Source organism: Indicator indicator, chromosome 15, assembly GCF_027791375.1.
Source record: "Indicator indicator isolate 239-I01 chromosome 15, UM_Iind_1.1, whole genome shotgun sequence".
Lineage (NCBI taxonomy): Eukaryota > Metazoa > Chordata > Aves > Piciformes > Indicatoridae > Indicator > Indicator indicator.
The window spans coordinates 23,415,697-23,547,553 of record NC_072024.1 but is presented as its reverse complement, the minus strand read 5'-3'; the positions used below and the strand labels follow the sequence as shown (position 1 = coordinate 23,547,553).

General features: G+C 54.4%; 1 protein-coding gene across 1 annotated transcript; it reads left to right on the top strand.

Annotated features, from left to right (window-relative positions):
• The first annotated feature begins 12,596 nt into the window (after nucleotides 1–12,596).
• Nucleotides 12,597–98,133, top strand: FBLN2 (fibulin 2). Its single transcript, XM_054387335.1, has 16 exons — nucleotides 12,597–13,935; nucleotides 60,721–60,832; nucleotides 63,627–63,756; nucleotides 65,085–65,271; nucleotides 65,930–66,136; nucleotides 71,277–71,390; nucleotides 71,794–71,895; nucleotides 80,988–81,122; nucleotides 81,925–82,062; nucleotides 82,337–82,480; nucleotides 85,849–85,977; nucleotides 87,492–87,617; nucleotides 88,951–89,067; nucleotides 89,813–89,941; nucleotides 95,130–95,253; nucleotides 97,776–98,133. Exons 1-16 carry the CDS (start codon nucleotides 12,597–12,599, stop codon nucleotides 98,131–98,133), a joined length of 3,591 nt encoding a protein of 1,196 aa, XP_054243310.1.
• Nucleotides 98,134–131,857: the final 33,724 nt, after the last annotated feature.

Below are 131,857 nucleotides of genomic sequence, written 5' to 3'. Positions count from 1 at the left end.
TGGAGCTCCCATCTCCTCCACCAGCTACAAGCAGCTCAGGAGTCTTCCCTCTCTAATCCCTCCCCAGCCTTCATCTAGAAGAGCAAGGCAGAGAATGGAGCCAAGACAGCAACCACCTTGTGTGCTGTCTGCAGGTGTTGGCTATTTCAGAGCCAGAGCACTGGCAGGATGTGGCCCTGGAGAAGTCACCTCCTGTCACACAGGTCCCAGCTGGGTGCTATCACAGCTGGGAGAGCAGCAGAGGGATTTTGTCAGGTGTGGGGCTAAAGGCAGGGGTGGGTTTGCTGCTGCAGCTGGTTGCTGAGGGCACAGTGACTCTCTGGAGGGACAGAGCTGCATCCTATTGAGTCATAAAAGAAAAGAGTTTGATCTTGGGTCCTTCTGGGGACGTGGCCACGCTGTGAAAAATCTTTGTGGCTTTTGAGGGGAACGTGGCAAGGTTCAGTCTGCTCTCAGGAAGTGCTGGCTGCAGGCAGCAGCTGGCTGTGGATCCACAGAGGTGTGTTGATAGAGTGTGAAAGTGGTGGAGAACCATGAGCCAGATGAGTAAGAGACTGCAAGATGTTCACTGGAGAAGAGGTGTGGGGGTTGCCTCAGCAGCAGAGGGACTTCCATGATTGATCATAGAATGGTCTGGGTTGGAAGGGACCTCCAAAGCTCATCCTCTGCAGTCAGCAGGGACATCCTCCACTAGATCAGGTTGCCCAGAGCCCTGTCCAGCCTCACCTTGAAGATCTCCAGGCATGGGGCCTCAACCACCTCCCTGGGCAACCTGTTCCAGTGTTCCACCACCCTCCTGGTGCAGAACTTGTTCCTCACATCCAATCTCAATCTGCTCTGCTCTAGTTTGAATCCATTGCCCCTGGTCCTGTCCCTGCAGGCCTTTGCAAACAGTCTCTCTGCATCATGACAGTGCCAAGGGCAGGACACATTCACTGAAGAGTGATTTGCTGCAGACTTCCTTCTGGCTTGGGCAGGCAGCTGGACTCAAGGGGCAGGCTGAAGCAGACCACTCCCAGTGACTCTGGAGAGGTGAACCAAATTCTTCAGTTCTGAGGCTGAAGTTCAGGTGGTGCAGGGACAACCCTGGGAGCAGTTCTGCCTCGCAGGTAGTGTGTGGAGAAGTGTGTGGCAGCTCCCTTCAGCCTGCCCTGGATGAAAACAGTTGTTAATTATTTCCAGATTGGCAGAGGGCAGCAGGGAGGGCAGGAGAGGCCACTTGCTGAGCTGGCAGTTGACAGCAGGCTTTCTTTGGCCCAGTTTGTGTTTTCAGGGATGGGGGATGGGGGAATTTTCATTTTCATCTGTTCCAAAAAGGGCTGTCTGAAATTAGGTCAGCAGTACCCAGATGTGCTTCTCTTCAATGCCCAGGAGAAGGTCTGTGGTGCTGACTGGCATGGCCTTGGGCAGTGGGGCTGAGCAGCTGCCCTATGGGGACAGGCTGAGAGAGCTGGGGTTGTGCAGCCCGGAGAAGAGAAGGCTCCAGGGAGACCTTAGAGCAGCCTTCCACTACCTGAAAGAGCAACAAGAGAGGGGAGGGACTTTGACAAGGGCTGGGAGTGCCAGGTCGAGGGATAATGGTTTTGAGCTGGAAGAGGGGAGATTGAGACCAGAGATGAGGAAGAAATTCTTGGCAGTGATGGTTGTGAGACACTGGAACAGGTTGCCCAGGGAGGCTGTGGATGCCTCCTCCTTGGAGGTGTTCAAGACAGGGTTGGATGAGGCCTTTAGCCAGCTGGGCTGGTGGGAGGTGTCCCTGCCCATGGCAGGGATGTTAGAACTGGATGAGCTTTAAGGCCCCTTCCAACCCAAAGCATTCTTCCATGTATGAATCTATGAATCTGGATTAAGAAACCAAAAGCTTAATCAGTTGCTTGCAGAAAGCTCTCAGTGGCCACTCCAGTGAGGAAAGAAAAAAAAATGAGGAGAGGAGATGACAGAAGGTCTGGAAGTGAGATGCTCAGGGTTTGCACACTGCAGTCTTTGAGGTGGCAGCTGGGATTTCCCTTGGTGGGAGGCAGCAGCAGCCCTGCAGGTGTGTGAGCTCTGGAGAACACTGGGAAGGGGCAGAGGGCTGGAGTATCCTGGGGGAAGATGAGAGAAGAAAGGAGGAGAGGCATGTAGTGCATGGATGGAAAGGATGCTTTCTGAGGAGCATGGTCATGAGGCTGTGCAGGGCTGTGTTCTGCTGGAGCTCCTTCTGGTTCCTCACCTGAAGGTATCTACATGATGGAGAGCATCATGGAAGCTGGAGATGTGTTTCTTCCCAAGAGGGAAGGGAGCAGTGGACTTGGTGCTCTTAACAGTTGGACTTGATAATCTTAAAGGTGAGGTTCTCCAAGTGAAGCACCTCTCCTATGGAGACAGACTGAGAGAGTTGGGGCTGTTCAGTCTGGAGAAGAGAAGGCTTTGAGAAGACCTTCTTGTGGCCGTGCAGTATCTGAAGGGGGCTCCAAGAAAGCTGGGGAGGGACATTATAGGCTGTCAGGGAGTGATAGGACTGGGGGGTATGGAGCAAAACTAGAAGTAGGGAGATTCAGATTGGGTGTTAGGAAGAAGTTGTTCCCCATGAGGGAACTGGCAGAGGTTGCCCAGGGAGGTGGTGGAAGCCTCATGCCTGGAGGTTTTTGCAGCCAGGCTGGATGTGGCTGTGAGCAACCTGCTGTAGTGTGAGGTGTCCCTGCCCATGGCAGGGGGCTTGGAACTGGATGATCCTTGAGGTCCCTTCCAGCCCTGACAATTCTCTGATTCTATGAAGTTCTTCAAGGTGAAATTCAATTCATGAAGTTCTTCAGGTGAAGTTCTTGAGGGTGAAGTTTGGTGCATGAAGTTCTTCAAGTGAACTTCTTCAAGGTAGAGTTCTGTGTGTAAAGTTGTTCAGGTGAAGTTCTTCAGAGTGAAGTCCTGTGCATGAAGTTCTTCAAGTGGATGGGAACAAATTCTCTCCTTCACTCATCAGAGCAGCTCCCATCACAGACAATGCTCACCTGCTGCCCGGGGATGGCAGCTGGCGCTCAGGTCCCTCACTGGAGCTGTGCTGCCACATCCCCCTGAGGCTGTCTCCACAGGCTCTGCCTGCCTGCTGCCAAAAGAGCTCTCTCTGTGCAAATGAGTTCAGAATTTATGAGCTCTGACAAGTTTGTGTTGGCTGCACCTTGGGAAAGGTCTTTGAGTGGCTGCTGCTGAGTTTGCTTTAATCTCTTCCCAGATTTCTGTGGCTGTCATGGAAGTCGCTGCATTACTTCCTCCTGTTTGTGAGGTGCTTGTGAGGCACCTGAGACCTGCTGGTGTCACAGAGGAGAGCAAAAAAAGCCTGTCCATAGCCAACACCTTCCCTGGCACTGAAAATAGAGTTAGGCTCCTTCTGCAGCAGAGCTGCCTGACCCTGGCATGGCTGCAGGTTCCTGCTGAGCCTCCTGCCCATGAACTCTCTGCTGGTATGGTCCTGAGGGAAAGCAAACCTTGGCTGGCTCCTTCTGCAGCAGAGCTGCCTGACCCTGGCATGGCTGCAGGTTCCTGCTGAGCCTCGTGCCCGTGGGCTCTCTGCTGGCATGGTCCTGAGCGAAAGCAAACCTTGGCTGGCTCCTGGGAGGCTCCGTGGCAGTGTGCTGGGTGTGTTCCAGCTGCTCTGGTCGCCTGCTCCACGCACAGCTCCTTCGCTGAGCTCCCTGCTGGTGGTGTATGGGAGCTGGGCCCAGGACCAGCCAGTTGCCCGGGGTGGGATGGGGTCTCTCTGCCTGCTGTCCCCCCCCCGTGAGCCATTGCTTTCTGGCTCCTCTGCGGCAGCCGCCCTCCGTCTGAGTCACTTTGGCTGTGCTGCAGCGGCGACTCCCAATGACAGAGAGCTGCAGCCAAGGTCCTGCCCTGTTGTTGTGGGCTGGGGCGAGGGGAGCGCTGACAGCGTGAACCCCAAGGCATGATTCTCCCCTCCGGAGGAGGCAGCTGCCTGCTTGCTGTGCTAATGCTTGGCTGCTGCAGCTGAAACCCTTCGGGTGATGCTTTTCCACCACTGCAGCCTCTCAGGTTCCTGTTTGGAGCTGAGCTTGGGGAATGTCCTGGAGAGCCTCGGGAGCCTCTCCTGCTGGGGAGGGAGCTGGGGCACTGCCTGAGCTGCTTGCTCCATGTTTGCCCCGCTCTTGAGTTCTCTGTTGGAGTAGAGAGTCCTCCAGACTCCCAGCTGCCCAGTGTTGAAGTTTTCCATCCAAAGGGGGTTTCCAGCCCCAGATTTCTTACTGCTAGTGAGGCTGAGGGACCCGCCTGCAAAAGCCGCCAAGAGTCCTGCAAGCAGGCTGCCTTCTGCCAGCAGCTGGAGTGCTGACAGCACTGAAGTGACTAAGCACCTCCTGCTCTATTTGCAACAAGAAAAAGCAGCTCCTTGGGCTTGGATTGACACTCGAGGTGCCCCAAGGAGAAGGCTGGCAGCAGCTCTGCAGCAGGCACCCATCCAGGGCAGGAACTCCTGGCTCTGCGTGCTGCGAAGAGCAGCCGAGGGAACCCATCCCCACTTCTCATTCATCCTGCTGGTGTGAGCATTCGGCCCCTGGAGTGAGCTCTGCAGCCAGCAGCAAGCCCTCCAGCGCCTGCTGGGTCGCAAGTTTCCAACCTGAGAGGGTGTGAAAGGAAGAGCTAAGCCATGGGCTGGCTGAGGAGTTACCAGGCACCAGGGGCTCCTTCTGGTTCGCACACCAGAAAGGTCTGTCACAGGTTTCCATTCCTCTCTCTTGCCTCTCAAAGGGGTTGGTTTTCACTTGATGTTTCCTTCCGTCCCCTCCCTTCTTCCTTCCTCAGTCTAAACCATGGCCATGGCCATTGAGGAGCTGCTGGCAGCTGCTGCAGACCAGTGAGGTCTGGCTGGGGGGAGCTGCTGGTGCCGTTTGTGAGCTGGGGTGTGCAGTGTGCTGGGCTTCAGCTTGCTGCTGGGCTTCAGCCTGCTGCTGGGCTTCAACCTGCTGCTGGGCTTCCTGCAGAGCCTTCACCACTGGGGCGGAGGGGGGATTGGGCACCAAATCAAATCCAGTTGGAGGACGGTCAGCAGTGGTGCTCCCAGGGCTGAGTGCTGGAGCCAGTTCTGTTTAACATCTTCATCAATCATCTGGATGAGGGAATGGAGGCACTTTCAGCCAGTTGGCAGATGACACCAAGCTGGGAGGCACTGTTGGTCTGCTGGAGGGTAGGAAGGCTCTGCAGAGGGACCTGGCCAGGCTGGATTGATGGGATGAGGCCAATGGGATGAGGCTCACCAAGGCCAAGTGCTGCACTTGGTCACAACAACCCCATGAATGCTGCAGGCTTGGGGCAGAGTGGCTGGAAACTGCCCAGCAGAGCAAGACCTGGGGGTGCTGGTTGACAGCAGATGATAAAGATGAGCCAGTGTGTGCCCAGGTGGCCAAGAAGGCCACCAGCAGCCTGGCCTGGGTCAGCAGTGGTGTGACCAGCAGGAGCAGGGCAGGGTACTGCTGAGGCCACACCTTGAGTGCTGGGTTCAGCCCCATGCTCCAAGGACACTGGGGAGCTGGAGCAGGTCCAGAGAATGGCAACAAAGCTGGGGAAGGGTCTGGAGAACAGGGCTGGGGAGGAGCAGCTGAGGGAGCTGGGGGTGTTTGGTGTGGAGAAGAGGAGGCTGAAGGGAGACCTCATTGCTCTCTATAACTCCTTCAAAGGAGGTTGGAGTGAGGTGGGGGTTGGTCTCCTCTCCCTGGTAAGAAGTGATAGAATGAGAGGAAATAGCCTCAAGTTGCACCAGGAGAGGTTTAGGTTGGACATGAGGAACAATTTCTTCCCTGAAAGGGAGCAGGCTGCCCAGGGCAGTGGTGGAGTCCCCATCTCTGGAGGGGATTAAAAGCTTTGTAGATGTGGTGCTGAGGGACATGGTTTAGTAGTGGACTTGGCAGTGCTGGGTTAATGGTTGGATTGATGATCTTAATGGTCTTTTCCAACCTAAATGATTCTGTGATTCTATAATCACAGACCTGGCCTGGTTTTGCTCCCTGGTTGTGTACAGGCTTGAGCCTGGAGAGCCAGTTTGGACTGGGTGGCACTGGGAGAAGCTTTTCTGTCGACCCTGTGTGTGTTGCTGACCTTGGTTTGTGCACAGGGGCTGAGAGCCACTGCTGCATCTGCTGTCCCACAGCTGGCTGCACAGCCAGGCATCCTCTCCTGCCTGGAGGTGAATGAACAAACTCAGGGGCTGGCCCCCAGCTGCAGCCAGCAGGGAGCCTGCTGCCAGTCCAAGGCACAGGAGGCTCCACACAGCTCTCTGCCATCTTCCCTTTACACATCCAGGCTTGCATCTGGCACACTCTTCAGAAGATGTGCAGCAGAATACCAGTGCTTCTTTTACCACTCTGGAAAAGGGGAGCTCAGTGAAAGGCACAAGAGGGAACAGAATTGTTCTACCTAAAACTCTTTGCAACTGGTCTCATGACAGCTGCACCTCCAGAGCTGGAGGTCAGGAGGTTCTCATGCAGATGTTGTGCTCTGCCTCTGTTGCCTCTGCTCTTCTCACTTGTGCCCTGGGATAGGACAAGGGGCAATGGATGGAAACTGCAGCACAGGAGGTTCCACCTCAACATGAGGAAGAACTTCTTGAGTGTGAGGGTCCCAGAGCCCTGGAACAGGCTGCCCAGAGAGGTTGTGGAGTCTCCTTCTCTGCAGCCTCTCCAGCCCTGTCTGGATGTGTTCCTGTGTGACCTGTGCTGGATTTTCTGGTCCTGCTCTGGCAGGGGGTTGGACTGGAAGATCTGCAGAGGTCCCTTCCAGCCCCTAACATCCTGTGACCCTGGATTGCTTTTTGTTTATAAACTTTTTGTTTATAAGCTGCCTCTTTTTATTCTATGAACATCTGGAGGAATGCTTTTGGTCCTGCTCTCTCTCCTCCACAGCTGCTGCACACCTTCTGCCCTTGCTCTGCCATCTCTGCGGCAAGCATCCCCCAGAAGGATGGTATTTGTGTGAAGCCTTTGAAGGCACGTGCCTCCTGACACCTCTGCTTTACCTAGAATGGGCTTTCTGGTTCAGCACTGAAATGAAACCATCTGGAAAAAGAAATCCCCCAATAAAATCCTCCCCTTTAATTTAAAGGAGTTGGGCATTTGAAGTGCCTGCATCTCCTGTGGGAACACACTGCTTTCATCAACCTTTTCAAGTCCTACAGCTGAGCTCTTTTAAGCAAGTCAAAACATTCTTCCTTTTGCCTTCATGTTGTGGCTTTGATGGGGGTAAATCACTCTGAGTAGGTGGTTCTGCAAAAATGCCAGCATTTGTCACTGTCCTTGGCCTCAGATGGAACTGGAGCAAGCATTCTGAGGTCCTCCCAGAGTTACAGAATCACAAAATGGTAGGAGTGGGAGGAGACCCCAGCCTCTTGGCCCCCACCCTTTAGCTCTTGCTGAGCATTGCTCAGATCCCCTCTGGAGCTGCTCTTCTCCACGCTCAACAGTCCCAAGGCTGAAGGCAGTGTCACAGAATGGTAGAGGATGGAAGACACCTCTGGAGCTCGTCCAGTCCAACCCTGCCTGCTAAAGCAGAGCACCCACAGCAGCTTGCCCAGGATCACAATGGCCAGGGGGAGTTGGAATCTCTCCACAGAAGGAGACTCCACAACCTCCCTGGGCAGCCTGCTCCAGGCCTCCAGCACCCTCACACCAAAGAGGTTGAGCTGACCTGCAGAAAAAGGGCTCAGAAGGGTTTCAGCAGTGTCAGTTTGAGGTTGGTAGCTTGAGAAACCAAGAGTTGGGGCTATGGAAGTGATGAAGGAAGAAGGGGCACAGAGGGAGTGAAGGAGGCATTGAGCAGGAGATGTGAGAGCAGGGACAGGGACCACCAGCCCTGCAGGCCCCTGCATGGGTGAGAGGCAAGGCAGCAAGGAGAGGAACAATGGGAAACTGGAGGTGACCTGGACAAGAAAGCAAACCTTGGACAGAAATGGGATGCAGATGAAGATGCAGCTGGGATGGGATGCTGCCTGCTGAGGCAATCACAGAATGGTTTAGGTTGGAAGGGATCTCAGAGATCATCTACTCCACTCCCCTGCCATGGGCAGGCACATCTCTCAACTAGACTCAGCTGCTCAAGACCTCATCCAACCTGGCCTGGAACACCCCCAGGGAGGGGACATCCACAGCCTCCCTGGGCAACCTGTTCCAGTGTCTCCCCACCCTCACTCTAAAGAATTTCTTCCTCATCTCCAGTCTCAGTCTCCCCTCTCCCAGCTCAAAGCCATGGTCCCTCATCCTGTCACTCCCAGCCCTTATCTAAAGTCCCTCCCCAGCTCTCCTGGAGCCCCTTCAGGTACTGGAAGGCTGCTCTAAGGTCTCCCTGGAGCCTTCTCTTCTCCAGGCTGCACAGCCCCATTTCTCTCAGCCTGTCCCTACAGGGGAGGGTCTCCAGCCCTCTGTTACCTTTGTGGCCATCCAACCTGGCTTGAACACCTCCAGGGTTGGAGCCTTCACAGTTTTTCTCTGCAGCCAACTCCATCACTTCACCCATGCTGTGCCCTATCTGTGCATGCAGAAGCTGCCCAGAGCTGGGGCTGTGAGACCCAAACGCCCCACACTGGGGTGCCAGGGCATTCTGAGCCTGGGAAGCACTGATGTGGCAGTGGGATGCTGGGCAGAGCCATGCCCAGCTGCCACCAGCAGTGCTCTGCCAAGCACAGAGGCTGACCAAGGGGCTCCCTTGCACTGAAGCATTAAAGCCAGGAGGCCCCCAGGGGAGGTGAAGGTGACAAAACCCTGCTGTGGGACCCCTGCAGAAGCTTATCTTTGAGTGTCCTCCCACTCATTAATTCCCCAGCTGAAGCTGTTGTGATGAGTACAGGTTGGAGTTACCTGGAGAAGCTGTTGAAGGAAGGAGAAATTATGAATGTCCAGGCTGGGTTCTGGAGAGTCGATGGAAATTCTCCTTCCTAGGAAATCTCCTGACTTTGAGAGCAGTTCTGAACAAGAGGGTTTTCTCACATCCATTTTCCATACTTCCTGACAATTTTCTTTCCCTCCAGACCCAACATCTGCACTCAGGTTCTGGTAGGAAACCTCTCCCCTCTAGGAGCTGTAGCTCTGCAGGATGCCGCAGTGCCCCCAGCCCCAGGGCAGAGCTGTGGGAATTCCTAGCACAGCCTGGCCCTATCTTATGGGAACAGGCAGCTTCTCCCAGAGCCTGGCTGCTCTCCAGCAGGCTGGGACAGGCTGGGGGGGGAGCCCAGAGTGATTGGGAGAGGAGTCTGTCTGAATGGCTTTGCTGGCAGGGCTCCTGTTGCGTGTGTGGTTTATTGTTCTTGGGGTGATGTGGCTGCTCTGCACCCCCTCGAGGAGTGCCCAGGGAGTGCTTTGCATTTTTGGCTGGTGGGAGGGGTGCTGGCAAAACAATCACTGCTAATTTTACAGCATTCTGTAGGCTGTAACTCTGCAGGAGAGCTGGGGAGGGACTTTTGACAAGGGCTGGGACTGACAGGATGAGGGGCAATGGCTTTGAGTTGGGAGAGGGGAGACTGAGACTGGAGATGAGGAAGAAATTCTTTCCAGTGAGGGTGATGAGACATTGGAACTCTGTAACTCTGGTGTAACTCCTTCTCCTCATTGATTGTGTGGCCTTTGGAGCACCTACCAGTGACATTCCTTGGGTGACAAACCACTTAAAGAGGCACTTCAGCTGCCCCACTCCTGCCAGCGTTCAGGGCCAGGCTGGATGGGGCTTGGAGCAACCTAATCTAGTGGGAGGTGTCCCTGCCCATGGCAGGGGGGTTGGAACTGGCTGATCTTTGAGGTCCTTTCTAACCCAGACAATTCTATGAATCTGTGAGTGTTAAGAATAGAATAGAATAGAGTAGAACAGGAATATAGAATAGAATAGAATAGATTAGACTAGACTAGACTAGACCAGAGTAGAGTAGAATAGAATAGAATAGAATAGAATAGAATAGAATAGAATAGAATAGAATAGAATAGAATAGAATAGAATAGAATAGAATAGAATAGAATAGAATAGAATAGAATAGAATAGAATAGAGGGAGGGGAGAGGAGAGGAGAGGAGAGGAGAGGAGAGGAGAGGAGAGGAGAGGAGAGGAGAGGAGAGGAGAGGAGAGGAGAGGAGAGGAGAGGAGAGGAGAGGAGAGGAGAGGAGAGGAGAGGAGAGGAGAGGAGAGGAGAGGAGAGGAGAGGGAGGAGAGGAGAGGAGAGGGGAGGGGAGGGGAGGGGAGGGGAGGGGAGGGGAGGGGAGGGGAGGGGAGGGGAGGGGAGGGGAGGGGGAAGGGAAGGGGAGGGGAGGGGAGGAAAGGGGAAGGGGAGGGGAGAGGAGAGGGGAGGGGAGGGGAGGGGAGGGGAGGGGAGGGGAGGGGAGGGGGAAGGGGAGGGGAGGGGAGGGAGGGGGAAGGGGAGGGGAGGGGAGAGGAGAGGAGAGGGGAGGGGAGGGGAGGGGAAGGGGAGGGGAGGGGAGGGGAGGAGAGGGGGAAGGGGAGGGGAGAGGAAAGGAGAGGAGAGGGAAGGGGAGGGGAGAGGAAAGGAGAGGAGAGGGGAGGGGAGGGGAGGGGAGGAGAGGGGAGGGAAGGAGAATAGATCATCAAATGCTTTAGGCGGACACCTAGCCCAGGTTGCTCAAGGCCTCATCCAGCCTGGCCTTGAACACTTCCAGGGAGGAGGCATCCACAACCTCCCTGGGCAACCTGTGCCAGTGTCTCCCCATCCTCTCTCCCAGCTCAAAGCCATTGTCCCTCATCCTGGCACTCCCAGTCCTTGTCTAAAGTCCCTCCCCAGCTCCCCTGAAGCCCCTTCAGGTACTGGAATGCTGCTCTAAGGTCTCCCTGGAGCCTTCTCCTCTCCAGGCTGAACAGCCCCAGCTCTCCCAGTCTGTGCCCACAGGGGAGGTTCTCCAGCCCTCTGGTCATCTTTGTGGCCTCTTCTGGACCCTCTCCAGCAGTTCCATGTCCTTCTTGTGCTGGGGGCAGCAGCACTGGATGCAGTGCTCTATGGTGTTGACAGAGAGGACAACAGCTGATTTACTTTAACCCTTCAATTTTCCTATGGTCCAAGGGTTTAGTAGTTACAAAGCAGCTTTCCTCTCCTCTGTGCACTTTGCCCCTCCATCTGTCCATCTGTAGGTGTCTGTGTGTCTCTCCATAGCTTCTGCTGATGATGCAGATTTACTATAAAGCATCTCTGGTGGTGCCAACAGCAGAAGTGGCCTGTCCCCAGCTGCTGTTAGCGTCCTCTGCACACACATTCGTCATCCCTCTGTGTGCTCCAGGTCTGCTGTGGAGCTCTGCCAGCTCCTGGGAGCTGAGGTTGCAGCCTCTAATGTGGGTTCCAGGGGAGCTGGCAGGATTTGTAACCACACAGGACACAGAGAAGTTCCATTTTGGTGCTGCTGGGGCCAAGGAAGGACTGTCAGTGCTGAAGGCTGAAGTGAAGCTTGCTGAGAGGGGGAAGGAGGCAGGAGAAGCCCTCCTGCTTGGAGTTAACATGTATGGACAGACAAATTCTCACCTCTCAAGGCTGAGTTCTGTCTAAGATCTTTAAGATTTGGGTCTTTGTCATGAAAATACAGAGGGTAATTACCTTGCAGTGAGCTCTGCAGGGGAAGCAGGGGGTGTTTACTGCTGCCCTGCCAGCCAGGCTGGCTGCTGCCAGCTGGGGAGATGGACAGAAAGGCGTTGAAGCAGAAAGGCTTCTGGTGACTGAGACACATTGGTGTGTTCTGGGAGGATTCAGAGGGCAACAGTCATAGGTTTTTATTCCTTCCTTCCTTCCTTTCCTTCCTTTTTCCTTCCTCTCTGTTTTTTCCTTCTTTCCCTTCTTCCTTCTTTATTTCCTTCCTTTCTTTCTCTCTCTCTTTTTTTCTCTTTCTTCCTCTCTTTCTCTTTCTTTCCTTCCTTTTTTTTCCCTTTGTCTCTCTCTTTCTTCCTTCCTTTCTTCCTCTCTCCTCTCCTTCTCTCTGCTCTTTCTTTTCTCTTCTTTCTTTCTCTTTCTTTTTCTCACTCTTTTTCTTTCTTTCTTCCTCTCTTTCTCTTGCCTTCCTTTTTTTTCCTTTCTCTCCCTTTCTTCCTTCCTTTCTTCCTCTCCTCTCCTTCTCTCTCTGCTCTCTTTTCTTTCTCTTCTTCCTTTTCTTTCTCTTCTTTCCTTTCTTTCTCTTCTTTCTTTCCCTTCTTTTCCTTCTTTCCCTTCTTTCATTTCTTTCCCTTCTTTCCTTTCTTTCTCTTTTCCTTTCTCTTCTTTCCTTTCTTTCCATTTCTCTCTCTCTTTATCTCTTCTTTTCACTCTCTTTCCTCCTCATTTTCTTCCTCTTTTCCTTCCTTTGCATTTGAGGATGGGGGTGGGGGGCAGCGTGCAGCTCCAAAGGCAGCGCCTACAATTCTTGGAAGACATTATGATTAATTTCCTACTTAGGTTTCCAGATGTTGGCTTTTGTCCCAACTTTTAAAGCCCTCTGATGCTTAACAGGATATGTGCTGAGTACAGCCTCTAACAGAGTTCTCTTTCATAACTCCAGGACCCATGAGCGAAGGTAACTCGGGAGAGCGCCGCAGACTGGGAGCTGAGCCCGCAGCCGTCTAGGGGAAAGCGCAGGCTCGCAGGGCAGCTCGGGATCCTCGCTGGGGAAGGCCATGGCCAGGTACCAGCGCTGGCAGCGGGGCTGCCTGGGTGCCACCCTGCTGGTGCTGCTGTGGGGCAGTGCGTCCCGCGCCCAGAGGGACTGCACGGGCGCCGAGTGCCAGCCCCTGGACAACTGCATCGAGGAGGTGCTGGAGCCGGGCGCCTGCTGCGCCACCTGCCTGCAGCAGGGCTGCCCCTGCGAGGGCTACCAGTACTACGACTGCGTCAACGTCGGCTTCCTCAACGGCAAGGTGCCCGAGGGGCAGTCCTACTTCGTGGACTTCGGCAGCACCGAGTGCTCCTGCCCCAAGGGGGGGGGCAAGATCAGCTGCCAGTTCATGCTGTGCCCCGAGCTGCCCCCCAACTGCATTGACGCGGTGGTGCCCGCCGACGGCTGCCCGCAGTGCGGCAGGATCGGCTGCCTGCACGAGGGCCAGAAGTACGTGGCGGGGCACACCTTCCACATGCCCCCCTGCAAGGTCTGCCACTGCCCCAACGCCGGCGGGGAGCTGATGTGCTACCAGCTGCCGGACTGCGACTCCTTCGCCCTGAACACCGCCAGCCCGCTGGACGCCGAGGACGGCGAACCGGAGAGGCACTACGACGATCCCTACAGCTACGACCAGGAGGCGCCCGAGGCAGACAGCACCCAGGTGGAATCTCCAAAGAAATACAGGAGTTACTCATCCCACCTGGAGCAGGAGAGCCTCAGCCAAGAGCAGGGTGAGGACTATGACTACCTGCCCGCCAGCGTGGCTCCCTCGGCGCTGGCTCCGGCCGATGGGGGCACGCAGGAGCCATCCACCCCAGGCACCACGCTCATGCCCAGGGTGCCCTCTGAGGGCCACAGTGCCACGGACAGAAGCCAGCAGAGGAGGGTGCCCCGCACCACTGCAGCATCCCTCCAGCAAACCACGCATCAGGAAGCAGCAGTAACCACCGGTGCTGCGCTGGAGCACACAACGGCCACCACTGAGACACCCAGACATCTGGAGGAACTGGAGAGGAGGCCAAAGGGGAAGCAGCGGGACAAAGAGGGGCAGGAGCAGGAAAGAGCTCCTCACTCTAAAATGAAGAAGCATGCCAGGAAAGAGGAGGCAGGCAACAGCCTGGATCTGGGCATGAAGGAGGTGAATCTGACGGAGCCCAGCTGGGCCAAAGCTTCCCATGCCAGCCAGGAGGGCAATGCTCTCCCCAAGGTCAGGTTCAGTGCCACCACCTCTCCTCCCCTCGCTCTGAAGGAGGACCACAGCCAAGTGTCCCAGAAGCAGTCACAGACCCTTTACCGTTACCACCCCGAGGAGGACGGGGACCCCAACTCTATCCACGCCAGCCCCAGGGTATCAGGAGGTAAGAGGTGCTCCCAGTGCCCATGGCCTGAGAGCATTTACTCATAATGACCTGGGGGCATTTCTACTCTTCTGTCTTCTTGCTGGTCCGTGTGGGCAGTAGGTCAAGCAAAGCTCCAGCTGCCTGCTCTCAGCTCTGTGACACAGCAGAGACCTTTTCACTGCTGCCTGCCTTGCTCTGGGTTTGCTTTCTGGTGGTGTTTTAGCCTCCTTTCAGGTGATGATTTGTTAACCTCCCAACTTTTCCCTTCCATTACTTGTTTTTGTTTTCTGAGGTGATGGTAGAGAACCATCTTCCTCTGCACAAAAGGATTTAATTATTTTCTGCTGGGGTCCTCCAGTTCCCAACTGGATGTAATCACTGCAGAGCCTTTGGAGCAGTTGTGCTGCTGCTGGGAAAATATTTACAGCACTTGCTGTGAGATTTGTCCTGTGCTTGAAAAGGCTGCCTGAGCTCCTGCCTGCAGGAACTTGATAGATGGACTCCAATCCCCCTGAGGAGTGGTAGGGAAAAGCAGGACTGCCTCTTGCTTTGTGTTTTGTGAGGGCTGGAGGCTGATGGTGTTGATGATCAGCTGTGGCAAGTGAAGGAGTTTCCTCCTTGCCTCTGGCCTGCTCTGCCATCTGCAGTGAGTGCTGACTGCATGCTTTGTGCAAGGCTTCTTGCTGTAATGAGTGCAGACTTCATCACTGTCAATTAGCCCCTGTGCAGCTCCACTGCCAGGCCGCTCTTCATCCCACCAAGAGCTGTATCTCCTTTTCCAAGACCTGGCACAAAATGTTCTCCTCAGAATACTGATTGCTCCCACGAGTGCCATTTCTTCCTGGCTTGCCTGGGTGGCCCTTAAACAGCTCGAGCTGCCTGCTCCATCTACTCAAGAAGTTTGAGGGAGACAGGAGCAGAGCAGGTCTGGAGCTGAGGCTCTAGGTCCCAACACAAACAGCATCCCATGACTCTTACAGGGTGATAGAATTGTTTTGGTTGGAAAAGATCTCTAAGGTCATAGAGTCCAACCATCAATCCAACACCACTGTGGCCACTAAACTATGTCCCCAAGTGCCATAGCCACAGCTTTCTTGAACACCTCTGGGGATGGTGACTCCACCACCTCCCTGGGCAGCCTCTTCCAATCCCTGACCACTCCTGTAGAAAAGAAATCTTTGCTAATCTCCAACATAACCATTCCCTGGCACAATTTCAGGTCACTTCCTCTCAGTCTATCACCTGATGCAAGAGAGAAGAGATCAACCCCCACCTCCCTGCAGCCAAAGGATATAGGAGGTCCAGGAGTGCACCCTCAGCAGGTTTGCTGATGACACCAAGCTGTGTGGTGCAGCAGACAGGCTGGAGGGAAGGGATCCATCCAAAGGCACCTGGACAGGCTGCAGAGCTGAGCCCATGACAACCTCATGAGGTTCAACAAGACCCAAGGGCAAGGTCCTGCAGCTGGGTCTGGGCAATCCCAAGTACAAATCCAGGCTGGGCAGGGACTGGCTGGAGAGCAGCCCTGAAGAGAGGGACTTGGGGATGCTGGGGGATGAGAAGCTCAACAGGAGCCATCAGTGAGCACTTGCAGCCCAGAGAGCCAAGCAGAGCCTGGGCTGCAGCAAGAGAAGTGTGGCCAGCAGGGCCAGGGAGGGGATTCTCCCCCTCTGCTCCACTCTGCTCAGACCACACCTGGAGCTCTGGGTCCAGGTCTGGAGCCTCTGTTCCAGGAAGGATCTGGAGGTGCTGGAAGGTGTCCAGAGAAGAGCCATGAGGATGAGCAGAGGGCTGGAGCTGCTCTGCTCTGGAGACAGACTGAGAGAGTTGGGGCTGTGCAGTGTGGAGAGGAGAAGGCTCCCAGGAGACCTTCTTGTGGCCTTGCAGTATCTGAAGGGGGCTCCAAGAAAGCTGGGGAGGGACTTTTGAGGGTGTCAGGGAGTGATAGGACTGGGGGGAATGGAGCAAAACTGGAAATGGGGAGATACTGGCAGAGGTTGCCCAGGGAGGTGGTGGAAGCCTCATCCCTGGAGGTTTTGCAGCCAGGCTGGATGTGGCTGTGAGCAACCTGCTGTAGTGTGAGGTGTCCCTGCCCATGGCAGGGGGGTTGGGACTGGCTGAGCCTTGAGGTCCCTTCCAACCCTGACCATTCTGTGATTCTATGAGTGGTGATGGTGTTCCTTTCCCTTTCCCTTACATTTCTGGTTTTGTGGCAAATGTTGACCTCACAGTTGGTGCCAGCAGCTCTCACCTGAGTCAGGTCTTGAGTGGTTGAGCTCAGCAGAGCAATGCTCCAAAGCCAGTCTCACCTGCATGGTGGCAGTGCCCCAGCTGTTTGAAGAGAATGCCTTGAGCTGGGCACACAGCATCCAGAGGGATGCCATTAGGAGGGGCAGACCTTTAGAAGTGACTGAGTAGCTGCAAGCCTTCTGTGCTGTCTTCTTTTTTATTTCTAGCTCCGTTCCTTATGGGGAAAAGGAACCACATCACCAACAGGGAGGGGCTGCTTATCCCAAGGGAGCAGTGAACTGACTCCAGCTTTCCAGTTGGTGTCACCTGTCCAGTTTGCTCTTGCTGAGCATTGCTCAGATCCCCTCTGGGGTTGCTCTTCTCCAGGCTCAGCACCCCCAGGAGCTCTCAGCCTTTGTTCCTCACAGAGTTGCTCCAGGCCCCTCAGCATCTTTGCAGCCTCTGTTGGATTCTCCCCAGCAGTTCCCTGTGTCTCTTGAGATGGGGAGCCCAGAACTGGACCCAGTACTCCAGATGTGGCCTCACTAGGGCAGAGCAGAGGGGGGCAGAAGAATCTCCCTTGACCTGCTGGCCACACTCTTCTTCATGCAGCCCAGGAGACCAGAAGCAGGAGCTCTGGTTTTGTGGGGTGGGCTCTCAGCAGGGTGCTGAGGGCTGCAGACCAGTGCTCCCATTTTGGGGAGGGTGTTTTGGCCCCAGGAACACTCTGTGCTTGAAGAGGGAAGGTGTCTGCAGCCCGGGGGCCTTCCCAGCTGTGGCTCCTAGGAGGGATGGCTGAGTGAGGAGGGGGTGTTGGGGGTTTCCTGAGCCCCTCCCCAGTCAGTGTAAGGGGCTGGATAGGCTTTGTTTGAGGTTTTCCTTCCTTGAAGCCATCAACATGATCCTTACCAGTTGGTCTGAATGGCTTTGTTCTGGAAACATGCAGCCACTGGGAAAAACAATTCTGAGACTGCAGGGACATTCTGAATATTTCATTGTGGGGTTTTTTTCTCTCTTCTTTTTCAGTCTTTGCCTTTCCTCCAGAGTTTAGAAAAGTGCAGGAAGGTTCAGAGAAACCTTTGCTGCCTCTGAGAATTCAGCCCAAGTGAGATGGGTGTTGCTTTTGTTCTCCTCTGAGCTGTATCTGGGCACCAGACCTCAGCTGTGGTTGGATCCCTGCTGCTTTTCCTTAGGAACTTGGCTGCATGACTTCTCTCTCATGTATCTCACTTTGGTTTCTCTGTAGCTGAGTTTTCATCTCCCAGATCCCTGATGGCTCAGCTTTAATCTAATGGTGGAAATAAGGTGAAGAGTCTTGCAGCTGGGAAAGAACAGCCCCAGGTGTCAGTACAGGCTGGAGAGCAGTGAAGGGGAAAAGGCCCTGGGGGTCCTGGTGGATGGGAGGTGACCATGAGCCAGCAATGTGCTCTGGTGGCCAAGAAGGCCAAGGGCAGCCTGGGGGGGATCAGAAGGGCTGTGGTCAGTAGGTCAGAGAGGTTCTCCTCCCCCTCTGCTCTGCCCTGCTGAGACCACATCTGGAATATTGTGTCCAGTTCTGGGCCCCTCAGGTCAAGAAGGACCTCAGGACCCAATGCCAGCACAAGGGGCAGTGGTGGAAGCTGAGGCAGAGGAAGTGCCATGGAAACAGGAGGAAGAATTCTTTCCCTGGGAGGGTGACAGAGCCCTGGCACAGGCTGCCCAGGGGGGTTGTGGAGTCTCCCTCTCTGGAGATATTCAAAGCCCACCTGGCTGTGTTCCTGTGTGACCTGCTCTGGGTGACCTGCTCTGGCAGGGGGTTGGACTGGATGAGCTTTGGAGGTCCCTTCCAGCCCCTAACACTCTGTGATTCTGTGATTGCTTTGGTGCTCAGGAAAGGGCCATTGGGTGGTTGGATTCTCTCTCCTTCCTCACTTCATTTTTCATCTGTGCTTCAGAAGGACCCTGGGAGGTGCCACTTGTGGCTTCACTTCTGTCTGACACCTGGAATGGCCCCAGAATTGGCGCCAGCCTGGGGCTATTTTCCAAGCCCTTGGATGGACATGGAGACTTCTCTCTTTATACAGTCTCCCTCCAAACATTGACCTCACCCAGCCACTGCCAGAGCAGCAAACAGAAGGAGGTTTGCTTTCTGTTTCCTCATCCTGAAAATGTCCTGGACAGCTGAGGATTGACCAAAACATATCCAAAAGTCTCCCTGTCAGGTTTTGCTTGGATTTTCCCCAGCACTGGTTCTTGCATAGATGCAACTCAGGGAAGGGTTCATGGTTTGTGTTCTGGGCTTGCAGGCTGAGGAGCACTTGGTGTGTAGCTGGGACCATTGTGGATCAGAATGGAGGCATTTTGCCACCTAGAGAAATGAACAGGTGAGGATGAGTTCATCGTGGTCACTTCCAGAGGGAAGGATGATTGCTCCCCAGCTGAGGGGAGCTGCACCAAGTAGAATCATAGAATCATGGAATCAGTCAGGGTTGGAAGGGACCACAAGGCTCATCCAGTTCCAACCCCCCTGCCATGGGCAGGGACACCTCACACTACAGCAGACTGGCCAGAGCCTCATCCAGCCTGGCCTTAAACACCTCCAGGGATGGGGCCTCAACCACCTCCCTGCACAACCCATTCCAGGCTCTCACCACTCTCATGGGGAAGAACTTCTTCCTCATGTCCAGTCTGAATCTCCCCACTTCCAGCTTTGTTCCATTCCCCCCAGTCCTGTCACTACCTGAGATCCTAAAAAGTCCCTCCCCAGCTTTCTTGTAGCCTCCTTCAGATCCTGCAAGGCCACAAGAAGGTCTCCTGGGAGCCTTCTCCTCTCCAGACTGCACAACCCCAACTCTCTCAGTCTGTCTCCAGAGCAGAGCAGCTCCAGCCCTCTGCTCATCCTCGTGGCCCTTCTCTGGACACCTTCCAGCACCTCCAGATCCTTCCTGGAACAGAGGCTCCAGAACTGGACCCAGAGCTCCAGGTGTGGTCTGAGCAGAGTGGAGCAGAGGGGGAGAATCCCCTCCCTGGCCCTGCTGGCCACACTTCTCTTGCTGCAGCCCAGGCTCTGCTTGGCTCTCTGGGCTGCAAGTGCTCCCTGCTGGCTCCTGCTGAGCTTCTCCTCCCCAGCACCCCCAAGTCCCTCTCCTCAGGGCTGCTCTCCAGCCAGTCCCTGCCTAGCCTGGATTTGTGCTTGGGATTGCCCCAACCCAGCTGCAGGACCTTGCCATTGGTCTTGTTGACCCTCCTGAGGTTGGCTTGTGCCCAGCTCTGCAGCCTGTCCAGGTCCCTCTGGATGGATCCCTTCCCTCCAGCCTGTCAGCTGCACCACACAGCTTGGTGTCATCAGCAAACCTGCTGAGGGTGCACTCAATGCCTCTGTCCATGGCACCAGCAAAGATGTTGAACAAGCCTGGTCCCAGCACTGGTCCCACGTCCAAGTACATCTTTGTGAGCTGAGGTGGTGACTGTGAGCATGGCCTTGGTTGTGTGATAGTCCTGGGCAGGCAGGAGGATCTAGAGGGCTCTCCTGTGACCTCTAAGGATGGAGCTGAGCTTTCAGCCAAGCCATCTGCTGCACACTTGCTGATATCAAGGGGTGTGAAGAGAGATGACCTTGAATTTGGAGGACAAGCAGGAAGCAAGATCCATAAAGCAGACCTGCAGTGAGGGGTTCTGAGGTGTGCCCTGAGCACACCAACCCTCTGCCCCTCCTGCTGCTGCCATAAAGGCACTGAGGAGGGGACACTGCTGTGGGTGGGAGGCTGCTGTGGCTCAGGAACACAACCTCTGTGTGTGACTTTGTATTTCTTGGTACTAGGGGAAGAACTCTTTTTCATACTTACTGGGATTGCCTCAGCCTTAATCCTGTGCTCCCTGCTTTGTCCCAGTGCTCTCTGCAAAAGGAAGGAATCAGCCTCAGGCCCTCAGAACAAGATAACTGAGGAGTAAAAATAAACCTTGGAGTGCAGGGAGAAAAAGCCTCTGGGCCAGCATCAAGGGCAGCCCCAGGAAACAGCCTTCAGTTGTCTCTTTGGTGAGGTCCTGAGCTAGAGTATAGATGAAGACCATGTGAATGGGTGCCAGGCAGGCTGAGACAGGGAGAGGAGGACTAAAATGCTCTCCAATGAAGCAGTGTCCCCCAGCCAGGAGCATGCTGGTAGGGGCAATGTTGGCTGGCTGTTTGTGTCTGGATGATCACCTCTCTGGACATGACTGCTGCTTGCCTGCATGTGTTTGGGGAACTGCCATGGCTCAGGTCACTGCTGCTGGTTTTCCAGCTGGCTGGGCTTCAGCAGAGCTCTCAGAGCTGCAGGCTCTGGTCTTGGAGCATGATTCTCTCCTTGCAAGAGTCCTGCTGGTGAGCCCAAGCCCTCTTCCACTCACTATGTGCATCGCTTGCTCAAATGGAGATGCTGGCCAAAGGCTCCTGGTTACCAGTACCCTCTTGTCAGGCTTTTATGGTCCTGAACTTGGTCCTGAGCTCTTGCAGAGTGTTTTAAGATTAGACCAGGAGCTGATGGTCTTTAGGTAGGGAGGACAGTTCAGAGGATGCAGCCTGGCAAGCAGAATGCCAGGTCTCAGCCCTATGCTTTGCTAAAGCTGCCTGTGTGACCTGTCCTAGGCAGGCAGAAGCAGGATTTTAGGAGGCCAAGCAGCTTACAGGAAGGCTCAGGGCTTGAGGACTTCTCATTTTAAGCCCCAGTACCTGCACACCTAGCAGTCAAAGGTGCTTGAGGAGGTGGTTCCTCCTGAGTGAAATGAAGGTGTGAGCTCCTCACATCAGTGGCACCTTGCAGATCAGGCTGTGGAACCCCCAGGCCCATGGCAAGCAGGTATGATGTGCAGTGCAAGGTGGGACAAGCAGCCTGCTCCTTCAGGCCTTGCTAGTCCTACCTTCAGTAAGTCACTCTGCAGAGCAAGGTCCTCTTACCCCCAGCTGGTGCCATGATGCTGTGCAGTCCGAGCCCCGTCTGCTGCCAGGGCACTTGGTGCCCCCAGGTTTTGCTGTTGCTGCACAGGGACTGGGGGTGCTGGGTGACTGCAGCTGAAGATGTGCCCAGGCAGCTCATCAGGTGGAAGCAGTTGCTCAGGAGGGCACTGTGGGCTGGTGCCACTCCTTGCAGGCAGCCTGGGGAGTTCAAGGGGGGCGTTGGAATCCTGTGTCCAGTTTGGGGCTCCCCAGTTCAAGACAGAGACCTGCTGGAGAGAGTCCAAGGGAGAGCCATGAAGGTGCTCAGGGGACTTGAGCATCTGCCCTGTGAAGAGAGACTGAGAGCCCTGGGACTGTTTAGTGTGGAGAAGAGAAGGTGAGAGGGGATCTGATCAATGTCTATCAGTAGCTGAGGGGTGGGGGTCAAGTGGAGGGGGCCAGGCTCTTTTGGGTGGTGTACAGGAATAAGACAAGGAACAATGGAGACAAACTGGAACAGGTTTCAGCTCAACATGAGGAGAAACTTCTTTACAGTGAGGGTGACAGAGCCCTGGAGCAGGGTGCCCAGGGGGGTTGTGGAGTCTCCTTCTCTGGAGACTTTCCAACCCCACCTGGATGCATTCCTGTGCAGACTGCCCTGGGTGATGCTGCTCTGGCAGGGGGGTTGGTGGGATGATCTCTGGAGGTCCCTTCCAACCTCTAATGTACTGTGAGACTGTGGTGGTAAGCAGTGTGATGAGGCCCCAGGAGCCTTGCCTGCCCCGCTGCAGCCTGCTCCTGCTGCCTGCAGCTCTGCCTGCAGCTTGCTGTGCCCTGCTGGACACCAGGCACCCCCAGGGCAGTCCATCCTTCTCCTTGCTGCTGTGAGCTCTGGTTGCTTCTGCCTCACTGGGCTGAACCCCAGGGGTGCTGGTTGCATTCAGAGGTGTTCAGAGTCTCCATGGCCATGGGTTTGAATTGCCAGGGACTGAGATCAATGTTCATGGCCCCAACTGCTCTGGGTCTGGAACCTTTCAGTGGTGTCAACAAGGAGAATTGCAGAGTCCTGCAGCTGGGAAGGAAGAATAAACTGCAGCAGGACAGGCTGGGAGGGGATCTGCTGGAGGGCAGCCCTAAGGAGAAGGAGCTGGGAGTGCTGGTGGGCAGCAAGTTCTGCATGGGACAGCAATGTGCCCTGGGGGACAAGACCAAGGGGGTCCTGGGGTGCAGGAAGAGTGTGGTCAGCAGATCCAGGGAGGTTCTCCTCTCCCTCTACTCTGCCCTGGTGAGACCTCATCTTGAGTACTGCCTTCAGTTCTGGGCTCCCCAGTTCAAGAGGGCCAGGAATCTGCTGGAGAGAGTCCAAGGGAGGGCTACAAGGATGATCAGGTGACTGGAGCACTGCCTGTGAGGAGAGGCTGAGAGCCCTGGGGGTGTTTAGTGTGGAGAAGAGATGACTGAGAGGGGATTTAATAAAGGTTTATAAATGTCTGAAGGCTGGGGGTCAGGAGGGAGGGGACAGCCTCTGCTCACTGTGCCCTGGGATAGGACAAGGGGCAATGGATGGAAACTCCAGCACAGGAGGTTCCACCTCAACATGAGGAGGAACTTCTTCACTGTAAGGGTCCCAGAGCACTGGAGCAGGCTGCCCAGAGAGGTTGTGGAGTCTCCTTCTCTGGAGCCTTTGCAGCCCTGTCTGGATGTGTTCCTGTGTGCCCTGTGCTGGACTCTCTGGTCCTGCTCTGGCAGGGGGTTGGACTGGAAGATCTCCAGAGGTCCCTTCCAACCCCTGACATCCTGTGAGCCTGTGTCAGCAGTGCCATGAGAGGAAGGGTTTGCATGGGTGACTTGAGAAAGCTGCTGTGGAAGTCCAGGTACAGAATATGTACAGAACAGAAATGTGCATCTTAAGAGGATGAAAACCCTCAGCTGGAACCTCCCAGCCTGGCTCTTACCACTCACAGGGCAAGGTCCTGCTGGTGGCTCCAGTACTGCACCAGTAGGAGGTTTGCCCACAGGGACAACTGTAGGCTTTGAGCTGGGCACATGAGTGTGTCTCAGGGAAAAGCAAAGTGAGAGCTAAAGACAGCTTGATTTTGCATGAGGTGCCTGTGAAGAAATTTCATTTCCAGAGGAATTTGCATCTTCTCTCCCCTGTCAGCCATCTGTGCTGCACTGCTCCCATCCCTGCTTTTCCTGGCTGCTACTGGACCTCACTGGGGATTTTCCCCTCCTTGTTTGCTGCCTGTCTCCTCCTCCCCCTTCCTGCAGCCCTCCAGGAACTGGCTTTGCAATTAAAATCAGCAGTCTGGGAGATGCTGAAAGCTGCAGGCTGGAGGTGGAGTCCGGACTGCTGGGTGGCTGCAGCCCAGCGTGGGGACTCTGCAGCCCAGCACAGGGCAGTTGTGGCCCAGCACAGGCACTCTGGCATTGAGGACCAGCACAGGAGCTCTTCTGGGAGAGCTGCAGGCAAGAAATGGAAGAAGACCCTACCTCCAGTGGTGTTAGGGAAGCCAACAGGCTACCAACCCCCAGCTGCAAGGGTAGGGGCTCAGTAGAGGATCATTAGGGAGCTGTCACAAAGGGACAGAAAGAGCACCAGATGGGGACAGTGCCCCTGCCATAGCCTGAAAAACTGTAAGCTCATTTTATGCAATATATTCCTGTCTCAGTAGGTCACCAAGATGCTTTTGGTATTGCTTTTTTTGAGCAATAAGCTCAACAGCACCATGTGAGGGTTACAGCCTGGCAAGGAGCTGTAGTAGCACTCACCTCCTCCTCCTGCTCATCATCAGCTGTGTTTGGAGAAGGGGAGCTGGAGTTTGACTGGAGCTGGCACAGGGCTGAGAAGAAGATGAATGAGCCCTTGTAACAGGAACATCTGGCAAGGCTTCAGTTTCCTTTTCTTCTCACCTCTCACTATTTCTGGGTTATTTTCTGTCTGTGTTTTAAAAGGCAGCACATGTGCTGCTTGCTGGAGTCATTGTCTGTGCACAAGTGACACAGATCAGTCCCAGAATCACAGAATGTGAGGGGCTGGCAGGGACCTCCAAAGCTCATCCAGTCCAACCCCCTGCCAGAGCAGGTCACCTAGAGCAGATCACACAGGAACACAGCCAGGTGGGCTTTGAATATCTCCAGAGAGGGAGACTCCACAACCCCCCTGGGCAGCCTGCTCCAGGGCTCTGTCACCCTCCCAGGGAAAAAATTCTTCCTCCTGTTCCCATGGAACTTCCTCTGCCTCAGCTTCCACCACTGCCCCTTGTGCTGGCATTGGGCATCACCCAGCAGAGCCTGGCTCCAGCCTCTGGGCACTCATCCTGCACATCTTTATCCCCAGCAATGAGGTCACCTCTCAGGCTCCTCCTCTCCAAGCTCCAGAGCCCTCAGCTCCCTCAGGCTCTCCTCCTAAGGAAGATCTTCCACTGCCTGCAGCAGCTTTGTGGCTCTGTGCTGGACTCTCTCAAGCAGTTCCCTGAGGTCCTTCTTGACCTGAGGGGCCCAGAACTGGACACAATATTCCAGATGTGGCCTCAGCAGGGCAGAGCAGAGGGGGAGGAGAACCTCTCTGACCTACTGACCACAGCCCTTCTGATCCCCCCCAGGCTGCCCTTGGCCTTCTTGGGCACCAGAGCACATTCCTCTAGAGTTCTGAATCCTGCATGAAGTGAAGCACCAAAAGTGCTTCTCAGGTTCCCATTTTGCCTGACTCATCCTGCAGGGCCTTAGGGCACAATTCTGGTTTGCTGCCTGTGGTTGGCAACATGGAATTTCTTAACACTTGGTGCCAAACTTGATAGATAACACATGGCAGAGGAATCCCAGGAACTCAAAGCCTGCTTCAGCAGGGAGCAGAAGTTCCTGGAAAGCAAACAGTGAGGAGGGAACTGTGTCATCTTCTGCAGGTCATTTCTCCTCAGCTCTCTTGCACTCAGCAGGCAGAATGGGAAACTTGGAACCAGTTCAACAGTGCCTGAGGAGCCCTTTTTATCACTCAGGATGGCAGGAAGTCACTGGGAGGAGGACTTGTAGATAAGAGTATTAAGGCAATCCCTCATGTGCTTGGTGGCATGGAGAGTCTTACAGCCACCCAACAGCTCTGCCAGATGCTTCCCCTTGATGGCTCTTTGAAATTCCAGCAGCCCCAGCTGTGATTCTTCAGCTCCCTCTGTAAAACATCTTGGTCATGGCCCCTAAGCAGCTGAAGAGGAGTGTGGTTGTCCTCCTCCCCTGCAACGTGCCTGGATTTTGCCCTCTGCTGGAATCCATGCCCTGGTGGTCATCAGCTCCAGATTCAAACCTACAGCATTCCAGCCAAGAAGACTCTGGAATAGATTAGCTCTGAGGAGCTGTTGCCATTGCAGATAACCCAGACTTGAGTCATGTCTGGTGTAATAATGACAGAAGTTGTACTTTTGCTGGCTCTGGATCAAAGTTGATAAGCATTGTTTTAGCTCATGGCCCTGAAATCAAAAGCAGCATCAGCCAGGGCAAGGCTTGAGGTGAGAAGGTCACAGGAATGTTTTGTTTCAATCAGGGTTTGGAATGGCTCCAGAGAAGGAGACTCCACAACCTCTGTGGGCAGCCTGCTCTGCCTGGCTCTGGCCAAGAGCAAGCTGAGTTTTGCACTTGTATCTCCAGGAGAGGTGGAAGCTGCATGTGGGGACTTTCCAAAGCCTAGGGCAGTGGTTTCACAAGTTATGGTGGTTCCAGCAAACCAATGAATGCACTTTGCATCTGTGCTTCAAACAGAGGCTCTTGCCTCAGCCTGTGGCCCTGGGAGGCCATTCTCCTGCTGGGGTCTGCACTTTCTGCTTTGTGCTTGGTCCTGGGGACAAGAGGGACAGGCCTGGATGGGTAGCAAGAATCACAGAATGGTTTGGGTTGGAAGGGAGCTCAAGGCTCAGCCAGTTCCAACCCCCCTGCCATGGGCAGGGACACCTCACACTCCAGCAGGTTGCTCACAGCCACATCCAGCCTGGCTGCAAAACCCTCCAGGGATGAGGCTTCCACCACCTCCCTGGGCAACCTCTGCCAGTCTCTCACCACCCTCATGGGGAACAACTTCTTCCTAACATCCAAGCTGAATCTCCCCACTTCTAGTTTTGCTCCATTCCCCCCAGTCCTATCACTCCCTCACACCCTCAAAAGTCCCTCCCCAGCTTTCTTGGAGCCCCCTTCAGATCCTGCAAGGCCACAAGAAGGTCTCCTGGGAGCCTTCTCCTCTCCACACTGCACAACCCCAACTCTCTCAGTCTGTCCTCAGAGCAGAGCAGCTCCAGCCCTCTGCTCATCCTTGTGGCCCCTCTCTGGACACCTTCCAGCACCTCCAGATCCTTCCTGGAACAGAGACTCCACTCCAGAACTGGACCCAGAGCTCCAGGTGTGGTCTGAGCAGAGTGGAGCAGAGGGGGAGAATCCCCTCCCTGGCCCCCCAAAAAGCCAACCAGATCCTCTTCTCCAGGCTCAACAGCCCCAGGGCTCTCAGCCTTTGCTCCTCACAGAGATACCCCTCAGTATCCTTGTAGCCTCCCCTGGACTCACAAGAGCAAACAAGAGCTGGTCTCACCACCCCAGGCTTTCCCTGCAGCCCCAAACCCCTGATCCGTTTCCCTGTTGGATTTTCCAGCCAGCCTCCAGCTCCTCTCCCAGCAGAGGCTGAGCTTGCAGAGCCTGCAGCCATTACCCAAATGCATTCCTGCAGCCATTGTGTTTGTGAGCTCCAGCACCTGAGTGTGTGGGCACAGGATGCTTGTGGAGATGTGGTGGGAAGCCCTGGGTGAGCCCATGGCACCACCTGGCACTGAGGCTCAGCAGTGAGCCCCTCTTCCTCCACAGGCAGGAGGGGGGCTTCATGCCTTCTGATCCAGCACCACCAACCCTGTTCCCTTAGGAGAAGGAGCTGATGGGATCAGTGAATATCCTCCTGTGACAGAGCTGAGGTTCACATGGGGTGCTCCAAGTGTAACCCAGGAGAGCTCAGACTGCCCAGGAGCTAATCCTGCACCTGACCAGTACTGTTGGGCTTGTGGTCAGATCTGTAGGGGAATAGAATTCTGCCTTTCAGATATTAGACCAAGGAATGATTTTGCTGTTCTGTGAAGCCACACTAATTGCACTGTCTCCTAAACATGCTGGGATGGGAATCATCCTTCTGGCCTGCCTTCATCCTGGGCCAGAAGGCAGCTGTTCTGGGAGCAGACCTTGGCTTGCTCTGGTGAGACTGCAGCGTGGGGAGGCTCTGCTCCCAGCAAAGAGATCTTTACAGCACTTCAGTACTTCGTGTTCTTTACTGGCAGGAAACAGCAATCCACCTCTCTGTGCTGCAGGCTGAAGGAATCAGTCGATTTCCTGGACAGCCAGAGGACCACACTGCTGGAACAGCCTGGCTTCTGTCCTCAGAGCTCAAGTGGGGAGGCTCTACAGACCCGGGTTGTTTGTTTTGGCTGGAGGTTTGCTGCCACCTTGCTGAGAGTTTTCTCTTGCTGCCTGAACCTGCTCCAGACCCTTCAGAACTTGAGCAGCTGCCCAAGCTGGTGACAAATCAGTTCCCTACCGTGGAGGGGGGAACGCTGGAACTGGTTTGCCCGGCGGGGAGGTTGAGGTCCCATCCCTGAAGTCAAGCCAAAGCCAGGCTTGATGTGCTCTGGGCAGCCTGCTGTAGGTGGAGGTGTCCCTGCTGGCTGCAGGAGGTTAGCCAGGATGACCTTTGAGGGTCCCTTCCCTCTGAGTGCATTCTGTGATTCTCTTCATGACGAGGAACGAGTGCTGGTGCAGCACCAGGGCAGTGCAAGCTAGCAGCAGGTGGCAAGAGGACTGCAGCTCCTGGTGTCCCTGGTGGCACAGCCCATGGCACACTCAGTACCTGGGGAGGGTGTTGCCCTCTCTGTGCATGCTCCCAGCAGGGGAGAGCAGCTCATCTGCTGTCACAGCCTGGCTCCTTCTCTCTGCTCTGGTAGTGCTGGTGGCACTCTGCAGCTTTGCCCTGCAGTGCCTCTCCTGAGAGGCTGGAAGGCAAAGCTCAGGCTCTGTGCCATGCCCTGGTGTGATTAGGGGAGGATGCTGCCTGCAGGCTGCCGCAGAGCAGGGTCAGGGCTTGCTGGTGGAGAGTAAGGAGGTGCTGTACCCAGGCTGAGCTGCAGCATGCAGTGGGAAGTTGGTTGGTGCTTATTACAGAGCTTCCACACAGGGGCATGCAGGAGGGGTGAGGGGACACAGCCAGCACTGGGCTGCAGCTTGTCTGTGCCTGTTGGGTATCAGATGCCTTCAGGAAGCTGCAGAGCAGCTTGCAGCTGATGTGCTGGGCAGCTGTGTGACATGGAAAATGCTTCTGTCTTGTTTGCCCTCTTCTCATGCTCTGCTGGCAAGGCTGTGGCACCAACCTGCAAACTGCTGAGCACCTTCCAGTGACTTGTGTGAGCTTAAACCCCCACCTCAGGCTGGCCTGAAAATGCTTCCTAAGGTGCTTCCTGAGCCTGCCAACAGGGCAGAGCTTGGCTCTGCAGGAGTGATGGTCACTGCCACAGCTCCTGTCCTTCACAACCTTCTGGCTGGTAACCAGGAGTTCAGAGGTGGCAGAATGGCTCCACAGGCTTGCAGGGTGCTGGGGCACGTGTGGGGAGCTCAGGTAAAGGCTGAGCACATGGACTGGTGGCAGCTTGATCCATGTCCCCCCAAAGTGTGGTGCTGCACCGTGGGGTTGGTAGCTGCAGGTCAAGCCCTGATGCCAGGCATGCCCAGTGAAACTGGCAGCCCTTGCCTGGCTGCCTGAGGTGAGCCCCAAGGCTCAGGAAACCCTCAGAGGAACATAGAGTGGGCTCTGGTTTGCAAAGCAAGCCCAGCCCAGCCAGTGTGCTTCTGACTGCAGCCTGGGGAGGAGAGGATGTGAGCAGACTTCCCCTGCTCTCCCCTTCATGGCACCTCACACTTGCCTGCCTCTGTGCCATAGCTGCTGGCCATGCAGATTGATTCATGTGACAAATTTCTGCCCTTTGCAGCCAGCCCTGGGCAGAACAAGGAGAAGTGAAAGTCTTGACTTGCTCACCAAGTGTTGTGCCACACATGCTTGGGAAGGAGGCTGATAAACACTGCCCAGCTTGGAAATGTGAACCTACAAAGTTAGGAAGGAGTGCCAAATCCCAGAGTCCCAGCATGGTTTGGGTTGGAAAGGATCTCTGGAGCTCATCCAGTCCAACCCCCTGCTCCAGCAGGGCACCTACAGCAGCTTGCCCAGGAGCACAATGCCCAGGGGGGTTGGAATCTCTGCAGAGAAGGAGACTCCACAACCTCTCTGGGCATCCTGCTCCAGGGCTCCAGCACCCTCACAACAAAGAAGTTTCTCCTCCTGTTCAGCTGGAGCCTCCTGGGTTACAGTTTGTTTCTATTGCCCCTTGTCCTGTCCCTGGGCACCACTGACAGAGTCTGCCCCCAGCCTCTTGCCCCCCACCCTTTAGCTGTTGCTGAGCATTGCTCAGATCCCCTCTCTTCTTCATCACACTTCTTGAGCTCTTCTCCAGGCTCAACACCCCCAGGGCTCTCAGCCTTTGCTCCTCACAGAGCTGCTCCAGGCCCCTCAGCAGCTTTGTAGCCTCCACTGGACTCTCTCCTGCAGATCCCTGTTTCTCCTGAGCTGGGGAGCCCAGAAATGAACCCGGGACTGCAGATGTGACCTCACCAGGCTAGAGTAGCGGGGGAGGAGAACCTCCCTCGACCTTCTGGTCATGCCAGGACACCATTTGACCTTTCTGACCATAAGGACACACTGCTGGTTCATGGGGAACTTCTTGTCCCCCAGCACTCTCAGGTCCTTCTGCTTGGAGCTGCTTTCCAGCAGGTCAACCCCTCACCTGTCCTGGTGCAGAGGGTTAATCCTCCACAGGTGCTGAACCCTACATTTGCCCTCATTGACCTTCCTGAGGTTCCTCTCCCCCAGCTCTCCAGCCTGGCCAGGTCCTGCAGCATGTTTCAAATGCTCTGGTCTTTGAGGCTGGTTGTGAAGCTCCATCTCCCTGAGCCACATGACTGCCAAAGCCATCAGCCTTCCTCTGTGAGACTGTGAAAAGCCCACAGTAGGTGCCTCAGCCAAGGCTCCCCCCTGCAAACAGCAAAGCAGAAGAATTCTGACATGGGCATGCCTGTGCTCAGCTGCTGCTGCTATCACAGCCTGGGGGCAGGATGGGCTGTGCTGGCAAGGCTGTGCTGGGTGGCACCAATCTTCATGGCACCTCTCCTTGTGTGCCTCTGGAGCACATCCATAGGATCCATCCATTTGGCCTGGAGAAGAGGAGGCTCAGGACAGACCTCATTGCTGTCTACAACTCCCTGAAGGGAGGCTGTAGCCAGGTGGGGGTTGGGCTCTTCTCCCAGGCAACCAGCACCAGAACAAGACACAGTCTCAAGCTGTGCAGGGGAGGTTTAGGCTAGGTGTGAGGAGAAAGTTCTTCCCAGAGATTTGCCATTGGGATGTGCTGCCCAGGGAGGTGGTGGAGTCACCATCCCTGGAGATGTTCAAGAGAAGCCTGGATGAGGCTCTCAGTGCCATGGTCTGGTTGATTGGATAGGGCTGGGGGATAGGTTGGACTGGAGGAGCTTGGAGGTCTCTTCCAACCTGGCTGATTCTTTGATTCTATGATTCTATTCTATGAAGGTCACTGCCAGAAGAAGGAACCAAACTGGAGGCAGCCAGCTCTGGAGTATGACCCAAGTTGGCATGAGAGACCCAGGGCTGTGGAGCCTGGAGAAGAGCAGCCCCAGAGGGGATCTCCTCAGTGCTCAGCAAGAGCTCAAGGGTGGGGGAAAACAGAATGGAACCAGACTCTTGTCAGTGGTGCTCAGTGACAGGCCAAGGGGCAATGGGCACAAACTGGAAGCCAGGAGGTTCCACCTGAACAGGAGGAGAAAGTTGTTTGGTGTGAGGGTGCTGAGCCCTGGAGCAGGCTGCCCAGAGAGGTTGTGGAGTCTCCTTCTCTGGAGATCTTCCAACCCCCCCTGGGCATTGTGCTCCTGGGCAAGCTGCTGTGGGTGCCCTGCTGGAGCAGGAGGCTTGGACTGCATGATCTCCAGAGGTCTCTTCCAACCCACCCCATACTGGCACTCTGGATTTCTCTGGGTATGAGAGCCAAACAAGGGCATTTCTCTTGCTGAGACCCACAGCAGTCACTCCAGAGGGAAGCTGGAGCTTTGCTGAAGTTTCCATCAGGGCAGGGAGGTGAGCAGCCAGGGCTGTCCCCCCTCTGCTGCAGGAGGGGTGATGGGGTGGCCTTGGTGTCTCTTCTGCTTTCCTTTCAGCTGAGTGGGAATGGTTGAAAATAGCCCTGGGGTTGCCATAGCTACTTGTCTGAGTTGGAAACAGAGTCTGGAGCAGGCCTGGAGTCTGGCTGCCAAAGCAGGGCTTGGCCCTGGGTGATGGAACCCGAGTGGGTTGGAGGAGTCAGGCTGGGGCTGGCGCTGCCGGAGCCGCGCAGGGGCTGGGGGTGTTGGATGGCACCCAGCAGCTCCAGCAAGGCTTCTTCTCATGGGGACTCTGGGAAGGGAAAAATCTTGCCTGCTTCACATGCTTTCCTTTGTTGCCCCAGGAGGTCTGTAGAGCTCAGAAAAGTTCCCTGGAATGCTGCATTCCCGGGCCCTGGGCTGGGTCGGTGGCTTTGGATGTCACTGTGCAGCAAAGCAGCAGCAAAAGGGAACAGTGCTTGGGCTGGAGCAAGCCTCCTGCTCAGCTCAAGTGGGTTTGCTTGTCCCAGGAAGGTCTGGCAGATGGGGGGCTAAGGACAGGTGAGGCAGCCAAGCCTTTCCTCTCCTGCCAGGGAAAAAGGCTCTGCAAAAAAAGTGGAAGTGTCTTGGTGAAAGGCCTGAAGGACCTCCAGAGGTCATCCAGTCCAATCCCCCTGCCAGAACAGCATCACCCAGGGCAGGCCACACAGCAACACAGCCAGGTTGGCTTTGAAAGCCTCCAGAGAAGGAGACTCCACAACCTCTCTGGGCAGCCTGCTCCAGGTCTTCAGCACCTTCACACGGTAAAGAAGTTCCTTCTCCTGTTGTGCTGGAACCTCCTGGGTTCCAGCTTGTATCCTGCTAGCTGCAGGGGGGTTGGACTAGATGACCTGGAGAGGTGAGCCCATGGCAACCTCATGAGGTTCAACAAGACCAAGGGCAAGGTCCTGCAGCTGGGTCAGGGCAATCCCAAGCACTGATACAGGCTGGGCAGGGACTGGCTTGAGAGCAGCCCTGAGGAGAGGGACTTGGGGGTGCTGGTGGATGAGAAGCTCAGCAGGAGCCAGCAGTGAGCACTTGCAGCCCAGAGAGCCAAGCAGAGCCTGGGCTGCAGCAAGAGAAGTGTGGCCAGCAGGGCCAGGGAGGGGATTCTCCCCCTCTGCTCCCCCTCTGCTCAGACCACACCTGGAGCTCTGGGTCCAGTTCTGGAGCCTCTGTTCCAGGAAGGATCTGGAGGTGCTGGAAGGTGTCCAGAGAAGGGCCATGAGGATGAGCAGAGGGCTGGAGCTGCTCTGCTCTGAGGACAGGCTGAGAGAGTTGGGGTTGTGCAGTGTAGAGAGGAGAAGGCTCCCAGGAGACCTTCTTGTGGCCTTGCAGTATCTGAAGGGGGCTCCAAGAAAGCTGGGGAGGGACTTTTAGGGTGCCAGGGAAGTGATAGGACTGAGGGGAATGGAGCAAAACTAGAAGTGGGGAGATTCAGATCGGATGTTAGGAAGAAGTTCTTCCCCATGAGGGTGGTGAGAGACTGGCAGAGGTTGCCCAGGGAGGTGGTGGAAGCCTCATCCCTGGAGGTTTTTGCAGCCAGGCTGGATGTGGCTGTGAGCAACCTGCTGTGGTGTGAGGTGTCCCTGCCCATGGCAGGGGGGTTGGAACTGGCTGAGCCTTGAGGTCCTTTCCAACCCTGACCATTCTGTGCTTCTATGCTGAGGGTGCAGCCATTGAGCCTGAGCAGTGCATGCTGAGCATTCCCTCACATTCCCTCTCCAGTTTCTTGCTCTGTAGGTGGGAGAGAGTCAGGGCTTATTTAATTGCAGGCTATGGGCAGCAAGCAGCCCCCTGAAGCTGTTTACATTGCTGAATGAGGCTGGAGCTGGACATTCTTGGTGGCTCAGCCTTTCTCCAACCCTGTGGAAGACTTTATAGGGCTTATTTATCTTTCCTCCATTTACTGGGATAAATGTTTGTTCCCAAAGTCTGCTGCTCCCCCATTCATCCCCCTCTGCACTGTGTCCTGTGTGATAAACCCAACCCAGACCACCCAGCTCCCCAGCTGGTGAAAAGTTCATCCCTCAAGAGGCTTCTGCAACTGGGGGAGGTCATAACTGAGCAGAAGATCAGGTCCAAGTCTTCAAGGTGGAGCTGGAGCTCCAGACATGCTTGGATCCAAAGAATTACATCTAGCAAGCAGCACTTGACCCAAACATTGATTTGCCATCCAAGCCCATTCTGGGACTCTGAGAATCACTCCTGCTTCAAGGAGCCCTCGTTTCCTGCTCTGCTCTGGTGACTCAGCACAGCACAGGTTTCATCCATTCTGCTTTGCAAATGCTCTCAAGTTCTTCCTGATCTGTCTCAGCTGCTTCAGCAGCAGCATCTTCTCTCCCTGCTGTGAATGCTCTGCTCAGTTACACTCTGGGATAGGACAAGGAGCAATGGATGTGAACTACAGCCCAGGAGGTTCCACCTCAACATGAGGAAGAGCTTCTTGACTGTGAGGGTCCCAGAGCCCTGGAACAGGCTGCCCAGAGAGGTTGTGGAGTCTCCTTCTCTGGAGCCTTTGCAGCCCTGTCTGGATGTGTTCCTGTGTGACCTGTGCTGGATTCTGTGGTCCTGCTCTGGCAGGGGGTTGGGCTGGAAGATCTCCAGAGGTCCCTTCCAACCCCTAACATCCTGTGATCTGTGATCACCAAGGACCTCCTTCTCCTTCCATCTTGGTCATGGCCCTGCTGGCTGCACTTCTGAAGGGAACTCAAGTGTTGGCTTTCAGGTTACAAATTCACATCTCCTGTTTTCAGGTGGTCTCAGGTCTTCAATCTGCAGGGAGAAAGCAGCCCAGGATGCCAGACTGTGCAGCTCTGATCCCTCCCCTCTGTCTGTCGTGGGGCCAAAGCTTTCTGCCCTTTTTGTAGCCTTCCAGTACCTGAAGGGGGGTACAAGAAAGCTGGGGAGCAACTTTTAGGTTGCCAGGGAAGTGATAGGACTGGGGGGAATGGAGCAAAACTAGAAGTGGGGAGATTCAGCTTGGATGTTAGGAAGAAGTTGTTCCCCAGGAGGGTGGTGAGAGACTGGCAGAGGTTGCCCAGGGAGGTGGTGGAAGCCTCATCCCTGGAGGTTTTTGCAGCCAGGCTGGATGTGGCTGTGAGCAACCTGCTGGAGTGTGAGGTGTCCCTGCCCATGGCAGGGGGGTTGGAACTGGCTGAGCCTTGAGGTCCCTTCCAACCCTGACAATTCTATAAAATCTCCTGCCAGAGCTTTAGCAGTGTCACAAATTCCCAGTGTGACTTGGACATCCTGCAGCTTCAGCGAAACCTCACCTGAAGGGGTTGGGAGGGGTGTGTGGTGCCTGGGTGCGCAGAGTTCTGTGCCTGTCAGCTGTCACCTCCGTGACCAGGTCTGAGGTTCTGTCAGTGACCTTTGCAGGGGAAGCTCAGTGGTGGAGGTTGTGCTGAGCACCAAAGCCACAGGGGGCAGAGGAGTCCTTGTGGAGCACACAGCTGAGAGGCTGCAGGACTGCAGGGTTCTGTGTCTGCATGCACTGGGTCCTGTTGTCCTTGTTCCACTTCAGAGCTCTCAGAGCTGTGGGCAAGCCTGGCCTGATGTCTGGATGGTTGGTGTGAGACATTTGCCAGCTCTGGTTCTACAGCAGAACCTTTTCTGACTGCAGATTGGGCTAAAGGAGTGGAGGCTGCAGGTGTCATAGAGCCACAGAATGTGAGGGGCTGGAAGGGACCTCCAAAGCTCATCCTGTCCAACCCCCTGCCAGAGCAGGTCACACAGAGCAGATCACACAGGAACACATCCAGGTGGGCTTTGAATATCTCCAGAGAGGGAGACTCCACAACCCCCCTGGGCAGCCTACTCCAGGGCTCTGTCACCCTCACAGGGAAAAACTCCTCCTGCTGTTCCCATGGCACTTCCTCTGCCTCAGCTTCCACCACTGCCCCTTGTGCTGGCATTGGGCATCACCCAGCAGAGCCTGGCTCCAGCCTCTGGGCACTCATCCTGCACATCTTTATCCCCAGCAATGAGGTCACCTCTCAGGCTCCTCCTCTCCAAGCTCCAGAGCCCTCAGCTCCCTCAGACCCTCCTCCTAAGGAAGATCTTCCACTGCCTGCAGCAGCTTTGTGGCTCTGTGCTGGACTCTCTCAAGCAGTTCCCTGAGGTCCTTCTTGACCTGAGGGGCCCAGAACTGGACACAATATTCCAGATGTGGTCTCAGCAGGGCAGAGCAGAGGGGGAGGAGAACCTCTCTGACCTACTGACCACAGCTCTTCTGATCCCCCCCAGGCTGCCCTTGGCCTTCTTGGCTGAAGGGTCTCAGTCCTGCTGGAGTGACCTGGCTGCAGACACACTTTTAAGACTTACCCTGAGCTGGAGCTTGAGGCTACAATGAAATGCTGATCTTGAAGCATCACCAGAAGGTTCTGCCAGGAGCCCTGTGGCTGACAAGGATGTGTGTGAGGAGGAAGTGAAGGCCTCTTGCATAGAGGAGGCCTTGCTGCTTCTCTCATTAGTTCCCCTGCATGCTGCTCTGGGTTCATTGGGTCCTTCTGCAAGTCTGCTCAGCAGGTTCAGTGCCCAGCTCAGCAGCACCACTCAGTCATCCATTTCTTTGCCTTCTTTAAGTCAACCTCATTCTCCTACAAGCAAAATAGGATCTCATGATCACTACGTAGTGCAGCCTCAGCAGGTGACTCCAAGCTGAGTGCTTGAAGGATGGGATCCCTCCAGAGGGACCTGGATGAGCTTGAGAAGTGAGCCCAGGTGTACCTCATGAGGTTCAACAAGGCCAAGGGCAAAGTCCTGCACCTGGGTTGGGGCAATCCTCTTTATATAATACTGGCTGGGGAGGGAGGGCTGGAGAGCAGCCCTGTGGGGAAGGACTTTGGGGTGCTTGGACTGCAATGCTGGACATGAGCCAGCACTGAGCACTGCCAGTCCAGAGCCAGCCCTGTCCTGGGCTGATCCCCAGCAGCAGGGGCAGGGAGGGGATTCTGCCCCTCTACTGTGCTCTGCTGAGCTCTGCTGAGACCCCTGCAGTGCTGGGGCAGCTCTGGAGTGCTCAGCACAGGCAGGGACCTGATGGAGCAGGGCCAGAGGAGGCCACAGCAATGCTGGCAGGGCTGGAAGCCCTCTGCTGTGAGGCCAGGCTGGGACAGTTGGGCTTGGTCAGCCTGGAGAAGAGAAAGCTCCAGGGAGACCTTCTGGTGGCCCTTCAGTGCTTCAAGAGGTGATCAGAAAGCTGGGGACAGACTTCTGAGCAGGGCCTGTGGTGACAGAACAAGGGGGGAATGGTTTGGACCTGAAGAGGGAGATTCAGACTGGAGAGAAAGGAGAAATGTTTGACCCTGAGGGTGGTGAGAGCCTGGGCCAGGCTGCCCAGAGAGGTGGGAGCTGCTCCATCCCTGGAAGCATTCCAGGTGAGGCTGTCTGGGGCTCTGAGCAAGCTGCTGTAGTTGGACTAGATGGGCTTTAAATGTCCCTTCCAAGCCAAAGCTGTCTGGGATTCTAAGGTATCTGTGTCTCACAGTTGTACAGGGAGGTGCTGGAAGGAGCTGTTGCTCCTGGAGCACTGTTGCCTTCCCTCTCAGATCAAGTGCAGGCTTCCTTGCTCTGAACACCATTCTGAGGAAGAAAAACAGAGGAGCTCCTGATCCTTAAGCATCTCTCTGGTAGCTTGGGGGTTGGGTTGGTTTTCCCTCCTGAGTCAGATACAGGTTGTGTGGGACTGAGCAGGCTGCTCCAGTTGCAGATCATTGGATCATCCCAGAATGGTAGGGGTTGGAAGGCACCTCCAGAGGTCATCCAGTCCAACCCCCCTGCCAGAGCAGGAGCACCAAGGGCAGGCCACACAGCAACACAGCCAGGTTGGCTTTGAAAGCCTCCAGAGAAGGAGACTCCACAACCTCTCTGGGCAGCCTGCTCCAGGGCTGCATCACCTTCATGGTGAAGAAGTTCCTCCTCCTGTTGAGGTGGAACTTCCTGGGTTCCAGCTTGTATCCTGCTGGCTGCAGGGGGGGGTGGACTAGATGACCTTTAAAGGTCTCCCCCCACCCAAAGCAGTCTGGGCTCCTGTGAGCAAAAGCTTTGTTCTGTTTTCCTGGGGCTTTCACCCCTTGTTTTCCACCCTCTGGAGTGATGCTTGGAGCTGCCCTCTTGCCACTCATGCCCTGCCTGTGGCCATGCCATTGAGGAGAGCAGCTTAGCTTTGCTTTGCTTCTCCTTGACTTTTCCATTCCTTGTTTTATTGGCTTGCATGAAAGTTTCTGAGGTCATGTTTGGGTTTTCTTCCCATGGCTAAAACAGGTTCTGGTATTCAAAGCTGCTTTCAATGAATGAATGATGGAGAGAGGAGTTTTGGGCCCTTGCCAAGCTTCATATGGCTCTTCAGGGACATCTGTCACTTGAGGTGGTTACCTCAGCCTGCAAAGATTATGTTAAGCTTTAAATGATCTCTTCTTTGTATGGCCAAGAAATGATTCAGCCCTCTTGCACATTGTATTACCTCAAGCTCTTGCTATTTACTGTGCACACAGGCGAGGAATGAGGTCTGAGGCTTGCAGAGGTTTCTGTGGTGGCATTTCCTCCCTATCTGCTCCTAGTTTGGGGCAACAGGATGAGAAGTGGAGTTTTGAGGAGCAGGGTTCTCTGTTGCCCTGTTACTTTGGGTTGTCACTTCAGGGCTGTGGTTCCACAAGTGGAAATTGTTGTCTCTGGGGTAGGCAGCAGCTGCTGTGGCACTGCCTGAGGGGTTTCATGGAGCTTGGTTTTGAAATGCCTTCAATAGCAAAAAGAAGAATAAGAAATTTCCTCTTTTGCTGTAGAGATGTTTCTTCTTCTGTGTGTTGGATGCTTAATGGAGTTGGTACAGCCAGAATGAAGCCCTCGGTGCTTCCCACCTCTGCCAGTGTCCCAGAGTCACAGAGTGTTAGGGGCTGGAAGGACCTCCAAAGCTCATCCAGTCCAACCCCCCTGCCAGAGCAGGGTCACCTATGGCAGATCACACAGGAACACAGCCAGGTGGGCTTTGAATATCTCCAGAGAGGGAGACTCCACAACCCCCCTGGGCAGCCTGCTCCAGGGCTCTGTCACCCTCCCAGGGAAAAAACTTCTTCCTGCTGTTCCCATGGAACTTCCTCTGCCTCAGCTTCCACCACTGCCCCTTGTGCTGGCATTGGGCATCACCCAGCAGAGCCTGGCTCCAGCCTCTGGGCACTCATCCTGCACATCTTTATCCCCAGCAATGAGGTCACCTCTCAGGCTCCTCCTCTCCAAGCTCCAGAGCCCTCAGCTCCCTCAGGCTCTCCTCCTAAGGAAGATCTTCCACTGCCTGCAGCAGCTTTGTGGCTCTGTGCTGGACTCTCTCAAGCAGTTCCCTGAGGTCCTTCTTGACCTGAGGGGCCCAGAACTGGACACAATATTCCAGATGTGGCCTCAGCAGGGCAGAGCAGAGGGGGAGGAGAACCTCTCTGACCTACTGACCACAGCCCTTCTGATCCCCCCCAGGCTGCCCTTGGCCTTCTTGGCCACCAGAGCACATTGCTGGCTCATGGTCACCTCCCATCCACCAGGACCCCCAGGGCCTTTTCCCCTTCCCTGCTCTCCAGCAGCTCAGCCCCCAACCTGTACTGGTGCCTGGGGTTGTTCTTTCCCAGCTGTAAGACTCTCCCCTTGCCCTTCATGAATTTCCTTATCTCTGTGTTCTTTTTGCCTTTGGCTCTGCCATCTGTTGGGACACCAACATTTAGGAATTTCTTTCTTTTTGAAGCAGTTACATTTATAATGGTTTTGGACTTGTTCATCTCTGGACCTGGCTTGAGAGTGATGTGGAGCAGCAATGCAATGCAGATCTTCTGCCTTCTTGTGGAACTGAGTGCACCCTCAGCAGGTTTGGGGGTGACACCAAGCTGTGTGGTCAGGTTGACACCTTGGAGGGAAGGGATGGCATCCAGAGAGACCTGGACAGGCTGCAGAGGTGAGCCCAAGCCAGCCTCATGAAGCTTAACAAGGCCAAGTGCAAGGTTCTGCACGTGGGTCAGGGCAATCCCAAGCACAAATGCAGGCTGGACAGAGATTGGACAGAGAGCAGTGCTGAGGAGAAGGCCTTGGGGGTGTCAGTTGGTGACAAACTCCCCAGGAGCCAGCAATGGTCCCTGGCAGCCCAGAGCCAGCTGTGTGCTGAGCTGCATCCAGAGCAGGGAGAGCAGCAGCACAGGGAGGGGATTCTGCCCCTCTGCTCTGCTCTGCTGAGATCCCACCTGCAGCACTGCCTCCAGCTCTGGGGCCCCCAGCACAAGAAGGACCTGGAGCTGCTGGAGAGGGTCCAGAGGAGGTCACCAAGATGATCAGAGGGCTGGAGACCCTCCCGTGTGGGGACAGGCTGGGAGAGCTGGGGCTGTTCAGCCTGGAGAAGAGAAGGTTCCAGGGTGACCTTAGAGCAGCCTTCCAGTACCTGAAGGGGCTCCAGGAGAGCTGGGGAGGGACTTTGGACAAGGGCTGGGAGTGCCAGGATGAGGGATGGTTAGAATATATCTATAATAGTTGCAAATTGGCTTGGGTGCTGCTTTAAAGAACAGTCACTCTGTGATGCTGATGTGTGAGGGACACCTTTGACAGCTCACAGCTCACAGGATGTCAGGGGTTGGGAGAGACCCAAAGAGATCAAGTCCAACCCCCCTGTCAGAGCAGGGCCCTACAATCTAGCTCAGGTCACAGAGCAACACATCCAGACATTTGTTTGTCTGAGGTGACAAAGGAAAAGCCATCAGAGCAGGAGATCTGTATGGAATGGAGGTGACCCCAGCCATGATGCAAATACCTTTCTAGAGCTGAAAAATCCCTCCTGCTAGCAGCCAAAACAGCACCTAGGGCACTGAGGTGATTGTCAAGACATGCACAAAGAAGGATGAGTGTGAGTCAGACTGCTGGGGTGTCATTTGGTGGCCATGTTGAAGGGAAAGTGTCCTCAGCTTGAAGCCTGTGCTGGTGATTGTCAGGTCAGCCTGTCCCCAGAATTTAAAGCAGTAAGGGAGTTGCTGGGAGGGTGGATGCAGTAATGTGGGGAAGGGGGGAGAGGCTGAGTGTTTGTTAATCAAGTTCTCCATGAGCCAGCAACATGCCCCTGTGGCCAAGAAGCCAATGGCCTCCTGGGGTATGTTAGGAAGGCCAAGGGATGTTCTCCTGCCACATCTGTAATGGAGTACTGGGTCCAGTTCTGGGCTCCCCAGCTCAGGAGAGACAGGGAACTGCTGGAGAGAGTCCAGTGGAGGCTGCAAAGCTGCTGAGGGGCCTGGAGCATCTCTGTGAGGAGGAAAGGCTGAGAGCCCTGGGGGTGTTGAGCCTGGAGAAGAGCAGCCCCAGAGGGGATCTGAGCAATGCTCAGCAAGAGCTAAAGGGTGGGGGCCAAGAGGCTGGGGGCAGACTCTGCTCAGTGGTGCCCAGAGACAGGACAAGGGGCAGTGGGCACAACCTGGAAGCCAGGAGATTCCATCTGAACAGGAGGAGAAAGTTCTTTGGTGTGAGGTGCTGCAGCCCTGGAGCAGTCTGCCCAGAGAGGTTGTGGAGTCTCCTTCTCTGCAGAGATTCCAACCCCCCTGGCCACTGTGATCCTGGGCAAGCTGCTGTGGGTGCCCTGCTGGAGCACTGGGGTGGCCTATCAGGGAAGGGACCTCCAGAGGTCCATTTCAACCCCACCATGCTGGGAATCTCTGGCTGTAATCAGTAATCAATAACCATGTTTGAGTTGCTGTTTGTAGGGGTCTCTTTGTAAGCTTTCAGATCATTCCCATTCCTCCAGCAGGGCTGGAGAGGGCTGGTGCTGGGTAGTGGTTCAGAAGTTCATCTTGGAACATTGTCTTTTGCAGTGCTCTGGTCTGGATTGTGCAAGAATTACCTCAAGAGTTAAAAATGTGGAGTTGTGCTGTTTCACAGCTATCAGTGGATGTCAAGCAAGCACATGAAATTTAATTGAATTCTTAAACATATGAAGTGTTCTGGAAGTCTTCCACAGACCTTACCTGTGGGTGCTGTTTCTGCTCAGGCTGGGTCTGGAGGCTCCTGGCAGAGAGCTGGCTTCTTGCTGGTCTTGGGCCCATTTTGGTTGAGGCCAGCTGTTGACTCCTGGGGACAGATCCAACCTCCTGTGTTTAGATGCCAGTGCATTGTCCTCACCACCCACTGTGCCAGCCCCACCATGCAGCTTTTTGTTCAGTGCCTCCTTTCTCTGGCTCTGAGTCTCAGTGGTGCTTTTTCTGTGTCATAAACTGACAGGGAAGATGAACAGAGGGCTGGAGAACCTCTGCTTGGAGACAGGCTGAGGGAGTTGGGGCTGTTCAGCCTGGAGAAGAGAAGGCTCCAGGGAGAACTTAGAGCAGCCTCCCAGTACCTGAAAGGGATCCAGCAGAGCTGGGGAGGGACTTTCAACAAGGGCTCAGAGTGACAGGGTGAAGGACAATGGCTTTGAGCTGGGAGAGGGGAGATTGAAACTGGAGATGAGGAAGAAATTCTTTGCAGTGAAGGTGGGGAGACACTGGAACAGGCTGGCCAGGGAGGTTGTTGACACCTGGAAGTGATTCAGACCAGGCTGGATGAGGCTTTAAGCAGCCTGGGCTAGTCAGAGATGGGTGGCTGGGCTGTGGTGCTGGTCAGGCTGTGTGCAGACACTGGAGGCTAAATGCCAAAGAACCATGGCAGGAACAAAATCTTCTCCAGTTGTGCAAATCCAGAGCAAGTGTCACATTGCTTTGATTCCAGCCCTGGCTGGAGGGGGTTGCAAGCAGGAGTGGTGCAGGGGGTGCACAGTGCTGGTGCTGCCAGCAGCAGAATGAAACTCTTCATCCCAGAGCTGCCTCCTGGGAGCTGAGGGCTAACAGCTCTTCTAAAAGCACTTTGGCTGCACTGAGTTATGGAGTCCTGGCTGAACTGAGGACTTTGCTGAGGCAGCAAGCCAATGGCCACAAGGCTGAGAGGGGGGGAAGAGGGTAGACCACGAGTGGTGGGGTGGCCAGGAAGTGTAGCAGCAGGAGTTGTGCTTGCTTTGTGTCCTGACATACATCTATTGGAGAGGGTCCAGAGGAGGCCAGAGAGGTGATCAGAGGACTGGAGCACCTCTCCTACAAGGACAGGCTGAGAGAGTTGGGGTTGTTCAGCCTGGAGAGGAGAAGGCTCCAGGGAGACCTTAGAGCAGCCTTCCAGTACCTGAAGGGGCTCCAGGAGAGCTGGGGAGGGGCTTTTTATATGAGCCTGTGGTGATAGGATGAGGGACAGTGGATGAAACTGGGGCAGGGTAGATTTAGTTTGGACATTAGGAAGAAGTTCTTGCCAGTGAGGCTGATGAGACACTGGAACAGGTTGCCCAGAGAAGTTCTTGACTCCTGGAGGCGGTTCAGACCAGGTTGGATGAGGCCTTGAGCAACCTCACCTAGTGGGAGGTGTCCCTGCCCATGGCAGGGGGTATGCAGCTGGATGATTTGGGGACTTGGGCATCTCCCCTGTGGAGGGAGACTGAGAGCCCTGGGGCTGTTTAGTGTGGAGAAGAGAAGGCTGAGAGGGATCTGATCAATGTCTATCAATAGCTGAGGGGTGGGGGTCAAGGGGAGGGGGCCAGGCTCTTTTGGGTGGTGCACAGTGATAAGCCAAGGAACAATGGAGACAAACTTGAACATAGAAGATTTCAGCTCAACATGAGGAGAAACTTCTTTACAGTGAGGGCCCTGGAGCAGGCTGCCCAGGGGGGTTGTGGAGTCTCCTTCTCTGAAGACTTTCAAACCCCACCTGGATGCATTCCTGTGCAGACTGCCCTGGGTGATGCTGCTCTGGCAGGGGGGTTGGACCTGGTGATCTCTGGAGGTCCCTTCCAACCTCTGATAGTGATGCTGTGGTACTGTGATCTTTAAGGTCCCTTCCAACTCAACCCATTCTGTGGTTCTGTGATTTCTGTTGTAGAGTTTCCAAAAAGACATTGTGAGCAGAGACACTCTTGGAGGAGCAGAAGAGGCCAAGGAAGTGAGGAGCAATGTGTGCAGAGTAAGGGAGATGCAAACCAGTAGAGAAAGAGAGAAACCTCCCAGGGCAGGAGCTGCTGGAAGCCAGCTGGCCACAGATGACTCTGCAGGGGCTGCCACTGCTGGAGTCACTGCTGCCTGCCCCAGCAGCTGGGGCACTGTGGGGGGTTGAAATTCCTCCCCCAACATTGACTTTTGGCAGACTAGCTCGGTGGGAGCAAATGGAAGCTGTGTTTACAGATAAAACTCCAATCTCCCATGGAATGCAATGAATAGGTACCAAATATACAATATTGACAATATTGACAGGGATTTGCTAGTTACAGACAGCACAAGGACCCCCCCTGGCCAAAAGACCAGGGAAGAAGCTATAAGGGCTTCTCCCTCCCTGCCTCCCCCTGACTCCCCTGCACAAAGGGAAGAGAGAATCATAGAATCAGTCAGGGTTGGAAGGGGCCTCAAGGATCATCCAGTTCCAATCCCCCTGCCATGGGCAGGGACACCTCACACTACATCAGGCTGGCCAGAGCCTCATCCAGCCTGGCCTTAAACACCTCCAGGGATGGGGCCTCAACCACCTCCCTGCACAACCCATTCCAGGCTCTCACCACTCTCATGGGGAAGAACTTCTTCCTCACGTCCAGTCTGAATTTCCCCACTTCCAGCTTTGTCCCATTCCCCCCAGTCCTGTCACTACCTGAGATCCTAAAAAGTCCCTCCCCAGCTTTCTTGTTGCCCCCCTCAGATACTGCAAGGCCACAAGAAGATCACCTCAGAGCCTTGTCCTCTCCAGACTGAACAACCCCAACTCTCTCAGTCTGTCTCCAGAGCAGAGCAGCTCCAGCCCTCTGCTCATCCTCATGGCCCTTCTCTGGACACCTTCCAGCACCTCCAGATCCTTCCTGGAACAGAGGCTCCAGAACTGGACCCAGAGCTCCAGGTGGGGTCTCAGCAGAGTGGAGCAGAGGGGGAGAATCCCCTCCCTGGCCCTGCTGGCCACACTTCTCTTGCTGCAGCCCAGGCTCTGCTTGGCTCTCTGGGCTGCAAGTGCTCACTGCTGGCTCCTGTTGAGCTTCTCCTCCACCAGCACCCCCAAGTCCCTCTCCTCAGGGCTGCTCTCCAGCCAGTCCCTGCCCAGCCTGTAGTTGTGCTTGGGAATGCCACAACCCAGCAGCAGGACCTTGCACTTGGTCTTGTTGAACGTCATGAGGTTGGCTTGTGCTCACCTCTCCAGCCTGTCCAGGTCCCTCTGGATAAAAAAGGTTAATACCAGACAAAACAATGCAGTCAAGGTCAGCAAAACCTGTTAGTACCTCCCCAGCAAAGAAGCAAGAATAGAGGAGACAGAGATTGTTTTGGGAGCCAAATCTTATGGGAGGTGTCCCTCCAATGGGGTTGTTTGGAACAATCATTATTTTCCTTTTTCCACCCAAGAGTGATTTATTTACATGTTACTACTTTCTGCTCAGGATCTGTGAAAAATGTTAAAGGCATAGCCCTGAACTACCACTATTACTGGTGGTGCAGCAGCAGGCTCATGGGCAGGGCTGCCTGCACAGCACAGCCTGGGTGAGACCAGAAGATCAGAGGGAGTGCTCCTGGCCTGGACCATGGGGATGGCACTCTCCTGTTGCTGAATGTTCCTGTTTTGTGTGGAAGTTTCTGTAAGAGATTGCCTGGAAAGCTCCTTACCCCAAGAGGTTGTGTGTTGTGTGCTGCCAGGCAGGCAGCCTTCCATCACATCTGACTTGAGTCTCAAAGCAAACAGCTCCTCCCTGGGAGCAGCCTTGCCAAGAAACTCAGCTGGTGGTCCCAGCCCTTCCCACGGGAGCAGGGCTCAGGGTGGTTGCTTCTCCCAGCAGCTTTGGAGCTCCTCCTGCCAGGGCAGCCCCAACATTTCCTAGTGCAGCCCTTGTGGAGAAGCCTTCTCCTGTGCTCTTGTACTGAACATCAGAGCTGTAGGGACATCCTTGGCCCTCAGAAAGCTTTGTCTCAGTTTCAGAGGGGACTGGAGAATCCTTCAAGTCAACATGCCCTTTAGATAGCTGCAGCCTGGGGCAGTGGCCTTCCAGAGCACTCCTGTGTGTGCAGCAGGGACATCTTCCTTCAGAGCTGGGTGAGGACTCACCTCTGATGTGCTGAGAGCTTTTGGCTTTCCCTTTGGTTTGCAGACACTGTGCAGATGGGTGCCAATGCCCTGCTCTACTCATCTAGACCCCACCTCCCCTCCACCCCTCTTGCTTTTCATCACAGCTTTGCACAGGGTGCCAAAGCCACAGCAGAAGTCAGATTCCAACCCCATAATTTCAGCTGTGTGGTAGAGGAGATCAGTGCTTCACCTCTACCCCCAGCATGGCCCTTGTCCTGTGTTCAGCCTGGAGCCCTGTCCAGGACACAGCACACACTGGAGGTCCCATCCTTGCTTGTTGCCAGACGTTCTGAGCTGCAAGCTTCTCTTCGTCATTGCCACCATGAGCTAGACCAGGCTGTCTGAGCTGAGGCTGTAAGCACCCTGATCCAGTGGGGGGTGTCCTTGTCCTTGGGTTGGAACTTCATGACCCTTAAGGTCCCTTCCAACTCAAGCTCTTCTGTGATTAGAGATGCAATCAGAGAAGAGCCACTGAAGGTTGGACTTGGTGATCCTGAGCCTGATGCCAAAGGCTGTCCCTGTGGAAGCTGTTGGCCAGCTCAGCTCATGGAGCTCCTGAAACTAGCAACTACAGTTCTGAGAATGATGCAGAGGACCTTCCTAAGCACCTGCCTGAGCTGGGCTTCTCCAGGTGGGGCTGTGCAGTTTGGTGGTGCTCCAGGACCTCTCAGCCACCCAGGGCCTGGTGTCTCAACCGCTTGGATGCCTGCTCCCTGGGCGGTGACTCAGCATTCTCTGTGCCGTGCAGCTGTGTCCAGATGCTTCTGGCTTTAAGTGCACAGGCACCTAGCTCCTCTCTGGACTCTGCCAAGAGGTTCCCAGCACCACAAAGTGCTTTGCATGGAGCTCATTATCCACAGCCTCCAGGACAGAGCTGGGGCTGCAGGCCTACCATCAGCCATCAGCTGGCTGACAAGACGTGGGTAAGAAATTCCAGAGTGGACTCATCCTGGTGCTGTGGTCAGTCAGCTGACACTCCATCTTCAAACACAGAGCACTAACATCACTTTCCTGCTCTGTGCTTCAGTTCCTCCTGTTCTCCATCAACCTCCTCCCCTTACCTAGCTTCTGGAGTGCTGCTGTGTGTGAGTGGACCTCGCTTGGAGCAGTGAATGGCAGTGAGCAGTTCTCACAAACACTCAAAGCTGGGCTGTGGTAGGATGCTGATGAAATGGCATGGAAAGTTCTGCCTCTGTTAGTGTTTTCCTCTGTTCCAGTAACTGCAGTGAGCCTCTGCTGGAGAGGATGAGGAGATGCCTCCACCCATCATCAGAATTTGCCGCCTCATCCCAAAAGCTCCAAACCAGATTTAAAGCACAGAGCTGGAGCTGTTCACAACTCAGTCCCTTTTCTCTATCTTCAGCTCTGCTTCCAATGTAAAATATGTTCAGGAATGCAAATTCCTCTACAGTTGGCTGCAGTCTGGAGTTTCCAAGTAGGAAGTGTAGCCAGAGTCCACTGCAACAGACGGAATTCCAGCTGAGCTCCAGCTTGTGTCCGTTTCAGGTGCACTGTGGGGGGTGGTGGAGGCTGCCCAGGGCTGCTGTGGCACCAACTCTTCCTTCTCCTCAGCTGGTCAGCATCACAGGGAGAGCAATCCCCTTCCTGTGGAGAGCATGGCTTGGGTTTGTGCTTGTTTGGAGTGATGGATGCATGAGAGCTGGAGAAGAGATTGAACAAGTCTAAGTGCAGGGTTCTACACATTGACCTCAACAACCCCAGGCAGTGCTACAGGCTGGGGACAGAGTGGTTGGAGAGCAGCCAGGCTGAAAGGGACTGGTTGGCAGCAGCAGTGTGCCCAGGTGGCCAAGAAGGCCAATGGCATCCTGGCCTGCATCAGCGATAGTGTGGGCAGCAGGAGCAGGGAAGTCATCCTGCCCTGTGCTCAGCACTGCTCAGACCACACCTTGAGTGCTGTGTCCAGTTCTGGGCTCCTCAGTTCAAGAAAGATGTTGAGATGCTTGAAGGTGTTCAGAGAAGGGCAACAAAGCTGGGGAGGGGTCTGGAGCACAGCCCTGTGAGGAGAGGCTGAGGGAGCTGGGGGTGTTCAGCCTGGAGAAGAGGAGGCTCAGGGGTGACCTCATTGCTGTCTACAACTCCCTGAAGGGAGGTTGTAGCCAGGTGGGGGTTGGGCTCTTCTCCCAGGCAAGCAGCAGCAGAACAAGAGGACACAGTCTCAAGCTGTGCCAGGGGAAGTTTAGGCTGATCTTAGGAAGAAATTCCTCCCGGAAAGAGAGCTTGGCCATTGGGATGTGCTGCCCAGGGAGGTGGTGGAGTCCCCATCCCTGGAGATGTTCAAGAGAAGCCTGGATGAGGCTCTCAGTGCCATGGTCTGGTTGATTGGATAGGGCTGGGGGATGGGTTGGACTGGAGGATCTTGGAGGTCTCTTCCCACCTGCTTGATTCTATGAGTCTCTCCCTCTACTGAAGGCAGTGTACAGCCAATTTTCTGTCTCTTCTGTCCAGTTGGGACATGCCCATGCTGTTACCTTCATGGTTTATGGGGCAGAGGCTTTCTCCTGGCCTTGGCTGGCAGTAAGTTGCCAGCTCCACCCCAGGGCCTGGGGAAGCCTGCAGTAAGCCTGGGTTTAGTCAGGGGGGGACAGACCTACTGTTTTTAGTTAGGAACACAGAATTGAAACAAAACAGCCTGGAGAAAGGCAGCCCCAGAGGGGATCTGAGCAATGCTCAGCAACAGCTAAAGGAGGGGGGGAAGAAGGTGGGGCCAGAGTCTTGTCACTGATGCCCAGTGACAGGACAAGGGGCAAGGGGCACAAACTGGAAGCTCCTTGGGGTTCATGGATCATGGCAGAACCCTGGGCAGAACCTCTTCCAGCCAGGAGATGGCTTGGGCCACCACCATAGGATCAGAGGATGTTAAGGGTTGGAAGGGACCTCTGGAGATCTTCCTGTCCAACCCCCTTTCCAGAGCAGGACCAGAGAATCCAGCACAGGTCACACAGGAATGCATCCAGATGGGTCTTGAAAGTCTGCAGAGAGAGAGACTACACAACCTCTCTGGGCAGCCTGTTCCAGGGCACTGGGACCCTCACAGTCAAGAAGTTCCTCCTCATGTTGAGGTGGAACCTCCTGTGCTGGAGTTTCCATCCATTGCTCCTTGTCTTATCACAAGGTGCAACTGAGCAGAGGCTGTCCCGTAAGAACCTTTTTTCTTTGGCTGAACACACAGAAGGTGTGGGGAGCACAAAGGTTGCATTAAGGGTCATGGAAGCACTCATCCATTTGCCTCTTTGTCCCAGAATCCCATCCTGGTGGGGGGTTGGAAGTGACCTCTGGAGATCATCCACTCCAACCCCCCCTGCTCCAGCAGGGCACCCACAGCAGCTTGCCCAGGAGCACAATGGCCAGGGAGGGTTGGAAGCTCTCCAGGGAAGGAAACTCCACAACCTCTCTGGGCAGCCTGCTCCAGGCCTCTAGCACCCTCACACCAAAGAACTTTCTCTCATCTTCAGTTGGTACCTCCTGGGTTCCAGTTTGTGCCTGTTGCCCCTTGCCCACTCAGTGGGTACCAGTTAAAAGAGCCTGGCCCCATCCTCTTTCTCCCCACCCTTTAGCTCTTGCTGAGCATTGACCAGATCCCCTCTGGGGCTGCCTTTCTCCAGGGTCAACACAGAATCACAGAATTAACCAGGTTGGAAAAGACCTTTGAGATCATCAAGTCCAACCTATCACCCAACACCATCTAATCAACTAACCCATGGCACTAAGTGCCTCATCCAGGCTTGTTTTAAACACTTCCAGGGATGGTGACTCCACCACCTCCCTGGGCAGCACATCCCAAGGGCCAATGTCTCTTTCTGGGAAGAATTTCTTCCTCACATCCTGCCCAAACCTCTCCTGGCACAGCTTGAAACTGTGTCCTCTTATTCTGGGAGAAGAGCCCAACCCCCACCTGGCTACAACCTCCCTTCAGGTAGTTGTAGACAGCAATGAGGTCTCCCCTGAGCCTCCTCTTCTCCAGGCTGAACACCCCCAGCTCCCTCAGCCTCTCCTCACAGGGTTTGTGCTCCAGACCCCTCCCCAAACAGCCTAATCTAAGGCCATTCCTTCTGTAATTTAATTCCCATTCCAACCTCAGCTCAGTCTTTAAGCAGCTCAGAACTCTCTGGTGGTTCTCCGGCAAGCAGGGGATTGAGCTGCAGCAGATTCCTCATCCTGCTTTAGTTTCCCAGCACTCTGACAGACTGCTGAGCACCACAAGGGCCTCTGAATTGTACCTTGACATTTAAACAGAGCTGGTGGAAATGCTGCTGGGAAAGAGGGAGCCTGCCCAGCCACAGACCAGGGCATGCAGAGATACTGAAATTCTCCAGGCAGGAATTACTGGGAAAATGGGAACCAGGCTTCCCAAAGCCTCAGCTCTCTGGAAAGTGAACTGACAGCATCAAAGTGCTCTGTGCAATAGCTGGGGAAGGAAGCTTGAGGAGGAAAATCCAGCCAAGAGTCTGCTGAAGGAGAAGAAGCTGCTGCCTGCTCTGGGTTATTGTTGCAGCTCACCAAGGGAGGTTGTGCATAAACCGTTCCTCTGCAGGCTGGGTGACAGAAGCATGGAGCCAAAGGAGGCAGGTTTTTAAAAGCCAGGAAGAGAAACTGCTGGAGTTTTTAGCTGCTGAAAACAGAAAAAGGTTCCAGGAGTTGGTTAGCTGCCCCATCCCCCCACCCCCTCCTTCCAGCCTGGGGCTAAGGAAGGAGGCTGTCATGGAAACGTGAACCACCAAACACAGTCCAAGTGCCTGACCTCTGGCACAGGTTTGACTCCCAGGGATTATGCAGCTCTGGAGCCAGGGGGAATCTCAGGTTGCTGTTCATTCACACTGGGAGCAAGGCCTGCCAAGCAGTCCTGGCTGAGGTGGTGAGGATGTGTGACCCTGCTGTGCAGTGCTCAGGGAAATGAGAGGCCTGGGGGCGGTGGATGCTGCCTTCCCCTCTGCCTTGGGCAGGCACAGCTCACTCTGCCCTGCCAGCCAGCCAGCAGCAGGAGGGATGAGAACACAGTAAGGGAGGGAGCAGCCTGTTTGCAGATTGAAATGGAAACCAGATGCCTCCCAGTGCAGCAGGGGCTTGTCCTGGGTGAGAGGTGGGATGGATTTCTAGAGATGCCTGTGACTTTGGAGGCAGTAGGAGAGAGCAGGGAAAGGCTTTGCTGGCTGAAGGTTCAGATGAAGGCAGCTGCTGCAAGTGTGCTGAGGTGATGGCATGGCAAGGCCAGCCCAGCCCAGCAGGAATGCAGGAGGAGAGGAAAAGAGCAGAGAAGGAGTCAGCACTGGACTGCAGCCATGAGATGTGTGTAGAACCCTCATCTCAGCTCAGATTCCTCCTGCGGGCTGCTTTTCCATTACCGGAGGAGCCTAAAAGCCTGCTGGGTGCCCGTGGGTGAAAGCCTCTTCCCCAGCAGTGAGCTGAGTGAGGACTAGGTCACAGAAACGCTCCAGCAGCAGAGGTTTGCAGCCAGACACACTCCTGCCATGGGGCACTGGGAACAGCCTGCAGTGACCTGCACAGAGTGAACCAGACGTGGATTTCCTGAGGGAGGGAATTCTCCCCCTCTGCTCTGCTCTGCTCTGCTCTGCTGAGACCACACCTGGAGCTCTGTGTCCAGTTCTGGAGCCTCTGTTACAAGAGGGATCTGGAGGTGCTGGAAGGTGTCCAGAGAAGGGCCATGAGGATGAGCAGAGGGCTGGAGCTGCTCTGCTATGAGGACAGATTGAGAGAGTTGGGGTTGTGCAGTCTGGAGAAGAGAAGGCTCCGAGGAGACCTTCTTGTGGCCTTGCAGGATCTGAAGGGGGCTCCAAGAAAGCTGGGGAGGGACTTTTGAGGGTGTCAGGGAGTGACAGGACTGGGGGGAATGGAAAAAAGCTGGAAGTGGGGAGATTCAGGTTGGATGTGAGGAAGAAGTTCTTCCCCATGAGAGAGGTGAGAGCCTGGAATGGGTTGTGCAGGGAGGTGGTTGAGGCTCCATCCCTGGAGGTGTTTAAGGCCAGGCTGGATGAGGCTCTGGCCAGCCTGCTGTAGTGTGAGGTGTCCCTGCCCATGGCAGGGGGGTTGGAACTGGCTGATCCTTGTGGTCCCTTCCAACCCTGACTGATTCTATGATTCTTTGGAACAGCTCCTGAGGAATCCTTGAGCCGTGGCGGTGGCTCAGTGCCATCAGTGGTGGCTCAGTGCCAGTGAAAGCAGCTGGCTCTGGGGCTGGCTTCTCACTCGCCTCTCCTCTCCCTTTGCCAAGATAAATGTTCTCTGCTGCACCTTCATTCATTAAGGAGGGACTTCAATAAAGCCTCCCAGGCTGGAGATAAGAAATGACAACCTATTAAGGGTCAAGTGACACTGCTGCTTTTGTCTTCCTTAGGAAAGCTTGGCAGGATGAAGAGGTTGGAGCAGAAACAGGACCCACTGGAGGCAGGGTTTGTCCAGTGTTCGGAGAGCTCTGCTGAGTTAGTGGTGGTGGTGTGAAGTTCTTCCTCCTGGTGTTCCCATCAGAGATGGGCTTGTGTCCTCAGGCAGCTGTGGGATGAGGAGCCACAGCAGCTTTCTGCTGGGTGCCTCCCTTCCTGTGCAAGGATAGGTCTAGAAAAGAGGCCCAGGAGATAGATACAAAAATGTAAACATCTTTTGAAGGTGCTTTGGGGGTTTTTATGAGGAAGTGGGGCACCATTCCTAAGCACTGGCTAGCCAGGAAAAGCAGCACTTTGATCCCTTCCCTGACCATATGTGGCCATGGGAGCTGCTCCTGCTCTGCTCTGTCCCATTCCTGTTCTTTCTCCACTCATTTCTGCTGGTTGAGGATGGTGGCAGCAGGTGAAAGCAATTTGTACTATTAGATCTTTTGTACCAAGCAGCAGCTTCCTCTGAAGGTGTGGGAAGGTGCTGATGTACTCCAGAACCACAGGAGCCAGCCTGAACTTGGGCTTTCCAGGGAGCAATCCCAACCAGGGGTGTTGCTTGGGAGACTGATGAACTGCTCTCATTAACCTGATGTGGGGCAGGCAGCTTCATGCAGGGGATGCTGGGCTTGGAGCCCTCCCAGCCAGCTCTGTGGGGTGGCTGATCTGTGCCAGCTCAGGATATGGGGAGTTAGTTGGAGATCTCTCAAAAGGATGTTAGAGCTTGAGAGTCAGGGCTGGCAGCTTCCCAAGGGGTGAGCAAGGAGATCCTCACAGCTGGCAGCTTCCTGTGGGCTCAGTAAGGGGATCCACCTCTGCTCCACTCTGCTGAGACCACACCTGGAGCTCTGGGTCCAGTTCTGGAGTCTCTGTTCCAGGAAGGATCTGGAGGTGCTGTGCCATGAGGATGAGCAGAGGACTGGAGCTGCTCTGCTCTGAGGACAGACTGAGAGAGTTGGGGTTGTGCAGTTTGGAGAAGGCTCCCAGGAGACCTTCTTGTGACCTTGCAGGATCTGAAGGGGGCTCCAAGAAAGCTGGGGAGGGACTTTTGAGGGTGTCAGGGAGTGATAGGACTGGGGGGATGGAGCAAAACTAGAAATGGGGAGATTCAGATTGGATGTTAGGAAGAAGTTGTTCCCCATGAGGGTGGTGAGAGACTGGCAGAGGTTGCCCAGGGAGGTGGTGGAAACCTCATCCCTGGAGGTTTTTGCAGCCAGGCTGGATGTGGCTGTGAGCAACCTGCTGGAGTGTGAGGTGTCCCTGCCCATGGCAGGGGGGTTGGAGCTGGCTGAGCCTTGAGGTCCCTTCCAACCCTAACAATTCTATGAATCTATGATTCTATGATCCTCACCAGCTGGCAGCTTCCTGTGGGCTGAGCAAGGAGATCCTCCAAACCTTATTTCTGGAAGGTTCCACACCTCCTTGCCAGCTCCTGTGTGTTTGTTGGGTTCTAGCTGAAGAACTGAAGTTCTGGGGGAGATGCATGTTTTCCCCAGGTGCAGGAGCTGATAGCACAGCTCCATCATGAGAGCAAGAGCTCAGCAATTAACAGCTTCAGTGAAAGCCACAGTGAAGAGATGCAGCTGCCCAGGACTGACACCATCATGGTCCCCATGACCTGCCACCCTCCTGGGGGTTGCTGCTTCATCTGGAACAGGTGGCACTGACTTTTCCTGGCCAGTAGATCATGGTTTAGGAATCACAGCAGCCTTGAACTTCCCCTGTGTCTTGGATGGAAAGGTGAGGTCCAGACCCTGCACTGTGTCTGCCTGCTTAGGTCTCTCTGTAGGTAAAAATGGTGATCTGAGACTCTTTGGTGCATGATGGCTCCTGGAGTAGTCATGCAGAAAGGAGAAGACTTCTGTTCTTGAGCTGAAGGAAGTGTGAAGGCCAACCTGGGTCACAACACCCCCATGGGGACATACAGACCTGGGGATGTGTGGCTGGAAAGCTGCAGCCTGGAGACGAACCTGGGGGTGATGGTTGGCAGCCACTGACCATGAGCCAGCAGTGCCCAGGTGGCCAAGAAAGCCAAAGGCCTCCTGGCTTGGATCAGAAGCAGGGTGGGCAGCAGGGACAGGAGGTGACCATCCCCCTGTGCTCAGCTCTGGGGAGGCCACACCTCGAGTGCTGTGTTCAGCTCTGTGTCCCTCACTCCAGGAAGGACATTGAGGAGCTGGAGCCTGTCCAGAGAAGGGCAATGAGGCTGGGGAAGGGCCTGGAGCCCCTGGGCTAGAGGAGGGGTTGAAGGAGCTGGGGGTGTTGAGGCTGGAGAAGAGGAGGCTGAGGGAGACCTCATTGCTCTCTGCAGCTCCCTGAAGGGAGGTTGGAGTGAGGAGGGGACAGCCTCTGCTCCTTGGTGGCAAGAGACAGGAGCAGAGGCAATGGTTCCACTGAACAAAGTTCTCTTTGAATACTGAAGCATTTCAGAGCCTGTTGCACACCTGGCTAAGTGTCCCTGCAGCCCTGGAGCTGGGTGAGCTTCATGCATGTGCCTGGTTCTGTCTGTTTGCTCTTGCCAGTGCTGACTCAGAAGTGTCATCAGTCAATCCCTGCTGATGGCTGTGAGCCCTCTGGTGAGTTGCTCACTTTTCCTCGTCCCTGATTGAGATAAGCTGCAGCAGTTTGCTCCTTTGATGGGAGCTGCCTTCTAGATGTAATTACTCAGAGGAGGACAGCAAAAGGCAATTCATTTTGTGAACACCACAGCTCCATGGCAGGGCTCTGCAGTTCAGCAGCCTGCTCCTGAGCCTTCTGTGGGGGGAGAGTGATTCTTGTTTCTCTGGGCTGTAAATCATGCAGTTGGCTGCAGTGCAGATCAGTAAATTCTGCTGTCTTCTGGTGCTTCAAACCTAGCAACAGATGTGCTTCAGCACTTGGTGAAGGGGATGGAGCTTCCACCAAGGGCCTGAACTGAAGTCATGCTGAAAACTTGTTTGATAGCAAGTCTGCAATGGGCTGGAGAAGAGGAGGCTCGGGGGGGACCTTGTCACTCTCTACAACTCCCTGAAGGGAAGGTGCAGTAAGGTGGGGGTCAGGCTCTGCTCCCAGGCAGCTTGTGACAGGACAAGAGGGCAGAGCCTGAAGCTGTGCCAGGGGAGGCTTAGCTTGGATGTTAGGAAGCAATTCCTCATGGGAAGGGCAATCAGAGGCTGGAATGGACTGGCCAGGGTGGTGGTGGAGTTGCCCTCCCTGGAGGTGTTTAAGGCAAGATTGGATGTGGCACTCAGTGCCATGGTCTGGTGGATGTGGTGGTGTTAGGTCATAGGCTGGGCTGGATGAGCTCAGAGGTCTGCTCCAGCCTCAGGAATTCTGTGATTCTGTGTCCTGGCAGCAGGTGTCCTTCCTGCCCAGTTTAGCCACCCCTCTGGTGCCACCCAGCAGCACTGCCCACTCACAGCTCTCAGGACACCAGAGTGCACATTTGACATTGCTGAGGTGCTGCATGGAACCACAGCACTGCTGGGCTGGAGCACAGCTGCAGGGTGCTGAGTGCTGTGTGGCCTGGGCTGTGAGGATGAGTGTGGCCATGTGGGAGGACAGAGGTGTAGTGGCTGCAGGTCTGTCCTGGGCTGAGTCTCTTCCAAGCCTTGAAGAGAACAGAAGTGTGAAGTGTACCCTCTCTCCTCTCCTGCTCCTTTTTTTCCCCAGCATGTAAATAAGGACTTGGGACAGAGATAAAGTTTTCTGTGCCCCTGTCTCAGCTGCAGTCCTCCTGCACACATGGTGTGTCTGCTGTGGTGTTCCCCTGCCCTGGTGTCTCCTGTGGTGTTCCCCTGCCCTGCTGTCTGCTGTGGTGTTCCCCTGCCCTGCTGTCCCCTGTGGTGTTCCCCTGCCCTGGTGTCTCCTGTGGTGTTCCCCTGCCCTGCTGTCTGCTGTGGTGTTCCCTTGCCCTGCTGTCCCCTGTGGTGTTCCCCTGCCCTGCTGTCCCCTGTGGTGTTCCCCTGCCCTGCTGTCCCCTGTGGTGTTCCCTTGTCCTGCTGTCCCCTGTGGTGTTCCCCTGCCCTGCTGTCCCCTGTGGTGTTCCCTTGTCCTGCTGTCTGCTGAGGTGTTCCCCTGCCCTGCTGTCTCCTGTGGTGTTCCCCTGCCCTGCTGTCTCCTGTGGTGTTCCCTTGTCCTGCTGTCTCCTTTGGTGTTCCCTTGTCCTGCTGTCTCCTGTGGTGTTCCCCTGCCCTGCTGTCCCCTGTGGTGTTCCCCTGCCCTGCTGTCTCCTGTGGTGTTCCCCTGCCCTGCTGTCTCCTGTGGTGTTCCCTTGTCCTGCTGTCTCCTTTGGTGTTCCCTTGTCCTGCTGTCTCCTGTGGTGTTCCCCTGCCCTGCTGTCCCCTGTGGTGTTCCCCTGCCCTGCTGTCTCCTTTGGTGTTCCCCTGCCCTGCTGTCTCCTGTGGTGTTCCCTTGTCCTGCTGTCCCCTGTGGTGTTCCCCTGCCCTGCTGTCTCCTGTGGTGTTCCCTTGTCCTGCTGTCTCCTTTGGTGTTCCCTTGTCCTGCTGTCCCCTGTGGTGTTCCCCTGCCCTGCTGTCTCCTGTGGTGTTCCCCTGCCCTGCTGTCTCCTGTGGTGTTCCCCTGCCCTGCTGTCCCCTGTGGTGTTCCCTTGTCCTGCTGTCTCCTGTGGTGTTCCCTTGTCCTGCTGTCCCCTGTGGTGTTCCCCTGCCCTGCTGTCTCCTGTGGTGTTCCCCTGCCCTGCTGTCCCCTGTGGTGTTCCCCTGCCCTATGCCTTCTGTGGTGTTCCCTTGTCCTGCTGTCTCCTGTGGTGTTCCCCTGCCCTGCTGTCCCCTGTGGTGTTCCCCTGCCCTGCTGTCCCCTGTGGTGTTCCCTTGTCCTGCTGTCCCCTGTGGTGTTCCCCTGCCCTGCTGTCCCCTGTGGTGTTCCCCTGCCCTGCTGTCCCCTGTGGTGTTCCCCTGCCCTGCTGTCCCCTGTGGTGTTCCCCTGCCCTGCTGTCCCCTGTGGTGTTCCCTTGTCCTGCTGTCTCCTGTGGTGTTCCCCTGCCCTGCTGTCTCCTGTGGTGTTCCCCTGCCCTGCTGTCCCCTGTGGTGTTCCCCTGCCCTCCTGTCCCCTGTGGTGTTCCCCTGCCCTGCTGTCTCCTGTGGTGTTCCCCTGCCCTGCTGTCTCCTGTGGTGTTCCCCTGCCCTGCTGTCCCCTGTGGTGTTCCCCTGCCCTGCTGTCTGCTGTGGTGTTCCCCTGCCCTGCTGTCCCCTGTGGTGTCCCTTGTCCTGCTGTCCCCTGTGGTGTTCCCCTGCCCTGCTGTCTCCTGTGGTGTTCCCCTGCCCTGCTGTCCCCTGTGGTGTTCCCTTGTCCTGCTGTCCCCTGTGGTGTTCCCCTGCCCTGCTGTCCCCTGTGGTGTTCCCCTGCCCTGCTGTCTCCTGTGGTGTTCCCCTGCCCTGCTGTCTCCTGTGGTGTTCCCCTGCCCTGCTGTCCCCTGTGGTGTTCCCTTGTCCTGCTGTCTCCTGTGGTGTTCCCCTGCCCTGCTGTCTCCTGTGGTGTTCCCCTGCCCTGCTGTCCCCTGTGGTGTTCCCCTGCCCTTCTGTCCCCTGTGGTGTTCCCTTGTCCTGCTGTCTCCTGTGGTGTTCCCCTGCCCTGCTGTCTCCTGTGGTGTTCCCCTGCCCTTCTGTCCCCTGTGGTGTTCCCTTGTCCTGCTGTCCCCTGTGGTGTTCCCCTGCCCTGCTGTCCCCTGTGGTGTTCCCCTGCCCTGCTGTCCCCTGTGGTGTTCCCCTGCCCTAGTGCCTTCTGTGGTGTTCCCCTGCCCTGACAGCTCTCCCTTCTCCCTGCAGCCTGCTGGAGCAGCAGAGCTGGAGGCTGTGGGCACTACAAGGGTGGGTTTGTCCTGGAGGTCCAGCTCCCCCTCTGGGTGTCCACTGTCAAACCTGTGGCTGCTGGTTTGGGGTTAGTGTTGACGGATGCATGGACACAAAACCATGGAAGAAGGGCAGTCAGGTGGGGCAGGGCTGATGCTCTGGGCCAGGAGGCTGCTGCTGGCTTGGGCACACTTGGTGCAGCTGGGAGGAGCCCAGATGCTGCCATCTCAACCCATCCCCCTGAGTCTGGGGTGAAGAAAGGATTTTTGCCACAGACTATTGTCTCTTTTCAGTGAAGAATGGAGTTGAAAGGTTGAGTTGTTCTCACCAAGGAGTGTGCTTTGGAAGTGCTTCCTGTTCCCAGCCAGCCACCAGCATGGGCTCTGTGCTGGAAATGACCTTCATGCAGCTGGGGGCAGGGCATGAGGAGCACCCCCTCTGTGGGCACAGGTTGAGAGAGTTGGGGCTGTTCAGCCTGGAGAAGAGAAGGCTCCTGAGAGACCTTAGAGGAGAGCCTGAGGGGGCTCCAGGAGAGCTGGGGAGGGACTCTTGGCAAGTGCCAGGATGAGGGACAATGGCTTTGAGCTGGAAGAGGGGAGAATGAAACTGGAGATGAGGAAGAAATTCTTTCCAGTGAGGGTGGGGAGACACTGGCACAGGTTGCCCAGGGAGGCTGTGGATGCCTCCTCCCTAGAGGTGTTCAAGGCCAGGCTGGATGAAGCCTTGAGCACCCTGGGCTGGTGGGAGGTGTCCTTGCCCATGGCAGGGGGTTGGGACTGGATGAGCTTTAAGGTCCCTACCAACTTAAACCATTCTGTGATGAGGCAGCAGCCCCCCAGAACCTCCTCACCTGCCCAGCCTGTCCTGGGTGCCATGGCTTGATCACATAGCAAGGCTGTCCCCCAGCTGTTTGTCCTCTGGCATCCCACAGCCTGCCCAAACTCAGAGCTGATAAGGCACTGCTGGAGTGTGTGAAATGAGCCCCAGCAGGGGTCCAACATCAGGGCAAGAAAAGGAGCCTGGCAGTTGTTGTCCCCTGACACCTTGGCCAGCACTGGCACCTTGGTGTTTCTTTCTGCCCCTGCCAGATGCAGCTTCTCAAAGCAGTCCCTCCTGAGCAGCTGTGGCAGCACTGCCAGCACTGTGCTTTGTGTCTCTGTAGTTTCTCCAGCTGCTTTTTACAGAGCAAGCCCTGCTGGTGTTGAGGAGTGCCATCTCCTGCTTGCCCTGTAACAGGCATGAAGAGGCACTGTCTGCTGAGCAGGGTGGTGTTAGTTGTCTGAGTGCCAGGGAAGAGAGCACTGCACTTCAGAAGGAAGAACCTTTGGCACAGACTCCAAAAAATGCAGTTTCTGCCCAGCCTGCTGTGGCCTGAGCCTGCTCCTGCTGTGGCTGAGTGGCACATGGCAAATCCACCCCTTCAGGTCCTGTTTCACTGTCACCTAAGAGTGGGTATCTTCAGTGGAAGCCCACCAGGAAAAGTATAAAACACAGTGCAGCATTTCACATTCTTCTGCTGCAGCTCAGTGTTGGCCAGGAGCTCCTTAGCAGGCAGAGTTGTGTCTCTCAAACCCTGTCCTTGCTGCTTTTAACCCACATGAAGCCTCAAACTTATTCTTAGGGCACTTGTTGTCACAGAATCATAGAACCACAGAATTGTCAGGGCTGGAAGGGACCTCAAGGCTGAGCCAGTTCCAACCCCCCTGCCATGGGCAGGGACACCTCACACTACAGCAGGTTGCTCACAGCCACATCCAGCCTGGCCTTGAACACTTCCAGGGATGAGGCTTCCACCACCTCCCTGGGTAACCTCTGCCAGTCTCTCACCACCCTCATGGGGAACAACTTCTTCCTCACATCCAATCTGAATCTCCCCATTTCTAGTTTTGCTCCATTCCCCCCAGTCCTATCACTCCCTGACACCCTCAAAAGTCCCTCTCCAGCTTTCTTGCAGCCCCCTTCAGATACTGCAAGGCCACAAGAAGGTCTCCTGGGAGCCTTCTCTTCTCCAGACTGAACAACCCCAACTCTCTCAGTCTGTCCTCAGAGCAGAGCAGCTCCAGCCCTCTGCTCATCCTTGTGGCCCCTCTCTGGACACCTTCCAGCACCCAGATCTTTCTTGTAATAGAGGTTCCAGAACCAGGTGTGGTCTGAGCAGAGTGGAGCAGAGGGGGAGAATCCCCTCCCTGGCCCTGCTGGCCACACTTCTCTTGCTGCAGCCCAGGCTCTGCTTGGCTCTCTGGGCTGCAAGTGCTCACTGCTGGCTCCTGCTGAGCTTCTCCTCCCCCAGCAACCCCAAGTCCCTCTCCTCAGGGCTGCTCTCAAGCAGTCCCTGCCCAGCCTGGATCAGTGCCTGGGATTGCCCAGACCCAGCTGCAGGTCTGTGTACTTCAGGTAGTTCTGAGGAGTGAAATTCCTTCTGTGTGTTATGGCAGCAACTCCTTTACACTGCACACATCAAACCTGCTAAAAACACCCTTGCTAGGCACTGAGAACTTGAAGGGGCCATGACTAGCAACATGCTCCAGGTTGTGGTTACTCCTCAGTGAAAGTCCACCTTTACAACCTGGTGTAAGAGTCCTGCTGAGGCTTTTGTGTGCCCTGTGCTGAGCTCCTGTGCACTCTGTGTGCTCTGCTGTGTTTCCTGTGGCCTTGCACACATCTTCCTACTAGCCCAGCTCGTGACAGTGAAGGTTCTGTCACATCATTATCATCATGATGGATTCAGTCAACTTGTGGGACAGCTTCACAGGCTGCATCAGGTTGGAAGGGACCCTTCAAAGCTCATATTGTCCAGGCCTGAGTGCTAAGTGTGTTGAGTGGCCAAGGGTCATTTTTCAGGCTTTTTTTTGGGGTCTGTTCAGAGATGTCAAAGGTGGAGTTGTCTTCAAACCAGTTATGTCTTTTACTGTGTTTAAAGCTCTGATTTGCTTCTGCTGTTCCAGGTACTTGATTACACCAAGACACTGCAGCTTATGATCACATGAGATGTGAAGGAGAAGGAAAAAAAAAAACACAGAAAATAAGAAAGAGCTGAACTGTTGCTATTTAAAATATCTTTTCATGAAGAAAACAGAGCTTAAACCAAACCATTGCTCACCAAAGCCTTCTGGCTGTGTGCTTTCTGCAGGTTCCACAAAGGAATTGATTGAGAGCTGCTGTGGAGCTGGCCAGCAGTGGGCTATAGACAATGGGGAGTGCAGAGAGATCCCTGTAAGTGGAGTGGATGGTGATACCTGCAGGTACGTAAGGCAGAGAAGAGCAGCTTGGACCCACACAGGGAGCAGCCCTCTGGAAGAGATCAAATGATGGCACAGCTTGGGGAACAAACAGGAGGCTGGGCACTGTGCCATGCATTGTGTCAGCTGGTGGCAGGCTGGCAGTGTGCCATGGCTGCTTAGTAGGAATGGCAAGGGGCAGCAAAGTGCAGGGTGCTCCCTTCGGCCACACCAACCCCAGGCAGTGCTGCAGGCTGGGGACAGAGTGGCTGAGAGCAGCCAGGCAGAGAGGGACCTGGGGGTGCTGGTCGAGAGTAGCTGAACAGGAGCCAGCAGTGTGCCCAGGTGGCCAGGAGAGCCAATGGCATCCTGGCCTGCATCAGGAATAGTGTGGCCAGCAGGAGCAGGGAGGTTATTCTGCCCTGTGCTCAGCACTGCTCAGGCCACACCTTGAGTCCTGTGTCCAGTTCTGGGCTCCCCAATTGAAGAAGGACATTGAGAGACTTGAAGGTGTCCAGAGAAGGGACAGGAAGGCTGGGGAGGGGTCTGGAGCACAGCCCTGTGAGGAGAGGCTGAGGGAGCTGGGGGTGTTCAGCCTGGAGAAGAGGAGGCTCAGGGCAGACCTCATTGCTGTCTACAACTACCTGAAGGAAGGTTGTAGCCAGGAGGGGTTTGGTCTCTTCTCCCAGGCACCCAGCACCAGAACAAGAGGACACAGTCTCAAGCTGTGCCAGGGGAGGTCTAGGCTGGAGGTGAGGAGAAAGTTCTTTCCAGAAAGAGAGATTGGCCATTGGGATGTGCTGCCCAGGGAGGTGGTGGAGTCCCCACCCCTGGAGGTGTTCAAGAGGGGATTGGATGTGGCACTAGGTGCCATGGTTTAGTGGTCATGAGGTCTTGGGTGACAGGTTGGACTCGATGATCCTTGAAGTCTTCTCCAACCTTACTGATTCTGTGATTCTGTGCACCCAAACTGGAACAGGGGAGGTTCCTGGGAAGCATAAGGACAAAAATTCTTCACTGTGAGGGTGGCAGAGCCCTGGAGCAGGCTGCCCAGAGAGGTTGTGGAGTCTCCTTCTCTGGAAGCATTCCAAACCCACCTGGACATTGTGATCCTGGGTGATTAACTCTAAGTGATCCTGCTCTGGCAGGGGGGTTGGACTGGATGATCTCCAGAGGTCCCTTCCAACCCACACCTTTCTCTGATTCTGAGATTTCCCCCTCTCTGTTCCCACAATCCAAACAAAAGCCTTTGAAGGGTCCTTTTCCTCTCTCAGGTGAGCAGAGCTCAGATTCTTGTTTCCCAGTTCGATGCCCATCTGCAGGGCTGCAGGTAAACAGCAGGGCAGAGTTTGACCTTTTGGTCAGTGCTGAGTGCAGGCATCATCCAAGTCACTGAGGAGGTGTTGATTGTCCAGGGTGAAGGCTGCTGGTTCTGCTCTCTGTGTTCAGCTGGAGGGGTGACTAGAGCCCTGCTGGTGTGGGCAGCATCTGCTCTGAGTGAGGCTGCCAGGCCCCAGCTGCACAGCACAAGAGGAAGGGCTGCAGGGGGATGTGGAGAAGGTGTCACCCTGGCTGCAGCTGGTCCCTTCTCTCTCCTCACTCTGGCCTGGAACACCCTTTATGGAGAGGTGGAGGCAGTTCTCTGAGACTCACAGGGTGCAACAGAAGCCAGAAGGACTTGTCCAAGAGTCAGCCCAACATTTTCAGCACCAAAAGACTTTGGCATGCTTGGTTTTACCAAAGGTGATACCACTGCAGCTTGCTGAAGTTGCTGGCAGACTGAGCTCCCCTCCTGCTGGGATATGTCCATGACCTGGCTGACACACACCAACTGCCTACCAAATAAAGACAGCTTCAAAACTCCCAGCCTTGGCCTAAGGAGGTGCAAATCCAGCACATGGATGAGGTGCACCTGTACATCTGAGGCTGGGCTGAGGTGAAAAAGGCAGATCCCAGATGGTTCTGTCCCTCTGAATCTGCTGGGGTTTAAAAGAACAAGAGGGCAGGAGGTCAGTCCTTTGACCTTCAGAATTTCAGCTGTGGCTCTGCTGGACAGATTTAGATCCCCTGCAAATCTTTTGTGTGAAGAGAATGTGTCCTGTGAAGGTACTGAACTTCCTGGTCTCAGAACCGTGGAATCCCAGGCAGAACCTCACCACTCCTGCTGGAGCCATGCCAGGGTGCAGAGCTGGGCACCATGCACCTGTCCAAGCTTCAAGTGCCCCTCTGTGTGCAGAAGGCCTGCAGGTGACAGAGCCCCAGGAGTCTGCCACTGACTCCAGGCAGCACCTAAAGATCCTCAGTGCAGAAGGCAGATAGGAGTTGTGAAAATGAGCTGCTGCTCTGGGAGCCTCATGGAGTTCAGCCAGGGCAAAGGGTAGGCTGCTGCACCAGGACAGGTTGGGGTTTCCTCACTGCCCAGGGAAGAAGGTTTCTGTCTGGTTTCTCTTTCTGACCCCTTCTGATGGCTCCTGAGAAGCAAACCATGGGGAGCAGGGACTGCTGCACAGGCAGAGATGAGCTGTAAGGGCTCCTGGTGACCAGACTTTGAAGGACAGTGACCAGACTTGGAGAGGCACTGTCCTAAACAAAAATTCTCTAGCATTTATCAGCTGCCTCTGAGAAAAGAGGGAAAACTACCTCCTGCCCAGGCCAGTGGTGCCACCTCTATTATGTTGCCACCCATGTCAAAGAGAGACCAAGCCTGTGGGATGCATCCTGATTCCAACAGGTCTGGGGGGGGAGGGAGGGAGGGTTGTATCCCACCCTGCTGTCTTCTGAGTGCCAGTGAGGGCCTGACCTGGGTGCTCCTTTGCAGAGTTGCCCAGAAGCAGTGCTGTGTGTCCACAGTGCAGGAGAGCAGCTGCCTGGCTGGCATGGTGGCTGCCAAGGAAGGGGACACCTGCGGGCCAGAGGAGAGCGAGCCCTGCGGAGGGGCAGCCTACAAGGTGAGTGGCTCTGCTGCTTCTGGAGGGGTTTGTTCCCCACTGGGGGTGGGGGTCCTCCATTCCTGCACTTAGCTGTGATGCCTTCCCACCTTAGTGTGGAGCACACAGGATGCCAAAGCTGCAGGAATGTGTCAGGGACGTGATGGTGTTACCAGGACTGTTCAGTCAGGGACCTGGCTGAGGGCACAGAGGGCACTGGCAGCAAGTTTGCTGATGGCACCAAACTGGGAGCAGTGGTGACACCCCTCAGGCTGTGCTGCCACTCAGCCAGACCTGGCCAGGCTGGAGAGCTGGGTGGGGAGAGATTGAATGAAATAGAACAACGTATAGAGTCTGGCATCTGGGAAATAACAACCCCATGGACCAGGATAGGCTGGGGGCTGATCTGCTGGAGAACAGCACAGGGGAAAGGGACATGGGGGTCCTGGTGGACAGAAGGATGCCCAGGAGCCAGCAGTGTGCCCTTGTGGCCAAGAAGGCCAAAGGCATCCTGGGGTGGATTAGAAGGGGAGCGGTGAGTAGGTAGAGAGAGGTTCTCCTCCCCTGTGCCCTGGTGAGGCCACATCGGGAGTACTGTGTCCAGTTCTGGGCCCCTCAGGGAACTGCCTAGAAGGGCGCAGGGCAGAGGCACAAAGGTGGCCACAGCAGGAAAGTTTCTGCAGCTGAAGCTGTGAGTGGACAGGTTTCCCTCTGCCCTCTGGAGACAGACTCTGCTTGAGGTGGATGTCCATCTAGGATTGCTCATCATCGAAGATGATTCCTTCCCATTCCACATCCAACCCTTCCCAGCTGCTGCTCTGATCTGCTCTCCTTAGGTCAGGGATCTGTCTCCTGGGAGCTTGGAGCTTAGCTCAGCATCCTCTGCTCCATCCTTGGACTTTTTGTTGACAGCTAACTGGTACCAGTCTGGATGATGAAAGGCTGAGGCCTTCCTGTAGACTTCGAACAGCCTGGAAGAGCTTCTTTTGGTGCAAGAGGCTGGGTCAGTGCAGCTGCAAACTGGACATGAGGGCTGCTGGGCTGGGTGGCTTGGCTGAAAGGAGCTGTGGAGGGACTGCATTCTGTAGCTGCCCTGTCAGTGGGACATCTAAGTGGATGTGCTGGGGAGGTCAGGCCACTTGCCTGGTAACTCAGACACCTTCAGTTCACACGTGGCTCATGCACCATCTGTGAGCATGGTGAACCACAGCTCAGGCTTTGGTGTTTGCACTGTCTGAACCCAAAGTGCTCCTCCAGCTGCTCTGCTGTGAAAGCTCCAGGCTGGGTGGGCTCATCCCTGCTGGGGACTGTGTGGACCCCTCCGTGCTGATGGTCTGCTCCTCTGGCAGCAATGCTGTGACTGCTGCAGCCTGGGCCTGCGCCTGAGGAGGGAGGAGAAGACCTGTGAGTCCAGCATCAACCTGGGCTACCCCTGCAGCCATGTGATGCTGTCCTGCTGTGAAGGGGGGGACCACTTCAGCCACCCAGAAATAAAGAGACATCCTGAGCCTCTGCCAACAGTGACACCTGAGAAGGGTAAGTGTCCAGCTGAGACTGCCAGACAGTGCAGATAACAGGCACAGCTGGGGAGTGCAGGGCTTGGTTCAGGTAACAGTGGCAGTGGTGGTAGCAGTCTGTGGGGAAGGGGAGCTTGTGACCTCCCGGGGTCACCCTGTGTTCCTAGAATGGGTTCCACCACCCTTCAGAGTGAACAGCTTCTGTTTAACATCTAGTCAAAATCTGCCCTTCTCGAGCTTCAAGCCATTGTCCCTTGTCCTGGCGCTCCCAGCCCTTGGCAAAATTCCCTCTCCAGCCATCCTGGAGCCCCTTCAGGTACTGGAGGGCTGCTCTAAGGTCTCCCTGGAGCCTTCTCTTCTCCAAGCTGAACAATCTCAGCTTTCTCAGCCTGTCCCCATAGCAGAGGGCCTTCAGCCTGCTGATCATTTTTGTGGCCTTCTCAGGGGCTCCTGTAAAAGTTCTGTCCCTCCAGCTTGACAGAAGGTGGAGGTGGTGGACCTACAGCAGAGTGCTCTTGTCTTCAGGATGGGTTCATTTGCTCTGGTCCTTGGAGCCACTGTTTTGGGTAGCTTTGGCTGCACCTGGAGTTTGTTCTGATCGAATGCTCCTTCCTAAGGAGGCTAAAATGAAGGCTGAAACATCTGCTGAGGACCCAAGCAGTGTTGTGCTGTTGTAGTTTCAGAGACAGAAGATCACAATGAAGCTCTGTCCATCAGCAGTGAAGCTGAGCTGTCGAATAACCTGCCTGGAGATGACCTGGATGAGTGCCTGCTGTATGGGGGGGAGCTCTGCCAGCACCTCTGTATAAACACCGTGGGCTCCTACAAGTGCTCCTGCTTCCCAGAGTTCACTTTGCAGGAGGATGGCATCAGCTGCTCTCCAGGTGAGCAGACAGGAAGGAGACCCTGTGAAGGGTGGTGTGTCATAGATGGCTGGTCAGTGAGGTGGATTGCAAACTGCCTCAACAGCAGAGTTCAGAGGGTTGCCATCAGTGGCACAGAGTCAGCCTGGAGGCCTGTGGCCAGTGGTGTTCCCCAGGGATCAGTACTGGGTCCAGTTTTGTTCAATATCTTTATCAAAGACCTGGCTGCGAGGATTGAGAGTACCCTCAGCAAGTTCCTGGTGATACAAACCTGGGGGGAGGCTGACACCCCTCAGGCTGTGCTGACCTCCAGTGTGACCTGGACAGGCTGAGAGCTGAGTGCAGACAAACCTCAATAAGGACAAGAGCAGGGTCCTGCAGCTGGGGAGGAGCAACAGCAGGCACCAGGACAGGTTAGAGGCTGCCCTGCTGGAGAGCAGCTCCACAGAGAAAGACCTTGGAGTGCTGGTGGGCAGCAAGTTCTGCAGGGGACAGCAAAGTGCCCTTGTGGCCAAGAGAGCCAAAGGGATCCTGGGGTGCAGCAAGAAAGGTGTCCAGCAGGGCTAGGGAAGTTCTTCTACCTCTCTACTCTGCCCTGCTGAGCCCACACCTGCAATCCTGTGTCCAGTTTGGGGCTCCCCAGTTCAAGAGAGACAGAGACCTGCTGGAGAGAGTCCAAGGGAGAGCCAGGAGGATGCTTAGGGGACTTGAGCATCTCCCTGTGAAGAGAGACTGAGAGCCCTGGGGCTGTTTAGTGTGGAGAAGAGAAGGCTGAGAGGGATCTGATCAATGTCTATCAATAGCTGAGGGGTGGGGGTCAAGGGGAGGGGGCCAGGCTCTTTTGGGTGGTGCACAGTGATAAGTCAAGGAACAATGGAGACAAACTGAAACATAGAAGGTTTCAGCTCAACATGAGGAGAAACTTGTTTGGTGTGAGGGTGACAGAGCCCTGGAGCAGGCTGCCCAGGGGGGTTGTGGAGTCTCCTTCTCTGGAGACTTTCCAACCCCACCTGGATGCATTCCTGTGCAGACTGCCCTGGGTGATGCTGCTCTGGCAGGGGGGTTGGACCTGATGATCTCTGGAGGTCCCTTCCAGCCTCTGATATACTGTGAGACTGTGAGACTGTGATGTCCTTGTGCCACCTGCACTGACCTGCCACGTTTCCTGTAGGTGCTGGGAGGGTTTTTTTGTGGGTGTGGATTCAAGGCCATTTTCTGCAGACACTGCAGAGGTTGATAATGGAAAGACAGAGAAGCATTTAGGCAGCTGCCTTCTGCCTTGTGTATGGCAGGGTGGTGTGAGGGCAGGGTGGGGATCAGTGTGCTCAGCTGGAGAGTCTTTGCACTTTTCAGGGAATCATAGAAGCACAGAACTGCAGAGTTTGGAAGAGACCTTTGAGATCATCAAGTCCCAACAGCCTGTCTGGAGCTCACAACCTCACCACTGCTGCTAAGCCACTGTCACTAACCCACATCCCTCAGCACCTCATCCACTTGTCTCTTAAACAACTCCAGGGATGGGGACTCCACCACCTCCCAGGGCAGCCTGTTCCCAAGCCTGACCACTTGGTATGGTTTGAGGCTAGATGCCTTTAAGAACCACAGAGTTGAGGACCTCCAGAAGGACCAGGAAGGTCCAGGGATGGACCAAAAAGTGTAATCTTTTGTTATAGGATCATGGAATTGTCAGGGTTGGAAGGGACCTCAAGGCTCAGCCAGTTCCAACCCCCTGCCATGGGCAGGGACACCTCACACTCCAGCAGGTTGCTCACAGCCACATCCAGCCTGGCTGCAAAAAACCTCCAGGGATGAGGCTTCCACCACCTCCCTGGGCAACCTCTGCCAGTCTCTCACCACCCTCCTGGGGAAAAACTTCTTCCTAACATCCAATCTGAATCTCCCCATTTCTAGTTTTGCTCCATTCCCCCCAGTCCTATCACTCCCTGACACCCTCCAAAGTCCCTCCCCAGCTTTCTTGGAGCCCCCTTCAGGTCCTGCAAGGCCACAAGAAGGTCACCTCAGAGCCTTCTCCTCTCCACACTGCACAACCCCAACTCTCTCAGTCTGTCCTCAGAGCAGAGCAGCTCCAGCCCTCTGCTCATCCTCGTGGCCCTTCTCTGGACACCTTCCAGCACCTCCAGATCCTTCCTGGAACAGAGGCTCCAGAACTGGACCCAGAGCTCCAGGTGTGGTCTGAGCAGAGTGGAGCAGAGGGGGAGAATCCCCTCCCTGGCCCTGCTGGCCACACTTCTCCTGCTGCAGCCCAGGCTCTGCTTGGCTCTCTGGGCTGCAAGTGCTCACTGCTGGCTCCTGCTGAGCTTCTCATCCATCAGCACCCCCAAGTCCCTCTCCTCAGGGCTGCTCTCCAGCCAGTCCCTGTTTCAGTCATCTCATTCCCGTAAGTCCTGCATCTCCATTTCTGTTGTTCTGCCCTTTCCCTCCCTCTCTGCCCTCCTCTCTGCACAAGGTCTTTCCTCTGGTTGTCTGCAGCAGATTTACAGCCTGGCTCTGGCCTTGGCTGAGCTCATTTTTGCTGCATCCTTCAGGTCTGGGTGGGGAGGTGTGGGGTTTGGGTGGGGCATTGGAGGCCTTGGGGGCTTTGAGGCTTGGTGTGTGAGGCCTGATGGGGAGAAGGTTTGGGGTAGGTGATGGTCTGGTGAGGTTTTGGAGAAGTCCAGACTGGAGAGCTGTGCTGAATATGAATTGTTGTGTATTTTTTTGCATGTTTTGGTGGTGGTGTGTGTAGTTATGAGTAGTACTTCTGTTTAAACTTTTCATTCTTTCCAGTCCTGTGTGGAGAGTTTTCTTTACCCCTTTGGGAAGGAGTGAAGAGCATCTCTCTCACTCCTTAAACCCAAGGCACCACTCTTGCAGCAAAGGAGTTTTTCCTCATCTCCAACCTGAAGACTACTGTTGAAGAGCATTTCCTTCTCAGAGCCAGTTTGCATTTCCCAGTTTGCTTTCCTTTGGCTGAGCTCTGCTCTGCTCAGTTCAGACAGACACCATCAACTCTGATTTTGATCTCAGGCCATCAGTATAGCAAAGCAAAGCTACCTACCTGTGGTGTGGGGGGAGTCTGTTGTGTTGCACTGGTTGGCTGCCTGGAGCTCTCCAGTGGCAGGGTTTCAGATCAGATACTGCAGGCAGCTGAAGCCTTACGTGAGTTGTGAGTGCTAGCAGTCCTTCTACAAGCAGAGGTGTTCCCCATCCAGTCACAGAAGTGCTTTGGCTTCAGTTGCTCCTTGCCCAAGCCAGGGAATGAGCCTCCATTCTGCCATTCTTCTCAGCATGATGTTGCAGAGCTGTGTCACAGAGATGTAGGATGGCTTGAGCTGGAAGGAACCTTAAAGGTCATCCAGTTCCAAGCCCCCCTGCCCATTCCCACTACACCAGGTTGGCTCAAAGCCTCACCCAGCCTGCTCTTAATGTGTTTGACAGTGCTCCTCTGGCAGCTGTCTGCTCTGTGGTTGATACTCAGATTCTGAGGAAGGAACCTGAACCAAGAGAGGCAAAGAAAATGGATCTCATCTTAGCACTGCAAGCTTTAGCCTGGGCCTTTGCTTGTGCTCTGCCTCTCCCTCCACTGACTCCACTGAAGTACAGATCTGAGTTAATTCATCTTGTGTCTGGGTAGAATCAGAGAGTTACAGGGTGGTTTGGGTCAGAAGAGGCCTTGAAGATCAGAAAGTCCATCCCAGCACTGCCAGGTCACCCCTAAACCACGTCCCTCAGCACCACATCTCCACAGCTTTCAAACCCCTCCAGGGATGGGGACTCCACCACTGCCCTGGACAGCCTGTTCCAGGGCTTGACAACCCTTTGGGGGAAGAAATTGTTCCTCATAGAATCATAGAATCAGTCAGGGTTGGAAGGGACCACAAGGCTCATCCAGTTCCAATCCCCCTGCCATGGGCAGGGACACCTCACACTACAGCAGGCTGGCCAGAGCCTCATCCAGCCTGGCCTTAAACACCTCCAGGGATGGGGCCTCAACCACCTCCCTGCACAACCCATTCCAGGCTCTCACCACTCTCATGGGGAAGAACTTCTTCCTCATGTCCAGTCTGAATCTCCCCACTTCCAGCTTTATTCCATTCCCCCTAGTCCTGTCCAACCTAAACCTCCCCTGGTACAACCTGAGGTCATTTCCTCTTGTCCTGTCACTTGTTGCTTGGGACCAACCCCCACCTGGCTCCAGCCTCCTTTCAGGGAGCTGTAGAGAGCCAGAAGACCTCAGCCTCCTCTTCTCCAGACTAGACAGCCCCAGGTCCCTCAGCTGCTCCTCACAAGACCTGTGCCCTAGTAGTGTCAGCAGTGGTCACCAGCAGCATTCCCAGCAGGTCTGCAGACCTCAGTGCCTGTGGCTGTGCCAGGAAGTGTGGAGGGATCTGCAGAGCTCAGCTGAGGCAGAGTTGTGGGGAGGGCAGGGGACTGCTTGGCCCTTGAACTCAAATGGGCACAGGACACCTCCCTCTCAGCTCATGGATTTAGGCTTCCATGCTGAGGACAAAGTGCAGCACTCTCATTGGTGGAGCAGAGCTTTTTCCTTTTGCTTTGAACTCTTCTGCTGCCTGGAACAATGTTCCCTGTTGGTTGAAACTCTTCATGTCAGGTAGCAGCTCTGATGTTTTCATCTGGCCATCCCAGAGCAGCCCCTGCTTGGACAGGTGAGCATCAGCTTCTCCTCTGTGCTGGAACAGGATGCACAGAATTAGTGCAAAGGCTTGGTTTGGGTTCAGCTTTTCTCTTGCATCATGCTCCAAGTGAAATCCAGCCCTGTCTGTAGAGCAGCTGGGAAGCTGAGTGGGACTCTGGCTGCAGTGTTTTGCCTCACTGAAGATCAGGCTCCCTGCTCTGTGCCTGTGATGTCTGGGAGCATGTCCATGGGCACCACACTGCATGTGGGCACAGTTGGACCCTTGGCTCCCATCAGACAGATGGCACCTTCCCAGCTGACTGCTGACCTCCAGGGAGGTGGTGGAGTCACTGTACCTGGAGATGTTCAAAAGACTGGATGAGGCTCTCAGTGCCATGGTCTGGTTGATTGGATAGGGTGGGGGATAGGTTGGACTGGAGGAGCTTGGAGGTCTCTTCCAACCTGGCTGATTCTATGATTCTATGATTCTGGCCCTAACCCACCTCTGCCTCCCTTGCCTTACAGATCCTGACGGAGGAGAGGTGACAAGGCTGGAAGCAGAAGCCACCATCCCTCCAGCAGCCTCTCCTCAGCCCATCCTCATCGTGTCCCTGCAAGAGGAGCAGGATAAGTGCAAAGGTACCTTGGAGGTGCAGCCTGTGCTGAGTGAGGACTGCTCAGAGCTGGCACCAAATTGTGCCACATCTGTGCCCAGCCTGGTTCCAGCTCACAGCCTGGCTCTGTTAGCTCTGCCACAAGGCTGAGGAGCTGTCAGGGGAGGCTCTAGAGGCTGGACTCTGGTCCCGGGGCTGCCAGACACTGCTGGCTGGGGAAGGGGAGAGTGGAGCTGTGCAGCAGGGGGGCAGCAGCACAGGTAGGACACACATGGGGTCTGTGTCTGAGGGGAGGGCTGGGGGTGGTGGTTGGGGCAGATGGGCCACAAACTGCACTCCCCATTGCTGAACTGGGCTTGTGTGTGGGTGGCCTGGAGGGCTGCTGTGTGGTGGCAATGCTAACCTGCTCTCACCTCCCCTGGCTGTAGATAATGGCCCCTGCAAGCACATCTGCAGCGTGGTGGAAGGAGATGTTGTGTGCTCCTGCTTGGCTGGATACACCCTCATGGCTGATGGGACTTCTTGTGAGGGTAAGTGGCTCAGGGGTCAAGCACCTGTATGCAGATCTCATTCATCTTGTACCCCCTGGGTGTTTCTCTGAGGCTTCCTCCTGTTCAGTGCTGTGGATTGCCAGTGGCAGCAGAGACTGTTTGGCAGAGGTGAGCCCAGATCTGCTCCCCACAGAACTCCTCCAGTGTGCCTCTCCATTGTGCCTCTTATCTAAGCACCTCAGGTGCAATCCAGCCTGGATTTCTGCTCCTTGCCTCTGGCATTCCAGGCTTTTCCCCAGCCCTCCTGATTGCTCTTTTCACTGCTGCTCCTCCCCAGGGTCTGTGCACACAGCTGTTCCTCCTGAGGATGGGAGCCCCTAGCAGGCCATGGGCATGGTTGCTGTCCTGAGGAGCCCCCTCTGCCCTGCCACCTCTTGGCTTTAAGTTTATTTCTGCTTGCCTTGAAAGCCTGAAGTCTCTGAGGCCTCAATGCCCCAAAGAATGTGCCACTGAGAGCTGGCCCAGCTCCACCTGTGCCACTTGATGCTGAAGCTCAGGTCTCCAAAGCTGCGCCATGGTCATCCCCACCATCTACATGGTAAATGGAGGTGCTTGGGTAGTGCCAAAGGACATGTGTGCCCAGGAAAGGTTTGGGGGGCCAGGAGCAATGCCCTGTGACCTGCCTTCATTACCAGCCTGTGACTACAGGAGCCGTGCCAGCCAGCAGCCAAAGGCAGGTGCCAGCTTCTGGTGCTGAGGAGTGCTCAGCAGTGATCCACATCTCTCTTCACCTCAGCTCTTACTGAGTGACAAATCATCTGTGTGAAATGCCAGCCAGGCTGTGAGGAAAATGGGGATTTAATATCTCCAGATGGAATATTCACTGTGCATTGCTTTCCCAAGAGTGGGGGAAGCTACTCTGGTGAATTCCTGTCAGGATCAAAAGGGGCATCTCCAGGCAAAGTTTTGCCCTCCAGGAGGTGGAAAGGCAGAGCAGTGTGAGTGGAAGTAGTGAGCTGGTGTGGAAGCAAGAGACACTGAGCATCTCTGTCCAAGCTTTTGGTGGGAAGGGAGGTGGTGGTGCACTGGGGCAGGCCTCCTGCACAGGGTGTGCACTGCCTGGGCTGCCTGCCTGGGCTGAGGAGCAGCTCTGTCTGCAGTGACACGAGTGTAGGGCTGTGAGCAAGGGCTGGCTAGTCTCTGGGGGTCTATCCCAGCCCTGTTTCCAGCACAGCACTCCATATATTCTAGCATGGTGCTGATGTGGTAGCTCCAGCACACTTCATTCAGACATCTCCAGGCTGCAAGGAGTGTAGATTCCCTTCAGGAATGGCTCTGCTAGGGTTCTGCTTTTCCCTTTAGGCTGCAAGGTGTTGATAGAGGTTTGGATGAGTGCCTCACAGGTGCTCAGGCTTCTTCCAGAGGACAATTATGTGTGAACACACTGGGACCCTTCTGCTGTGTCAGCCACAGAGTGATGTGTGCAGAGGGCTTTCTCTGTACAATGTGTTGGTAAGGTGATAGGTGTGAGCTGCTCAGACAGCAGCAGCAGCATTCGGCACCCTCTGCAGTGCGCTGAGGCTGTTTGTGCTCAGGGGCTCCCTGGCATCTCTGCACAGGACATTTCACTGGGCAGGGACACCTCACACTAGGTCAGGTTGGCCAGAGCCTCATCCAGCCTGGCCTTAAACACCTCCAGGGATGGAGCCTCAACCACCTCCCTGCACAACCCATTCCAGGCTCTCACCACTCTCATGGGGAAGAACTTCTTCCTCATGTCCAGTCTGAATCTCCCCACTTCCAGCTTTTTTCCATTCCCCCCTCTCCTTCTTCATCTCCATCATGCTAGTCATCTGTATCATCCTAGTCCTTCCCCCTGGTCTTCTTCATCTCCACTCTGACTCTCTCCTGTGAGCTCCTTACCCTAAAGAGCCCTGCTCTGGGTGTGCTGTCTGGGGAACATTTGCTGTGTTCAACACTTTTCCCACTTCTCCAGTGGAAGGAGAAAGCCACAACCCCACTGTGGTTTCTCCTCTATTGAACTGCCTGGTGTCAGCCACTGCCACCCTAAGGGATGTCCCTGGCTGCTGCTGTGCTCCTTCTGGATCTGGCTGAGCAAAGCTTTAGTGATTCCTTTTGCCAGTTGTTGTTTCCATGAGTGTCACTCTTTGCCTGTTTTATGGGCAGGAGGAAGAATCTTTGCACAGCAGCACAGCAACTGATCAGCTTTTTCTGTTGGATTGGCTTTAGTCAAGCTGTGGGAAATGAGAATTCCAGGTGCACCCCAGAGCAGGTAGCCAGAACTCCTGCCAGCCACCCATGCACACTGAGGAGTCACCAGCTGGTTAAAGAGTTTGCACAGAACAGCTTTGAGGAACTTGGTGAAGGTACTAAAATGTCCTTAGGCCTGAAAGCTCCATGTTCTCCAGAGAGAAGAGCCAGGCTGGGAGGTTTTCAGGGGGGTTGCTTTTCCTGGTGGCTTGCAGGCAGTCATCACCACCACCCACACTCAGCTGACAAGGGACTGCTTTTTCCTCCTGCCAGAGCAAGCAGCAAGTGGTGGGCTTGTTGCTGAGCCAGGATGGGGGCTGCACAATCACCAGGGGGCTGAATGGACCAGATGTGTTCCACAGAACAAAGGGGGCTGAAGTCATCTGCAGAGGGGAAGAAGCAGGAGAAAGGGAGGGGAAGAAGCAGGAGAAAGGGAGGGGAAGAATCAGGGGAAAGGGAGGGGAAGAACCAGGAGAAAGGGAGGGGAAGAACCAGGAGAAAGGGAGGGGAAGAATCAGGGGAAAGGGAGGGGAAGAATCAGGAGAAAGGGAGGGGAAGAATCAGGGGAAAGGGAGGGGAAGAATCAGGGGAAAGGGAGGGGAAGAATCAGGAGAAAGGGAGGGGAAGAAGCAGGAGAAAGGGAGGGGAAGAATCAGGAGAAAGGGAGGGGAAGAATCAGGAGAAAGGGAGGGGAAGAATCAGGGGAGGGAAAGGGGAAGGGGGGAAGAATCAGGAGGGAGAAGCAGGGAGGGGGAAGAATCAGGGGAAAGGGAGGGGAAGAATCAGGAGGAAAGGGGAGGGGAAGAATCAGGGGAAAGGGAGGGGAAGAATCAGGGGAAAGGGAGGGGAAGAATCAGGAGAAAGGGAGGGGAAGAATCAGGGGAAAGGGAGGGGAAGAATCAGGGGAAAGGGAGGGGAAGAATCAGGAGAAAGGGAGGGGAAGAAGCAGGGGAAAGGGAGGGGAAGAATCAGGGAAGGTGAGGGGAAGAATCAAGAGAAAGTGCCCCCAGAGGACAAACAGCAGTCTGTGTTTCCATGCTGTTATGAGAGGAGGGCCAAAATGAAGTTGTAATGCTGAAGTTCCCTAGTGAGAAAGCCAGCAGCAGGTAACTGTTGGGATTGGTGTGCAAAAATGGCAGCTCCTTGGATCCAGCAGCTGTGCCCAGGGCATCCTGTGTGTGCTGCTGCTTTCAACAGCAGTGTCAGGGGAAAAGAAAGGAGCTCTGACATGAGAACATTTCCCTCTGCTTGTCCCTGACACACAGTGAGGAATGCTGTGGCCACACACACAGACCTTGTGGCTTTCTCAACAGTTCAGTGCAGGACTTGTTTTTAATGTGTCCCTGGATTATTTCCCTTCTTAGTGCTCTTTGGTGAGCAGTAAATCTTGCCCTGCCTCAGCCTTGGTTGTGGTGGGTGCAGATTGCAGCTAGTCCAGTGCTGGGCATTAACTTTGTTTCAGGCTGAAAGCCTAACTCAGGTTCTTCTGAGTCAAGCATCTTCCTGCCTTGTTGAGTTGTTTGTCAGGATGAAGTGAGGCAGGTCAGGGACCCTCTGGAGTCTGTGGATGATCAGCAGGGAGAAAAAAAGGAGAAGGGATCATCCTGTTTCATAAAAACCATATCTGAGTCATTGCTACCCTCTGCCTCGTGCCATAAGGGAGAGCAGACTGATGCTAGGTACAGGCTGGGCTGGACACAGCCACTGCAGGAGCTCAGATTGGGACCATCTTCCCAAAGATGCCTTTTCCCACTCTCACAGTGGTGCTAAGGGACTGGTTTGTGACATGGGCAGGTGGGAACTCAGGAGAGAGGTGCTGGCTGTCTTCTGAGAGCTCCCTTTGTGGCAGGAGCATTTAGGAATCTGCTAGCAACGTGAACGGAATGGGGCAGGTCTGGTTAGTAAATGAGAAGGGAGCTTTGGTGGACTGGCAGCTGGCCTGGTGTCAGATGGAGATTCCTGCTCTGACATGGGATGGGGCAGAGCAGAGCTTTGCATCCTGCATGGCTTGGAGTTTAAGCCTTGATTCTCAGCCCAGGCCACAGGCAGGAGGCTTTGAAGATCATCCCTTGTGCACAAACCTTTCCCTGACAGCCACAGTCCTGCAGGCAGCCCTCCACTTCCCACAGCTCTCATTTTCTCAGGTGCCTTCAGGCTCTGCTTCTTTCCTCCAGTACTCAGGAATTTGAAAACAGAACCAGAAAATAGAGACAAACCATGGAATTCCATCAGCTCTCTGCTGTCTTTCCCTTCCTCTTAGCTGCTGACACCTGCTGAGCAGGGCCAAGAGTTCCTCCAGCATCTGGGCAGTGCTTCAGGCAGAGCTGCTCTCCTTGTGGCTCTCTTGGCCTGGTGCTGAGCTGCCTGAGGCTCTGGGGATGCAGTGCAGTGCTGACAGCTGGTTTGTCTGAGAAGACCTTTTGTGGTTTGCAAGAAAAGATAATCTCATAGCCTCTTAAATCAGCAGAAAGCCTTGTACTGCTTGGGATGATAGAACCATAGGGTTGTCAGGGTTGGAAGGGACCTCAAGGCTCAGCCAGTTCCAACCCCCCTGCCATGGGCAGGGACACCTCACACTCCAGCAGGTTGCTCACAGCCACATCCAGCCTGGCTGCAAAAACCTCCAGGCATGAGGCTTCCACCACCTCCCTGGGCAACCTCTGCCAGTCTCTCACCACCCTCATGGGGAACAACTTCTTCCTAATGTCTAATCTAACTCTTCCCTCCTCTACATTGGATCCACTCCCCCCAGTCCTATTACTCCATGACACCCTCAAAAGTCCCTCCCCAGCTTTCTTGGAGCCCCCTTCAGATCCTGCAAGGCCACAAGAAGGTCACCTCAGAGCCTTCTCCTCTCCAGACTGCACAACCCCAACTCTCTCAGTCTGTCCTCACAGCAGAGCAGCTCCAGCCCTCTGCTCATCCTCGTGGCCCTTCTCTGGACACCTTCCAGCACCTCCAGATCCTTCCTGGAACAGAGGCTCCAGAACTGGACCCAGAGCTCCAGGTGTGGTCTGAGCAGAGTGGAGCAGAGGGGGAGAATCCCCTCCCTGGCCCTGCTGGCCACACTTCTCCTGCTGCAGCCCAGGCTCTGCTTGGCTCTCTGGGCTGCAAGTGCTCACTGCTGGCTCCTGTTGAGCTTCTCCTCCACCAGCACCCCCAAGTCCCTCTCCTCAGGGCTGCTCTCCAGCCAGTCCCTGCCCAGCCTGTATTGGTGCTTAGAATTTTCCCATCCCAGCTGCAGGACCTTGCACTTGGCCTTATTGAACCTCATGAGGTTGTCATGGGCTCAGCTCTGCAGCCTGCTCAGGTCCCTCTGGATGGATCCCTTCCCCTTGAGGTGGAAGCCTCTTCCCTGGAGGCTTTTGCAGCCAGGCTGGATGTGGCTGTGAGCAACCTGCTGTAGTGTGAGGTGTCCCTGCCCATGGCAGGGGGGTTGGAACTGGCTGAGCCTTGAGGTCCCTTCCAACCCTGACAGTTCTATGATTCTATGAGAGGACTCCACCACAGCAACTCATCCCTTGCTTCCAGCAGGAGAGGGGCTGGGTTAATTTTATTGATTGGTTTTGGGGTTGGATTTTTGGAGGCAGTGGGGCTTGGTGGCTTCATTGATTGATTGATTGATTGGTTGTTGTTTGATTCGGGGGAGGTTGTGTTGGGGTTTTTTTCCTGTTGTTGCTTCTGGTGGGGGTTGGGGATGGGGAGAATATTGCTGCTCACATTGCAGCTAACATGTGGAAACTGGGAAGCTGCACAAGCATTAGGAGGACATAGCCCTGAACAGCTGTGGGGTAGGCAATCACCTGCCCTGTGGTGGAACTCCACAAATGGGTGGGACAGGCAGAGAAATAAGCAGCTGCTGGGCATGATCTTGCTTGGGGCTAGCCTTTGGGAAGCAAGCACCCAGCAGCTGTGGATCACAGAATGTTAGGGTTTGGAAGGGACTTCCAGAGACAAGTGAGTCCAACCCTCCTACCAGAGCAGGGTCACCTAGGGCAGGTCACACAGGAACACATCCAGGTGGGTTTTGAATGTCTCCAGAGAAGGAAACTCCAGAGCTTCTGGAATTCCTTGGTGCTGGTCTTCATCTGTTTGGTAGAAAAAGCAGCTGAGAGGTTTTTTTCTAGGACCAAGGGCTTTTCAAATGGCTTCTGCTGTCTGCATCCCCCAGAGGATGTGGTGTGTCTGAGGTTGTAGTGATCTGGGAATGAGGTTGTAGAGCCAGCAGGAAAATCTTTACTTTATTGAGCAGGATGGGAACAGCCTTGTGTGCAGAGAAGCTGGGTGGATGGTAATAATATTTCTGGAGCTAACAAAAGCCAAATGTGACCATAAAGGTCACATTTGGCTTTTGTTAGCTCCAGAAATACTTGCTGGCTTTGTGGAGAACTGGGAATGTTTCAGATTAATGGAGAACAGCAAGAAAGTTTCTCTTCCCACCCCTGCCCCACGTTCTTTGCTCACCCTGCTGGTCCCAGCTTTCATTATGAAGATAATAAGCAAACCCTGAGTCAGAGATGACCTCATCCAAACCCATCAAAACCTCACACTTCCAAGGTGTGACAGATTCCTTTCCAAACTGTCCTACCTTCCACAGCCTTGCCTCTAACTGATGGGTCTGAAAGAACTTCTCTCCTCCTGCTGCTGAGCTGAGATCTCTTTGAAGATTTGAATGAAACCCTAGAAACTTGATTGAGCCTTCAGGATTCCTCTTTCCAAGTTTCCTTCTATATCCAGCTCTGCTGAGGTGTTCCTCAGGAAATGAGTGTGTTTAGGTGGCTCCACCTGCAGCAGGCAGTGCCAGGACCTATCTCCTGCAGCAGTTCCCCCACCAGCAGCTCTTGGCTGGCTGGCACCAAGCAGCAGGACTGATGTGAAGTCTGAGCTGTGCAAACCTGATCATGAGCAAGAAACATGAATCACTTCCTCATTCAGCTGCCCACAGGATCCCAGGATGTTAGGGCTTGGAAGAGACCTCTGGAGATCCTCATGTCCAACCCCCCTGCCAGAGCAGGACCAGAGAATCCAGCACAGGTCACACAGGAACACATCCAGACAGGGATGGAAAGGCTCCAGAGAAGGAGACTCCACAACCTCTCTGGGCAGCCTGTTCCAGGCCTCTGGGACCCTCACACTCAAGAAGTTCCTCTTCATGTTGAGGTGGAACCTCCTGTGCTGCAGTTTCCATCCATTGCCCCTTGTCCTATCCCAGGGCACAGTGAGCAGAGGCTGTCCCTGTCCCTTCCTTCCTGACCCCCAGCCCTCAGATCTTGATCAGATCCCTCTCAGCCTTCTCCTCTCCAGACTAAACCCCCCCAGGGCTCTCAGCCTCTCCTCCCCAGGCAGTGCTCCAGTCCCTTCAGCATCCTTGTAGTCCTCTGTCCAGGAGGTTTCCATCCAGTAACCCAGGAGCTGATGACCAATCCTCTGCCCACCCTGCACCTGATCTCTTCTGTCTATCCCTTGTCCCCTCCATGCCTGCACCACCCACCGCACCTTTGGGAAGGGGGGAGGGGAAGGGAATCTCCCTGTGATCTCTGCCTCTTGAGTTGCTCTGTGCCAGCAAAAGAGCCTGGAATCAAAACCCTTCCAGTAGAACACTGCAGCAAGGTCTAGGTTGGCTGTCCTATGGAGGAAGTGGCTTCACCTGAGCTTGTGGCTCTGTGGTAGGCTGAAAATTCCCCCCAACATAAAATTGCCAGGCCAGCTCAGCTGGAAAGCAAATCAAGCTCTATTTACAAGCAAAACTACAATCTAAAACGTGGAATGTCATTAATATGTACAAAATACACAATATTTACATCTATGTACAATTTATAAGCAACACAGGAACCCCCCTGGACAAAACCAGAGGGCTACCAACAGCTTCCCCCTCCCTGCTCCCTTCCCTCCCCCTTGTACAGTGGACAAGAGAGAGAGCAGAGAGTTACTCTTAGTGCTTAACCACAAGAACACATTCAAGGTCAGCACAGCCAGCAAGAAGCACAAGTCAGTATCTGCCAGAGCAAGGAAGCTGAAAAGACAGAAAGTTACTTTCCAGATCTAACTTGATGCTTGTTACCTGTCCAAAAGGATTATTTAGACCTTAGCATCATTTTCCCTTTTACACCCAATGGCAATTTAGTTACAGACTACTGCTTTCTGTTCAGGATCCATGGAAAAAGTTTTCCATGCACAGCTGAAATTACCATAGGACCCTTGCAGCAGGGCAGGAAGGTGGCTTGCTGAGGATGAGGCACTAAGGATGAGGCACTGCCTTGCTGAGGATGAGGCACTGAGGATGAGGCACTGCCTTGCTGAGGATGAGTCACTGAGGATGAGGCACTGCCTTGCTGAGGATGAGGCACTGAGGATGAGGCACTGAGGATGAGGCACTGACTTGCTGAGGATGAGGCACTGAGGATGAGGCACTGAGGATGAGGCACTGACTTGCTGAGGATGAGGCACTGAGGATGAGGCACTGAGGATGAGGCACTGACTTGCTGAGGATGAGGCACTGAGGATGAGGCACTGAGGATGAGGCACTAAGGATGAGGCACTGACTTGCTGAGGATGAGGCACTGAGGATGAGGCACTGAGGATGAGGCACTGCCTTGCTGAGGATGAGGCACTGAGGATGAGGCACTGAGGATGAGGCACTGCCTTGCTGAGGATGAGGCACTGAGGATGAGGCACTGCCTTGCTGAGGATGAGGCACTGAGGATGAGGCACTGAGGATGAGGCACTGAGGATGAGGCACTGCCTTGCTGAGGATGAGGCACTGAGGATGAGGCACTGCCTTGCTGAGGATGAGGCACTGAGGATGAGGCACTGAGGATGAGGCACTGAGGATGAGGCACTGCCTTGCTTGTCCCTTGCAGATGTGAATGAGTGTGTGGCAGACAGCCACAGCTGCCAGCGGAGAGAGCACTGCCTCAACACCCTGGGGTCATTCAGGTGTGTCCAGGAGCTGAGCTGCCAGCCAGGCTTTGAGCTGAAGGATGGAGAATGTGTAGGTAAGAGAAGTGCTCTTCAGCTGCTGCAGGTGCTGGCACCAACACGGGTGCCAAGGCTTGCCAAGGCTTCCCTTGGTGCTGGTCTGTGATACAGGCTTGGACTGAAGAAACCTGCTCCCCAGGGAGGTGTTGGGCTTCACAGGCCCCATCTCTACATAGAATCAGAGAACTGTTTGGGTGGGAAGAGGCTTTGCAGATCAAGGCCAACTTTACCCCAGCACTGCTGTGTCCCTCAGCACCACGTCTCCACACCTTTCAAACCCCTCCAGGGATGGGGACTCCACCACTGCCCTGGGCAGCCTGGGCCAGGCCTTGACAAACTTTTAGGGGCAGAAATTGTCCCTCAAGTCCAACCTAAACATCCCCTGGTGCAACTTGAGGCCATATCCTCTTGCTCTTTCACTTGTTGCTTGGGAGAAGAGACCAACCCCCACCTGGCTCCACCAGGTGGTGGACTGTGATAGAGAGCATTTTGCTTTCAAGAGTGTGGGACACACTTTGTTAGGTGTACCTCAGCCCTAGGTCTGATTTGGCTCCTCAGGGTCTTAACCTGCAGATGTCTCAATACTTGTGGTTTACCAGAGATGCTCTGGGCACCTGAATCAGATTTGCTGCAGGACCTGCCAAATTCCAAAGCCTTTGCTGAAGTGGATGCTCAAGAGCAAACACACCTCAGGCTCAGGTCTCCCATGGGCAATGCTGGGTGCCTGCTTTGAACAAATGCTTCCCAAACCCCTTTCTGAGAGGTCACTGAGGATGACAGTTGAGCAGTCACCTCTGGCTGTTCTGATCTGCTTTGCAGATGTTGATGAGTGCCAGAGGGGAACTCACAGCTGCAAAGTGAACTTCCTCTGTCAGAACACAGAAGGATCCTTCTACTGTGAGTCGAAGCAGCGCTGCATGGATGGATTTTTACAAGACCCCGAGGGAAACTGTGTCGGTAGGTGCCCAGCAGTGTGTCTGTGACATGTGCAGCAGCACTGGCCAGCTCCTCTAGCCTCTCCAGGGCTGTTTATTGCCCACAGGGAGCTGTCCTCAGATCCTGCTGTGAATTCCACTTCAGCATTGCTGTCCTTGCAGACTGAATTTGAAAGCAGACCCCTCCTCAGCCTCCTCTTTGCAGCACAGCAAACTGAAATGAAGGAAGCTGGAAGCAAACAGGCCAGAAAGGTTCAAGAGCTGCTCTCACCACTCCAATTCGTTTTCTCCCCCAGATATTAATGAATGCACATCTCTCCCTGAGCCATGCAAGCCAGGATTCAACTGCATCAACACAGTGGGGTCCTACACCTGCCAAAGGAACATGCTGACCTGCAGCAGAGGCTACCACTCCAACGAGGAGGGGACACGCTGCGTCGGTAAGGCCACGCTCCAGCCTCTGCTCAGCTGCCCTCCAAAGAACATCACCAGCTGGAGAGATGATGGTGCAGCACTGGATGTGCTCTGTCTTGATTTCAGCAAGGCATTTGACACCATCTCCCACAGCAGCTGTACTGAGGCAGTGCGGTCTGGATGCTCAGGGGGTGAGGTGGATGGGGACTGGTTGAAGGAGAGAAGTCAGAGAGTTGTGGTCAATGGGATGGAGTCTGGTTGGAGGCCTGTGTCTGGTGGAGGCCCTCAGGGGTCAGTACTGGGACCAGAGCTGTTCAATATATTCATCAAGGACCTGGATGAGGGCACAGAGGCACTGTCAGCAAGTCTGCTGATGGCACCAAACTGGGAGCAGTGGTGACACAGGAGGTTGTGCTGCCATTCAGCCAGACCTGGGCAGGCTGAGAGCTGGGCAGGGAGAAATGGAATGAAATCCAACAAGGGCAAGGGGAGAGTCTTGCACCTGGGAAGGAACAACCTCATGGAGCAGTACAGGCTGGGGGCTGAGCTGCTGGAGAGCAGTGAAGGGGAAAAGGCCCTGGGGGTCCTGGTGGATGGGAGGTGACCATGAGCCAGCAATGTGCTCTGGTGGCCAAGAAGGCCAAGGGCAGCCTGGGGGGGATCAGAAGGGCTGTGGTCAGTAGGTCAGGGAGGTTCTCCTCCCCCTCTGCTCTGCCCTGCTGAGGCCACATCTGGAATATTGTGTCCAGTTCTGGGCCCCTCAGGTCAGAAAGGACCTCAGGGAACTGCTTGAGAGAGTCCAGCACAGAGCCACAAAGCTGCTGCAGGCAGTGGAAGATCTTCCTTAGGAGGAGAGCCTGAGGGAGCTGAGGGCTCTGGAGCTTGGAGAGGAGGAGCCTGAGAGGTGACCTCATTGCTGGGGATAAAGATGTGCAGGATGAGTGCCCAGAGGCTGGAGCCAGGCTCTGCTGGGTGATGCCCAATGCCAGCACAAGGGGCAGTGGTGGAAGCTGAGGCAGAGGAAGTTCCATGGAAACATCAGGAAAAAGTTTTTTTCTGTGTGAGGGTGACAGAGCCCTGGAGCAGGCTGCCCAGGGGGCAGGGGGGTTGTGGAGTCTCCCTCTCTGGAGGTATTCAAGACTCGCCTGGAGGTGCTGCACTTGTGTTGGGGTTGAAGCTTTTTCTCAGAGCCCAAAAGCCCAAAATGGAACATATTTAGTTTGCCTCCCCTCTTCCCTTTCTCCCAGCAGGGAAAGCAAATTAGGCAGGAGAAGAAAAGAGAAGTTACAAAATAACAGTCTGGAATCGATTTGGAAGAAAAAAGGGAAGTTTAACAAAATATAAAAGGCATTTGAGGAAAAGGAAGGTTACAAAGGTATAAGTAAAAAGAGTAAATAAAACATATACAAAACCAGATGCAGCTGGCAAAGGATTCTCTGGTGCTAGATGGATTCTCTTTAGATGCAGTTCCTTAGGAGTCTGGAACAGCATGGAACAGGCCCCAGCCACGTGGTTAAACAGCAGCAGAGTGTCAGCAAAGCCAGGACAGGAGAAGAGAGCAAGGCAGGAAAAGGCAGGAAATAAGGTTGTGGACAGGAGGTGGGTGTGGAATAAACTTTGACCCTGGGACCCTTCCCCCTGGGAGGGAGCTAAGTCTCTCTGCCCACCTGGGTCAGGTCTCTTTGTCCACCTGGGGCTGGGTTCTTTTCAGCCCCCCCTGCTCCTGGGCTGGGCTTAAACCAGCACAACTGGTGTCTGTCTGCTGCAGCAGGTCCTCTGGCTGCATGTAGGATTTGCTGGCTTCTGTCCTGGAGTGAATGTGACCCAGGTGCTTTTTAAGCTCATGCTGCCCATCCAAGCCATGATCTTTGCTGCTTTTGCAATATCTCACTGTAAGTGACCTGATCTGAAGCCATGGGATGCAGCAAACATCCAACACTGAGTCTGTGGGTGCAGGAGAGCAGCAGCAGGGGATGTTCTCTGTAGCACCATGACTGGTTCCCTGCTTGCATCCAGCTGTGTGGGGGCTTAGGAGAAACCCTCCTGGCTTTGTGAAAAGAATGGTGAAAGGTGCCTAGAGGCTGGCATGCAGCTTGGTGTCTGTCCCAGTCTGTGCCTGCAGCTCCTGGCTCAGAAAAGGAGCCTGCAGCTCTTGTTAGCTTTTGCAGAGGGCACAAAGGAATGAGGATCTGGGTCCTGGGTGCCCAAGGCAAGGCTGGCTCCATGCTCCCTTTAATTCCCTGAGTTCTGTGCTCTGTGGAGCAGGAAATCATAACATGAGAGCAGGGAAAAGAGACCATTTTGGTTATGATGATGTCCTATGATGATAATGGTTCCTCCATACAGCCCCTTTGCATGGAGGGAAGGGGGAAAATAACCAAAACGTGCTTTGTGGATCTCCAGCTGGGTGGGAGCCGTGCTGGCAGCTGCTGAACTGGTTCTGGGAAGCAGCTTGCAGTGTGGACCTGGTGCTTAGGAACATGGTTTAGTGTTGAGCCTGCAGTGCTGGGTTGAGAATTGGACTGGATGAGCTTGGGGGTCTCTCCCAGCTGGAAGTTTGCTGTGATTCTGTGTGGTAGAGTCCCCATCCCCAAAACTGTTCAAGAAATGTATGGTCATGGCACCTGGGGACACTGTTTAGGGGCATGGTGGTGTTGAGTTGATGGTTGGACTCAATGATATTGGAGGTCTTTTCTAACTTGATGTTTCGTTTCTATTCTATTTTGTCCTGTTCTGTTCTGTCCTGTTCTTTTCTGTCCTGTTCTGTTCTGGAGAAGAGAAGGCTCCGAGGTGACCTTATTGTGGCCTTGCAGTATCTGAAGGGGGCTACAAGAAAGCTGGGGAGGGACTTTTTAGGCTATCAGGTAGTGACAGGACTGGGGGGAGTGGAACAAAGCTGGAATTGGGGAGATTCAGGCTGGACGTGAGGAAGTTCTTCCCCATGAGAGTGGTGAGAGCCTGGAATGGGTTGTGCAGGGAGGTGGTTGAGGCCCCATCCCTGGAGGTGTTTAAGGCCAGGCTGGATAAGGCTCTGGCCAGCCTGATCTAGTGTGAGGTGTCCCTGCCCATGGCAGGGGGGTTGGAACTGGCTGAGCCTTGTGGTCCCTTCCAACCCTGACTGATTCTATGATTCTATCTTGTTCTGTTGTGTTCTATTCTATTCTACTCTATTCTGTTCTGTTCCGTTCCATTCTGTTCCATTCCATTTCAGTGTGTGTGAAGCTGACTCAGAGGAGCCCAGCGGGCGAAGCTGATATTCTTCATTCTGTCCAGGGGATAACTCTAACAGCTCCTAGTGCTGCTCCGGGATGAATTCCTTTTTTTTTTTTTCTCCTCACAACCATGGATTGTCAGCAAACTGTCCTGAAGCTAACTCCTCTCCCTGGTCCTGCAGATGTGGACGAGTGTCAGACTGGTGTGCACCGCTGCGGTGAGGGGCAGCTCTGCCACAACCTCCCCGGGGCTTACCGCTGCGACTGCAAGATGGGCTACCAGTACGACGCCTTCAGCAGGAGCTGTGTTGGTATGTGAGGGGCAGAGGGAGATGAAATGAGTGCTTGCTTAAGCCTTGGCCACCGAGGCAGCAGCTGGCACCCCAGAGTGTGCAGCTGTCAGTTCTGCAGCGCGGGGCCTCCCAAAGATAAGGAGTCAGCTCCGAAGGACCGGCCGTCAGCGCTCTGCCGCGGCGCTGGGATCTCAGACCAGGTGCCCCTGGTTTGGTTTAGCTGCAGGTTGTCACGCTGCAGAGTGCTTCCAAAGGTGATGCTTCTGCAGCTGCAGGAATTTGTCCTGCTGAGGATTCCAGAAGGTTCTTCCTGAGAGGCCCTGATGCAACGTTCTGTGTTGTGTCATTGCTGAGCCCCAGGTCAGGCAGCATCAAACCTGAGCCTGCAGCATTTGCTGCTCTGCAGATCAGTCCCTGGCACTTCTTTGTGTCCTCCTTGCATGGTGTGGTGCTGTTGTCTCTGAGCTGGCTGCACCAGCCTGCAATGCAATGTATATTTTACATATATTGTAATTTAGTATCTTGGGCAGTGGTATCTTCAAACACCACTGTAACTTCCTTACCAAGGGTGTTTACAGGTTCTGTTCAGTTGTGGGTATCATGTTCCACAGACAAAGACAGTGAAATGATTCAAGCACAGATCTGACATTTCCAATACACCAATTCCAATTGGGAATACAGGTGCTGTGCTCTGTAGGTTTCCCACAAATGGGATCCTGTGGCAGATCAGCTGGGAAGTCACCACTTGCTCCTCTGTCCAGTATCTTCCCAGATGCTGTGGCTATAATTTGAGCAAGCCTTGCCTCAGAGACGACTGGGGGCCTCTCTTCTCTCCTGCCCAAGTCACAGTCTGGAGCTTGCTCATGGCTCACAGAGGGCTGGGGGCCTCTCTCTTGTGTGCTCCCTTGCTGGGCTGTAGCCTCTTCTGGGATTCAATTCTCTTGGAGCTTTTCCCCTTCCTATCTTCCTTGGTCCAGGTGCAAGGCCTGGGTGTAGATGTTGCCAGTTAGGACAAGTTCTTCAGCTGCTACTCTGGCAGCATTTGGCTCTTGTCTCTTTGTGGTAAGAACAAGGCCCGGGTGTAGCTGGTCTGCTGGTGCAGGCCCTTCAGCTGCAACTCTGGCAGCAGCTGGCTTTTGTTGCTTGCTGGGTGAGGACAAGGCAGGTTGCCTGAGTTCTTGGCTGCTTTAAATACTGTCCCAAGACAATTAATGCCCTTTGGTAACACAGAACCCTGATAACTGGAACTGTAGGATGGGGCATATCCAAACATGGCCAGGGGCACACACAGTTCAGAGCTGTGTTCCAAAGTTAATCACACCTGGTACACATCTGGAGCCCAGGAAGCATCCAGGTTAGCACCTTCAGGGGTGCTTACAATGTTAACCACAGGTGTTGGACATTTCCCTTGGCCATCTGGAGCCCAGGAGGTACCCAGGTTAGCAGGCTGGCGGGTGCTCAGCCTGTTGTCTGGGCTGGGGCATGTCTGGAGGTTTGCCCCTTCAGGCCCAGCCCTGCTTGTTGTGCTGCAGACATCAACGAGTGCTGGAACTACCCCGGGCGCCTGTGCCAGCACACCTGTGAGAACTCCGCCGGCTCCTACCACTGCAGCTGCTCCTCCGGCTTCCGCCTGGCCTACGACGGGAAGCACTGTGAAGGTACCACACACCCCAGCTCCCCCTCAGCCTGCTCTCCCCCAGACTGAACACCCCCAGCTCCCTCAGCTGCTCCTCACCAGCCCTGTTCTCCAGACCCTTCCCCAGCTCTGTTTCCCTTCTCCAGACCTGCTCCAGCTCCTCAATGCCCTTCTTGGAGGGAGGGTCGTAAAACTCAACCCAGCACTAAAGGTGTGGCCTCACCAGTGGCATGGTGACAGTAGAGGGGGAAGATCACTGCCCTGCTCCTGCTGGCCACACCACTGCTGATCCAGGCCAAGATGCTGGTGGCCTTCTTGGCCACCTGGACACACCCTGGCTCATCTTCAGCTGCTGTCATGCCCTGCTGGGCAGTTTCCAGCCACTCTGCCCCAAGCCTGCAGCATTCATGGGGTTGTTGTGACACAAGTGCAGCACCCAGCACTTGGCCTTGGTGAGCCTCGTCCCATTGGCCTCATTCCATCAATCCAGCCTGGCCAGGTCCCTCTGCAGAGCCTTCTTACCCTCCAGTAGACCAACACTGCCTCCCAGCTCGGTGTCATCTGCAAACTGACTGAGGATCATCCAGTAATGACCCTGAATTCCAAACTGATGATGTGAGAAAACATCTCCATCTTTTGCCCAGTTGTTGCCAAAGGAGAGTGTCTCTGTGTGAATATGTGAGAGGAGGAAATTGCCATTTTTCACCCAGCTTTGGTATCTGTAAAGCCTGATGAGATACCACAAAGCATGGCAGTTCCTGATGGTGCTGTATCTCAGCTTTGCACCACTGGCATGCAGAAGAAGCTGCAGTGTGAGCCTGGGGGCTTTAGAGAAAGAGCTAGGATGAGCTATAAATGCAGCAAGCCAATGATTTAGGTAGACTCCAGTTTGCAGATACTCAGTCAAACTCTCCAGCTGTCAGATGAGAGCCAACAACTTTCTCCTCTTCCTTCCCTTCCTTCACACACTTTTGCCTTTCCTTCCAGACGAGAGAAAAGGAGAACATAAGAAAGTCAGAACTGGAGGCTTTCCTTTCAAGTGTTACCAGAGATGAAGCTTGTTACTGACAGACTTGGAAATGACCCTGATTTTGAGTTGCACAGATCTGTTTTCAGCCCTCCAAGCTTTCTGGCAGGCAGTGCTGACATCTAAGGTCTGAAGCCCGTGGCTGCACCTCTGTGTGTGTGCATTGTCGATCTGCCTGGGGAGCAGAAACATCTTCCTGGGTCCCATTAGCCCATCCTCATTCCCTCTGACCAGAAGGGCCTGGTAGCTGCTGTCAGGGGCAGGGAGTGCTGGCAGGTGCTGCTCTGAAGCTCTGTGGTGATGCCTGGGGCTTTGTTTTTGGCTGCAGATGTGAACGAGTGCGACGCCGGTCCCTGCAGCCAGGAGTGTGCCAATGTTTATGGCTCCTACCAGTGCTACTGCAGGCAAGGCTTCCAGCTAGCAGAAGATGGGCACTCCTGTAAAGGTGAGGCTGCTGCTCTGGGGTCACTTCAGGGGATGTCCTCCAGCACTCAGGGCTGCCTGGCTCTCAGCAGTACCCAGTGCTGCAGGTGATGCCTGGGGATGATTGGGAGCTATGCTCTGCTGCAAAAGCTCCAGAAGCTAACTCCAGCTGTTGGCCAAAGCCTCCTGCCTGGGGTGGAACACACCTGTGTGACCCCAGAGCTGGGTGAGGTGGTTGTGTCACTGGGACTAGAGCTGATAACAGTAGAAGAGATGTTTCCTTACATTGCATCAGTTAAAGCCTCCACTCAGCAGGAGCAGAGTGAAGACTTGCTCTTACCACTGCTCACAGTGGGTGAATGAGAAGAGTGATCAGAATGGGGAATGGAAGGGGTTTTCCTCTGTTCTTGATGTTGGAGGGTCTCTATTTAAGAAGTGCTGAAGAAACCCACGTGCTTCCCAGCACAAGGAAGCCCCCAGAGCAGCCCTAGGAGAGCTGCAGAGGCACCAGGGCTCTCCAAACTCAGGTGTGCCATGAAGCTGTTCTTTGCCATGAGTCCCTGCTACCTGCTGCAGCATCTCTGGGAGCAGCCTTCTGTTCAGCGCTCCAGAAGAGCCCCCAGCAGTCTAGAGCAGTGCCAAACTGCCATGGCTGCAGTCTTGTCTGAGAGCCTAAGTGCCTCAGGTGAGAGCTGCCCTGTGCTCTGCAGCCTCCCTGCTCAGCTTGCTGCTGTTGTGTCTCTCAGCTGTGTGTGTTCTTGCCCCAGACATCGACGAGTGCACGCAGAGCGCGGGCATCCTTTGTACCTTCCGCTGCCTCAACGTTCCTGGCAGCTACCAGTGTGCCTGTCCTGAGCAGGGCTACACCATGGCAGCAAATGGAAGAACCTGTCGAGGTAAGGAGGTGTGGTAGGGTGAAAATTCCTCTCCCCCAGCATTAGATTTGCCAGCTGGAAGCAAGTGAAAGCTGTATTTGCAAGCAGAACTACAATCTACAATGGAACGCAATGGATATGTACAGAATATATGTACAGAATATACAGGATTGACAATATTGACAGGGATTTGCAGCTGATAAACAGCACAAGAACCCCCTCCTGGCTAAAAACCAGGCGAGCTGCTAATAGCTTCCCACTCCCTGCCTCCTCCCTACCCCCTTGGACACAGCGGGACAAGAGAAAGAGCAGAAAGTTGTTGTTGATATCAGGCACAACAGAGCAGTGCAGCCAGCAGTGCAGTCAGTAAAGCCAGGAGAAGCATCAGCCAGAGCTGAAGAAGCAAAAAGAGAAAAGGGTTCTATACATTCCTAGCTTAAGTCTGTTGTCTCTCCAATGGATGGCTCAGAACTGATCATTATTTTCCTTTTTACACCCAATAGTGATTTATTTACATTTTACTACTTCCTGGTCAAGATCTGTGGAAAATTTTAAAGGTACAGCCTAAAACTACCACAGCAGGAGTTGAGGAGCTGCAGCCAGCCTCTTGTGGAGCTCCAGTCATAGAATTTTGTTTGGGTTGGAAGGGACCTCAAGGCTCAGCCAGTTCCAACCCCCTGCCATGGGCAGGGACACCTCACACTCCAGCAGGTTGCTCACAGCCACATCCAGCCTGGCTGCAAAAACCTCCAGGGATGAGGCTTCCACCACCTCCCTGGGCAACCTCTGCCAGTCTCTCACCACCCTCATGGGGAACAACTTCTTCCTCACATCCAATCTGAACCTCCCCATTTCTAGTTTTGCTCCACTCCCCCCAGTCCTATCACTCCCTGACACCCTCAAAAGTCCCTCCCCAGCTTTCTTGGAGACACCTTCAGATCCTGCAAGGCCACAAGAAGGTCTCCTGGGAGCCTTCTCCTCTCCAGACTGCACAACCCCAACTCTCTCAGTCTGTCCTCAGAGCAGAGCAGCTCCAGCCCTCTGCTCATCCTGGTGGCCCTTCTCTGGACACCTTCCAGCACCTCCAGGTCTTTTTTGGAGTGAGCTAAGCGAGGAGGGTTATTCCATCAAGGCTCCCTTAGTCACTGCTCCAAGGCCAAGACATGACAAAGGTGCCCATTAGTGCTCTCTGCACTGTCAGCTTTATCCCATGGTGGAACATCTGCTGGGGCAGCTCAGCTATCAGTGTGAGCTGATGGTTTCCATGGAGCCCCCCTCTCCACTGGCACTGGGGCACTGGGTGCCTTGCAGCAGCTGTGTGTGCACCTGGGCACAGCAGTGAGGGATCTGTTCTGAGAGGTGTCAGAGGTAGACATCGAGGTGCTGCCTTGTGACTTGCAGCTTCCTGCCCCAGAAAACTGGGAGAGTGAATCTGGGAGCTGTGGTGGACACCCAGAAGTCTGCCACCTGAACTGAAATGTCTTGGTGTTAGCAAATGTCAGTGTAAATGCCATGGACCCTCCACACACACACCCTGCTTATCCTTGCAGGGTTGATGTCACTGCACCCAGGTCATTGTTCTCCTCCTCCTAAAGCCCTGGGTCCAGCTGCTCATCCCCTGACAGGTTCTTGGGAGACACTGGAGGTATTTTCTGTGTAGCTTCCTTCCTGCAGACGAGTTGTAGCTCCTGTACCAGGGTCCCGACATCTGGATGTGTTTGCAGAGGCTGCTGGAGGTGTTCTGCAGCCCAGCCAGGCTGGTGCAAGGCAGAGCTTTCATCACTGCCACTGCAATATGGAACAAATTTTCTTTTCACCTAGGGGCACTGCCGAGAACCAGCAAGAGATTTCATTTACTTTGATTCCCTCCTGCTTCCTGTTGGATGCTTTCCTTTGCCAGGCTTTTAAGCCAGTGCCTGAGCTCAGTTCTGCTCTCAGGGGAGCACAGGGAGCGGGGGTGGGGGGGTGGGAGGTTTCCTCTCAGTGACAGCTGGCAGAGCCCTGCACAGCCCCCACACTTTGTCTGCTAGCATTTATTTCACTGGAGAGCCTCTGTGCCTTGTCTAGATGCTGGGGAGTACACAGTGGGACTGGGAGACCTTTGCCAGGGCTCCCGCTCAGCCTGGAGCCTTGCTGCTGCAGCTGGTTTTCAGCATTCTGAGGTGCATGGCTTGGGTTTGTGCATATGGATTGTTTTGGTAACCATGTTTATGCTCTAGGCCATAAAGTGCCTTTCAGCTTTAAATGATTTGTCTGGGGGTGGTTTGGGGGTTGGGGTTTTTTGTCTTCTCATTACAGGGAGGGATTTGGATTTCAAATTTCAAAGCTGTGGCCTTGTTCTCATGAGTTGGTCTTGAGTTCCTGTGTTTCCTAAGTCTGCTGGAGTTTGCATCTCTCACATCCTGCAGCTGGCCAGCAGTGGTGGCTTTGCATTGTAGCTGCCCCCTGCTTTGATCCACACCTTCATGCACAGCTCAATGCTTCTCCTCAGCCAGCCCAGCTTTCTCAAGCCTCAGAAAGGCAGGGAGAAGGTCCTGTTGGCTTCTGGTGCAGGTTGGTTACAGACCACAGAATCAGAGAATGTTAGGGCTTGGAAGGGACCCCTCCTGCCAGGGCAGGATCACCTAGAGTGGGTCACACAGGAACACATCCAGGTGGATATTGAATGATTCCAGAAAGGAGACTACAACCTCTCTGGGCAGCCTGCTCCAGGGCTCTGGCACACTCACAGTGACAAAGTTTTTCTGTATGTTCCTGTGGCACCTCCTCTGCTCCAGCTAGCACCCAGTGCCCCTTGTCCTGTCCTTGGAGCCTGGCTCCATCCTCCCCACACTGCCCTACACAGGAATGAGATTACCCTCATGCTGGAGGGGTTTGTGTGTTCCTGAGGGAGAGCTTTGGGCACAGCAGGCTATGACTGGGTGATGTGCAGGCAAACTGAGGCTGTCCCTCCATCCATCCATGTGTGTGCTCTGGCTGGGGAAGGCCCCTCTGCAGCCTGGGAGAAGGTTGGTTTGCTTGGCATGCAGGAATACTGCACAGCTTTGTCCACTGTGACCATGTCTGACTGAGAGCAGTGGCCACCTTCCACCAGGGGCTGTCCCTTCTGCTCCAGTGCCTGCACTATGCACAACCCCTCCACATGCTCTGCTGTTTGACACCAGCCAGAAGCTTCCCCAGCTCAACATCTGAGCACCAGGCTGGGTTGGAAATGCCTCACGTGGTGCAGGCCAGCTGTAAACATGGAGCAGTGGTTCAAGAGAGTGCCACTGAACCATGAAGCTGTAAAACTTGGTCCATTACTTGCAGGAAACAATTAAAAAACCCTCTTCAATCAGCACAGCTGTGGGAAGCATCCAGAGAAGCTGCAGGAGCACACAGGGTGGCTGTCTGAGAAGTTCAGTGTTCCACTGCCTTCCACTGCAGCTGTCCAGTGACTTTGTTCTGGTTCCCGCCAGCCGTGTTGATGAGATTTTAGTTTCCAGTGTCACTGACAACTCTTCTCTGACAGCTCAGGAGCAAGGGAGACTGTGGCAGCACAGGCCAGTCTGTTCAGCTTTGGCTGCAGCCAAACATGCTCAAGCTTGGATTCATTGCTGTGGGAAGTGGGGGATCCTCCACATGTTCACTGTAGAACCATAGATTCACGGAATGGGTTGGGTTGAAAGGGACCTTAAAGCTCATCCACTGCCAACTCCCTGCCATGGGCAGGGACACCTCCCACCAGCCCATCTGCTCAAGGCCTCATCCAGCCTGGCCTTGAACACCTCCAGGGAGGGGACAGCCACAGCCTCCCTGGGCAGTCTGTTCCAGTGTCTCCCCACCCTCACTATCAAGAATTTCTTCCTCATCTCCAGTCTCAGTCTCCTCTCTCCCAGCTCAAAGCCATTCTCCCTCATCCTGGCACTCCCAGACCTTGTCAAAAGTCCCTCCCTAGCTCTCCTGGAGCCCCTTCACGTACTGGAAGGCTGCCCTGAGGTCTCCCTGGACCTTTCTCCTCTCCAAGCTGAACAGCCCCAACTCTCTCAGTGTATTCCCATAGGGAAGGTGCTCATAGCCCTCCTTTGGACCCTCTCCAACAGTTCTCCTGTCTCAATCTCCTCTGTCCCAGCTCAAAGTCATCTCCCCTCATCCTGTCACTCCAAGCCCTTGTCAAAAGTCCCTCCCCAGCTTTCTTGTGTGTCCTTTCAGGCTCTGGAAGGCTCCTGTAAGGTCTTACTCTTCCCTGGAGGCTCAGCCTTGTGTTTCAGTGGCTGTGTCTGGAGTGGGGACAGCTGGGTGCACAGCACAGGTGAAGGAACAAAGCTCCCCTGCAGCAAAGCCCAGCCCTGGCCTCATGCTGGGTGCTGCAAGTGGCCATGCTCTACCAAGCAGGGGAAGGACCACCCAGCAGCATGGAGAGCATCACCAGCTGCTTGTAGTGGGCTCCTGGCTCATTGCAGACACTGCCCAGTGCAGTGATGCTGTCATTGCTTGTTGCCTGCTGACCTCGAGGGAGGAAATCTTGATCCACAGAAAGCAGGAACCAGAGTGCCCTGGATCTGCCCCAGCCCTCCAAATGCCAGCAAGTGTCTGTGTGCAGAGCAGAACTTCACAGTGTCACAGAATCACAGTGCATTAGAGGTTGGAAGGGACCTCCAGAGGTCATCCCACCAACCCCCCTGCCAGAGCAGGAGCACCCAGGGCAGTCTGCACAGGAATGCATCCAGGTGGGGTTGGAAAGTCTCCAGAGAAGGAGACTCCACAACCTCTCTGGGCAGCCTGCTCCAGGGTTCTGTCACCCTCACTATAAAGAAGTTTCTCCTCATGCTGAGGTGAAACCTCCTCAGTTCAAGCTTGTACCTGTTGTTCCTTGGCTTATTGCTGTGCACCACCCAAAAGAGCCTGGCCCCCTCCCCTTGACACCCACCCCTCAGCTATTGACAGACATTGATCAGATCCCCTCTCAGCCTTCTCAAGACACCTCCCCTGGACGTGCATTCCACAGCCCAGGTGTATCCCCCAGGCTTCTCACAGTCCTGCTCCACAGGCCCTGCAGGGCTGACAGACACCAGCTGAGTGGTGACAGCAACAGCCCTCAGCTTGCAGAGCCAGACCCCAGGCTCCTCTTGCTCCTCAGGCACACAGAGGCTCAGCACAGCCTGTACATTGTGACTGCTGCTTCTTCCTGACCTCAGCATCTCTCCTTCCTTCTGTGTGTCCTTGTTAGATGTTGATGAGTGTGCCCTAGGAAGCCACAACTGCTCAGCTGCAGAGACCTGCTACAACATCCAGGGCAGCTTCCGCTGCCTGTCCTTCGAGTGCCCCTCCAACTACAGGAAGGTCTCTGACATGTGAGTATCTCCAGCACAGCAGAGAGCAGCCCAGGCCTGGAATCACACAGAATCCCAGCATGCTGGGGTTGGAAGGGACCTCTGGGGATCAGCCAGTTCAGGTCCCCTGCTAAACCAGGGGCACCCACAGGAGCACAATGGCCAGGGGGGTTTTGGAAGCTCTCCAGAGGAGACTCCACAACCTCTTTGGGCAGCTCCAGTGCTCCAGCACCTTCACACCAAAGAGGTTTCTCCTCCTGGCAGGTCCATGGTGCTTTGGTTTGTGGTCAGGTGCCAGTGCTCAAAGGCCCAGGAGATGCTCTGGGACCTGCAGGTGGCCTTGGCTGCAGCTCTGCCAGGGCTCTGTTTAGGATTCAGTTCCAGAAAGCCAAGCTGGCCTCTGCTGCTCCTGTCACTGCAGTGGCTGCAGGCTGCTCAAGGCACCTCTTCCTCAGGGGCTTGGGGGCTGCCTGTTGCACATTCAGGTTGCAGTTTCTCAGACAGCTGAAATGTTGAAGGGCAACAGGATAATGACCTTGCCAGGCTACAGGGTTCTGGGAATGGCACAGCCACACAGGTCCCAGCTCTTCAGCAGCTGAGGCTCAGGAGCCCCCAGACCTTGCCACCCATGGCTGCTGGTACTTTGGAGGGCATCCTGAGCTGCTTATGGCGTCAGACACCCTTGTTCCTGCCTTGTAGGACTGAGCAGCTTTGTAAGTTGAGGAGCTGGCTTCCCATTCCCATGGCTTAGCTGCCTGAAAATGCTTTTGAGCCTGATTCCTGGAGCACTGTCCCAGGCTTGTGCTGTTGGTGATGAACCACAGAGCCCTTTTCCAGGCCCTGTGCTGCTCTCAGCATGCTTCTAGCTCTGTCCTTGCTGTGAAGCTTCTCAACACAGCTCCCCAGGTCCCTGATCATAGAATCATAGAACCACAGAATCAGAATCATAGAATCACAGAATCATAGAATGATAAAATCATAGAACCGTAGAACCACAGAACCACAGAATCAGAATCATAGAATCACGGAATCATAGCATCACAGAATCATAGAATCACGGAATCATAGCATCACAGAATCATAGCATCACAGAATCATAGAATCACGGAATCATAGAATGATAGAATCAGAATCATAGAATGATAGAATCACAGAATCATAGAATCAGAATCATAGAATCACAGAATCATCAAATTACAGAATCATAGAATCATAACATCGTAGAATCACAGAATCATAGCATCAGAATCACAGGATCGTAGAATCATAGAATGGTCTGGGTTGGAAGGGACCTCCAAAGGTCATCCAGTCCAACCCCCTCTGCAGTGATCCACTAGATCAGGTTGCCCAGAGCCCTGTCCAGCCTCACCTTGAGTATCTCCAGGGAAGGGGCCTCCACCACCTCCCTGGGCAACCTGTTCCCCCCTCTTCTCCCTGCCGCACTGTACTCTCAGCTGTGTCATTCCAAGAGGGGCAGCGGGTGGCGGCAGGGCAGTGAGTGGCGCTGGAGCTGCAGGTGGCAGCAGGACAGCAGGTGGCAGCGGGGCAGAGGGTGGTGGCAGGACAGCAGGTGGCAGAGCAGCGGGTGTTGGCAGGACAGTGAGTGGCGGTGGGGCAGTGGGTGGTGGCAGGACAGCGGGTGGCAGAGCAGCAGGTGTTGGCAGAGCAGCAGGTGTTGGCAGGACAGCAGGTGGTGGCGGGACAGAGGGTGGTGGCAGGGCAGAGGGTGGTGGCAGGACAGCGGGTGGTGGCGGGACAGAGGGTGGTGGCGGGACAGAGGGTAGTGGCAGGACAGAGGGTGGTGGCGGGACAGAGGGTAGTGGCAGGACAGCGGGTGGTGGCAGGACAGCGGGTGGTGGCAGGGCAGCGGGTGGTGGCAGGGCAGCGGGTGGTGGCAGGACAGCGGGTGGTGGCGGGACAGAGGGTGGTGGCAGGGCAGCGGGTGGTGGCAGGACAGCGGGTGGTGGCGGGACAGAGGGTGGTGGCGGGACAGAGGGTAGTGGCAGGACAGCGGGTGGTGGCAGGACAGCGGGTGGTGGCAGGGCAGCGGGTGGTGGCAGGGCAGCGGGTGGTGGCAGGACAGCGGGTGGTGGCGGGACAGAGGGTGGTGGCAGGGCAGCGGGTGGTGGCAGGACAGCGGGTGGTGGCGGGACAGAGGGTGGTGGCGGGACAGAGGGTGGTGGCGGGACAGAGGGTGGTGGCGGGACAGCGGGTGGTGGCAGGACAGTGGGTGGTGGCAGGACAGCGGGTGGTGGCGGGACAGAGGGTGGTGGCGGGACAGAGGGTGGTGGCGGGACAGAGGGTGGTGGCAGGACAGCGGGTGGTGGCAGGACAGTGGGTGGTGGCGGGACAGCGGGTGGTGGCGGGACAGCGGGTGGTGGCGGGACAGAGGGTGGTGGCGGGACAGCGGGTGGTGGCGGGACAGCGGGTGGTGGCAGGGCAGCGGGTGGTGGCGGGACAGCGGGTGGCAGCAGGGCTGCAGGCTGGCACTGCCTGGGCAGCACTCTGCAGTCCCTCAGCTGTGCCCCGTGTGTGGTGTGCAGGAGGTGCGAGCGGATCGGCTGCTTCAGTTACCTGGACTGCCAGAACACGCCGGTGCGCATCACCTACTACCAGCTCAACTTCCAGACCAACATCGTGGTCCCGGCTCACATCTTCCGCATTGGGCCCTCACCTGCCTACGCCGGGGACAGCATCGTCCTCACCATCACCCAGGGCAACGAGGAGAGCTACTTCAGCACCCGCAGGCTCAACGCCTACACCGGCATCGTCTACCTGCAGCGCCAGGTCAAGGAGCCCAAGGACTTCCTGCTGGACGTGGAGATGAAACTGTGGCGCCAGGGCACCTACACCACCTTCCTGGCCAAGATCTACATCTTCATCACAGCTCATGCCTACTGAAGCCTGCCCTCAGCCTGGGCTCTGTTGGTGCTATGCTTCCCTAAGCTGTCCTGCCAAAGCTTAATCCTCTCGAACTGGCATTTAAATGTAGCTAAGCCTTGATGTTCTTTTTCTATCATTGCTTAAACTTTTTCTGGTTTGGTTTGGTTTGGTTTGGTTTGGTTTGGTTTGGTTTGGTTCGGTTCGGTTTGGCTTGGTTTGGTTTGGTTCGGTTCGGCTTGGTTTGGTTTGGTTTGGTTTGGTTTGGTTTGGTTTGGTTCGGTTTGGTTTGGTTTGGTTCGGTTTGGTTTGGTTCGGTTCGGTTTGGCTTGGTTTGGTTTGGTTTGGTTGGGTTTGGTTGGGTTTGGTTGAGTTTGGTTTGGTTAGGTTGGGTTGGGTTTGGTTTGGTTTTGTCTTGTTTTGTCTTGTTCTTTTTTGTTTTGTTCTTTTTTGTTTTGCTTTGTTTGCCTTTTGTTTTGTTTTCTATTGGTTGTGTAAATTGTAAGTTAATTTTGATCTGGTTTGGTTTGGGGTTTTTGTTCTCTTTTAAGGCGATTCTCTCGCATGGCCATCTGAGCACCGTGACCAAGGAAGGACCCAAAAGGCAGTGCCCTTTGTTGTTGTGGATGATGCTGGGCCCTGTGCTTAGAAATGGGTTTGAGGTTCAGCCACAGCTGCAGGGCATTGCACTGGAGAGGAAGGGGATTCCCTTGGCAGCAGTGGGCTGCCAAGATCCTGCAGCACTCTCTCCTTCTGACACGAGCTGATGGTCTGGCTTAGCCCCTGACTCCTCTAGGGCCTCTCCACGCTGGGATGCTATGTGGCAGGGGAGCTCATCTCATGTTACCACTTTATTTCCCTCCTTCCAGTTTTCATGATATGTTGCCTAAAAATATGTATAAATAAAGGAAAACTCCACCAGTGGAAAAGCCTATGACTGAGTCTTGCTTGGGTGGGACTGCTCACCTGCTAAACATCTGCCAGTCCAAGGACCACAGGTCACAGGAGGTGAGGGGTTGGAAGGGACCCCTGGAGATCTTCCAGTCCAACCCTCCTGCCAGAGCAGGACCAGAGAATCCAGCACAGGTCACACAGGAACACATCCAGACAGGGCTGCAAAGGCTCCAGAGAAGGAGACTCCACAACCTCTCTGGGCAGCCTGTTCCAGTGCTCTGGGACCCTTACGGTGAAGAAGTTCCACCTCCTGTTGAGGTGGAACCTCCTGTGCTGGAGTTTCCATCCATTGCCCCTTGTCCTATGCCAGGGCACAGTGAGCAGAGGCTGTCCCTGTCCCTTCCTTCCTGACCCCCAGCCCTCAGATCTTGATAGGCATTGATCAGATCCCCTCTCAGTCTTCTCCTCTCACACTAAACAGCCCCTGGTGATGGCGTGTGAATGGCAATCTACCTTTTACCTTCTTACAACTAAAGCTCTTTTGAAGGAGAGAGCAGTGGGATGAAGCCATGCATGCTGCTATGGTTTTCACTCTGAGACAGCAGCCAGAATGGCAAAACCTGTGCAGGATAAACCTGGCTGCAGTGACCTGCTCATCCCAGCCCTTGCAAAGGAAGAGAAAGGGGAAGACCCTTGAGGCAGTGCTCTGCAGCTGTAGATTACATCCATAAGGCCTTGAGAGAACCTCCTGCTTTATGGTCACAGCTTACATGGCCACTTCTAGTGGCTGTCTCTGCAGGTGCTGGGACTCCTCTGCAGACTCTCCCCACCTAGGTAACTGCAAGTGCAAGTTAGATGGCTTCAAACTAGAGCACAGCAGATTTAGATTGGATGTGAGGAACAAGTTCTTTACTATGAGGGTGGTGGAACAATGGAACAGGTTGCCCAGGGAGGTGGTTGAGGTCCCATGCCTGGAGATACTCAAGGTGAGGCTGGACAGGGCTCTGGGCAGTGTGATCTAGTTGAGGATTTCCCTGCTGACTGCAGAGGGGTTGGACTGGATGAGCTTTGGAGATCCCTTCCAACCCAGACCATTGGTTCTATGAGTCTATAATTCTTCAAGAGGAAACATGGAAATAATCCATCATTGCTCCTGGTTTAAAGCTTGGCTGTGCCACTGAGGAATCACAGAATCACAGAATGTTGGGGGTGGGAAGGGACCTCCAGAGATCTGCCAGAGCAGATCACACAGGAACATATCCAGTAAGGTTTTGAATATCTCCTGAGAGGGAGGCTCCACAGCCCCCCTGGGCAGCCTGAATCCCCTGCAGCTTTAAATAAACCACCAGGGGAGTTGCTTCTCTTCCCCAGGACAATGGCTTCTTGTTGTGTTCCCCAGTGACCCAGAGGAGGATGCTGGGTGGGTTGGTGGTTTGTGTGGTGACATTCAGAAAGCAGCACACCCAAAGCTCTGAGTTGGGTCTCCTCTGGTTCACAGAATCACACAATGTGAGGGGCATCCAGGCAGGTTTTGAATATCTCCAGAGACAGAGACTCCACAAGCCCCCTGCCCAATGCCAGCACAAGGGGCAGTGGTGGAAGATGAGGCATAGGAAGGAAACAGGAGAATAAATTTTCCCTGTGAGAGTGACAGAGCCCTGGAGCAGGCTGCCCAGGGGGGTTGTGGAGCCTCCCTCTCTGGAGAGATTCAAACCCCACCTGGATGCATTCCTGGGTGACCCTGCTCTGGCAGGGGGTTGGACTGGATGATCTCTGGAGGTCCCTTCCAACCTCTAAGATTCTGTGATTCTTTATCTCCCTCTTTCCTCCCTGCAGATCTGGCTGCTCTTCTCCATTCGTCTGTTTTGTTTTGTTTTGTTTTGTTTTTTACATTCATCTTTCCATTGCTCCCACCCTTGCCAGCAGGAAGGGAAAGTCCCAGCAGACAGAATTAGGATTCTGGAGTAAAAATACATTTTTGAGATTAAATCAAAATGTTCTTTCCAATGTTCTCTGCATCACAGAGACACTCATTCTGAAGTGGCTATAGAAAACCAGACTTTAATTATACCCAGTGTCAGTGATGTGAAACTGAAGCAAAAAAACTTGGGCCTCTTGTCTTCTGAGACACAGTTCTTTATCTTGCATGTACTCCATAAACAGCAGCCAGTGTCTAAGACTGCTGCAGAGCCTTGGAGCCCTTTAGATAAGCTTCACACTTCCAGGCCCCCTGCCTGAGAGGAGGCTCCAAGGAAACCTTCTTGTGGCCTTGCAGGATCTGAAGGGGGCTGCAAGAAATCTGGGGAGGGACTTTTGAGAGTGTCAGGGAGTGATAGGACTGGGGGGAATGGAGCAAAACTAGAAATGGGGAGATTCAGATTGGATGTGAGGAAGAAGTTGTTCCCCATGAGGGTGGTGAGAGACTGGCAGAGGTTGCCCAGGGAGGTGGTGGAAGCCTCATCCCTGGAGGTTTTTGCAGCCAGGCTGGATGTGGCTGTGAGCAACCTGCTGGAGTGTGAGGTGTCCCTGCCCATGGCAGGGGGGTTGGAACTGGCTGAGCCTTGAGGTTCCCTCCAACCCTGACAATTCTGTGAGTGATGTCCCCTGGGACATGCTGCTGGAGGAGCTGGCTGGCAGCAGCAGGACACCTCAGTGTCACTCCTTGTCCTGAGGTTGCCCCATGGGCTCTTCTTACTGCTGGCAGTGGGGGAATCCTGGAACATGTCAGGTTGGAAGGGACCTGTAAGGATTGAGTCCAGCTCCCAGAGAATAGCTTCTCTTAGCTGCATCCCAATGCTGAGCCTCTCCTGGTGACACTGACTTCCCATGAGCTGAGGCTCCTAGCAGGGTGGGGTTCAATACTCCAACATCTGCTCTGGATTTTCTTTTTTTAGCTGGAGTTGGAGGGATAGGGGCTCTATTGTGGTGCTTTCATATTGTGAGGGGAGGGACAAGAGGAGAAGCTTTGTACAGCAGTGAGTCTTCTGTGGAGTAGCCAAGAGTTGTGGTAAGTGCATAAATGCACAGCAGGGTGGTTGGATTGCTTGGAGCTGGGGCTGGGGTACTGGTTGGGCTAGAAGGACTGAACTGGGGATGCTGGGCTTGATCTGACAGGCTGAGAGCAGCCCAGTGGGAAATAACCCTGGGGTTGCTCCAGGTAAGGAACTGATCTCAGGTGAGATGCTCTGCACATGCCAGTGGGCCAGGGCTGGGTTAGTCAAGACACAGAGTATGAGAAGCAGCTGGGAATTGGCTGTGTCCAGGGAACACAGGAGATGTGGCTCAGTGCCACCAGTCTACGACTGAAGCATTCAATCAAGAATCAGAGAAACACCAAGTGCTGAAGAGAGCCATCTGCAGCAGCTGGAGTTTAACCACTTCTTCCCAACTGAACAAGGAGTGAAGCTGCCCCTGGGGGGGAGCTAAACCCCTGCTTTATTTGGGAGTAAGAGCACAATGTGTAGAGGATGAAAGTGTCCTCCACGCCTTAGCTTCTACAAAACACATCGGCAGCGACAGCTGAGCCAAGGGAAATGCCTCCGACACAGAGCCATGGAGACACTCTCTGCCCTGAGAGAATGGCAGGGTGGAGAAGCCTTTCTCTGGGGGAGGAGGGTGCCTCACAGCACAGGGACTACACAGGGCTGCACTCCACACAGGTTTTTTGCCTTGCTGTGGTTGCAGAGTTCCTCCTTGCAGCTGGAGAGATCCTCTGCAGCATTTCACAGAATCACAGAATCACAGAGTGTTAAGGGCTGGAAGAGATCTCCAAAGCTCATCCAGTCCAACCCCCTGCCAGAGCAGATCACACAGGAACACAGCCAGGTGGGCTTTGAATATCTCCAGAGAGGGAGACTCCACAACCCCCCTGGGCAGCCTGCTCCAGGGCTCTGTCACCCTCCCAGGGAAAGAATTCTTCCTCCTGTTTCCATGGAACTTCCTCTGCCTCAGCTTCCACCACTGCCCCTTGTGCTGGCATTGGGCATCACCCAGCAGAGCCTGGCTCCAGCCTCTGGGCACTCATCCTGCACATCTTTATCCCCAGCAATGAGGTCACCTCTCAGGCTCCTCCTCTCCAAGCTCCAGAGCCCTCAGCTCCCTCAGGCTCTCCTCCTAAGGAAGATCTTCCACTGCCTGCAGCAGCTTTGTGGCTCTGTGCTGGACTCTCTCAAGCAGTTCCCTGAGGTCCTTCTTGACCTGAGGGGCCCAGAACTGGACACAATATTCCAGATGCAGCCTCAGCAGGGCAGAGCAGAGGGGGAGGAGAACCTCTCTGACCTACTGACCACAGCCCTTCTGATCCCCCCCAGGCTGCCCTTGGCCTTCTTGGCCACCAGAGCACATTGCTGGCTCATGGTCACCTCCCATCCACCAGGACGCCCAGGGCCTTTTCCAGCAGCACAGTCCCCAAACTGTACTCCTCCATGGGGCTGTAAATGCAGAGTTGAATGCTGTTCTCACACGTTCCTCATGGACAAGTTCTTTGAGAAGGTGGTTTTGTCCTCCAGCATCATCCTCACTGTGGGCCAGCACGAGAACCAGCACAGCTATGGTTGGTCCATAGCTACAAGCAGTAGCACAGCCATGGTTGGTCCATAGCTACAAGCAGTAGCACAGCCATGGTTGGTCCATAGCTACAAGCAGTAGCACAGCCATGGTTGGTCCATAGCTACAAGCAGTAGCACAGCCATGGCTGGTCCATAGCTACAAGCAGTAGCACAGCCATGGTTGGTCCATAGCTACAAGCAGTAGCACAGCCATGGTTGGTCCATAGCTACAAGCAGTAGCACAGCCATGGCTGGTCCATAGCTACAAGCAGTAGCACAGCCATGGTTGGGTCATAGCTACAAGCAGTAGTACAACCATGTAGCTATGGTTGGTCCATACCTACAAGCAGTAGCACAGCCATAGTTGGGTCGTGGCTACAAGCAGTAGCACAGCCATGGTTGGTCCATAGCTACAAGCAGTAGCACAACCATGGCTGGTCCATAGCTACAAGCAGTAGCACAGCCATGGTTGGTCCATAGCTACAAGCAGTAGCACAGCCATGGCTGGTCCATAGCTACAAGCAGTAGCACAGCCATGGTTGGTCCATAGCTACAAGCAGTAGCACAACCATGGCTGGTCCATAGCTACAAGCAGTAGCACAGCCATGGTTGGTCCATAGCTACAAGCAGTAGCACAGCCATGGTTGGTCCATAGTTACAAGCAGTAGCACAGCCATGGTTGGTCCATAGCTACAAGCAGTAGCACAGCCATGGCTGGTCCATAGCTACAAGCAGTAGCACAGCCATGGTTGGGTCATAGCTACAAGCAGTAGCACAGCCATGGTTGGTCCATAGTTACAAGCAGTAGCACAGCCATGGCTGGTCCATAGCTACAAGCAGTAGCACAGCCATGGTTGGTCCATAGTTACAAGCAGTAGCACAGCCATGGTTGGTCCATAGTTACAAGCAGTAGCACAGCCATGGTTGGTCCATAGCTACAAGCAGTAGCACAGCCATGGTTGGTCCATAGCTACAAGCAGTAGCACAGCCATGGCTGGTCCATAGCTACAAGCAGTAGCACAGCCATGGTTGGTCCATAGTTACAAGCAGTAGCACAGCCATGGCTGGTCCATAGCTACAAGCAGTAGCACAGCCATGGTTGGTCCATAGCTACAAGCAGTAGCACAGCCATGGTTGGTCCATAGCTACAAGCAGTAGCACAGCCATGGTTGGTCCATAGCTACAAGCAGTAGCACAGCCATGGTTGGTCCATAGTTACAAGCAGTAGCACAGCCATGGTTGGTCCATAGTTACAAGCAGTAGCACAGCCATGGTTGGTCCATAGCTACAAGCAGTAGCACAGCCATGGTTGGTCCATAGCTACAAGCAGTAGCACAGCCATGGTTGGTCCATAGCTACAAGCAGTAGCACAGCCATGGTTGGTCCATAGCTACAAGCAGTAGCACAACCATGGTTGGTCCATAGCTACAAGCAGTAGCACAGCCATGGTTGGTCCATAGCTACAAGCAGTAGCACAGCCATGGTTGGTCCATAGTTACAAGCAGTAGCACAGCCATGGCTGGTCCATAGCTACAAGCAGTAGCACAGCCATGGTTGGTCCATAGTTACAAGCAGTAGCACAGCCATGGTTGGTCCATAGTTACAAGCAGTAGCACAGCCATGGTTGGTCCATAGCTACAAGCAGTAGCACAGCCATGGTTGGTCCATAGCTACAAGCAGTAGCACAACCATGGTTGGTCCATAGTTACAAGCAGTAGCACAGCCATGGTTGGTCCATAGCTACAAGCAGTAGCACAGCCATGGCTGGTCCATAGTTACAAGCAGTAGCACAGCCATGGTTGGTCCATAGTTACAAGCAGTAGCACAGCCATGGCTGGTCCATAGTTACAAGCAGTAGCACAGCCATGGTTGGTCCATAGTTACAAGCAGTAGCACAGCCATGGTTGGTCCATAGCTACAAGCAGTAGCACAGCCATGGTTGGTCCATAGTTACAAGCAGTAGCACAGCCATGGCTGGTCCATAGTTACAAGCAGTAGCACAGCCATGGTTGGTCCATAGTTACAAGCAGTAGCACAGCCATGGCTGGTCCATAGTTACAAGCAGTAGCACAACCATGGCTGGTCCATAGTTACAAGCAGTAGCACAGCCATGGTTGGTCCATAGCTACAAGCAGTAGCACAGCCATGGTTGGTCCATAGTTACAAGCAGTAGCACAGCCATGGCTGGTCCATAGCTACAAGCAGTAGCACAGCCATGGTTGGTCCATAGCTACAAGCAGTAGCACAGCCATGGCTGGTCCATAGCTACAAGCAGTAGCACAGCCATGGCTGGTCCATAGCTACAAGCAGTAGCACAGCCATGGTTGGTCCATAGCTACAAGCAGTAGCACAGCCATGGTTGGTCCATAGCTACAAGCAGTAGCACAGCCATGGTTGGTCCATAGCTACAAGCAGTAGCACAGCCATGGTTGGTCCATAGCTACAAGCAGTAGCACAGCCATGGTTGGTCCATAGCTACAAGCAGTAGCACAGCCATGGTTGGTCCATAGCTACAAGCAGTAGCACAACCATGGTTGGTCCATAGCTACAAGCAGTAGCACAGCCATGGCTGGTCCATAGCTACAAGCAGTAGCACAGCCATGGCTGGTCCATAGCTACAAGCAGTAGCACAGCCATGGTTGGTCCATAGCTACAAGCAGTAGCACAGCCATGGCTGGTCCATAGCTACAAGCAGTAGCACAGCCATGGTTGGTCCATAGTTACAAGCAGTAGCACAGCCATGGTTGGTCCATAGCTACAAGCAGTAGCACAGCCATGGTTGGTCCATAGCTACAAGCAGTAGCACAGCCATGGTTGGTCATAGCTACAAGCAGTAGCACAGCCATGGCTGGTCCATAGCTACAAGCAGTAGCACAGCCATGGTTGGTCCATAGTTACAAGCAGTAGCACAGCCATGGTTGGTCCATAGCTACAAGCAGTAGCACAGCCATGGCTGGTCCATAGTTACAGGCAGTAGCACAGCCATGGTTGTTCCATAGTTACAAGCAGTAGCACAGCCATGGTTGGTCCATAGCTACAAGCAGTAGCACAGCCATGGTTGTTCCATAGCTACAAGCAGTAGCACAGCCATGGTTGGTCCATAGCTACAAGCAGTAGCACAGCCATGGTTGGTCCATAGCTACAAGCAGTAGCACAGCCATGGTTGGTCCATAGCTACAAGCAGTAGCACAGCCATGGTTGGTCCATAGCTACAAGCAGTAGCACAGCCATGGCTGGTCCATAGTTACAAGCAGTAGCACAGCCATGGTTGGTCCATAGCTACAAGCAGTAGCACAGCCATGGCTGGTCCATAGCTACAAGCAGTAGCACAGCCATGGTTGGTCCATAGTTACAAGCAGTAGCACAGCCATGGTTGGTCCATAGCTACAAGCAGTAGCACAGCCATGGTTGGTCCATAGTTACAAGCAGTAGCACAGCCATGGTTGGTCCATAGTTACAAGCAGTAGCACAGCCATGGCTGGTCCATAGCTACAAGCAGTAGCACAGCCATGGTTGGTCCATAGCTACAAGCAGTAGCACAGCCATGGTTGGTCCATAGTTACAAGCAGTAGCACAGGCATGGTTGGTCCATAGCTACAAGCAGTAGCACAGCCATGGATGGTCCATAGTTACAAGCAGTAGCACAGCCATGGTTGGTCCATAGCTACAAGCAGTAGCACAGCCATGGTTGGTCCATAGTTACAAGCAGTAGCACAGCCATGGCTGGTCCATAGTTACAAGCAGTAGCACAGCCATGGTTGGTCCATAGTTACAAGCAGTAGCACAGCCATGGTTGGTCCATAGCTACAAGCAGTAGCACAGCCATGGTTGGTCCATAGCTACAAGCAGTAGCACAACCATGGTTGGTCCATAGCTACAAGCAGTAGCACAGCCATGGTTGGTCCATAGTTACAAGCAGTAGCACAGCCATGGTTGGTCCATAGCTACAAGCAGTAGCACAGCCATGGCTGGTCCATAGCTACAAGCAGTAGCACAGCCATGGTTGGTCCATAGCTACAAGCAGTAGCACAGCCATGGTTGTTCCATAGCTACAAGCAGTAGCACAGCCATGGTTGGTCCATAGCTACAAGCAGTAGCACAGCCATGGTTGGTCCATAGTTACAAGCAGTTTCACAGCCATGGTTGGTCCATAGCTACAAGCAGTAGCACAGCCATGGTTGGTCCATAGCTACAAGCAGTAGCACAGCCATGGTTGGTCCATACCTACAAGCAGTAGCACAGCCATGGTTGGGTCATACCTACAAGCAGTAGCACAGCCATGGTTGGTCCATAGTTACAAGCAGTAGCACAGCCATGGCTGGTCCATAGCTACAAGCAGTAGCACAGCCATGGTTGGTCCATAGCTACAAGCAGTAGCACAGCCATGGTTGGTCCATAGCTACAAGCAGTAGCACAGCCATGGTTGGTCCATAGCTACAAGCAGTAGCACAGCCATGGTTGGTCCATAGCTACAAGCAGTAGCACAGCCATGGTTGGTCCATAGCTACAAGCAGTAGCACAGCCATGGTTGGTCCATAGCTACATTCAGTAGCACAGCCATGGTTGGTCCATAGCTACAAGCAGTAGCACAGCCATGGTTGGTCCATAGCTACAAGCAGTAGCACAGGCATGGCTGGTCCATAGCTACATTCAGTAGCACAGCCATGGTTGGTCCATAGCTACAAGCAGTAGCACAGCCATGGTTGGTCCATAGCTACAAGCAGTAGCACAGCCATGGTTGGTCCATAGCTACAAGCAGTAGCACAGCCATGGTTGGTCCATAGCTACAAGCAGTAGCACAGCCATGGTTGGTCCATAGCTACAAGCAGTAGCACAGCCATGGTTGGTCCATAGCTACAAGCAGTAGCACAGCCATGGTTGGTCCATAGCTACAAGCAGTAGCACAGCCATGGTTGGTCCATAGCTACAAGCAGTAGCACAGCCATGGTTGGTCCATAGCTACAAGCAGTAGCACAGCCATGGTTGGTCCATAGCTACAAGCAGTAGCACAGCCATGGTTGGTCCATAGCTACAAGCAGTAGCACAGCCATGGTTGGTCCATAGTTACAAGCAGTAGCACAGCCATGGTTGGTCCATAGCTACAAGCAGTAGCACAGCCATGGTTGGTCCATAGCTACAAGCAGTAGCACAGCCATGGTTGGTCCATAGCTACAAGCAGTAGCACAGCCATGGTTGGTCCATAGCTACAAGCAGTAGCACAGCCATGGTTGGTCCATAGCTACAAGCAGTAGCACAGCCATGGTTGGTCCATAGCTACAAGCAGTAGCACAGCCATGGTTGGTCCATAGCTACAAGCAGTAGCACAGCCATGGTTGGTCCATAGCTACAAGCAGTAGCACAGCCATGGTTGGTCCATAGCTACAAGCAGTAGCACAGCCATGGTTGGTCCATAGCTACAAGCAGTAGCACAGCCATGGCTGGTCCATAGCTACAAGCAGTAGCACAGCCATGGTTGGTCCATAGCTACAAGCAGTAGCACAGCCATGGTTGGTCCATAGCTACAAGCAGTAGCACAGCCATGGTTGTTCCATAGTTACAAGCAGTAGCACAGCCATGGTTGGTCCATAGCTACAAGCAGTAGCACAGCCATGGTTGGTCCATAGTTACAAGCAGTAGCACAGCCATGGCTGGTCCATAGCTACAAGCAGTAGCACAGCCATGGTTGGTCCATAGCTACAAGCAGTAGCACAGCCATGGCTGGTCCATAGCTACATTCAGTAGCACAGCCATGGTTGGTCCATAGCTACAAGCAGTAGCACAGCCATGGCTGGTCCATAGCTACAAGCAGTAGCACAGCCATGGCTGGTCCACAGCTGCTCACAAAGCCTCAAGGAATCCAAGGGAATTCCTTCTCTGCTCTCACCTGCTGGCTCCAGAGGTCTCCAGAGCGGTTGCTGCCTGCAGTTGTGGTTTCCCAAGTGCCCCAGCTGGCACTGGACTGGTTTTCATTCTCACCTTCATGACCTACTCTGGAGCACTTTACAGCTCTCCACATGCCCTGCCCAGGCAGGACAGCCACTGTCAGATGCAGACCAGGGTGTTCCATGACCTGCAGGGTGTCCCACAGCTGCATCCTCAGAGTCAGGAATGCAGAGCTCTGCCTGCAGGCTGCTGACACTCAGCTAATTACTTCAGAGTTCCTCCTCTCCCTTTCCCCCTTCGTTTCTCAGCCCCTGCAGCCCTCTCTTCCCTGCTCTCACAGCGAGTGATGCAGCTGCACTCACCACAGCAGGTGGCAGGCACCAGGACCATGATTTTCTGAAGCTGGTGATTGCTTTCCTTGGCCATGAGATGCTCACATAGGAGGAAACAGCCCTGGGCAGCCAGATGGAATCATTGATGTGTGCAGCAGAACCAGGCCTGGAGCTTTCCTGGGGGTTGGTTTTGTTTTCCAAAGTGCTGAATTATTCCTTCTCTGGTACAGGTGTCATAGAATCACAGAATGGTCCAGGCCAGAAGGGACCTCCAAATGTCATCCAGTCCAACCCCTCTGCAGTCAGCAGGGACATCCCCAACTAGATCAGGTTGCCCAGAGCCCTGTCCAGCCTTACATTCAATATCTCCAGGGACCTCAACCACCTCCCTGGGCAACCTGTTCCAGTGCTCCACCATCCTTATGGGGCAGAACTTGTTCCTCACATCCAATCTCAATCTGCTCTGCTCTAGTTTGAAGCCATTGCCCCTGGTCCTGTCCCTGCAGGCCTTTGCAAACAGTCTCTCTGCAGCCTTCTTGTAGCCCCTTCAGGTCCTGGCAGGCTGCTATGAGGTCTCCCTGGAGCCTTCTCTTCTGCAGTCTGAACACCCCCAGCTCCCTCAGCCTGTCCTCAGAGCAGAGCTGCTCCAACCCCCTGAGCATTTTGGTGGCCTCCTCTGGACCCTCTCCATCAGGTTCATGTCCTTCCTATACTGAGAGCTCCAGAGCTGTACACAGTACTCCAGGTGAGGTCTCTCCAGAGCAAAGTGGCAGAACCACCTCTCTGGATCTGATGGTGAGTAAGTGTGGAGTAACTGGAGGTGGCAGGGTGGCTCCTCCATGGGGTAAGCAACCCATGCAGCTGTGCCAGCTCTGCCAGCTGCTCCCTATTTGTTTCTCCAAACTCTGCACCCAGGTTTGGCCTCACTGTGAGCTGGAGGATCCTGGGGCTTTAGGGCAGGTTTGTCTCACAGGCAAGCTGAAGGTTTCTTGTCAGGCAGGAGAGCCTTTGCTTGGCCTGTGCTGCAGACTGCTCAGCTCTAATGGGGAGCTGGGCAGCAGGAGTTGGGCTTTGGGGTTGGGTTTATTTTTGCTACAGAAAAGGGGGAACAAAGCTCATTCTGCCCTGCTTCCTGACACTGCTCTTGTTTGGAAAGCTTGCATGGAAGGTGAAACTGAACCTCGTTGGATCAGCATCAACATCTGGAGGTCTCTCCTCAGCTCTGTCACGCTCAGTGTCACTGCATTGCATCATCATTGCTCCAGAATCAGGTTTTGCTGGTGCTGGCTCAGCAGACAGTCAGAAGTTCACCCTGCTGCTTCTTTTGGGGCTTTTGTGGTTTCTGGCCCCCCCCTCGTCCCCCCTTTTGTGTCCAGCTCCATGAGTTTTGGCAGGTTTGCTTGGTTCCTAGAGTGCCCAGACAAAGCAGTTTCTAGATCCCTCCTTATGTGGAACAAGTGCCCTCAGCACTGCTGCCAAGAATGTCCTGTGCTGGGTGGCACAGGGCCAGGAGCTCAGCACAGCCACGTGGAGAGCTGCAGTTCCCAGAGCAAGTCTGGGCCAGGGAGCTGAGGGCAGCAGAGCCTTCAGCAGGGCAAACTCTTCCTTCTCCTTCCACCAACATCATTTCCACAGGGATGCTGCTGTCTTTGAGATCCCCCATCGTGGATAGAACTTGGAGTGGGCTAGGCTGCTGGCAGGCTAGCTGTAAATGACCTTGATGGGGAGAATGCCTCCCCCCTTTGTGTTCCTCAAAGATGAGTAGCTCTGCAGCTGTGAGAAAGTGTTTTGGGAACTAACCTAGCAGGGAAGTAAAAAGGTGTTTAACAACCAGGGATGTCAGTGACAGAAGAAGAGGACACAGTCTCAAGCTGCACCAGGGGAGGTTTGGGCTGGATGTTAGGAAGAAATCCTTCCCAGAGAGATTGGCCCTTGGGATGTGCTGCCGTTTAAAATCAGACTGGATGAGGCACTCAGTGCCATGGCTTAGTTGCTTAGCTGGTGTTGGGTGATAGGTTGGACTAGATGATCTTGAAGGTCTTTCCCAAGCTGGTTAATTGTGCGTGGCTCTGAGGAGAGCTGGCAGTTGTTGGTGCAAGCACTCCTCCTGTCGGGGGAGTTGTTTGCAAGCAGCTGCAGGCACCGGCCAGGGGGAGAAGCCTCCAAAGAGCTCCCGAGAAGCCCGGCTGGACTCTCGGGGGTCTGCAGCTTCCTACAACACCCCGTGGTGAAGCAGGTCCAGAGAAAGGCTACAAAGCTGGGGAAGGGCCTGGAGAACAGGGCTGGTGAGGAGCAGCTGAGGGGAACTAGGAAGAGGAGGCTGAGGGAAGACTTCGTTGCTCTCTACAAATAAATACTTGAAAGGAGGTCATAGTGAGGTGGGGCTTGGTCTCTTCTGCCTACTCTCAGGTGATAGAAGGAGAGGAACCAGCCTGAAATTGTGCCAGGGGAGGGTTAGGTTGCAGATTAGGAACAGTTTCTTTGCTGCAAGAGTGGTCAGGGATTGGAAGAGGCTGCCCAGGGAGGTGGTGGAGTCCCCATCCCTGGAGGTGTTCAAGAAACCTGTGGCCATGGCACATAGTTTGATGGCCATGGCACATGGTTTGATGGCCATGGTGGTGTTGGGTTGGATGATCTTAGAGGGATTTTCCAACCCAAACAATTGTATGATTCTGTGATTCTGTTCTCCTTTGATGCTGAGGTGAAAGAGAACTTCTTGTCTCAAACCACCTTGGCTTGCTTGGGCAGAAGCCTCCCTGTTGCCTTGGGTGGCATTTGATCAGCTCAGGATCCCAGAGATGTGGGAGATGCTCTGCTTTGCTCTTTATCTTTTGGAATGGTGTTCTGGAGTAGATTGAAAGAGGATTTTGATGAGGAGCTTCCTGGGGAAATGGCTGCTGCCCTTCATTCCTCTACTGAAGGCCTTCCTAGAAAGAATGAACAGCCCAAGGGGCTTGGGACAAAAGGGGAAAGTGTCTGAGAGAATAAATAGAACTTGTTGGAAAATTTCTGGCATAGGAACAGCCTGAATGAGCCAAGGAGGCACAATGGGGCCAAGGTGGACATGGAGGAAGGTAATTTTCAGAACTACCCCTGGACAACAGCTCTATCTTCTCTGCTGGTGGCAGCAGGGGGTCAGAGGCTGGTACCTCTGTACCCTGGGAGAGCAGAGGCCAAACCAATTCTTGCTATAACCCTGCTGAGGTCACCAAACCCATGGCAGGGGTGAAATCAGTGCAGGCTGATTTGGGAAGAGGAAAGGCAGAAACAGCTGGGAATGGCTTGGATCCCTGAGCAGTCCTGATCTTGGGTTTCCTTGGTGCATGGAAAAATGCCCATTTGCCCCTTGTCCTGTCTCTGGGCACCACTGGCAAGAGTCTGGCCCCAGCCTCTTGTCCCCCACCCTTCAGCTCTTGCTGAGCATTGATAAGAGCCCCTCTGGGGCTGCTCTTCTCCAGGCTCTGCAGCCTTCTTGTAGCCTCTTCAGGTCCTGGCAGACTGCTATTAGGTTTCCCTGGAGCCTTCTCTTCTGCAGGCTGAACACCCCCAGCTCCCTCAGCCTGTCCTCAAAGCAGAGCTGCTCCAACCCCCTGAGCATTTTCACAGCTTCCTCTGGACCTGCTCCACTATAAACATGAAGCATACAAAGTTATGCTCAGCAGAGCCAACATCCAGTGCTCACATTAAAAAGGATGGTAGTCCAAGAGAGCTGGAGAAGGAAGAGGAGGAGATGAAGGAAGAGGAGGAGATGAAGGAAGAGGAAGACATGAAGAGGAAGACATGAGGAAAGAGGAGGACACGAAGGAAGAGGAAGACATGAAGGAAGAGGAGGACATGAATGAAGAGGAAGAGATGAAGGAAGAGGAGGAGCCTCTGTCCTCACCAAAATTACCCCTTTACACTGAGCATGACATCTCTGGTCTGGATCCACCTTCAGGCAGCTCAGATCAGCTGCCCTGGCTGATTCCACATTGCTAAAGGCCAGCAGCTCATGGCTGGGCTGAGATTCTGTCCCAGTAAAACCAGCACAGCCCCCTTTAAGTACTGAAAGGCTGCAATAAGGTTTGCCTGGAGACTTCTCTTCTCCAGGCTGAACAATCCCAACTCTCTCAGCCTGGCTTCACAGCAGAAGGGTTCCAGGAGAAGAGCAGAATCCCCTCCCTCAACTTGCTGCCCACACTGCTGGATGAGTCCTTCAGGTGCAGGACTCTCAACAAGTGAACAAGTGATGGGGCAGGAGGAATCAGCCTCAAGCTGCACCAGGGGAGGCTTAGGTTGGGTATGAGAAAACACTTCTTCCCTGAAAGAGTTCTCAAAGCCTGGGGCAGGCTGCCCAGGGAGGTGGCTGAATCCCCATCCCTGCAGGTGTTTCAAAGAGGCAGAGCTGTGGTGCTGGTGGCCATCGTTTAGCCCCAGCCTTGGTAGAGTTAGGAAATGGTTGGGCTGGATGCTCTTAAGGAGCTTTTCCAACCGAAGCCATTCTATGGTTCCATGGAAAAACAAACTCTCAACCTTCTCTTTCAGAAGCAGGACCTGTGGAGTTTGGAGACCCCTCCTCTTTCTCCTTCAGAGCACTCCCCAGGCTGTGGTCTCTCCCCTCCTCCAACTCCTGACAGACTTTGGCATTCCTCTGTGTGTCACAGAAACCAAACAAAAGCTACCTGCAACACTTCCCCTGGCTTGAAAGCACAGGTGATGGAGCCATAAGTACTGAAGACAGCAGTGGAGGAATCATAGAATCAGTCAGGGTTGGAAGGGACCACAAGGATCAGCCAGTTCCAACCCCCCTGCCATGGGCAGGGACACCTCACACTACAGCAGGCTGGCCACAGCCTCATCCAGCCTGGCCTTAAACACCTCCAGGGATGGAGCCTCAACCACCTCCCTGCACAACCCATTCCAGGCTCTCACCACTCTCATGGGGAAGAACTTCTTCCTCATGTCCAGTCTGAATCTCCCCACTTCCAGCTTTGTTCCATTCCCCCCAGTCCTATCACTCTCTGACATCCTAAAAAGTCCCTCCCCAGCTTTCTTGGAGCCCCCTTCAGATCCTGCAAGGCCACAAGAAGGTCACCTCAGAGCCTTCTCCTCTCCAGACTGAACAGCCCCAACTCTCTCAGTCTCTCCTCATAGAAGAGGAGCTCCAGCCCTCTGCTCATCCTCATGGCCCTTCTCTGGACACCTTCCAGCATGTCTATATCCCTCTTGTAACAGAGGCTCCAGAACTGGACACAGAGCTCCAGGTGTGGTCTGAGCAGAGTGGAGCAGAGGGGGAGAATCCCCTCCCTGGCCCTGCTGGCCACACTTCTCCTGCTGCAGCCCAGGCTCTGCTTGGCTCTCTGGGCTGCAAGTGCTCACTGCTGGCTCATGTTGAGCTTCTTGTCCACCAGCACCCCGAAGTCCCTCTCCTCAGGGCTGCTCTCCAGCCAGTCCCTGCCCAGCCTGGATTTGTGCTTGGGATTGCCCTGACCCAGCTGCAGGACCTTGCACTTGGTCTTGTTGAACCTCCTGAGGTTGGCTTGTGCCCAGCTCTGCAGCCTGTCCAGGTCCCTCTGGATGGATCCCTTCCCTCCAGCCTGTCTGCTGCACCACACAGCTTGGTGTCAGCAGCAAACCTGCTGAGGGTGCACTCAATGCCACGGTCCATGTCACCGACAAAGATCTTGAACAAGCTTTGTCCCAGCACAGATCCCTGAGGGCCTCCACTGAGACATGGACCCATTGACAGACACTCTTTGGGTGCAATGTGTGCACTCTCAGCCCTGCAGCCACTGCAGCCTCACCCTCAAAGCCTCCTTCCCTTCTGGGCACAGCCCAAGCCCTACACTCAGTTCTGCTGCTCCAGAGAGGGAACCACAGCAAATGTGATGTGACACGGAAAGGGGAACCAGAGGTCAGGCTTCCTGCACTGCATCCCTCTGTCTCACAGTTCTGCTTAAAAACCTGCCCAGGCTCCCACATTTGCCCACTTTGGGTGTAAATGATGCAAGCTGGCTGTGATACCTGCGATGGGAAAGGGGAGACCCCCAGCACAGCCCTGCTGTCCCTCCAGAGAGCAAACAAAAGGCTTCTGCCAACACACTCAGTACGTGAAGCACTGCAGGGCTCAGCTTCCCTGCCAGAGCTTCACATCACCCATCCAGGGCCAGACACAGAGTTCAGTTAATGAAAAATCAACCCCAGGACCTCTGATAAAAGCCTGCTTTCAGCTGGAACTAAACATAGATGTGGAACAGAAAACAGTGTTGTAGTTGGACCGGGCTGCAGGCACCTGAAAGCAAATCCCTCACAGTTACAAATGCTTTGGTTAGCTTTGAAACGCAGGAGGAGGAAGGGCTCCTTTCCCAGGGAGACAGCTACATTGTTGGGTAATGAAGAGCAGATGGCAGAAGGTGTCTGAAGGACTTGAGAAAGCCTTGGAGAGCTAACAGAAAGGCTCTCCTCAGCAGCTTTGCTGGAGCTGCCCTCCTCCCCGAGCAGCACCGCGGCTGCCTGTGTTGTCACTGGGCTCCGTGGCTCCCTGTGAGCTCCAGCAAGGGCAGCCTGCTCTCATCCACCCCTCCTGCTGCAGGGGCACAGCATGGGCAGGGAAGCTTTTCCCAGCAGCAGGAAAATCCCCTCCGTGCAGCTGGCAGCAAACAGCCCATCCTTCTGAGGGGGAGTTGCGAGGCAGATGTTAAGGGAAACTGATCTCCAAGAAGCAGATGTGAGACACAGCCGTGCCCAGGAGAAGCGCAGCAGGGTGCACAGTGCTCCAGGGACGGCAGCCACAGAGCCACAGGCTTGTGTCAGCTGGAAAAGCCCTCTGAGGTCATCCAGCCCAACCAGTCTCTAACTCCACCAGGGCTGGGGCTAAACCATGGCCCTCAGCACCACAGCTCTGCCTCTCTGAAACACCTCCAGGGATGGGCATTCAACCACCTCCCTGGGCAGCCTGTGCCAGTGTCTGGGGACCCTTTCAGGGAAGAAGTTTCTTCTGATGTCCAACACAAACCTCCCCTGATGCAACTTGTAGCCACTTCCTCTCATCCTGTCACTAGGGAGAAGAGACCAAGCTCCACCTGGCTCCAGACTCCCTTTCAGGGAGCTGTAGAGAGCAATGAGGTCTCCCCTCAGCCTCCTCTTCTCCAGACTGAACACCCCCAGCTCACTCAGCTGCTCCTCCCCAGCCCTCTTCTCCAGACCCTTCCCCAGCTCTGTTGCTTTTCTCTGGACCTGCTCCAGCCTCTCAATGTCCTTCTTGGAGTGAGGGCCCAAACCTGACCCCAGTACTCCAGGTGTGGCCTCACCAGTGCTGATTATAGAGGGACAATCACTTCCCTGCTGCTCCTGCTGCTGGTCACACTGTTCCTGCTGCTGGCCACACTGCTCCTGCTGCTGGCCACACTGCTCCTGCTGCTGGCCACACTGCTCCTGCTGCTGGCCAGTCCTCCCAGCCATGCAGCTGCCTTTGGGCAGCCTCCTCAGCAGCACTCATCTTCATCCACAGCAGGGACACGGTGGGAGCCAGGGCTGTCCCAACAAGAGGAAAGGGCTGGATGCTCCTCAGATGGCTGGCAGCAGACTTGCTTTGGCAGCAGCTTATATCCTGGAGGAACCAGCTCATTTTTTTGAGTGTTTCAACCACAAACCAGAGTTCAAGTTCCATCTGAGGGCAGAACTGCAGCCAGCTGTCTGTCTGGTGTCTGGCCTGAGTGCTGATAAAGGCTGAGATTTACACCCTCTGCCATCAATAAATGCAACTCATGACAGTGTGCAGGGAAGACATCAGCACTGCTGGCTCCGTTTGTGGCACACTCAGCAGAGCCCTGAGATTTAGTCTGTATCAAGACCAGACTGAATTCATTTCTTGTCCCTAAATGCTGGTAATTTAGGTCAGGCCCAAGACAGAGAAGACTCTGTCAAGCTAAAGGCTCCACATCAGATCTGCCAGGCTCTAAGAGAGCTCAGCTGCTTTAACACAACCCACTACTCCCCTTTATCCTTCCAGGGACCCATCTCAGGGAAATATTGGCTCCAACAACCACACTGCAGTTACAGTGGTAAGCCCTGAGCATGACCTGGTAGCTCTGTGAGAATTATTTTACACACTAGAAGTAGTTGTGCTGAGGTGCAGCCGGCAGAGCACAGCTCCGAAACAGCTTTTCAGAACGAGAGGCATCATAGAATCATAGAACTGTTGAGGTTGGAGGAGACCTCTGAGATCATCCAGGCCAGCTGCTGGCCTGGAGCTCACAATGCCACCACTGCTGCTGAGCCACTGCCACTAAACCACCTCCCTCAGCACCACACCATGCAGCTTTTAAACACCCCCAGGGATGGTGACTCTACCACCTCCCTGGGCATCCTGGTCCAATGCTTGTGAAGAAACTTTTCCTACTATCCAACCTGAACCTCCCCTGGCAAAGCTTGAGGTCATTTCCTCTTGTCCTGTCACTTGCTGCTTGTAAGAGACCAACCCCCACCTGGCTCTAACCTCCTTTCAGGGAGCTGCAGAGAGCACTGAGGTCTCCCCTCAGCCTCCTCTTCTCCAGGCTGAACAACCCCAGCTCCCTCAAAGGTTTCTCACAAGAGTTGTGTTCAAGGCCCTTCTCCAGACTGGTTGCTCTTCTTTGGATGCACTCCAGCACCTCAATGTCCTTCTTGTAGTGAGAGACTCAATCCTGAGCACAGCCGATATGAGAGACAGAGAAATCCAGTTCCACTGTATAGCCCAGGAACTCTCCCTGGTGGGTTTTTATTATGCTGCTCTTTGGACTTTGGAGCTGCCACAGCCTGTCCTTCTGCTTTGCCTTTGCCCAACACAGCCCCAGCACCAGGAGCAATCTCCAGAAGGCTTCTGCTCCTTGCTTGCTGCAGGACAGCTGCTGAACACCCTAGTGTGAAACCCTGGGAGGAGAAACACCACCAGCAGGCTGACCAAAACATGAATATACAGCAATAACTTCAGTTTCTCCTCCTGATGCCTGATCAGAGCAGAATTCATTTGAGGCAATCAGTTTATTTGGCTCATGCTGTCATGCTGAGCAGCTCCCCAGCAGCCAGCAGTGCCCTCCTGCAGCCCAGCAGGCAGCTGTGTGCTGAGCTGCAGCCAGAGGAGTGTGGGCAGCAGGGCAGGAGAGGGGATTCTGCCCCTGGGCTCTGCTCTGCTCAGACCTCACCTCCAATCCTGCCTCCAGCTCTGGTGTTCCCAGCAGGAGAAGGACACAGAGCTGCTGGAGAGAGTCCAGAGGAGGCCACAAAGATGATCCAAGGGCTGGAGCAGCTCTGCTGTGAGCACAGGCTGAGGGAGCTGGGGGTGTGCAGCCTGGAGAGGAGAAGACTCCAGGGGGACCTCAGAGCTGCCTGCCAGCACCTGAAGGGATCCTGCAGGAAGGCTGCAGAGAGACTTTTGCTGAGGGTGTCTGGAGACAGGGCAAGGGGAATGGTTTGAAGCTGAGGCAGAGCAGGGTTAGAGTGGAGCTGAGGAAGAAGTTCTTCAGTGTGAAGGTGTTGAGACTCTGGCACAGGCTGCCCAGGGAGGCTGTGGATGCCTCCTCCCTGGGGGTGTTTAAGACCAGGCTGAGTGAGACCTTGAGCAGCTGAGGCTAGTTGAGGACATCCCTGCCCATGGCAGGGGGGTTGGAGTGAATGACCTCTGAGGTTCCTTCCACCCAGATGAATTCTGTGATTCCATGTCCCACTCCTATCATACATTAAAAATGTACACTTGGCCCTGCCAGAGTGCACACAATCCCCCCTCATGCAAGCTCTGGCTGGAGGGAGGAAGCTGTGTGTGAGTGTGCTGCACTTCACAGCTCACAGCCACCCTCTGCAGAACTCCCTGGCCCTAGCTGAAAGCCAAGAGACATTGCTTTGCAAGAGCTGGGATGAATGGGATTCAGCCACAGGACACTTTCCCAAAGCATCATCCATGCCAAACCCTTCATCCAAAGGGAAATTCTAAGAACTCTTTGGAAGCTCTGCATATCAGAGCCCCAGTTCTGCTATGTTCCAAGCAAAAGGGACATTAACAAACCCCTTCAGATGCACCTGCCAGAAGACACTCACAGCACTTCTGATAAATGAGTTGTTTGGGCATTTAGTCCTGAGCAACAGGCCAAGGGGCAATGGGCACAAGCTGCAACCCAGGAGGTTCCATCTGAACAGGAGGAGAAACCTCTTTGGTGTGAGGGTGCTGGAGCTCTGGAGCAGGCTGCCCAGAGAGGTTGTGGAGTCTCCTTCTCTGCAGAGATTCCAAACCCCCCTGGGCAAGCTGCTGTGGGTGCCCTGCTTTAGCAGGGGGGTTGGACTGGATGATCCCCAGAGGACCCTTCCAGCCCTCCCCATGCTGGGATTCTGGGAGCAGCTCAGGGATTTTTAAGATCTGCTGTACACAATTCTTTGAATTCTGCCTAGCACACTTGTGAAAGTTAACTCCTGCCTTAGCCCAGACTGAAGGGCCTGGGTCCTGAACATGGTACACTAGATTAAATGGATTTAAAATATTGCAGTGAATGGAATCAGACTAGATAAATACTCAGGTAAGTAAATTAATCTCTTCCAAAGCATGGGTCACAAATGCAGACTGAATCCAGAAGGGGTGGTCATGAGTTTCACAGAATCAACCAGGTTGGGAAAGACCTCAGAGATCATCAAGCCCAACCTATTACCTAATCCCTAACACCTCCTGACAACTAAACCATGGCTCCAAGGGCCACAGCCAAGCTTGTTTTGGACATCCCTGGAGGTGTTCAAGAGGGGATTGGATGTGGCACTAGGTGCCATGGTTTAGTGGTCATGAGGTCTTGGGTGACAGGTTGGACTTGATGATCCTTGAGGTCTTTTCCAACCTGGCTGATTCTGTGATTCTGTGATCTCCAGGGATGGTGACTCCACCACCTCCCTGGGCAGCACATCCCATGGCCAATCTCTCTTTCTGGAAAGAACTTTCTCCTCACCTTCAGCCTTCATCAGTGCAATCACCTTCACCAGTGCAATCAGCCCTCTCTGTTAAGAGCACATCACCCAGCATGTGTAATAACCTCTCTCAGCTCCTTGCAGAGCTGGTGTGTTTCCAAGCAGTCAGCACTGTGATGCATGGAGACAAGTTACCAGGGAGCTTGATGAAATGCTGGGGTGGAGAGAAGGCTGTTTGACCTTGTGGGAGCCCTGGAATTTCTCAGAGCATTGCATATTTCTATCCAACATTTCAGCCAAACCCAGCAGGCCAAGCTTCAGCCTTTCTCCAGAGTACTTACAGCCTCTGCAATGGAGACAGAAAGCCTCATCACATTCTCATTGAGCCAAATCAGGCTTCCAAATTCAACATGTAGTCCGGAAAGACTTCCTCCAGTTCGGATCCAAATCCCCTGGGCATCCTGCTGCAGGAAGCTACTCACTTAGGACAGGGAGACTGGAGGGCTGAAGTGTGAGCATGAAGGCAGAGGACAGCACATCTTCTGACACAGAGGATAACTGAGTGCACCCTCAGCAAGCCTGACAGCTGACAGCTGGCAGACACCAAGCTGGAGGGAAGGGATCCAGCCAGAGGGACCTGGACAGGCTGCAGAGGTGAGCCCAAGCCAGCCTCATAAAGTTCAACAAGGCCAAGTGCAAGCTTCTGCACCTTGCAATCCCAATCCCAAGCACAAATCCAGGCTGGGTGAGGAGTGACTCAAGAGCAGTGCTGAGGAGAAGGCCTTGGGGGTGTCAGCTGGTGACAAACTCCCCAGGAGCCAGCAATGGTTCCTGGCAGCCCAGAGCCAGCTGTGTGCTGAGCTGCATCCAGAGCAGGGAGAGCAGCAGCAAAGGGAGGGGATTCTGCCCCTGACCATACCTGGAGTGCTGCATCAAGTGCTGCATCCACAAGAAGGACCTGGGGCTGTTGGAGAGGGTCCAGAGGAGGGCAATGAGCACCTTGCCTATGGGGCCAGGCTGGGAAGGTTGGAGCTGTTCAGCCTGGAGAAGAGAAGGTTCCAGGGAGACCTTAGAGCAGCCTTCCAGTACCTGAAGGGGCTCCAGGAGAGCTGGGGAGGGACTTTGGACAAGGGCTGGGATTGAGAGGATGAGGGACAATGGCTGTGGCCTGGAAGAGGGGAGATTGAGACTGGAGATGAGGAAGAAATTCTTTAGAGTGAGGATGGGTAGACACTGGCACAGGTTGCCCAGGGAGGTTGGGGATGTCCCCTCCCTAAAGGTGTTCAGGGCCAGGCTGGATGAGGCCTTGAGCAAGCTGGGCTGGTGGGAGGTGTCCCTGCCCATGGCAGGGGGTTCACATTGGGTGATCTTTAATGTCCCTTCCACCCCAACTGTTTTAGGGCTCTATGGTTCTCTCCCAGGCACTGGCTTTTCCTCTCCAAGCTTGCCCAGGGAGGTCGGAGGAGATAACCTCTGAGGTGCCCTCCAACCTGAGGCATTCTGTGCCTCTGTGATTCAGCTCAGGCACAGCTTTGCTATTTCCTGCATGGCAGTGGAACACTCAATCTTTGCTTTTCTCACACCCTTGTTTTGAAAGCTCTGCACTCTGTCACGTTCCAGGCTCAGACATTCCCACAGTTAAAGCTGATTATAAAAGCATTCAACTCTTGAAGCCCTCCCACCACCAGCATCCAGTCGACCCCAAACACAGCCCAGCTTTCACAAGCAACCTCCTTCCTCCAAAACAAATAACTCAGTCTGCTCACTGGAGGTTTATTATCTTAATGTGCTCCTTTCACTGTTGGCCTTGGCAGGAGTGTCCAGGGTTAGAGTGGAAGAGAGCAAAAGTTGACAAACCTTAAGTCCCAGTGCTGAAGGATTCAAGTCAGCAACAGATGGAAAAGATAATTGAGCCAACAGCTCAACCATCACATGCTTAATTAGGAGCCCTATTCCAATCAGGCACATGTCCTCAGAGAGGTTACCTTCATGGCAATGATGGGACAGCAATGTGCCCTTGTGGCCAAGAAGGCCAACAGGACCCTGGGGTGTGTAGGAAGAGTGTGGCCAGCAGGGCAAGGGAGGTTCTCCTCTGCCTCTGCTCTGCCCTAGTGAGGCCTCATCTGGAGTGCTGTGTCCAGTTCTGGGCTCCCCAGTTCAAGAGCAACTGGGAAATACTGGGGGGAGAGTCCAGCAGAAGCTATGAGGATGATGAAGGGCCTGGAGCATCTAACTCATGAGGAAAGGCTGAGAGCCCCTGGGGCTGTTTTATCTGGAGAGGAGAAGGCTGAGAGGGAATCTGATCAATGTCTATCAATAGCTGAGGGGTGGCTGCCAGGAAGGGGCCAAGCTCCTTTCAGTAGTGTCCAGTGGCAGGACCAGGGACAGTGGATACAGACTGGAACCCAGTAAAGTCTACCAAGAAATTAGGAGAAACTTCTTTGGTGTGAGGGTGACAGAGCCCTGGAGCAGGCTGCCCAGAGAGGTTGTGGAGTCTCCTTCTCTGGAGACTTTCAAGGCCCTCCTGGATGCATTCCTGTGTGACCTGCCCTGGGTGACCTGCCCTTGGTGACCTTGCTCTGGCAGGGGGCTTGAGACAATGATCTTGGGAGCTCCCTTCCAACCCCTAACATTCTGTGATTCTGTGACAACATTATCACAGAATAATGTGGTTTCCATCACAGGTCACAGAATCACAGAGTCTCAGGGGCTGGGAGGGACCTCCAAAGCTCATCCAGTCCAACCCCCTGCCAGAGCAGGTCACCCAGAGCAGATCACACAGGAACACAGCCAGGTGGGCTTTGAATATCTCCAGAGAGGGAGACTCCACAACCCCCCTGGGCAGCCTGCTCCAGGGCTCTGTCACCCTCACAGGGAAAGAATTCTTCCTCCTGTTTCCATGGAACTTCCTCTGCCTCAGCTTCCACCACTGCCCCTTGTGCTGGCATTGGGCATCACCCAGCAGAGCCTGGCTCCAGCCTCTGGGCACTCATCCTGCACATCTTTATCCCCAGCAATGAGGTCACCTCTCAGGCTCCTCCTCTCCAAGCTCCAGAGCCCTCAGCTCCCTCAGGCTCTCCTCCTAAGGAAGATCTTCCACTGCCTGCAGCAGCTTTGTGGCTCTGTGCTGGACTCTCTCAAGCAGTTCCCTGAGGTCCTTCTTGACCTGAGGGGCCCAGCACTGGACACAATATTCCAGATGTGGCCTCACAAGGACAAAAAAAAAATAAGGCAAGGTCTTGAAATCTGGAGAAGAGGAAAGGCAGCATTCTCTAAATCTTGTGTTTTGCTCACACATTTGTAACATAGAGGCACAAGCTGGCCTAGGATTGCTGTGCAGAAGGTTAGCCTGGTGATAAAAGGGCAGCTCAAGAGCTTCCTAGCCAGCCTCTCTTTGCAAGGGAGAAGGACTGGAAGCAGAAACTTGTTAAAAAGTCCTCATGCAGTGCAAATAAATACCTGTAGGCACACATGTGCCAACAGCAATGACAGTGTCCTCTTTAGCTCCCACACAGGTAAAATTTAACCAGAGTCTTGCTGCCTCTGCTTGGATTCATAAAGAAATGCTGAAGAAACCTCCTGCTCCAACATGAGCCAGCACTGAGCACAGCCAGCCCTGCCCTGGGCTGATCCCCAGCAGCAGGGCAGGGAGGGGATTCTGCCCCTCTGCTGTGCTCTGCTGAGACCCCTGCAGTGCTGGGGCAGCTCTGGAGTGCTCAGCACAGGCAAAGGCCTGGTGGAGCAGGGTCAGAGGAGGCCACAGCAGTCCTGGGAAGGCTGGAAGCCCTCTGCTGTGAGGCCAGGCTGAGAGAGTTGGGCTTGTTCAGCCTGGAGAAGAGAAGGCTCCAGGGAGACCTTAGAGCAGCCTTCCAGTACCTGAAGGGGCTCCAGGAGAGCTGGGGAGGGACTTTCACAAAGGTCTGGAGTGACAGGACGAGAGCTGATGGCTTCAAATTAGAAGCAGCTAGATTTAGATCAGACACTAGGAGGAAATTCTTCCCCATGAGGGTGGTGAGGCTCTGGAACAGGCTGCCCAGGGAAGTTGTGGATGCTCCAAGCCTGGAAGCATTCAAGACCAGGTTGTATGGGGCCTCGATCACCCTGGTCTTACCCTACCAGACCCCCTACCTGGTCTGGTAGGAGGTGTCTGAGCCCATGGCTGGGGGGTTGAAACTAGGTGATCTTGAAGGTCCCTCCCAACCCAAACCAGTCTATGATTCCATGATCTTGCCAATCTGTCACACAGCTCTGCAGACTATGGCAAAGGAAGTGTAGAGAGCTGCAAGAGCTTCTACCCTTTAAAACAGCTTGTTGAAGGTTGTCCATTATCACAGGGGTCAGAGCCATTCTCCTCCAGAAAGACCTCTGGCCAAGGAAATGGATTTCTAGGACTTGTGGCCTCACTCCCTCAATGAGTCACTGGGGCAGAACCTGCCCAGCAGTCAGGCCCCAGCCCCTCAGCCCCTGCAGTGTCTGTGTCTTGCTGTCATTTGGGGGATACTCTGCACCACTGGTGACATTTTCCCTCCATTTCCCCAGAGCAAGGATCAGCAGCTACACCAATTGCTCAATACCTGCATTCCTGACCTGGCTGAGGGGGGTGAGTGCACCCTCAGCAGGTGTGCTGATGGCACCAAACTGGGAGGGGTGGCTGAGGCACCTGAAGGTTGTGCTGCTACCCAAGAGCTGGGTGAAGATGAACCTCAGGAAGTTCAGTAAGCACAAGTGCAGAGTCCTGCACCTGGAGCAGGACACCAGCACAGATTAGAAAGCAGCTCCATGGAAAAAGCCCTTGGAGTGCTGGTGGGCAGCAAGTTCTGCATGGCACAGCAATGTGTCCGTGGGGCCAAGAAGACCAATGGGATCCTGGGGGGCAGCAAGAAAAGTGTGGCCAGCAGGGCTAGGGAGGTTCTGCTCCCCCTCTGCTCTGCCCTGCTCAGACCACAGCTGCAATCCTGTGTCCAGTTCTGGGCTCCCCAGTTGAAGAGAGACAGAGACCTGCTGGAGAGAGTCCAAGGGAGAGCCAGGAGGATGAAGGGACTGGAACAGTTCTCCTATGAAGAGAGACTGAGAGCCCTGGGGCTGTTTAGTCTGGAGAAGAGAAGGCTGAGAGGGGATCTGATCAATGTCTATCAATAGCTGAGGGGTGGGGGGCAAGTGGAGGGGGCCAGGCTCATTTCAGTGGCACCTGGTAATAGGACAATGGATAATGGATAAAAGCTGAACACAGGAGGCTCCACCTCAACAGGAGGAGAAACTTCTCTACTGTGAGGGTCATAGAGCACTGGAGCAGGCTGCCCAGAGAGGTTGTGGTGGTGGTTTGGCCCTGGCTAGGGACCAAATGCCCACCAAAGCCACCCTATCACTCCCCTTCTGACATGGAGGGGGAGAGGGGAAAATATAACCAAAGGCAGTAATAAGATAGAAGCAATTTAACAATAGTGATAAGCAAAGCAGTAGACAGAGCAGGAGAGAAAGCAGAGAGAGAAGCTGGTCCCTGCTGGGCAGCAGCAGGAGGGTGCTCAGGCAGCAGCAGGAGGGTGCTCAGGCTCGGGCAGCAGGGCTCTCTGAGCTGGGTGGCTCCTCTGGAGGACAGACACCATGGACAGATGTCCCCACACTGCCTTCTTTCACCCAGTTCTTGTATCTGAGCTGAGGTCAGATGGTGTGGAGCAACCCTTTGGCCAGTCTGGGTCAGCTAGCTCAGCTGTGTGCCCTCCCAAGATCCTGCCCACCCCTCATTGTGCTCTTGGGGTGGGGAAACGCTGGGAAAGCACAGCCAGGGTGTTGATAGCACAGCAGCACAGCACTGCAAAACACAGCACTGGAAAGATGCTCTGGGGAGAATTAACTCCAGCTCAGCCAAACCCAATATAGTTGTGGAGTCTACTTCTCTGGAGACTTTCAAACCCAGCCTGGCTGTGTTCCTGTGTGACCTGCCCTGGCTGATCCTGCTCTGGCAGTGGGGCTGGACTGGATGATCTGTGGAGGTCCCTTCCAGCCCCTAACATTCTGTGATTCTGTGATTCTGAACGACCTCTGTGCTGATTTAGTCATCCAACATACAAATGATCTACAGCAGTGTCCCCAGGAGGCAGCACCAGGTATCTGGCAGCACTCTAGAGCTTTGAAACAGAACCCTCCACACACAGAATCCTTCCATTTCTGTCTTAAGTCACTACAACAACCTGGCTTCTGCTTGGTGACAGGAAGGTGGCATCCTCCCCCCCTCTTCCACTGCCTAACAGCTTGCAAAACACTCCTGCAGAGTGCCCAAGAGAAGCAAACCCTTTCCATAGGAGCAGGGGAGGTATCACTGTGAAAGCAGCTGGGCTTTCTCAGAGCTACGATTTTCTTCTCGGTGGAATCCTTCCAAAGAGTCAAAGGAGGAAGCACTGAGCCAGCCCTTTGATTTGCAAAAATCTTTTCCACCTCCTTTTAAGTAGCTGAACTGCAAAACTAGCAGTAAAGCTGCAGCAGAGGAAGAAAGACATGAAACACAGCCAGAGGACTGAGTATTAGACACAGCAGGAGACCAGTCTGGTAAACCCAAGCTGCTGTCCACAATGGAAGGGAAATACCAAAACCCAGCCACAAATAAACCACTTCTAAGCCTTTGAACAGCTTTAATCAACTTTAACTCTACAATAAGGTTCACTGGACACCCATCCCTGGGTCTCACCTCTTCTTTGTGGAGGAGACTGTTGGCTTGCCACCTCTGGCCAGCAGTGAGTAGGAGTGCCAGGGTAGGGGTGAGTGACAGGATTACCCTTCTCCCTGAGGTTTGGCCAGGAAGACATCCAGGTGGGTTTTGGAAGACTCCAGGGATGGAGGCTCCACAACCTCTCTGGGCAGCTTGCTGCAGGGCTCCAGCAGCCTCACACCAAAGAAGCTTTTCCTTATGTCTAGGTGGAACTCACTGGGACTCCTATCTGCCTGGATGTGAGTCTTGCGTCGAGCCTTGACCCACTCCTGATGGCTGAAGGGACCCCACAATTCCCTGAGCACTCATTTCAAATGCTGCTGAGTGGTATCCCAAAATGTCTGCTTCCTCCTTTCCCAAAGTCCCACTCTGTGTCCCCAGCAGGATGCTGCCACCCCACCTCTCCCCCCCCCCAACATCACAGGCTTCTCCCCTCACATGCTTCCAGCACAGAGCATTGTGTAGGGACACCCATAAATGCACCCTTTTACCAAGACATGCTAGAAGACAGAATTTTCCACCCTCTGCAAAATCTCACGGTCTTGGACCACGAAAAGTTGGCCAGAAAAAGAAAGCAGAATCTCTTCTCTGCTGTGTGACCACTGCTGAGTTCATCACACACATGGCAAAGCAACCTGTTGAGATGTGGGGTGTTGTTTTCTTTCACAGCAGTACCTCAGTGCTGAAATCTGACTCAAACCCAACCTTCTGTACCCCACCCGTGGTGTAGAAATGCAAAACAAGTCAGCCCCAGCTTCCTCACCACTGACCCTGACCATTCTGTATAGCTTTGTTGTATCCACACTTAGGCTGGGGTATTCCTTCCCCCTAGGGAAAGGTTGGACATTAGGAACAATTTCTTCCCAGCAAGGGTTCTCAGGCAGTGGCCCAGGCTGCCCAGGGAGGTGGTGCAGTCACGATCCCTGGGGGTGTTTAAAAGCTGCATGGATGTGGTGCTGAGGGACGTGGGTTACTGGTGGCAGTGACTCAGAAGCAGTGGTGGCAGTGACTCAGAAGCAGTGGTGGCAGTGACTCAGAAGCAGTGGTGGCAGTGATTTAGAAGAACTGGTGGCAGTGATTTAGAAGCAGTGGTGGCAGTGATTGGATGCAGTGGTGGCAGTGATTTAGAAGAACTGGTGGCAGTGATTCGGAAGCAGTGGTGGCAGTGACTCAGAAGCAGTGGTGGCAGTGACTTAGAAGAACTGGTGGCAGTGATTTAGAAGCAGTGGTGGCAGTGATTGGATGCAGTGGTGGCAGTGATTTAGAAGAACTGGTGGCAGTGATTCGGAAGCAGTGGTGGCAGTGACTTAGAAGCAGTGGTGGCAGTGATTTAGAAGAACTGGTGGCAGTGATTTAGAAGCAGTGGTGGCAGTGATTTAGAAGAACTGGTGGCAGTGATTCGGAAGCAGTGGTGGCAGTGACTTAGAAGCAGTGGTGGCAGTGATTTAGAAGAACTGGTGGCAGTGATTTAGAAGCAGTGGTGGCAGTGATTTAGAAGAACTGGTGGCAGTGATTTAGAAGCAGTGGTGGCAGTGATTGGATGCAGTGGTGGCAGTGACTGGGAAGCAGTGGTGGCAGTGACTCAGAAGCAGTGGTGGCAGTGACTGAGAAGCAGTGGGGGCAGTGACTCGGAAGCAGTGGTGGCAGTGACTGAGAAGCAGTGGGGGCAGTGACTCGGAAGCAGTGGGGGCAGTGACTGGGAAGCAGTGGGGGCAGTGACTCGGAAGCAGTGGTGGCAGTGACTGAGAAGCAGTGGGGGCAGTGACTCGGAAGCAGTGGGGGCAGTGACTCAGAAGCAGTGGTGGCAGTGACTGGGAAGCAGTGGGGGCAGTGACTCAGAAGCAGTGGTGGCAGTGACTGAGAAGCAGTGGGGGCAGTGACTCGGAAGCAGTGGTGGCAGTGACTGAGAAGCAGTGGGGGCAGTGACTCGGAAGCAGTGGTGGCAGTGACTGAGAAGCAGTGGGGGCAGTGACTCGGAAGCAGTGGTGGCAGTGACTGAGAAGCAGTGGGGGCAGTGACTCGGAAGCAGTGGTGGCATTGACTCGGACGGAGTGTTGACAGTGACTTGGAAGCAGTGGTGGCAGTGACCTGGAAGCAGTGGTGGCAGTGACTTAGAAGCAGTGGTGGCAGTGACGTAGAAGCAGTGATGGCAGTGACTTAGAAGAAGTGCTGGCAGTGACTTGGAAGCAGTGGTGGCAGTGACTTAGAAGCAGTGGTGGCAGTGACTCAGAAGCAGTGGTGGCATTGTGAGTTCCACATGAGTAGCTGGATCGATCTCAAAGGTCTCTTTCAGCCTCAAGAGTTCTGTGGTGCTTGCTTGATGAGCCAAAGCTACAAACCGCCTCTCTTCACCATGCCCAGCACTTTCCCATACACACACTCCCCCCCTCTCTTTTTCGTTTGAATCAAAACAACCTTACAGTCACTCAGCCAGCAGTGCATCACATGAGACTACACTGGACGGGGCCCGAGTCAGGGTTGGTCTTCAGTGGTCAACTAATTCTGGGCTCCTCAGTTCAAGAGAGACAGGGAACTACTGGAAAGCATCCAGGAGATGCTACAAAGCTGCTGAGGGCCCTGGAGCATCTCTGTGAGGAGCAAAGGCTGAGAGCCCTGGGGGTGTTGAGCCTAGAGAAGAGCAGCCCCAGAGGGGATCTGAGCAATGCTCAGCAAGAGCTAAAGGGTGGGGGCAAGAGGCTGGGGCCAGATTCTTCCCAGTGGTGCCCAGGGACAGGACAAGAGGCAATGGGCACAAGCTGGAACCCAGGAGGTTCCATCTGAACAACAGGAGAAAGTTCTTTGGTGTGAGGGTGCTGGAGGCCTGGAGTAGGCTGCCCAGAGAGGTTGTGGAGTCTCCTTCTCTGGAGAGATTCCAACCCCCCCTGGCCACTGTGATCCTGGGCAAGCTGCTGTGGGTGCCCTGCTTTAGCAGGGGGTTGGACTGGATGAGCTCCAGAGGTCCCTTCCAATCCCCATGCAGGTGTCACCTGCAGCTATGCCCTTTCCCCTCTGTTCTCCATCCATCTGCACCTCTCTGAGTATGGCAGGGCCTAGACTTGACAGAGTGACTCATCCAGTTTACTCCAAGAGAACAACAACATCCTGACATTACAAACCTCCAGGCACACTCCATCTTGCACACTCCCACAATACCCCCCAGGGCTTCCTTCTGGTATCTGTCAGCTTGTCTTGATGTGCAAAGTAATCAAATCAACCCCTGATTGTGCTTCCATCCTTGGACAAGCCACTCTGAATTACTTCTGCTCAGGCAGCAATCAAATGTCACACTCTAGTCTGGGTCCCCACTGAGCTGCTTACCCTAAAACATCAGCAAGTGGCAGCAGAAGTTGCTGTGAGGAGCTGCCATGCACTCAGACCCTCAGGTGCACTTGCAGAGCTTGGCTGCACACATCCACCTTTGGAGCCTCACACCCTGACCAAGATCCAAACCCTGATGTCACTGTGGGCCAAAAGGAGCAAACTCAGATTCCACTAAGCCTTAAGATTAGAACTTCTAGGGAGCTGGAGGCCTCTCAGAAGTGACAATCCAGCTGTTCCACAGCTTGGTTTTTCACAAGCACAAAACCAACAGAAAAGACCAATGTCCACCTGGCTCCAACCGCCTTTCAGGGAATTGTAGAGAGGAATGAGGTCTCCCCTCAGCCTTCTCTTCTCCAGGCTAAACAACTCCACCTCTCCCAGCTGCTCCCCACCAGCCCTGTTCTCCAGACCCTTCCCCAGCTTTGTTGCCCTTCTCTGGACCTGTTTCAGCCCCTCAGTGTCCTTGGAACAAGGGCTGCAGTAGCATTCCTGCACAGTCCTTACTACCAGAGGGTGCAACAGAAACATACCAAAGATTGCTCCCAAGAGGCACTGCACTGTCACTGAACCCACACACCAGCAGGCTCTGAGTCTCCTGGGTTTCCAACAAGTCCATGTGGGGGAAAAGAGAGCAATCAGCAATAGAGAGAGCCACAACTAGGAGGCATAATTAACCCATTCCACTCCTCAGAAACAAGACTACGCAACACAACAGACAGCAGCTTGCAATGGACAGCTCCAAAGAGCTGCAGGAGTTGCAGAAAGGAACTAAAATGCAGCCAGACACAAAGAGTGAAGGAAGCAGCAGCAGAAGGGTCACAGCAAGCCAATTACACTGCTCAGACTGCTCAGCCTGGCAGTGCATCAGGCAATGAGAGCCACTGGCAAAGAGTTCATCACCAACAAAGCATCCTGGGGAAGGATTCAGTTCACAGGCAGCTGAGCAGACAGTTTGTAAAACCATCCAACAGCTTCTCTTTGGCAAAGCACAAGGGGAGTAAGGAACAACAACTGACAGCCCAGGCAAAAGGAATGGAAGAATTCTCTTAGGAACAGATCCTTAAGGAAGGATCAGAATTCCAGAAGGAGCTGTGCAGCCCCTGGGGAGCAGGGCTGGATGCAGCAGGCATCCAACCACACAGGCACTGGGCACAGTCCCTATTCCC

Coding starts and splice junctions, on each gene's coding strand:
- FBLN2 (XM_054387335.1), top strand. CDS start 12,597: ATGGCCAGGTACCAGCGCTGGCAGCGGGGCTGCCTGGGTGCCACCCTG. Junction 82,063..82,336: donor CCCCGAGGGAAACTGTGTCG/GTAGGTGCCCAG, acceptor TTTCTCCCCCAG/ATATTAATGAATGCACATCT. Junction 85,978..87,491: donor CTTCAGCAGGAGCTGTGTTG/GTATGTGAGGGG, acceptor GTTGTGCTGCAG/ACATCAACGAGTGCTGGAAC.